The 144,179-nt window shown below is 40.7% G+C and overlaps 1 protein-coding gene across 3 annotated transcripts; it reads right to left on the bottom strand.

The window, feature by feature from the left end:
* Positions 1-82,138: 82,138 nt before the first annotated feature.
* KCNE4 (potassium voltage-gated channel subfamily E regulatory subunit 4) lies at positions 82,139-132,454 on the bottom strand. Of its 3 annotated transcripts, XM_082464693.1 has the most exons (3): positions 119,835-132,454; positions 86,952-87,056; positions 82,139-86,397 (listed from the first exon to the last, which is right to left on the bottom strand). In XM_082464693.1, the coding sequence occupies exon 3, from the start codon at positions 86,369-86,371 to the stop codon at positions 85,859-85,861; it is 513 nt and encodes a 170-aa protein (XP_082320819.1). In that variant the 5' UTR covers positions 86,372-86,397; positions 86,952-87,056; positions 119,835-132,454; the 3' UTR covers positions 82,139-85,858. The 3 variants fall into 3 exon arrangements, with proteins under 3 accessions (XP_082320819.1, XP_082320818.1, XP_082320817.1); XM_082464692.1 differs by lacking the exon at positions 119,835-132,454 and having other exon boundaries at positions 82,139-86,478; positions 86,952-93,207; XM_082464691.1 differs by lacking the exon at positions 119,835-132,454 and having other exon boundaries at positions 86,952-93,207.
* Positions 132,455-144,179: the final 11,725 nt, after the last annotated feature.

The raw sequence follows: 144,179 nt of genomic DNA, 5'->3' as shown, positions 1-144,179 counted from the left end.
ATGGACCTTTTAAAGTTTTGAAGATCATTGACCTAAACATTTGAGTCAAGAAACTAGAAAAAGAACAGCAAAGTAATTCAAAATAAAGTAGAAGAGAAGAGATAAACACAGTAGCATAAATAAATAAAATAGAAACATTTTTGTTAAAAAAAAATAGTATTTATTTTTTAAACCAGGCGGTTTTTTTGAAAAATATAACATAGAAAATCCTGTGGTAAAAGTGCACAAGAAGAAAGAGACACAAATAAACAATATTGGAATGAAAATATGTCAAAACTCAGACACAGTAGACACCTTTAAAATAAAGATATTACTGTGAAAGACTATGTAGTTCAGTGTTTTACAAATCTTAAATGAAATAAAAATAATTTAAAAATATAAACTAACAAAATTGACTTAAGAAGAATTAGAGAACCCAAAGGAACCAGAAATAAATAAATTGGATTGGTAGTCAGAAACCACCTCCCAAGAGGCTCTAAATCTAAAGGCTTGAGAGAAGATTTTCAACAAGGAAGAGAAATTTTCAACCTTATACAAACCATACCAACAAAGAGAAAAAGAGGGTGGTATACAAAATACATTTCATGCAGCTAGTATATTCCTCAATATAGAGAGGAGAAAGAGAAAGAGAGGAAAAAGAGAGAGGGAAGGAGGAGGAGGAGGGAATATCAAATGCATGGCCTGATCTGTTAGTGGGACCCTGTGGGGAGGGGACGCGGTTGGCCAGTTGACTGCCAACGGTTGTGAGACAACAGAGAAGGTAGGAAAAGGGAATTTTTTCCTCTTAGTTACAGTCTGGATTCCCTTTAATGTTTTTCTGAGAGCTCCAAGTAAAATATTCAATTCCTTTTTAATAACTTTTGGCTACTGAAATTTGTTTTTTAAAAAATGACTGCAAATACTAAGTGAAACAAGTCAGACTGAGAAAACCAAATACCGTATGATATCACTTACATGTAGAATCTAAAAAAGCACAGCTCAGAAAAACAGGGAGTAGAAGTAATTGTTAGGGGCATGGGAGGTGGTAAGGGAAATGGGGAGCTATTGGTCAAAGAGTACAAACTTCCATTTATAAGATTAACAAGTTCTAGAGATCTAATGTACAGTATGGTGATTATAGCTAATAATATTGTATCATATACTTGAATGTTCTCACTACAAAAAAGAAATGGTAATTATGTGACATGATGAAGATGTTAGCTAATGCTATTGTGGTAATCATTTTGCAATATACAAATGTATCAAATTGACACTTTGTACATCTTAAACTCATATAATTTTATATGTCAATTATATCTCAATAAATCTGGGGGGAAAAGTGACTATATAAAAAGACTGACTGGTTGGAGGGCCAGGAAGATTTATTCAGGTTATAAAATGCAATGTACTGATTAGATTTGGTAAGACTCCCTCTCCCCTTTTTGAATTATTCTTTACATTGCTAAAGTAGAGTTGTCAAAGTCCAATGAACTTACAGGAAAAATAATCTATTATTTTAAATTATAAAATACTTAATGCATATGAAATAATATGTACATATGTATAATCATATGTGTGTATATAATATAAACATAAGGTGTACATACTATTAACTTTTAAGAAAAAATTGCCAATATCTTATAAAGGACCTGTGTTTCTTATACTTCTCTACTTTCCCATCTATCTGAATTTTCTGCTTATCATATCATGCTTTTTACTATAGTTTACCATTCTCCCAAAACACTATGTTGATAAAGTTTTCACATCTTTCAACTTCATATAAATTGAATCTCCACCTTGCTTTTTCAAGCATTATGTTTTTGAATATAACTATATTGGTAGTTATGGTTCATCCATTTTCATTGCTGTAGAATATTCCACTGTCTAAATATTCTACAAGTTATTTATACATTTTAATGTTGAGGAATATTTGGCATGTTTCCAGTTTTTAGGGTGTTTGGAACAACCGGCTATGAAAAATTATTTTATATCATCCAGAAGTGCATATGTGCAAGTTTATCATAGGCATAGACCTGAAAGATGAAGTTCTGAGTCAAAAATCATGTAAATTTCAGTTTTTACAAAACAATACTAAATTGTTTCTAAAAGTAGTTTTACCAATTTATGTTCTAACCAGCATTTCATGAGTTCCTGCTCTTTAACATTAGATGTTTTAATTTTTGTGGCCCTGATGTTCACTAAAACAAAATTGTGATGTTATTGGCGTTTCCCTGATAACTAATAAGGCTGGCATGTTCTTCATATGTTTTCTTGCCATTAAAAGATGCCAAAACATAGTTTAGAAGAATTTCTCTAGAAAGAAATCTTCCGTAGTAATGTGCAACCACTCCTCAGTGCCCTGCCAAGCTAGGGCACATTCAACCCACACTTTAGCAAAAATCTCTGGCCTCCAGCAAAGATTCAGGGAGCTTCTCCAAGATAAGGCTTCTCCAGAAACCCTACTTCCCCCCTCCGACAGAACCTTCTCAAAATATAGGCCCCAAGTGCCAACCCCAAGAGCTAGTGCAGAAACCAACCAGCTGAGGGAAGTCTTTCTAAGGATACTTCCTGACTCTGAACAACAAACAAAACAATCAAGCAGGCCTTGGTGCCATCAGTGTCTGAAAAACAGAATGCACTTTCTGCCATGGTCTTACAAGAAGATTGTGTGGAGAAGTTTGAGGTCAGGTTTAACAGATGAAACTTGAGCTTGTGTCTATACATCATGGGAAGTAGTTTAACATGAAGACATCTATTTCCCAATGTAAAACCCTGTCGTATTTATGAAAAAAATTATACTTTACAGAATTAACATTATCTGTACAAGGAAAGCCTACATTTTCTACCAGTTCAAACTCTATTTAGTAGCATTTTATTCTCAAAAACATTTACATTTCTCTACTTCTATTTTTTTGTATTTATGTATTTATTTATGTAATATGTGAATTTATTTATTATCAACATTCTGGATTGTATAGTGGAAAAACAAAATGGTTGATTCTGAAATGACTCTGTCTTCCATGTGTTTAAAAAGATCTTCATTGCATGCTAATTGCTTCAACTCCTTACCTATGTTTTATTTTATTTATTTAGCTTTTGTTAAAGATGATTTTTTAAATTTAACTGTTTTTAATATTTTAATTTGATTGGAGTAGAGTTGATTTACAACATTGTATTAGTTTCAGGTGTACAGAAAAGTGATTTAGCTATACATACATATATATCCCTTCTTTTTCAGATTCTTTTCTCATATAGGTTATCACAGAATACTGAGTAGAGTTCCCTGTGCTATACACTAGGTCCTTGCTGATTATCTATTTTGTATATAGTAGTGTGTGTATGTTAATCCCAAACTCCTAATTTATCCCCCTCCCCACATTTCCCCTTTGGTAACCATAAGTTTACTTTTGAAGTCTGTGAGTTTCTGTTTTGTAAATAAGTTCATTTGTATCATTTTTTTAGCTTCCACATGTAAGTTATATGATATTTGTCACTGACTCCACTTAGTATGATAATATCTAGGTCCATCCATGTTGTTGCAAATGGCATTATTTTATTCTTTGTTATGGCTGAGTAGTATTCCATTGTATATATGTACCACATCTTCTTTATCCATACCTCTGTCAATTGTCATTTAGATTGCTTCCATGTCTATCCTGAGAAAGAAAAATGGAGCTGGAAGAATCAAGCTCCCTGACTTCAGACTATACTACATAGCTACAGTAATCAAAACACTATGGTACCAGAACAAAAACAGAAATATAGATCAGTGGAACAGGATAGAAAGCCCAGAAATAAACCCATACACCTATGGTCAATTAATCTATGACAAAGGAGGCCAGAATATACAATGGAGAAAAGACAGTCTCTTCAATAAGTGGTGCTGGGGAAACTGGCAGCTACATGTAAAAGAATGAAATTAGAACATTATCTAACACCATATACAAAAACAAACTCAAAATAGATCAAAGACTTAAATGTAAGACTGGATACTATAAAACTCTTAGAAGCAAACATAGGCAGAACACTGTTTGACATATATCACAGCAATATCTTTCTGGATCCACCTCCTAGAGTAATGAAAATAGAAACAAAAATAAACAAATGGGACCTAATGAAACTTAGAAGTTTTTGCACAGCAAAGGAAATCTACTTCTATTTTTTAAAAGATAATTTTTACTAACGTTGAAAATATTGACATTAGAGAAAGCAAGACCTCAAAAGAAAAAAGAAAAAAAAAGATAGTTCTGAGATACTTCCAAAATTATTGTATCAGTTTCACTCCCATCATCAGTGAAGAAGTTCCTGTTTTTCTACATTCTTTTGGGTGATCTGGGCAAATCACTTAACCACACTTGGCAGGTGAGGAATAGTTCATTGTGGTTCTAATCTTGTCTTATTCATTAACAGAAATAATGCTGTGCGATTTAAATTCTGTGGACTGCAGATTACTACATGCATTTTCTGGTAACTTCTCAGATACAGCAGCAACAGGTTAAATAAGAGCAAAAGAGATGAGATGCTTAAAAAAGAAGAGGATGGAAACTAAAGTTTAGTAAGCACCAACTATGTTTCATGAGCCAATGGTTTACTTGCATTATTGAAGGCAATCCTCATACATCCTTGTGAGATGTAGAAAAGCCCATTTTAACAGGAAAGGAAACGATACTCAAAGAGATTAAGAACCTCTCAAGGTCAGTGGTAGTCAGTGATTTTTTGTCACTATCACACTGGCTCTAACACTAAAGATCATCCTTTTACCATGTTTTCTTCTACAGGAAATCCTTAATACATTACAGATGGTGTTTGTAAAATGAATTGATATTGTTATGGTAAAGATGCTAAAATCCAAATTTTTCTTTTTATCTTAGAACTTAAGTTATAAGAAATAAGAAATTCTTTATGAGAAGAAAACTAGAATTCAGTTTTTTCTGGTTAATATCACTGTAGACAGCAAACACAGAAAAATAAATTAGGATGTGAAGACATCTTTGATCAGATATTTTGCATGGGTTTTTGTGTGTGTGTGTGTGTATTTCTAAGTTTTGATCAAGTCTCAGATGCTTAATTTTAGAGTAATGGCCTCAGGCAGCTCATTTAATCAATTATAAATGTTAGAATTACATATTTTATAATAAACGTTTTCTAAAGTATACCAAAATCAGATAAATGAGATAATAGAGCAATAAGTAGATTAAGGCTATATCTAACATGCTACATGGTTCTAGCCTTGTATAAGAATGCACAGCGTTTTAATCGTACTTTGTAATTCTTATTTTATTATTACTCCAAAAGAGACCAAAAAATGGGAAAATATATTTATCAATGTGAAAGAATTCAGAAACCGTCTTTGAAGAAGCTGAGGATAAACTTGGGGAAATTATGTAGTTTTCATAACAACTGATTTGCAATTTTTGCTTTGCAGCCCTTTTTTCCCAGAAATAATTTCTGGTATAAATGGAAGTGATATGAGTGTTCCAGTTAAGAGATTGGAATCCATTTTCTCAGAAATTGCAATTGTAACTCTAATTGCATGAAGATCATTCTCATATATTTCACTGTTTTAATATTTGGGCCTATGATTTAATGTTTTTGTTCTTTATGTAAGATTTTCATTTATCGGTTTCTGGAAATAAAAATCTAGAGAATTTGCTGCCAGAACTTCTGAAAACTGGATGGTTCCTTTGCTCAAATTTGATACAAGGTTGATGAGACCATTGGAATCTTATTTTTAAAATAAAAAACTCTAAACTTTGATATTTCACACATTAGTCTAAAGCCCTCCATGTGAGTAGTTAGGTATCTAAATATAGACTCTGTACCAGAAAAAATCAGACACCAGAGGTTAATTAAATCTTAAATAATTGAAGATTTATGGCTTGTTGATAAGTATTTATCTTAAATAATCCACAATTAGGAATGAAATTTAAATTCTGTGCAGATCCATCAAAATGATTATCAAGAAAACTGATTGGGGCTTCCCTGGTGGCGCAGTGGTTGAGAATCTGCCTGCCAATGCAGGGGACACGGGTTCGAGCCCTGGTCTGGGAAGATCCCACATGCCACGGAGCAACTAGGCCCGTGAGCCACAACTACTGAGCCTGCGCGTCTGGAGCCTGTGCCCCGCAACGGGAGGGGCTGCGATAGCGAAAGGCCCGCGCACCGCGATGAAGAGCGGCCCCCGCACCACGATGAAGAGTGGCCCCCACTTGCCGCAACTAGAGAAAGCCCTCACACGAAAACTAAGAGACCCAACACAGTCATAAATAAATAAATAAAATAAATAAATAAAGTATTAAAAAAAAACAAAACTAAACTAATCTTAAAAAAAAAAAAAAAGAAAACTGATTGGTTAGTCCCACATTCTGCCATAGTGGAGCCTAAACAAAGATTTATATGCACATGGGTCTGCCCTCAGGGCCCTAAAATAGAAAGGGCAGGCTGAAATGTAGAGGTAATGAAGGTAATAAAAATAATCAAGTGAACAATCTAATCAACTCATAATTGCAGTACTTTTCTTACATACAAAATATGACCTTATAATGACAAAATGGACTTTATAGCTGTAAGAACTTTTTTTTTTAACATCTTTATTGGAGTATAATTGCTTTACAATGGTGTGTTAGTTTCTGCTTTATAACAAAGTGAATCAGGTATATGTATACATATGTCCCCATATCTCCTCCCTCTTGTGTTTCCCTCCCACCTTCCCAATCCCACCCCTCCAGGTGGTTACAAAGCGCCGAGCTGATCTCCCTGTGCTATGCGACTTCTTTCCACTAGATATCTCTTTTACATTTGATACTGTATATATGTCCATGCCACTCTCTCACTTCGTCCCAGCTTACCCTTCCCCCTCCCCGTGTCCTCAAGTCCATTCTCTGCATCTGTGTCTTTATTCCTCTCTTGCCCCTAGATTCTTCAGAACCATTTTTTTTTTAGATTACATATATGTGTGTCAGCATACAATATTTGTTTTTCTCTTTCTGACTTACTTCACTCTGTATGACAGTCTCTAGGTCCACCCACCTCACTACAAATAACTCAATATCGTTTCTTTTTATGGCTAATATTCCATTGTATATATGTGCCACATCTTCTTTATCCATTCATCTGTCGATGGACACTTAGGTTGCTTCCATGTCCTGGCTATTGTAAATAGAGCTTCAATGAACATTGTGGTACACGACTCTTTTTGAATTATGGTTTTCTCAGGGTATATGCCCAGTAGTGGGATTGCTGGGTCATAGGGTAGTTCTATTTTTAGTTTTTTAAGGAACCTCCATACTGTGCTCTATACTGGCTGTATCAATTTACATTCCCACCAACAGTGCAAGAGGGTTCCCTCCACACCCTCTCCAGCATTTATTGTTTATAGAGTTTTTGATGATGTCCATTCTGACTGGTGTGAGGTGACACCTCATTGTAGTTTTGACTTGCATTTCTCTAATGATTAGTGATGTTGAGCATCCTTTCATGTGTTTGTTGGCAATCTGTATATCTTCTTTGGAGAAATGTCTATTTAGGTCTTCTGCCCATTTTTGGATTGGGTTGTTTGTTTTTTTGATATTGAGCTGCATGAGCTGCTTGTAGATTTTGGAGATTAATCCTTTGTCAGTTGCTTCATTTGCAAATATTTTCTCCCATTCTGAGGGTTGTCTTTTCATCTTGTTTATGGTTTCCTTTGCTGTGGAAAGGCTTCTAAGTTTCATTAGGTCCCATTTGTTTATTTTTGTTTTTAATTCCATTTCTCTAGGAGGTGGGTCAAAAAGGATGTTGCTGTGATTTATGTCATAGAGTGTTCTGCCTTTGTTTTCCTCTAAGAGTTTCATAGTGTCTAGCCTCACATTTAGGTCTTTAATCCATTTTGAGTTTATTTTTCTGTATGGTGTTAAGGAGTGTTCTAATTTCATTCTTTTACATGTAGCTGTCCAGTTTTCCCAGCACCACTTATTGAAGAGGCTGTCTTTTCTCCACTGTATATTCTTGCCTACTTTATCAAAGATAAGGTGACCATATGTGTGTGGGTTTATCTCTGGGCTTTCTATCCTGTTCCATTGATCTATATTTCTGTTTTTGTGCCTGTACCATACTGTCTTGATTACTGAAGCTTTGTAATATAGTCTGAAGTCAGGGAGCCTGATTCCCCCAGCTCCATTTTTCTTTCTCAAGATTGCTTTGGCTATTTGGGGTCTTTTGTGTTTCCATACAAATTGTGCAATTCTTTGTTCTAGTTCTGTGAAAAATGCCATTGGTAGTTTGAAAGGGATTGCATTGATACTCTAGATTGCTTTGGGTAGTATAATCATTTTCACAAAGTTGATTCTTCCAATACAAGAACATGGTATATCTCTCCATCTGTTTGTATCATCCTTAATTTCTTTCATCAGTGTCTTAGAGTTTTCTGCATACGGGTCTTTTGTCTCCTTAGGTAGGTTTATTCCTAGGTATTTTATTCTTTTTGTTCCTTAATTTCTCTTTCAGCTTTTTCATCATTAGTGTATACAAATGAAAGAGATTTCTGTGCATTAATTTTGTATCCTGCTACTTTACCAAATTCATTGATTAGCCCTAGTATTTTTCTGGTAGCATCTTAGGATTCTCTATGCATAGCATCATGTCATTTGCAAACAGTGACAGCTTTACTTCTTCTTTTCTGATTTGGATTCCTTTTATTTCTTTTTCTTCTCTGACTGCTGTGGCTAAAACTTCCAAAACTATGTTGAATAATAGTGGTGAGAGTGGACAACCTTGTCTTATTCCTGATCTTAGAGGAAATGGTTTCACTTTTTCACCATTGAGAATGATGTTGACTGTGGGTTTGTCATATATGGGCTTTATTATGTTGAGGTAAGTTTCCTCTCTGCCTACTTTCTGGAGGGTTTTTGTCATAAATGGATGTTGAATTCTGTTGAAAGATTTTTCTGCATCTATTGAGATGATCATATGGTTTTTCTCCTTCAATTTGTTAATATGGTTTATCACACTGATTGATTTGCACATATTGAAGAGTCCTTGCATTCCTGGGATAAACCCCACTTGATCATGCTATATGATCCTTTGAATGTGCTGTTGGATTCTGTTTGCTAGTATTTTGTTGAGGATTTTTGTATCTATGTTCATCAGTGATATTGGCCTGTAGTTTTCTTTCTTTGTGACATCTTTGTCTGGTTTTGTTATCAGGGTGATGGTGGCCTTGCAGAATGAGTTTGGGAGTGTTCCTCCCTCTGCTCTATCTTGGAAGAGTTTGAGAAGGATATGTGTTACCTCTTCTCTAAATGTTTGATAGAATTCGCCTGTGAAGCCTTCTGGTCCTCGGCTTTTGTTTGTTGGAAGATTTTTAATCACAGTCTCAATTTCAGTGCTTGTGATTGGTCTGTTTATATTTTTTATTTCTTCCTGGTTCAGTCTCAGACGGTTGTGCTTTTCTAAGAATTTGTCCATTTCTTCCAGGTTGTCCATTTTATTGGCATAGAGTTGCTTGTAGTAATCTCTCATGATCCTTTGTATTTCTGCAGTGTCAGTTGTTACTTCTCCTTTTTCATTTCTAATTCTATTGATATGAGTCTTCTCCTTTTTTTTCGTGATGAGTCTGGCTAATGGTTTATCAATTTTGTTTATCTCCTCAAAGAGCCAGCTTTTAGTTTTATTCATCTTTGCTACTGTTTCCTTCATTTCTTTTTCATTTATTTCTGATCTGATCTTTATGATTTCTTTCCTTCTACTAACTTTGGGGTTTTTTTGTTCTTCTTTCTTTAAGTGCTTTAGGTGTAAGGTTAGGTTTTTTATTCGAGATTTTTCTTGTTTCTTTGGGTAGGATTGTGTTGCTATAAACTTCCCTCGTAGAACTGCTTTTGCTGCATCCCATAGGTATTGGGTCATCGTGTTTTCATTGTCATTTGTATCTAGGTATTATCTGATTTCCACTTTGATTTCTTCACTGATCTCTTGATTATTTAATAGTATATTGTTTAGCCTCCATGTGTTTGTATTTTTTACAGGTTTTTTTCCTGTAATTGATATCTAGTCTCATAGCGATGTGGTTGGAAAAGATACTTGATATGATTTCAATTTTTTTAAATTTACCAAGGCTTGATTTGTGACCCAAGATATGATCTATCCTGGAGAATGTTCCATGAGCCCTTGAGAAGAAAGTGTATTCTGTTGTTTTGGGATGGAATGTCCTATAAATACCAATTAATTCCATTGTGTTTAATGTATCATTTAAAGCTTGTGTTTCCTTATTTATTTTCATTTTGGATGATCTGTCCATTGGTGAAAGTGGGGTGTTAAAGTCCCCTACTATGATTGTGTTACTGTCGATTTCCCATTTTATGGTTGTTAGCATTTGCCTATGTATTGAGGTGCTCCTATGTTGGGTGCATAAATATTTACAATTGTTATATCTTTTTCTTGGACTGATCCCTTGACCATTATGTAGTGTCCTTCTTTGTCTCTTGTAATAGTCTTTATTTTAAAGTCTATTTTTTTTCTGATATGAGAATTGCTACTCCAGCTTTCTTTTCATCTCCATTTGCATGGAATATTTTTTCCATCCCCTCACTTTCAGTCTGTATGTGTCTCTAGGTCTGAAGGGGGTCTCTGTAGACAGCATATATATGGGTCTTGTTTTTGTATCCATTCAGCCAGTCTATGTCTTTTGGTTGGAGCATTTAATCCATTTACATTTAAGGTAGTTATCGATATGTATGTTCCTATTACAATTTTCTTAATTGTTTTGGTTTTGCTATTGTAAGTCTTTTCCTTCTCTTGTGTTTCCTGCTTAGAGAAGTTCCTTTAGCATTTGTTGTAAAGCTGGTTTGGTGGTGCTGAATTCTCTTAGTTTTGCTTGCCTGTAAAGGTTTTAATATCTCCATCGAATCTGAATGAGATCCTTGCTGTGTAGAGTAATCTTGGTTGCAATTTCTTCCCTTTCATCACTTTAAATATGTCCTGCCACTCCCTTCTGGCTTGCAGAGTTTCCGCTGAAAGATCAGCTGTTAACCTTATGGGAATTCCCTTTTATATTATTTGTTGATTTTCCCTTGCTGTTTTTAATGTTTTTTCTTTGTATATAATTTTTGATAGTTTGATTAATATGTGTTTTTGCATGTTTAGATTAGAGGAATGAGACATTGTAATACTATCATCAATTTCAAGCTAGCTGTTCCACTAAATAAACACATTCTAATAAGAAGAACTCACCTAATTCTGGTTGAATTGTGGGCCAAAATCCCGTTTACATGGTCAGGATATTTGTCTAGGTCAGTATCTAAATCCTCAAGAATAAGACTTAACCATGTTTGGTTAAGTTTGAATATCAAAGGACCCAAATACCATTATGCAGCAATATAAGTATGCAGTGACATCTTAAAACATCAAAGCCAAGCATTTGGAGATGAGGTAAAAGAAGAATAAAAAAGGATTTTCAGGGCTTGATAATCTGCCGATTTTCTGTGCGTAGCATTCTCCATAATTTGAATTTTCAAGGTTTCCTCATCAAGCAAATAATTTTATAATATATCAGAAAGTTATATATACATATGTTTATATACATACATATACATATATACATACAAACATATGTATGTAGGTATAAATAAATCACCTTTCTAATAGTTACATAGAGAAGGAATTCCTTGATCAGTTTTCTTTAGGCTAAATTAAGGCTCCTTTTCCCTACTAGTTTTCAAAGACCAGCGTGTGCACTGTGGATATTAGGAAGAACACTGGCGTAGCCGTCAGTATTTCAGGATTCTGAGTTCTGTTCCAGCTCTGCACTGTTCAGTCAGCTGTGGGACAGCCCCGAACTGGAATAACAAAGAGCCATCTCAGCCCCTTGGCTCCAGTGGGCTTGGCTCAGCCTCTGTTTATGCTGCATCTACGCCCAGCTTCTCCCTCTGCCCAATCCTGCTTCCCTCACACTCTCACAGGTGTTGCTTCAGAACACACCCTCCAATAAATTTTGTGTCTGCAAAATTCAATCTCAGAGAAAAACAAATACCGTATGCTAATGCACATATATGGAATCTAAAAACACAGCAGAAAAACCTAGTGGCAGGGCAGGAATAAAGACGCAGATGTAGAGAACGGACGTGAGGACACAAGGGGGGAAGGGTAAGCTGGGACGAAGTGAGAGAGTGGCATGGACATATATACACTACCAAATGTAAAATGGATGGCTAGTGGGAAGCTGCTGCATAGCACAGGGAGATCAGCTCGATGCTTTGTGACGACCTAGAGGGGGTGGGATAGGGAGTGGATATGGGGATATATGTATACATATAGCTGATTTACTTTGTTGTACAGCAGAAACTAACAGAACATTGTAAAGCAATCATACTCCAATAGAGGTAATTTTTTTTAAAAAAAGGTGGGAAAAAAAAGAATCAGTTTCCTTGAAAACTCAACTAGAAACACCGTCCAAAGCAGGTTGGTGGTCATCTAAAGAAGAACTTGATTCACAAGGATCCTCAATATAATTTCACTGACAGCATTATTTAAAAAAATACTGGCAGTGTGCTTTATATATAAGTTCATTTAAAAGCCAAAGAGGAATCAGAAAATGTATTATATCCAGGATCTAGAAAGATCTCGGCACATAGTAAGTGCTCAGTAAATAACTGTAGAATAATTGAATCAATACCGCTTTCACCAAATCAGTGGCTAAAGGATAAGCTGAGGTTAAAACCAGAGGGCCTTGGCCAAAAGCTTTTAACTTCCCTCCAAGGGCTCCTCAATCCCTCCCTCCCTCAGGGGACTAGGTCAAATCATAGTTTAATCCTGAGGCCAACACTGCTGATAGAACAATTGCACCACCAACTTGGGAGTCACTTCTAACTCCAGAAGGAGCTCTTTTTCATTAAATGAAATAATCTAAAGAAAGCATTTTGCTTTCCCAAATCAAAATACTAGATCTTTCTAAATGTATTTGTTTAAATGTGGAAATATACATCTAGAGATTTGGAGGGGAGGAGGACAAAGGGGAGGGGGAAGGGAGATGAGGGTTCTGGTGGTGTGTGTCTCTTCTTTTTTATTATTTGGTTTGGACAGGAAATGCGTGCCTCTAATGATTGGAAGCAGCTGTGGGCTGTGACATCTGGGGTAAGAATCAAACAGAAGTTCCTGAAGATGCAGCCCTTGAATCAAATCCCTTAGTTCTTCGCTGTTCCATCCTAAACCTCCCAGCACACGCTGCATCCCCTTTCCCTCCCATATGCCCGGCTCCTCCCTCTGAGTAGCAGAGACAATGTGTAAGTGATGTAATTGCGCAGGAGACAAATTTCACTTGGGAAAGTTTCAGGAAAGAAAGAACCTGGTTGAAGGGATGATGCAGGCTCAGATGGGTCCTGAACAGGGTGGGAGTTGACCAGGAAGTGACCTGGCAGACTCCTGTCATCATAGAGCAGTAATCATATAGCTACAGTGCACACCTGCAGAATTACCACACTGCATCAATCAGGACAAGCTAAATTATGCTGCGTTAACAAATGAATCCAAAATCTCAAGAATATTTTCTTCTCATATGATCCCTGGGCATCAGGTGTCAGTTCCCATCTGCTCTACTCTGCCTTTACTCTTGGATATAAAGAAAAGGAGCAGCCCATACTGAGGACATTGTTAGGCTCACAAAAGAGGGAAGACAGAGAGAGATGGCTGACCAAGAGCTGTCTCTTAAAGCTTTCACATGAAAGTGATGCATGCCACTTTTGTCCACTTCATTGGTCAAAGCAAATCACATGGTGACATCTGAGCTCAGCAGGATGGGGACATATAACCCTCCCTTCCCGTAGGCAGGGGCACCAAAAGTCACATGGTCAGGCCACCCAAATAATAAGTGGCAGAGTGGGGATTCTACCAAAATCTTTATCAGACCTCTTGCTACTGCACTGTATTCTCCCCTGCTTAGCACAGTGCCTGGCACCAAGCAGCCATCCAATAAATACCTGTCTGAATGAATGAAGTGGACAAAAAAGTGAATGAATTACTAGATGACTGTGGACACTCAATTCTGCCCAGATTTTATCTTAGCAATGCTAATTTATGGAAAAGACCTATTGGCTTTCATTGAGAAAGGTCTTTTACAAAGTAACCCTCTATGTCACCTTCCACAGCTCTCATGAGGATAAGTCATCGCTAGCAAAACTGTCAATACAAATAAGCCAAAGAAACAGTGTCAACATTCAGAGGCTCCATTTTTATAGTTAAAAAGAGGCACCAGGGAGGCTGGCCAGCTTACATTCTGAACTGGAGCCAAAAAGCTATTGCAGTAGCATGCATCAAGACTTTGTGTACTTTTCCATTGTGAGAGATTGAGCTACTGGGTAATATTTCCAGCCTGGTCTTTCTGTGACAGCTCAAACCAGAGTTTAACAATTTGTAAGAAAAATCTTAAGTGACATGTCCAATGTATACTATACTCCCCAACTGACTGAGGACAACCCTATCATCTTGCTACAGTACCAAGTAAAATGAGAACAAGATTCTACAAAGCTAATTTGTCCAGATACTTTTTCGGTGAAGATACGTAAAATACAAAAGCAGCTGAGAGTTATTTTTCAGCTCATTCTGAAATGTCTTCTTTATTTGGGCAATTTCAACTCATGAAGACAGATTTAAAGCTTTAAAATAGTAAAAATTGGGTGGGAAAAGATATTCTTTGATTTCCATGTGAATGTCTCTCCGTTTTCTGAAGGAGGATGAGAAACCCACTGAAGTATTTTGTATCCTGTTACAGTTGGTGCAGTAATACATGAGCAATATGTAACAAAGTGGGCAGAAATTTGTTACAGCAAGGGAATCAACTTTCTACAATTCTAAAAATGAGTAGCCCAGTGATTTTTATTTAAGCATGTGAAATGAACTTTACTCTCATTAAAATTTTATGTATGTTATGGCTAAACATTAGAAGCTTCTAAATTGAGAAGTTTAGGTCTTGTGTTTTGTATATTATACACTGGGTCTGCAATGCAGCCCTAAAATAACAGATGATCAGTGCAAATTCATCAGCAGTAATGTCCCCACAAGGGATGGAAATTTGGCAAATGTGCTTCCATTTAGTCTGTTCTTAAGGCTCATTATTTATTCATATCACATCTTCTTCCAAAATTTGAAGGTGTTAACAAACACAGAAACGTTTCAATTTCACAAACTTGCCTTTCTCATTAGGAACCAGGGTCACTAAACCTCCTTTTAAGAGGCAGACATCAAAGGTCCACCTTCCCTGTGATACTTCTCTATGTAGAAAGAGAAACATAATTCAAAGTGGATAACTGCCCCCCAATAGTTAGAGACCTAACCTAAGTCTTTGGTCAGGCTATGGTTAGTGTGTGAGTATTGAGATACTCTGTTTATTTATGTGTTCAATGTTTGGTTTGGTTTTTAGCTCTATGCCAATAATAACAACAAAAACAGTAACACTTACTGTGTCTCTTCTATGTGCCAGGTAAACTTCCCAGCACTTTACATGTACTTAAACATTTGATTCAACCTCTATGCCGTGGCCCATGGTTTTCAACCTTGGGAGCATATGAGAATCACCTAGTGAGGGTTTTTTAAACACCAAACGCCCAGGACAACTAAGTAGACTCTCTGGGGGTGGATCCAGCCATCAGCACTTCGTAAAGCACCCCAGATGATTCCAAGGTGCAGTCAAGGTAGTGAGAGTAAATAGTCTGACCTATTTCAAAAACAGGGCACAAATACAGTCATGCAGCTTTGGTTCATCACTTAAGACCTAGTCTATTAGCAGGAAATTTAATATTTTCTTCTTGAGACATGCACCCCACAAATTATGAAAGTAATTGGGAACATATTTGGTCCCGATTTTGGAGTAGTTGAGAGTCAGTATTACTTTCAAATGTCAAACAGAGAGAGTGAGAAAGACCCATAACAGTCCACTGTTGCCATCATGTCTCATTGCCATAGGGTGTCACTGCAATGCTCTATGGGTGCAGCTTGTCTGTTCCTGGGGTAACCTTGCCAGCCCAAACTTGCCCAGAGACCACCCCTCAAAGTCAGCTTCTTTCAGAGGTCTCACTGCCCTGCCCTGCCATGGAATTTTGGTTAGGACCACATAGTGCCTCCCGGGATTGTCTCAAACTCCCAATTTAGGGAGAAGGGAGAATATGGATATGGGAGTGAGGGGTGCAGTGAAATTAGATTCTTTTTTGATGTTTCAGTATTTATTGATATCATTATCATTTCAGTCCACAGGGATGGACTTTTTTGCTACCTACCCAAACATAACTTGGAATCACTTTTTCATTGTCTCTAATGTAAAAGTAATTAGCTTTTATTCTCACTGGGTGTTATGAACGGAATGTTTGGGTCCCCCCAGAATTAATATGTTGAAGCCCTCAAACACTTGTTCTGATGCTTCAGTATTTATTGACATGCAAATATTTGCATGGTATATTTTTGTCTCTTTTTTTTTTTTGTCTTTTTTATTGAGATAGAATACACATAACATAAAACGCTTACCATCTTAACCTTTCTTACGTGTGCAGTTTGGTGGTATTAAACACATTCACATTGTTAAGCAATCATCACCATCCTCCAGAGGCATAACTATTTTTACCTTGTAATACTGTGACTCTATATCCATTGAATAGTAATTCCCTATTCTTCACTCCCGCCGGCCCCTGTCAACCACCATTCTACTTCCTACCTCTAATCTTGTACACTTTTAAGTCATGCGTAGCTCAGTAGTTATTTATGCTCCTGATGGTAACCCAAATCTTTTCCCCTTAATGCTTCTCGAGTGTGCTGTCTCCCCACACAACACATGGAGAAAGGAATGGCACCCAGGCACCAGCGTTGAATGGCATCTCCCCCTCCCACCTAGGGTAGCGGAGACACTGTCCATCCGTAGCCCCATCAAGTTGCTTGGCAAAAAGAAGATCTCAGCACTCAGTCCAATAGAACTTTCCCTGATGATGGAAATGTTCCATATCCGCATTGTCCAATGTGGTAGCCACTCGCTACAAGTGGCTATCAAGCACTTGAAATGAAGCCATGAAAAGACTGAAGTTACTATTTAAGTTGAAATTGAAATTTAATTTTGTATGTGACCAGTGGCTACCATATCAGAAAATGCCACTCTAGATAAGTTTGTGCTCTGGCCTCAGCCCTGGATTTTGTGATCAATCTGCTCTTTCTGAGGTTTTGAATCCTGAAGCAGGAATGTTATGTAACCTCTCCGAGCCTCAGTTTATACACTTATCCATCTATACAGTTAAAATTATTTCTATCCTGTACGTTTTGGTGAGGCATATATGCAATTATAATGGCAGCCTGTTTTACTTCGCTCAGGCTGCTATAACAAAATACCATAGACTGGATGGCTTGAACAACCGAAACTTATTTTCTCATAGTTCTGGAAGCTGGAAGTCCAAGATCAAGGTACTGACAAATTCAAGTCTTGATGAAGCCCTCTTCCTGGTTTATGGCTTACAGATGGACACTTTCTTACTGTATCCTCACATTGGGGGGGGGGGAGATAGAGAGGGCGGGGGGGGGGGCTGGGGAGATCTCAGGTCTCTTATTCTTCTTATAAGGACAATGATCCCATCATGGGGGCCCTACCCTCATGACTTCAGCTTAATCTCATTACATCCCAAAGGCCCCACCCCCAAATACTATCACTTTAAGGGCTAGGGGTTCCATATATTAATTTGGTGGGTAAACAAACATTCTGTTCATAACACCCAGTGAGAAGAAAAGCTAATTACTTGTCAGTTAGAGACAGTGAAGAAGTGATTCTAAGTTACGTTTGGGTAGGCAGCACTGTGGACTGAAACAGCAGTGATGTTGACCTCTAATTCTACTAGCTCATGGCTTTAGGAAGTCGTCTAAAAGGTGTGGATGGGATTTACCCTCAGCATGTCCAAACCATACTTACAAACTGCTGGACACTGTCATCCTACAGGGACAGGAAAAGAGAGCTGATTTCCACAGACCCTGATGAGTTGAGAGAGAACAGCAGGGTTATGAATTGGACTCATTTGTCTGAACTTTAGCTCTGTGCCAACTCTCTCAGAATGAATAAAATTGAGAAAAGGAACCTGAAAACATAGCCATGACAGCTTAATAGGATTTAGACAACTCTATCTCCTTAACTTTGCAAGGGAAGCCTGGCAATATATGAAATTCAAGCATCATGCCAAGTTGACTAAAACAGTTGTGTGTTATTTAAGTCACCACACCTGAACTTCAAAGACATAGGTCACAGCTCCTTCCCCCATACGTCCTACAATTTCTAAAGAGTTGTCTGGCACACAGAGGGTGGGCAATCTGGTAGCAAGAGGTTCTCCTTTTGAATTTGCCTGTGCATGGTAAGTGCCCAGTTTTTATTTAGATTGTATATTTCTTTGCAGTGGGGCTGATGGAAATTCAAATGGGGCTGAAGCCTTTTCAAGCCATACCTTTGCTCCAACACTTGTGTATCTGAAATGAACAAAAACTTGAATGGCTAGGTGATAGGCAGTCCAACATACTCTATATGCTCTATGACATTGTGGGATGTTTCTTTTTCTGTTATTTTCCTTTCCATTTTTTTTTCTTTTTTGGCAGGAGTAAGAGGATAAAGAGGAGAATCATGAATAATCTCCTATTATAAGAACATTATGGGGGGGGACCTTCAAGATGGCAGAGGAGTAAGATGTGGAGATCACCTTCCTCCCCACAAATACATAAAAAATACATCTACATGTGGAACAACTCCTACAGAACACCTACAGGATGCTGGCAGAAGACCTCAGACTTCCCAAAAGGCAAGAAACTCTCCATGTAGCTGGGTAGGGCAAAAGAAAAAAGGAAAAACAGAGACAAAAGAATAGGGATGGGGCCTACACCTCTGGGAGGGAGCTGTGAAGGAGGAAAGGTTTCCACACACTCATAAGCCCCTTCGTGGGATGGGGAGGGGTGGCAGGTGGGGGAAGCTTTGGAGCCACGGAGGAGAGCACAGCAACAGGGGTGCAGAGGGCAAAGCGGAGAGATTCTGCAAAGAGGATTGGAGCCAACCAGCACTCACAGCCTGAGAGGCTTGTCTGCTCCCCCGCCGGGGCGGGCAGGGCTGGGAGCTGAGGCTCGGGTTTCGGTCGGATCGCAGGGAGAGGACTGGGGTTGGCGGCGTGATCACAGCCTGAAGGTGGCTAGTGCGCCACAGCTAGCAGGAGGGAGTCCGGGAAAAGGTCTGGAGCTGCCGAAGAGGCAAGAGACTTTTTCTTGCCTCTTTGTTTCCTGGTGCGCGAGGAGAGGGGATTCAGAGAGCCGCCTAAACGAACTCCAGAGATGGGCGCGAGCCACGGCTATCAGCACGGACCCCAGAGACGGGCATGAAACGCTAAGGCTGCTGCTGCCGCCACCAAGAAGTCTGTGTGCGAGCACAGGTCACTCTCCACACCGCCCCTCCCGGGAGCCTGTGCAGCCCGCCACTGCCAGGGTCCCGTGATCCGGGGACAACTTCCCCAGGAGAACACATCGCGTGCCTCAGGCTGCTGCACCATCACCCTGGCCTCTGCTGACGCAGGCTCGCCCTGCATTCCATAATCCTCCCTTCCCCCAGCCTGAGTGAGCCAAAGCCCCCGAATCAGCTGCTACTTTAACCCCGTCCTATCTGAGCCGGAACAGATGCCCTCAGTCGACCTACATGCACAGGCGGGGCCAAAGCTGAACCCCAGGAGCTGTGTGAACAAAGAAGAGAAGGGGAAATCTCTCCCAGCAGCCTCAGGAGCAGTGGATTAAATCTCCACAATCAACTTGATGTACCCTGAATATCTGGAATACCTGAATACACAACGAATCATCCCAAAATTCAGGCAGTGGACTTTAGGAGCAACTGTAGACTTGGGGTTTGCTTTCTGCATCTAATTGGTTTCTGGTTTTATGTTTATCTTAGTTTAGTTTTGAGAGCTTATTATCATTGGTAGATTTGTTTATTGCTCTCTTCCTTTTTATATATATACTTTTTCCTTTTCTTTTTGTGAGTGTGTATGTGTATGCTTCTTTGTGTGATTTTTGTCTGTATAGGTTTGCTTTTACTATTTGTCCAAGGTTTCTGTCTGTTGATTTTTTTTTTTTTTTAGTATAGTTTTTAGTGCTTGATATCATTGGTGAATTTGTTTATTGGTTTGGTTGCTCTCTTCCTTTTTTTATTACTTTTTTATATTTTTAATTTTAATAATGTTTTTATTTTAATAACTGTATTTTATTTATTGTTTGTTTGTTTGTTTGTTTTCTCTCCCTTTTCTTCTGAGCTGTGTGGCTGACAGGGGCTTGGTGCTCCGGCCAGGTGTCAAGCCTGAGCCTCTGAGGTGGGAGAACCAAGTTCAGGACATTGGTCCACCAGAGACCTCCAGGCCCCACGTAATATCAGTTGGTGAGGGCTCTACCAGAGATCTCTGTCTCAACGCTAAGAACCAGCTCCACTCAATGACCAGCAAGCTACAGTGCTGGACACCCTATGCCAAACAAAAAGCCAGACAGGAACACAACCCCACCCATTAGCAGAGAGGCTGCCTAAAATCAAAATAAGGCCACAGACACCCCAAAACACACCACCGGATGTGGTCCTGCCCACCAGAAAGACAGGATCCAGCCTCATCCACCAGAACACACACACCAGACCCCTCCACCAGGAAGCCTACACACCCTGTAGAACCAAATTTACCCACTAGGGGCAGACACCAAGAACAACGAGAACCACAAACATGCAGCCTGCGAAAAAGAGACCCCAAACACAGTAAGTGAAGCAAAATGAAAAGACACAAAAACACACAGCAGATGAAGGAGCAAGGTAAAAACCCACCAGACCAAACAAATGAAGAGGAAATAGGCAGTCTACCTGAAAAAGAATTCAAAGTAATGATAGTAAAGATGATGCAAAATCTTGGAAATAGAATGGAGAAAATACAAGAAATGTGTAACAGGGACCTAGAAGAACTAAACAGCAAACAAACAATGATGAACAACACAATAAATTAAATTAAAAATTCTCTAGAAGGAATCAATAGCAGAATCACTGAGGAAGAAGAATGGATAAGTGACCTGGAAGATAAAATAGTGGAAATAACTACAGCAGAACAGAATAAAGAAAAAAGAACAAGAGTTGAGGAGAGTCTCAGAGACTTCTGGGACAACATTAATGCACCAATATTCGAATTATAGGGGTCCCAGAAGAAGAAGAGAAAAAGAAAGGGAGTGAGAAAATATTTGAAGAGATTATAGTTGAAAACTTCCCTAATATGGAAAGGAAATAGTCAAGTCCAGGAAGCACAGAGAGTCCCATACAGAATAAATCCAAGGAGAAACATGCCAAAACACATATTAATCAAGCTATCAAAAATTAAATACCAAGAAAAAATATTAAAAGCAGCGAGGGAAAAGCAACAAATAACATAAAAGGGAATCCCGATAAGGTTAACAGCTGATCTTTCAGCAGAAAATCTGCAGGCCAGAAGGGAGTGGCAGGACATATTTAAAGTGATGAAAGGGAAGAAACTGCAACCAAGATTACTCTACACAGCAAGGATCTCACTCAGATTCGATGGAGAAATTAAAACATTTACAGACAAACAAAAGCTATAAGAATTCAGCACCACTAAACCAGGTTTACAACAAATGCTAAAGAACTTCTCTAGGCAGGAAACACAAGAGAAGGAAAAGACCTACAAAAACAAACCGAAAACAATTAAGAAAATAGTAATAGGAACAAACATATCGATAATTATCTTAAATGTAAGTGGAATAAATGCTCCAACCAACAGACATAGACTGGCTTAATGGATACAAAAACAAGATCCATATATATGCTGTCTACAAGAGACCCCCTTCAGACTAAGGGACACATACAGACTGAAAGTGGGGATGGAAAAATATATTCCATGCAAATGGACATCAAAAGAAAGCTGGAGTAGCATTTCTCATATCAGACAAAATAGACTTTAAAATAAAGACTATTACAAGAGACAAAGAAGGACACTACATAATGATCAAGGGATCAATCCAAGAAGATGATATAACAGTTGTAAATGTTTATGCACCCAACATAGGAGCACCTCAATACATAAGGCAAATGCTAACAGCCATAAAAGGGGAAATCGACAGTAACCCAATCATATCAGGGGACTTTAACACCCCACTTTCACCAATGGACAGATATTCCAAAATAAAAATAATTAAGGAAACACAAGCTTTAAATGACACACTAAACAAGATGGACTTAATTGATATTTATTGGACATTCCATCCAAAACAACAGAATGCACTTTCTTCTCAAGTGCTCATGGAACATTCTCCAGGATAAATCATATCTTGGGTCACAAATCAAGCCTTCATAAATTTAAGAAAATTGAAATCATATCAAGTATCTTTTCCGACCACAACAGTATGAGACTAGATATCAATTACAGGAAAAAATCTGTAAAAAATACAAACACATGGAGGCTAAACAATACACTACTAAATAACCAAGAGATCACTGAAAAAATCAAAGTGGAAATCAAAAAATACCTAGAAACAAATGACAATGAAAACACGCTGACCCAATACCTATGGGATGCAGCAAAAGCAGTTCTAAGAGGGAAGTTTATCACAATACAATCCTACCTCAAGAAACAAGAAACATCTCAAATAAACAACCTAACCTTACACCTAAAGCAATTAGAGAAAGAAGAACAAAAAAACCCAAAGTTAGCAGAAGGAAAGAAATCATAAAGATCAGATAAGAAATAAATGAAATGAAATGAAGAAAACGATAGCAAAGATCAAGAAAACTAAAAGCTGGCACTTTGAGAAGATAAACAAAATTGATAAGTCATTAGCCAGACTCATCAAGAAAAAAAGGGGAGAAGACTTAAATCAACAGAATTAGAAATGAAAAAGGAGAAGTAACAACTGACACTGCAGAAATAAAAAGGATCATGAGAGATTACTACAAGCCACTCTATGCCAATAAAATGGACAACCTAGAAGAAATGGACAATTTCTTAGAAAAGCACAACCTTCCAAGACTGAACCAGGAAGAAATAGAAAATATAAACAGACCAATCACAAGCACTGAAATTGAGACTGTGATTAAAAATCTTCCAACAAACAAAAGCCCAGGACCAGATGGCTTCACAGGCGAATTCTATCAAACATTTAGAGAAGAGCTAACACCTATCCTTCTCAAACTCTTCCAAGATAGAGCAGAGGGAGGAACACTCTCAAACTCATTCTGCGATACCACCATCACCCTGATACCAAAACCAGAAAAAGATGTCACAAAAAAAGAAAACTGCAGAATATCACTGATGAACATAGATACAAAAATCCTCAACAAAATACTAGCAAACAGAATCCAACAGCACATTCAAAGGATATACACCATGATCAAGTGGGGTTCATCCCAGATATGCAAGGATTCTTCAATATACGCAAATCAATCAATGTGATACACCATATTAACAAACTGAAGGAGAAAAACTATACGATCATCTCAGGAAATGCAGAAAAATCTTTCAACAAAATTCAACACCCATTTATGATAAAAACCCTCCAGAAAGTAGGCATAGAAGGAACTTACCTCAACATAATAAGGCCATATATGGCAAACCCACAGCCAACATCGTTCTCAATGGTGAAAAACTGAAACCATTTCCACTAAGATCAGGAACAAGACAAGGTTGCCCACTCTCACCACTATTATTCAACATAGTTTTGGAAGTTTTAGCCACAGCAATTAGGGAAGAAAAAGAAATAAAAGAAATCCAAACTGGAAAAGAAGAAGTAAAGCTGTCACTGTTTGCAGATGACATGATACTAAACATAGAGAATCCTAAAGATGCTACCAAAAAACTGTTAGGACTAATCAATGAATTTGGTAAAGTAGCAGGATACAAAATTAATGCACAGAAATCTCTTGCATCCCTATACACTAATGATGAAACATCTGAAAGTGAAATTAAGAAAACACTCCCATTTACCATTGCAACAAAAATAACAAAATACCTAGGAATATACCTACCTAAGGAGACAAAAGTCCTGTATGCAGAAAACTATAAGACACTGATGAAAGAAATTAAAGATGATACAAACAGTTGGAGAGATATACCATGTTCTTGGATTGGAAGAATTAACATTGTGAAAATGACTATCTACCCAAAGCAATCTACAGATTCAATGCAATACCTATCAAACCACCAATGTCATTTTTCACAGACCTAGAACAAAAAATTTCACAATTTGTATGGAAACACAAAAGACCCCGAATAGCCAAAGCAATCTTGAGAAAGAAAAACGGAGCTAGAGGAATCAGGCTCCCTGGCTTCAGACTATACTACAAAGTTACAGTAATCAAGACAGTATGATACTGGCACAAAAACAGAAATATAGATCAATGGAACAGTATAGAAAGCCTAGGGATTAAACCCATACACATATGGTCACCTTATCTTTGATAAAGGAGGCAAGAATATAAAATGAAGAAAAGACAGCCTCTTCAGTAAATGGTGCTGGGAAAACTGGACAGCTACATGTAAAAGAATGAAATTAGAACACTCCCTAACACCATACACAAAAATAAACTCAAAATGGATTAAAAATCTAAATGTAAGGCCAGATACTATAAAACTCTTAGAGGAAAACATAGGCAGAACACTCTATGACATAAATCACAGCAAGATCCTTTTTGACCTACCTCCTAGAGAAATGGAAATAAAAACAAAAATAAACAAATGGGACCTAATGAAACTTAAAAGCTTTTGCACAGCAAAGGAATCCATAAACAAGATGAAAAGACAACCCTCAGAATAGGAGAAAATATTTGCAAACCAAGCAACTGACAAAGGATTAATCTCCAAAATATAAAAGCAGCTCATGCAGCTCAATATCAGAAAATCAAAAAACCCAATGCAAAAATGGGTAGAAGACCTAAATAGACATTTCTCCAAAGAAGATATACAGATTGCCAACAAACACTTGAAAGGATGCTCAACATCACTAATCATTAGAAAAATGCAAATCAAAACTACAATGAGGTATCACTTCACACCGATCAGAATGGCCATCAACAAAAAATCTACAAACAATAAATGCTGGAGAGGGTGTGGAGAAAAGGGAGCCCTCTTGCATTGTTGGTGGGAATGTAAATTGATACAGCCACTATGGAGAACAGTATGGAGGTTCCTTAAAAAACTAAAAATAGAACCACCCTATGACCCAGCAATCCCACTACTGCGCATATACCCTGAGAAAACCATAATTCAAAAAGAGTCGTGTACCACAATGTTCATTGCAGCTCTATTTACAATAACCAGGACATGGAAGCAACCTAAGTGTCCATCGACAGATGAATGGATAAAGAAGATGTGGCACATATATACAATGGGATATTACTCAGCCATAAAAAGAAATGAAATTGAGTTATTTGTTGTGAGGTGGATGGACCTAGAGACTGTCATGCAGAGTGAAGTAAGTCAGAAAGAGAAAAACAAATACCATATGCTAACACATATACATGGAATCTAAAAAAAGAAAACTGGTTCTGAAGAACCTAGAGGCAGGACAGGAATAAAGACACAGACGTAGGTAATGGACTTGCGGACACAGGGAGGGGGAAGGGCAAGCTGGGACGAAGTGAGAGAGTAGCATGGACATATATACACTACTAGTGGGAAGCAGCTGCATAGCACAGGGAGATCAGCTCAGTGCTTTGTGTCCACCTAGAGGGGTGGGATAGGGAGGTTGGCAGGGAGAAGAAAGAGGGAGGAGATATGGGGATATATGTATACATATAGCTGACTCACTTTGTTATACAGCAGAAACTAACCCACCATTGTAAAGCAATTATACTCCAATAAAGATATTAAAAAAAAGAACATTATGAAGAAAATCCCCAAATTCTTCAGTTGTTTAAATGTTGTGAAAGAGACGTATTTAGAAATTGAATCATTTTTGAGCATTTCTCAGAACAAATACACTTTCAGAGAATCAAGAGATCATTACTTCCCATCTTCAAAACTGTTGTGTGCCACTAATGTATTTTCCTGTAGGGGAAATTATCCCAAGGATGAAAGAGGTCATGAGTTTATACCATGGTTGACTTAGACATGCCTGAGTTGATTTCCTGGGAATGAAAAGCAATTAATCCATCTTATCAGCAACAGAGTTTGTGAATGAATCAAGCATGTGCCTCTTTTTTTTTTTTTAACATCTTTACTGGAGTATAATTGCTTTACAATGGTGTGTTAGTTTCTGCTGTATAACGAAGTGAGTCAGCTATATGTATACATATATCCCCATATCCTCTCCCTCTTGCATATCCCTTCCATCCTCCCTATCCCACACCTCTGGGTGGTCACAAAGCACAGAGCTGATCTCCCTGTGCTAAAGCATGTGCCTCTTGATGAGACTTGAGTGATTAATACCATCGGAGAAAGGATTAATGCAAACATCATCTATTTTTATAGCTGTCCTGAAATAACCCTGTGGGAATGTTGTGAACCTGGTACAGGTCACCAAGTGAAGAAAGTCAAAGCCCAGTTCCCCTTGCAAGAATGATCTTGGCTACTTGTCAACAAGAAAGCGCTCTCGCGATAAAACTCTTCAGTGAGGAAACTTCCTGAGTTTGCCAATTACCAGAATGTCATCTGAGGAGAGCGTGCTATTCAGGGAATCCAGTGGGCAGAGTCTATATGAACATATTTGCAGGTGATTTACTCTGCATTGTTCAATGGTTTTGCTTCTACTCTTTAACATGGGAGGAATCAGCAGAACTGGAATGTGGTTACTGCTTTTTATATTCAACTTTGAAAGTTTCAACGTTGTGTGTATCATCTCATGGAAGTCCTCATTTATTTTTTTAGAAAGTGTTTCAAAATGATCATACTACATCACTGACGTAAGACCATTCCTTACCTACGCTTTGGAGACGCAGCTCAGGCATCACCTGCTCCAAAAATTCTTCTGATAACCCCTCACTGCTCCCCCCTCCCAAATTTCCATGCTTACACTCCCAGCAGCCCATGGTAACTTGGGTTTTCCTGCATCACAGACCTCACCACAGTGTAGAGAAATTTCCTGCTTAGATATCTTTTTCCACAATGGAATGGAAGCCTCTCCAGGCTGGGGTCTGTGTCTCCTTCTTCCTGTGTCTCCGTGCAGAGCTCTGTGCCTGGCACAAAGCAGGTTCTCTGCAGCTGTTAGTTAAGCTCAAATGAATTGAGACCCTTGGGGATGGGATTTCCCAGTGCTGCAAATGGGCTATTTTAAGTCCCCTTCCTATGTGAAATAAAAGGAGGCTTTCACAGCCATTAAATCTCCTATGAGCCGTTTCTCAAAACTAAAATATTTTTATATGTATTTTCGGCTAACTAACCCCTGGTGTTTTCCGGTCTTCAGCCAAAGCTGTTCTGCATGCTGTGACCCATTCCTTCTTTTCAAGTATCTCGATACTTGTTTTTTTTGAATCTCCATGGTGTTTTTCCTTCTACAAATTATGTTTCCCTTTGGACTTCTTTCCTCTGGCCCATGAAAGTAAAGTTTGCCTAGCATTCCTGATTTTTACAGGAAGCCCTAAGAAAAAAATAGAGAACTATGTTCCATGTTTTAAATAACGTTCATTTGTCTGGTGATTATCTACCATTGCAGTATCGTACTAAAATTCAATAGAAAATGTTTTGACAGAATACCTTACCTATTTATGAAAATGCACAATTTTATTTAAATGTCAACAATGTGTAAAAGAAAATTCAGGTTGAGTATCTTGGGAAAGTAACTTGCCATCCCAAAGATGATCAAGGTACAAAGGGGAAAGTATATCATCAACTCAAAATATAATCAAAATTAGAGAGTACCTTGCAATTGTAGATCTAAAAGGTTCTTCTTAATATGTGAACCTTTCTGTCTGTATGATATTAGACTGAGGGTTAAGTCCTGTGAAGGCAGGGACAGTGTCTGTCTTGCTTACTCCTCTTTCCAGCTTTCAGCACAGCACCTGGCTTAGAGGGGGTCTCAGTAATTGTTAAGCAAATTAATGTCTTTCTGAATTAGTATGTGGGTAGATCTAGAGAAAAGGGTCCAAGTAGATGAAAGTACTACCTACTTCCTTCATATACTTCAATGTAGCACTGGAAACAGAAATATTCTCAATCCAAATGAATCAAACCTTCCAACAATCCATCTACCAGACACTGAGATCATGTGAAAATTATGCATAAAATAAAGTCAAAAGATTGGTCCTTGTCCTCAAGGCAATACTCTCTAGCTATGGACCCCATACACCCATGAAATACAATAAGAAAGACAGTAAACTCTTCTGTCCTTCCATTTTAAACACTTAAACAGGAAAAACTATACATGACAAAGTACCTACATTCCATGGTTTTATTTTTAACATAATACTTATGAGGAAAAATAAATATTTCTCCAACTTCCAGTTTAAAACTAAGAAGCTGGCTGTGCCTAGGACACTAGAGATGAGAAAAGTGCGGAAATGGGAACTTCTAATCAGGGGTATAATCTTTAGCTGTATAATCTGAACTACTACCAGTAATGGTAGGAGTTAACACTTACTGGGTTTATTTGCAGCCACATGGATGCAACTAAAGATTATCATACTAAATGAAATAAGTCAGAAAGAGAAAGACAAGTACCATATGATATCACTTATATGTGGAATCTAAAATATAACACAAATGAACAGAAACAGAATCAGGGACATGGAGAATAGATTGGTGGTTGTCAAGGGGAAGGAGGAGGTTGGATTGGCAGTTTGGGATTAACAGATGCAAACTGGTATATATAGAATGGGTAAACAATAAGATCCTACTGTATAGCACAGGGAACTATATTCAATATCCTGTGATAAACCATAATGGAAAAGAATATGAAAAAGGATGTATATATATGTATAATTGAATCGCTTTGCTATACAGCAGTAATTAATATAACATTGTAATTCAACTATACTTCAATAAAAAATAAATTTAAAAAATAAAAATAAAAAATACATACTGGGCTTAACATGAACCAAACCAAGAACTTTTCCCTATTCATTTACTGCTCCCAACCATCCCATGAAACAGCTGTTATTAATTTATTATCAGAATTTTAGATTTTTTTTTTAAATGGAGGATCAGAATGGATAACTGTTAAAGGTTATGGAAGTTAATTTGTCAAGTTTAACTTATTCAAGGTGATGTGGTCACTTAGTGGGCTGGGCCCGGATCTGAACACAGGTGGTCAGACATCAGAGCTCACCTTCTACCGCTGCAGGTAGTGATAACCAAGGCTTGCACTGGGCTCTACAGCTAGTTGGTGTTGTCGCTTCCAGAGCTCCACTGAGCCTCCTAACAACTTGGGAGGTATCATTTGTATCATCAGCTTATAGATGAGAAAATGAAAGCACAGAGAGGTCAAGGAGCTTCTCAAAACTACAGGATATGTACCTGGAGACACCAAATCCTGCCATCTTTTTACTACAGCACAGTGCCTCTCAAATGACAAGTGTGTGTCATCATTCTGTCACAAAATTTCGGGAAGGCCTAAGTTTCCAGAAAATTTTGACCTTCAAGATGTTCACATGAACCAAAGCAAAGAGAACCACAGTTGCAGCTTGCTGATATTCTTTCTTAATTAATGGTCATTCATTTCCTCCATCTACCTCTCTTGCAATGACTGCTGCTCTTTGGCATCTGAGCTGCCCAAATCTCCCCTATAGGTTTTCGTGCACTGGAAATAAGTGTAGAGAACCAAGCAGTGTCTTAGGAGCCCAGCAGGCATCGGAAGCCATGTCTTGCATTCCAGCAGCTGTCTCAAGTGGGAAGAATTTTTGGTAATCTCCCCTCAGAGGTTTTAAGTCTTTGATTAAGTAAATTCTTCAAGACAGCACAAGATCCATGTGGTTTACTTTTTACATAAATCATATAATGGGGACCTGATAACATTCCAGTTACTCTTTGCAGTTGCTCAGAGAAATGACGTCCCTTCTGAAATGCGCTAGCCAGGAAAGAATGCCGTGTTCTGGTGAGACGGGCTGAAGGCTGCCATGCGATTTAGATTAAAGATTTCCAATGAGCATCTGAGTCACAAATCATTCATTTAATGATTTAAAATTATCAGGAAGCATCTGCCCGCCCCCAACCCAAAATGTGAGACACTGATAAGCTCTAAAAGAAATACCAAGTTAAACACAATTTATTAGCTTAACAACCTCCTATTAATTTTGCAGTTGTCATCATCAACAGAATCAAATCACAGCTTCCCACAGTGCTGGGAAAAGTGGGAAAATGAAGATAAAGTACATTACCTCAGAGAGCTCAGACTACAGCAGACACTATTCCTTCTACCTCATTTTCCCTACCTGAGAGGTTTTCCCCAAATGAGAAGGTTGGATTGGAGATTGTTCTCAGGATTGACAACCCTGCTGTCAGGGTTCTCCAGAGAAACAGAACCAATTGGATACATATAGATATATATAAGAGGAGATTTATTATAGGAATTAGCTTATGCTGTTATGGAAGCTAAGAAGTCCCTCGAACTACCATCTGCACTCATAGACCCAGGAAAGCCTGGGGTGTAGTTCAGCCCGAGGACAAAGGCTTAAGAACCAAGAGTCTGCTGGTGTCAATCCTAGAGTCTGAAGGCCTGAGAACCAGGAGCTCTGATGTCCAAGGGGAGGAGAGATGGACATTCCAGCTTAAAAAGTGAGTTTGCCTTTCCTCCAACTTTTTTGTTCCATTGGAGTCCTCAATAGATTGAATGATGCCCACCCACATTGGTGAAGGTGATCTTTATTCAGTCTACAGATTCAAATGCTAATCTCTTCCAGAAACATCCTCACAGACACACTCAGAAATTATGTTCTATCAGCTACCTGGGCATCCCTTAGCCCAGTCTAGATGACATGTAAAATTAACCATCATAGAGAACATATTTAAGAGATCCTATTCAGTTCAAATTAAGTCCCCAGAGAGCCTCTTCTGGTTGACCCGTCTATTCCCTGCTCTCTAAATGTTGGAATCCTACAGTCTTTTATTTTTAGAAATATGTAACTGGAAAGGCCCTCAAGAGATCTTCAGCTCTGGTATCCTGCTTCACAAAGGTTTGTAACTTAGTTTTTGGAGACCTCAAGAACCTAATCCATAATTTTCTCTTGCTGATTAGGCTTTTTATGGGCTCCAACGGTCTAACAAAACACTCTTTCCGGAAAATTAAAGCCATGTTCTGTTGGATTCTATACAGCTGGGGAATAGTGTTGACTTTTTATATCTGAAAAAACAATCATGAAGTCTTCAGTGCCTTTTCTTTCATAAGACAACTGTCTTAGTTAAGTTTCTTCTGTAGGCAAGTAACAGAAACCAACTTCAGCCACCTTCACAAAGAATTTGGTACAAGGATGTGGGGATATTACATGCTCTGTAAGGGTTGTGGTGCAGCTAAACATCAGGAAAGGACTAGAATTACAAAATGGAAAGACTCTAGAACCAAGGTGACCCCCCTATCAGTAGCAAGTAGACAGAATACAGACAGAAGCCAGACTCCCCAGGTTCAAGTCTCTATTTTACCACAGGCAGCTGCTTTCAGAGAAGAAGGGCCTTTGTCACAAACCCCTCCTCTCTCATGGTCAAATCATATACTCCTTTCTGAACTCCCTGCAGGTCCATTACACTTCCCTAAATGTTGTCACTGACGTATAGAACAAACTTCAGGGGCAGAATTAGAGAACTGCACTATTCTTCACCTATAAATCTTGATACTATACATCAAGGAGAAGCACTCACAGAGTTTGTATATATACCTAATGTCACTCCACTGACTAGGTAACTGAGCTACACTGGGAAGAGAGGGAGCTGATACTTACTGAGTACCCCTTATGCCAGACACTATACAAAATGTTATCTCTTTTAATCTTGTGATGTAGGTGTGGCTAACTTTTCTAATGTTTTATTTTCTTATCTGAAAACTGAGAGTAAAAGGTTTGGCCATGGTCACCCATTTCTATGGATTGAATGTTGTGTCCCCCCAAGAATTCCTGTGTTGAAGCCCTCATCCCCAATGTAATGGTATTTGGAGGTGGGCCTTAGATGAGGTCATGAGTGTGAAGCCCCTATAACAGGATTGGTGCCCTTCATAAGATGCAGAGACCAGAGCTTTTTCTCTCTCTACCATGTGAGGATACAGCAAAGAAAGTGGCCATCTATAAACCAGGATAAGGGCCCTTACCAAGAACTCAACCGAGCTGGTACCCTGATCTCAGGCTCCAGCCTCAAGAACTGTGAGAAGTAAATGTTTGTTGTTTAAGCCACCCAATCTATGGTAAGTTATTATAGCAGCCCAGACTGACTAAAGACACCCATTAAGACAGGCATGACTACAAACCACATCACCATCTCTTGTTAGTTCCTGATTTTCAGTCTTTGGGTTGATAGATAGTAAATGTGAGAATGCAGAGCACTGACTCTTGTTGCTCAACAATAAATTGTCCTCCTCCCCATGGGCAAAAAAAAACTGTAATTATCAAACTTTTGGGTGGTGCTTAAGGTAAGGAGAGGGAAGAATGTTCCAGTTTAACTCCAGGTAGCTCCAGCCGCACTCTGATCCTGACAAGCTGGCCAAGCAATGCTCTGGACAGGAAGCGCCTTCCCTGAAATTCTCCAGGCAGACCCTCAATCGCTCCTACAATTAATCTTTTATAATCATAATCGTGCTCAGTGCCTCATTTTCCTTCTCCATATGGTGAGGAAAATTATGAGTCCTACCTCATGATGGGATAGTCAAGTTACGTAAGGTCATCTAAGCAAAGGATTTGGAACCAGCATTGATACATGGTATATACCTAACATGTTAGCTGCTCTTTTTGGTGTTAATGAAAAAGAACACTTTATTTCTCAGTAACTTGGTGTAACACATCATGGCCCTGAAGGGAGAGGTACAGCAATTTCCCTTCTTATTCTACAATCATCTGAAACTGGCTGTGAGGTTCATATCATCTGGTCACAGAGCCATCCTCCTAATCGCTACTCTGTGCCCATATAGGTAGACCAGTAGGTCTCAACTTTATCATCCTGGAAGCCCCCCTGAGGCCCACCATGATTCCCTAAACCCATCCCCAGGCCCTTTCAGGGAAACAGACTCTTGCATTTCTGAATATCTTGGAGTGTGGCACTAACAGCTCTTTTGTTCTGGACTGTCTTTTCTAGTATGTTTGTAGAGTAAATAGTTTTGGAACAGAGAGATAGTGATGCCCTCCAGAGCAAAGGGCAGATTTGCCAACTTTCCAGTTAATAAAGATAATATCTCCCTCTAGAGCAAAGAACAAGTTACTTGCAGCTCATTTTAAAAGATTCAGATTCCAAACTTAGGGTTCCTCAGGTGTGATGCAAGCCCACTACATGCTCAGTACCCACCTGGGTCCTTCCCTATTACCCCCGTGGGACTTGGGGGACAGGTGACCAAAGTAAACATGACACTCATGATGCTTGCTGTGCTATGAATGAATAATAAAGTGCTCTGTCTCTGACCTAGAAGTTTCATGTCTTCTGCCATCATCCATGACACTGTGGCAGACGAGCTTGTTAATTTACAAGTGGGGCTAAAACCTCAGACCCTACATAGTCCTGACTGCCTCTAAAGAATAAAATAACAAGACAGACACAAACATACACTTCCCATCTTTACCCTAGCTTCCTATAGCTCCTGAAGGCTCTTAGGAGGGGTATCTGGGTACAGTGGCCCAGGAGGTAAAAGAAGATAATTCATTCAAGAAAAATAAAGAGCTGTTGAGAATTGCAGTTTGCGATCTGCAGAACCCTTGAAAATAACCTCCACTGGTTTTAGAGTGAAAAACACTAGCTTGCATTTTCTTAAAACTTGTTCCACTCTTGACACACGGGCACTTTTATGTTCTTTCAGATTCTTCAAGAGCTTTTCCGTGACTTTTAAAAACCCTCACAATTAAAGAATAACTAAACGAATGTATACCAACAACTAAAGTATCCTAGTAAGCAGTTTCTCTTTGGTGATATGAAACAGACTTTTTTTCTTAATTACTAGCCACTACTGGCCATTCTAGCATAGTTTTGAATTCATTTAATGAATCAAGATGCTTTTAGCTCAGGTAACAAAATACCATGGTTCAAACTGTCTTAAGGAATAGGAAATCTTCTTATCTCACACACAAACACACACACAAAGTCCAGAGTTAAGGTGAGCTCCAGATGTGCTACCTCAGGACTCTCACTCTATTTCTCTGTAATTCCCTTGGCTCAGCCCTTCTCCAACTGGTGAAGATGGCTGCAGGAACTTAAAGCATCTTATACAATTAATTTTGTAACCAGAGAAGGGATTTTTGTTTCATGAGAAGAAAACCCTTCCCAGTGGCACCTAACAGACTTCTTCTTAACATCTCACAGTCCAGAATAGAGGCACTCACTCATTCTTAAACTAACCGCTGGCAAGTGGAATGGGCTGCCTTTGGTTTAGACTCAGCATCATGTTATACTTGTTAAATTCTAGGTTTAGAAGGGGGAAAAATGAGAATAAAAATTGACATTAAAGCTTGATTTTAAGAATTCTGTTATTTTTCCTCTGGAACTATAGCATTCTGTACTATTCTTATTGTCCTTACCACATTTTTTTCAGCCAGCCAGCCATTCAAGAAGTGTTTATTGAGTGCCAAGCATGTGCCAGGCATTGCCCTAATTGCTGAGATATAGAAGTGAACAAGACACAGTCCCTGCTCTCATGGAGCACACATTCTTCTGACTTGTATTAGAGTTGTTTTGGTACTGTATCAGTCACAGTTCTCCAGAGAAACAGGACCAACAGGAGATAGATAGATAGATGATAGATGATAGATAGTTGATAGATGATAGATAGATAGATAGATAGATAGATAGATAGATAGATAGATAAAAGATAGATAGATAGATAGATAGATAGATAGATAGATAGATAGATAGATAGATAGATAGATAGATAGATTTTAAGAAACTGGCTCACTCAATTGTGGGAACTGGCAAATCTGAAATCTGTAGAGCAGACCAGCAGGCTGGAAATTCAGGTAAGAGTTGGTGCAGTTTTGAGGCAAAATTTTTTCTTATTTGGGAAACCTCAGTTTTTGCTCTTAGGGCTTTCAACCAGTTGGATGAGACCCACCCACATTATCAAGGTTGATCTCCTTAAAATCAACTTATTGTACATGTTAACTACATTTACAAAATACCTTTACAGCAACATCTGGATTAGTGTTTGTTTTAATAACTGGGTACTATATTCTAGCGAAGTTTATACATCGAACCAATCATCACAGATGCTTTGTTTATGTCAAGGCCAGCTTCTTGAAAAAAAGGTTGCGTCATATACCTCTCAGTCTGTAACCCCCACAGAGCTTCACACAGTGCTTTGCAGCTAGTAGATGTTCAAGAAACACGTGCCATTGAGTTCCTTAAGCTCAATTTTATGTCACGTGCTCTGTCTGCATGTCTATGAATGAGAAGGGAAGTTCATATCAAAGAGGATCACCCAGAATTGAAGCAAGATCATGAACCAGAAAACAAAGGCACCCACCCCCAACCCCATTCACTCAGTCTGATCTAAAGATTCTCTTTGGAGCCACACACCCCATCTTGACTCGAGAGCACATCCCAGACCATCACCAATGTCAAGGAATTAGATCCCACTAAAAAATGCTACTAAGTACACCACAGGCCTTTTTTGGGAAATGAATTTAAGCCTAGGGCTTAAGAGACTTCATTTTTTCCCATCTAACCCTGATCTGTTCTTGAGCCATTTGATCTGCTTCTTTTCATAAAGCAGATGTTCCTGGAGAGATCGCACAGGGAGCCAGGGGCCAGAGCCAGCCCTCTGATCCGCATGTGTCTCCACTGGCCACCTACGGGTCACCAGGCAAACTGTGGCCTCTGTGAGTCAGAATCTGGCATTTCCAAGCATTCCATACACCTGATATCTTACTGCATCTCCCCCCTACTGCGGCCCCTGCCAATCCTTAATGAGAAATACACTTGCAATGTGTTCTCTTGGTATGTATGCAGTAGACTGATCCACAAGGCATTTTGTATAAATGGTTTTCACCATGAAGTTAATCTAGACAGACTCTCAAGTCTTGACCCTCTGTACCCCAAATTAAGAAAGATAAAAGTTAATCAGTCTTAACTGAGCACCTACTCTAAGCCAGGCACTGAACAAGGCACATACACATATTTAATCTCCCTTAAAACTTTATGAAGTATTGTTATATCCATGATATAAATGAGGAAATTGAAACCAGGTGTAATTCAGGGAACAGATTTCAAGTCAAAGAAAAAGGCAAAGCTAATTAAGTGTGGTCACAACACCTTGGTTTTCTCACTGATTGAACTAATCATAAGATAACTATTTGTACTTACTAGCTGAACAGACTATAATGCAGTTTAACTCAGAGTATTCTGAAGTATCCAGACTTTTCCAAAGCAAATGGGGCAAGTTAGTTTCGAGGGGTTTTTTTTTGTTGTTGTTGTTGTTTTCAACATGTAAGGAGTGATGTGTGTGTGGAGTGGAAAGTGAATACAAACATTTTAAATAAAATTCTTTTCTGAAAGTATATAAATCTGCCATTGAAATAGAAGTCACTGAAGTCACTATTTAAAAGGATATTGATTTCTTGACATGTTTTCCAAAGCCACATTCTCTTTCAAGGAGAATCTCTTTCAAGGCATGGTCCCATGCCTCAAAACATAAGGCCCTATTAAATAAGAATTAAATTAATTAGCCAATGAAAAAAACATATTCCCTAGTAGGTCTCCAGTCAAGTTGGTTCACACCACAGAAAATTCTTCTGCTCACAAGCTGAGAAAGTAAATCAATAATCAAGACTTGGCTCTTACCTCAGTGAGCTGTTGAATGAAATGGATGGATGAATGAAATTCTCAAGTCATGGAGGCTACTTCATGGAATGCTGCAAAAAAAAAAATAGCACCAGGAAAGCAAAAAGACAGTCCTCAGAATGAGAGAAAATATTTGCAAATCATAGACCTGATAAGGGACTTGTATCTAGAATATATAAAGAACCCTTGAAACTCAACAACAAAAGGATAAATAACTCAATTAAAAGTGAATGAGTTTCAGTAAAATATATAGCTAGTGGGAAGCAGCCACATAGCACAGGGAGATCAGCTGCGTGTCTTGTGGCCACCTAGAGGGGCGGGAGGGAGATGCAAGGGGGAGGAGATATGGGAATATATGTATATGTATAGCTGATTCACTTTGTTATACAGCAGAAACTAACACACCATTGTAAAGCAATTATACTCCAATAAAGACGTTAAAAAAAAAATGAATGAGCAAATGATCTGACCAGGGATTTCTCTAGAGAAGAAATCTGAATGTCCAGTAAGCACATTAAAACATGTTCAACGTGACTGGCCAGTAAGGAAGTGAAAATCAAAACTGCAATGAGATATCACTTCACATCCAGCTAGGATGGCCGTGATCAAAGGGATAATAACAAGTGTCAGTGAATATGTAGAGAAACTGGAACTCTCAGACACTGTTGGTAGGAATGTAAAATAGTGTGGCCATTTTGGAAAACAGTTTGGCAGTTTCCCAAAATATTAAACACAGAATTACCAGCAATTTCACTCCTAAATACTTACCAAGAGGAATGAATACACATGCTTGCACCAAAATACACAAATGTTCAGAGCAGCATTATTCATAATAGCTAAAAAGGGGAAACAGCCCAAATGTCCATCAAATGATGAATGGATAAATAAAATGTGATATATCTATGTAATTGAATATTATTTGTCAATCAAAGGAATAAGGCACTAATACTTGCTACAAGGATGAACCTTGGAAACATTATGCTAAGTGAAAGGAGCCAGTCACAAAAGACTACACAATATATGACTCCATATATACAAAATGTCCAGAATAGGTTAATCTGTATAAACAGAATAAATTAGTGGTTGCCTAGGGCTTGAGACAAGAGGTTTGGGGAGAAATGGGGAGTGACTAGAAACGGATATAGGGGGGATTTTTTGCAGGGGAGTAATGAAACTGTTGTAAGATTGATTATGGTAATTGGTTGTACAGCTCTGTGAATATACTAAAAAGCATTTAAATAAATAAATTTTATGGTATATGAATTATGTCTCGATGAAGTTGTTTTATTAAAAAAGTCATTTAAAAAATTAAGGATTGCCTGAAAAATAACCATGAGATTTTTATCCCAAGAATCTAAATAGAATTTTTCAGATTAGAATACATCATCTTTATGCAATTTGGCTTTCTTGAAGTGGTTATACTGTTAATAGTTTTGGATGATCATTCTTGTTCTCAACACCATAATCTGTAGAAAGAAGAATATGGTAGTATTCTACAGTAATGATTTCTCAGTGAATTTCTATAGCAATATATCCATCTCAACTACCAATTTTACCATTACTTACTTAATATACTTTTAAATCAAGTAAATTTCCTCTTAAAAATACATATATTTAAAAGAAAAATTATTTTCCTATTATAATTAGAAAACTAGTTTCACTTGCCATAAATAAAAGATGACTGTTAAGTACTATAAAAACAAATCAATATTTTTAAATATTAGAGAGCTAAATGTTGCTACCAAAAGACTCTAAGCCCATGACCTGTTATCTTTTATGTTAAAATGAGAGATTAATACAGAGTATTAAAATCTAGTGCAATAGAATGATACTATCAAAAAATAAAAAAGAACTTAAAAGGAAATCATCTATGCAAGCCAGTGTTTTTTAACCCTATATCCATGAACCACCTGAAGCTATCTCTTAACCATCTGCCTGAAATTTTGATGAAGGTGTTACTGGTTAGTGGGTGTCTTGTCTCTAAATTGCAACTCCAGATCCAGGTGCCTTCCATCTTGTGCTCCACTAGAGTCCTCTGTATCCAACTGAAAGAGCAATCATGGGAAAGGCACACCCACTTCCTAAAAGTCCTGGCTCAGGATCAATAAACATCACTTCCGTTCACATTCCCTTGATGAGAATTCATCATATGGTCACTCTTAGATGCAAGAGAGGCTGTGAAATGTGGTGCCTACCTGGACCATTATTTCCCAGGACAAAAACTCCACACCACAGAAGGGGAGCAGACATTGGGGTGGACAGCTCTCTGGGCCACAACCCAAGATAACTCTGGGATTCTCGTAAAGATAAGCCATTATCTAAGGCTGAAATGACTTTTGAAAGGATGCCAGGAGTGTCATATGCCTTGTAAGAAACTGAACCTGAGGAAATAGATTTATTCGATGGGGCACTACTTAAAAATAAATAGCCACTAAAAAGAAAAAACATCTAAACCAAGCAGGCAATTTTATATCCTTTAAGTTAAAGGGACTCCAGAGAGCATCTCCTTATCACACAAAACATTTCGCCTAGAACAAATGCTTGAAGAGCAGGCACATACGTTGCCTCCCCTTTGAGACTGACCTCCTCAGGCTTCATTATCAGGTTGGTATGTCCCTCTCTCCCTTACCATCGGCAGCAAAATCTTCTTGTGGCTAAACTAAAGCAGAGAAAAATTAAGAAACACAGGCTGCCTGCCTCACTTAGTGGTAAACTGTAAAAGGTCTCAGACACCATTACTTCTAAATCAATATAAAAGCATTTCTAGGCTATCCATTACTCTCAGGAAATCGGTCCTGATGGAGAGTTCTTCCAGTTAGGGAATTGTATCTTTTTTACAATAAAAACTTGTTTTCAAAAATTAAAACACTAAATTTGTTACGTACTTCATACCTTTTAAAGAAGAAAACCAATATTTTTTAAACGTGTCACGTAATATCATGCGTTGTGTACTTCATACCTTTTAAACCAGAAAACCATGGAACGGCACGCAGTCTTTTCCTGATGACTCAGGGATTACCAAGAACATTCATGTAATTCAGGACCTTCTTCACCTCGCATTAATGACCAAGACTGGGGTAGCTTGGGAATCCTTATGGCTTCTCTGGCTCTTCCCACATAAGGCTGCCCCAGTCTCTCCTCACTTCTCTCCTCCTGCCAGGAGTGGCTCCTTTCTTGCCTAGAGATTTGCTCATTATCTGCTGTTGGTTTGAAACAAAATATCAAAACTGCTAAGAGCATTTTGACTTTAACATTCCACAGAAATCCTAAATAAAAGACTTGCGCTTGAGTCCATCTCAGAATCTTTAGCGTGTATTACATGACACTGCTTTTGGCTCTTCAGGGTTCTCGCAAGCTCAGTTTAGTTTTCTTTGTTCCACATAGCCAAGTGATTAGACAGCTGAGTTCCAAGTAAATGATCTGGTTGACTATGTTCTCGTTATCTATTAGTTAGGACTCTTTCATTTGCAAGTACCCAAGACCAAATCAAATTGGCTTAAGCAAAATAGGGAATGTATTGACTCATACAGCTGAAAAGTCCATCTACTTCAGGCATGGCCAGATCCAGGTGCTTAAATAATACTGTCAAAGCTCCATGTCTCAACATCTTTGGCTCTACTTTCTGCCATGTTGCCTTTGATCTCAGACAAAGTCGGCTACCAGCATCTATGGCTTTACATACTACCAGTTTACCAATCCCAACAGAAACTACATAGCATACCTTCCTCTTGGTAGTTGAACAAAAGTCTTAATGATTTTCATTGGCCAGATTGGGTCACATGACCATGCTTGAACCAATCACAGTGATTGATTGGCCAGGCTTTGATCCGGTACCCAACCCTGGAATTCAATCCATCCAAAACTACTTGGACTGAGAATAGGGAAAATTAAGGTTAATTCCTTAAGATGAAATCAAATTGCTATTAGTAGAAGAGCGGACAGATGCTGGGCAGGCAAAAAAAAATAAAATAAAAAGAGATGTCCACTGAAGTTTATTACAGTACATTTAATCTAGGTTTCTAGAGGTTCAAAACCAAGGATATTTTTGAATAATCATTTTGCTGTAGAATCTTTCCTGTTAGTAACACTCCTAACAATTTTCTGTATGCAGGAAGATAAACTTGGCCCTAAAATATACAAAATACCTCTGATATTAGGCCCTTTTAAATAGAACATATTTCTATTTCCTGATTACAGCATGTTTCCATCATCACCCTTATAATAATTTTCACACTTTCTCTCTCACTTGAAGTAAAACTTTCAGTGTGAAATTTCTCTCCTGTCTTCAATGTCATTATGTTAGCAGTTTTTCAGCCTTTGTAAGTCTTTCTGGAATATCATTTTCTCCTGAAACAGAAAGTATGAGAGCCAAAAACAATCTTTCCTTTTAGCCTAGCAGCTCTCCAGTGAGTGTTTCTGAACGCTTTAATAAAAGGCAGGATTAGCAGCCAGGACCCTCCAAGCTGGTACTGCCCAGAAGTATCTGTTAAATTCCTTTGGGTATCCATCTCCCAGTCAGATGTCCCCTCCCTCTGGGGAGACTGCTTCCACAAGGAATGGGCTTGGTTATACCCTTGGCATCAACTAGGATCTTCCCAGATGCTGAAGGGATGCACAGAGTCCAGCCCCACTCAGTTCTGTGGCCAACATGCTAACATGGTGAGACTCGGCGAGGCACCCTCCCACACATCCCGCCCACCCACCTCCATAAATCCTACCATGGTGTAGGGGCCAGGAAATAGATCTGTTCTCTCTTCAAAGGCAGTGGAGGCAAGAACTCCCAAAGTTATTGCATCAGAATCACCATTCTCTAACTACGCTAGGCGTTCTTCCTTGACTCCACCTGGCAAGGGGTCACAGCGGCTCTTGGCATCATCCACCTCCCTGTGGTTCTGGGGGAAGAACACAGCACTTGCAGTAGGAAGACTGGGGTTTGAAACCTGATCCTGCCACTTACCAGCAGAGGGATCATGCCTATTCACCTCCGCAGGTCTCTTCTCTCTCTTTTCTGACCGCAGTCCCTGTTGTCTTTTAGAGCTCCTCCCTTACCCCACCATTGTGCTTGAGCCCCACCAGGGCTCTCCCTGAGCCTAAGCCAATCAACACATCTGCATCCCTCTGGCCACAGCCACTGGTTCAGGGATGGGCCCTGGTCTAAGACGGTTGGGCATAAGTAAGTCAGAGCAGTTTGCAAGAGGTACTCAAAAAAGCATGCTCTTTCCTGCTGGACTTGAAGCTGACTTGCCACATTTTCCTGGGATGTTCCTTGTTTTAAAATGGAAAAATATCCAGGGAAGCCCCTTCATCCCAGACAAACCAGAGTGGTTGTTCCCCCTAGTTGTGAGCACTGGATGTGAGGGCTGGAGCTGTTGCAGCCATTTTGTTACTACATGAAACCTGACAATGAAACCAGCACAAAGAAAAAGGAGCTGACAGATGGAGAGAAGTCAGTTCCTGGTCACATGTTCCAACCTCTGGATCTAGCCATACCTGTAGCAAAAAGCCCTTGGAACCTCTCATTATAAGAGCCAATACATTCTCTTTTTGCATAAGCCAGCTTAACTTGGATTTCCTGACACTTGTAACAGAAAGACTGCTCACTAATATGTCAGTTATATATTACACAGGTTGCTTAACTTCTCCAAACATCAGTTAGTTCATCTGTAAAACTAGAATGATATTTTCTGAAGAGTAAAGGAGACAACAGTGTCAAGTGTCTGTCTCAGTGTTTGGCATGCAGTTTTGTTTCCTTCCCCTTTACAAGCTAGAGCACTCAAATGCTAAAGACTGAAGGCTGGAAAGGAAATAAAGATGCAATGGTTCCATAGCTCATTATACGAATAGGGAAACTGAGACACAGATGATAACTAACTTAGCTAAAGCCCTTCAGCTAGTGACAAAGTCAGAAGTAGAGCCAGACTCCCTGAGTTCTGCCTATTGCTATTTCTACCACATCGTGAACCCGAAATCTCATTGTCTCTTCTGAGAGGGCCAGTTTGCTGATGCAAAGAGGGGGACAAGTCTTTCACAGTCCAAGGAGACTCCACCCAAACATGATAATTGTGGCACATCAGGGGCAGTACCAGGAGCTGGCCCAGAACAAGTGCTCACCTGACCAGTCTTCCTAACTAGACATCAGTCCAGTGTCCTCATAGGTCATTGGCAACATGGCTCTTCTCCCACTCCAGAGCACATGTGCCAACAAGGAGAGGTCATCTTCTGAAGTGAAGACTTGAATGAAAGGCTGGGGGACCCATTCTTCTGCCAAACACTTAATAATAAAATATATCAACAAGCAATTGGTCATTGCAAGACTCAGAAGCTACCTTTAGACTTCATTTTATTCTTAGGAAAGTAAAATTCATTCTCAATACGAAGCCCCCAGCTGTGTTTTTAAATGCCTTTCCCAAAGCAAATGACACTAGGAGGGGAAAAAAATGAAGAAGAAAGACTATAACAACAGCTTACCACCTGGATTTGGGGTGGGGCTGGGGAGAGGGCAAAGAAGGCTGGCCACCTTGTTGTCACCTGAGGGGGCTGTTCAGTGCTCGGCTCGTCTGTTCTCTCCTTCTGCAGTTTGGAGTCATGGCCAGGGGCCCACCGGGGTGTCAGGAGGTGAAGCCCGACTGTCTGCTACGCAGGTGATTTATTTGCCCTGTCCACAGCTTCCTCTCTTACAGCCTAGCTGGTTTTACTTTAAGCTGACTTGAGATCCTAAAAGGAATATTCTCCTTGACTGCCACATGTTTGGGAGGGAGACTGGGACAGTGGCCAAGTGATTCCCCCAGGATTGCTGGGCTTGAGTCCAGCTGCTTCAAAAAAATCTTGGAGGAATGTACAGTACTGAACTAAAGGAATATTCCTCTCCATAGACTAGCAGTATAACCCCTGTGCATTGAAATGTGTCTGCCAGGCTTTTGAGGGCAGGGACCATTACTGGTTCGCTCACCAAGTATCACAAGACTACGTGTTAGGCACATAGCAAGTTGAGTAAGTGCGAGTTTCATGTGTGTGGTGTTTACAGGTCCATTTCATCACGTTTCTCAACCCTATACATTCTGGACCAATTGACAAACAGATAAAAGAGTCAGATCATGATCCAAGCATCAGCTTTATCCCCAGTAAAGCTGGATGAGAGGCCTTGGCTTAAGCCCAGGGTCAAAAGAAACTCCTTCCTCCTCCTTGTTACCCTCCCAGCTGAGCCTGCTGACCCAGGGACAGATGGGCAGAACAGCTGGACACCTGCCTGCCTCACTCCCAACAGGTTCTGTCATGGTGAGCCTTCTCCAAGGAGAAGAAGAGGCCTCTGACCAGGCAGCTCTGAAACAAAGAGCCATTAAGGACCTGAGTGTGACCTTCTACATGGTTTCCTTTCCTCATCCAACCGGTTAGATAAATCACACTTTATCCCAGGAGAAGGAGGAAGAAGTTACAGGAGTGCAGAAGGATTTTGCCCACTGCATTGTCGAGGAGTTTGACAACATTGCCCTTGGAGTTCAGACAGCAGACCCACCTTACAGGTGAAAGGGGCTCCTCACTAGGATGCTAAGCTCTCCAGTAAATAAACTCCTTAAAAAGGGCTCTCAAATGAGCCCACCTTGTCCTCAAGTCCACATGAGAGCAAAACGCCGCACAGTAAACCTCTCATGCCACTTTGTACTCTGCCATGCTTCACCAAACTGTTTAATTTTCATGTTTTCAGAATAAAGAGACAAAATTTTTCATTTAAAAAGTGTAAAGATTAGCAACCCTGTTTCAAAGTATCTAATAATCAGCCCAACCAGGCACCAGCAATCCGAGGGGAGGCGGGTGACCACAGTCATGGAGATCCCTCCCCGCGGAGCCAGGTTTAGGATCAGACTTATGGGGAAACTACAGGTGCTTAATTAAGCCTCAGGACCCCTCACTCACACAGGCCCTGGGGGGAGAGGCGAGATTCTAAGAATGTCACATGGTGCTATGTTTTTGGAAAATTTACAAAGATAAGTTAAATTAACCCCAAGTGGTTAATACCACTGTCTGTTTCCACTCTGATATCTCCCCCATGTTGAGTGGTATTGGAGTGGCCATGGAAATTTGGGGACCTGGCTAGAGAAAAATTGATTTAGGAATACTGTACATTGGTTTGGGCTTAGCAGTAATACATGTATGTAGTTTGCAGTCACTTCCATGTATAGTTAAGTTATTGTTAACAGGAGTATTTTAAATTTTATTTTTCATTAACATTTTTATTGGGATAATTGTAGATCCACATGCAGTTGTAAGAAATAATGCAAAGATCCCTTCTGCACTTTGCCCAGTTTCCCCGAATGATAACATTTTGCAAAACAAGGGTCTAATATCACAACCAGATATTAACTTTGATACAATCCACTTATATTCAGATTCCCAGTTTTATTTGTATCCATTCTTATGTGTGTATGTGTGTATTAAGTTCCAACAATCTACCACCTGCATAGGTTCATGAATCTATTACCATAGCTAAGGTACTGAACAGTTCCAAAGCCACAAAAGTCCCCATGTCATCCCTTTATAACCACACCCAGCTCCCCTCCTCCCCCTTTCTTTCTCCCTAACCCCAAGCAACTACTCATCAGTCCTCCATCTCTAAAATTTTGTCATTTCAAATGTTATATAAATTGAATCATATAGTATGTAACCCTTTGGAATTCGCTTTTTACATTCAGCATTATTCCCTTGGATCCATGCATGTCACTGCATATATCAATTGTTCATTCTTTTTACTTCTGTGTAATGTTCCATGGATTGGCTGTACACAGTTGTTTGCCTGCAACTGACTGTTGAAAGACATCTGCACTGATTCCAGCTGCTGTGAACATTTATGTACAGATTTTTGTGTGAACGTAAGCTTTTATTTCTCTGGGATAAATTTCCAGACATGCAATTGCTGTGTCATATGATAGTTGTATGTTCATTTAAAAGAAAAACTGACAAACTCTTTTCCAGAGTTGCTGTACTATTTAACATTCCCATCAGCAACGTATGAGTGGTCCAGTTTCTCTGCACCTTCAGCAGCATTTGGTATTATCATTTTTTTAAATTTTAACTCTTCTGATGTGCAGCAATATCTCACTGTGATCTTAATTTGTGTGTTTCTAATGTCTAATGATGTCAAACACATTTTCATGTGCTTATTTGCCATTTGTATATCTTCTTCAGTGAAATGTCTGTATCTGTCTTCTGTTCATTTTATAATAAGATTGTTTTTTCTACTGTTGCATTTTGAGAGTTCTGTACGTATTCTTGATAATAATCCTTTGTCAGATAATGTGGTTTGTGAATATATCCTCTCCATCTGTAACTTGTCTTTTCATCCTCTTCACTTGAACTTTTATAGAGAAAAAGTTTTTAATTTTGATCTTTCCAATTTATCAATTTTTTCTTTTATGGATTTTCTCAGTCCATTCAGGCTGCTATAACACAATACCACAGACTAGGTATTTCTATAAACAACAGAAATTTATTTCTCACACTTCTGGAGGCTGGAAAGTCCAAGGTCAAGGAGCCACTATGGTGGGACTCTGGTGACGGCCCACTTCCTGGTTCATAGCTGGTGCCTTCACCCTGTATCCTCCCATAGTGAAAGGAGCTAGGGAGCTCTGTGGGGCCTCTTTTATTAGGCACCAATCCCATTCATGACCACCCTCATGACCTAAACACCCCCCATAGCTCCCACCTATTAATCCATCACCTTTGAGCGCTAGGATTTCAACATATGAATTTGGGGTTGACACAAACATTGAGACCATAGTATGGGTCATTCTTTCTGTGTCAAGACCAGGAATATTTTTAATGTCTACACTGCCAATTAATTTATCAAGAAGCATGATATGATTGTGCAAAGCAAAGGTTATGGGGCAACATAAATGTGTCCCAAGCCACCAACATGAGGAAATAAGTGGGTATGAAGGAAAGCAAGATTTGAAATGTATAGTGTGAGAAGCAAATCTTTAGAAAATTTTTACCATCATCAGCTGTGCAAAACTGTAAACCGAAGATTTCTGTTTTCATTAATGCCTAGTAAAATTAGTAAAAAACTATTAAAAATAAAAATAGAATCTGGTTAATCATGTGAGAAGACTGAATTATCTTTCTATTATTTCTACAGATTGTATTATAAAACTGTTGCCATATAAAGAGGTCAAAGAGAATGCAGCCCAGAAACACACATAAGAAGAAAAGTTTCATGGCAGTATGAAGGGTAACTAACTAATAAAAGGTATTGTTATGTTTCTGAATTTTTGTGATTTTCTGCTGCCAGGTGTTCAAAATTTATAATTTGCTGTGATTTCTTATTCTATATATCTATTTGTGTTTGTAACTAATATTGTGGTCTTCTTATTAAAGTAGGGCCCCCAGATTAAATAAGCTTCAGGTCCCACAAAACCTAAATCAGCCCCTGACCATGTGTTAATTATTTAGTTGCCAGATCATGAGATGTTCTGTGGTGTCCCAAGGGAGGTGGCCATGGGAGAGGGAGAGAGATGGTCCAAGAGTACCCACTAGGCTCCAAAGAATAGTTACTTACTAACTAGTAGACAAATATTTCAATGTTTTAACTGGTATGCTCCTACTGATGAAGTCCAGCTAAATATAAGCCCTGGCCCTTGCTCTTATGTAAGTGCTTTATCGGGGTAGTAGAAACTGGGCAAGGAACCAGAGGCCTTCAACCTCAGGCAATGCTTGAGAAAAATAATAAATTTGCCCCTTGAAGCATTCAACAGAAATTTATAGAAAAAAAGCACTGAATTTTAAGGTCAGTGGCCCAGAATAGGTAATAATAAGAACATTATAAATCACTAATAGTTATTAGACCAGATGGTTTCAGCTGCTTTTTTTTCCCCCAAGACTCCTGTGTCAGGCATGCAACAAACTGGAAATGAACTCCTGCCTTTATGGACTCTTCCTGGTCTCTGTCCCTGCCCCACGACTCCAAGTCATTGGATAGGCTGCCAAAGGTGATGAAAAACTCCATTCAACCATTGTGCGATATACTGTGGTCAGGTACTGGGGTAGGGGCTTTTTCTATTTAACCTCATTTCAGCCACTGTGTAGGCAAAGCCCCTCAGGTCAGCCATGGCTCTCACTTCTTTCCAGGGTCCCCTAGAGATGACCCACAGAGTCCAAGACTTGTATGGAGCAGTTTGACAACAAGCAACCTAAAGGAAACAGCACTTAGCTAAAAGGCAAACATCACCAACTAATTACACTGAGGATACTGAGTGACATCATTTAACTTCCAGCCTCAGTTTTCCTATAACCTAACCTAATGATGCCTCTTTGAAGTACTCTGAGGCTAGCCTCTCCACCTTCTTTGAGGCTCTTCAGATGCAAAGTCAAAGTGGAATCCCAGTTCTGCCATGCACCTATCACTTGACCTTGGGCAAGCCACTCTCTCCATCTGTGGCTTGGTGGTTAGTGGTGCCTTCCTTGCGGTGTGGTTCCTTGGCTTAAGGAAGAACATGTGAATGAAACTTAAGCAGAGACCTTAGAGCTTAGCAAATTCTCAATAAAAAGTAACTACTGCCAAATCTTGTACATTTTTAAACCACCAACTAACAGGAAATGATATTCAACATTGAGACTGACGTTTATTGTCTGTAAAGTAGCAGTGCGTTTCATTCCTATCGGATGTTTACTATCATGGGACAAGACTATTATTGGAACTAGTAGAAATGCTCAAATTTTCATTTCCAGTTTGCTATTTATCTTCAAAGTTATCTATGCACTAGAGAAAAGAAAGTCTTTCACTTCATTCCATCCATGTCTGAACAATTTTGGGGAGCGATTACTTACATTTAAAAGGAAATAGTAAATTAACTTACAGAGTTCTTAAAATTACAAAGACATATTCACAAATATGTAAATGCTTTGTTAAACCCTGAGTTAAGATGTGAAATCAGCAAGGTACTGTTTCCAGTATTTATGAAAAAAAGATGTAGTAAGCAAATTAGCAATATAGACAAGATTTCAAGGATAAAGTTTTCACTTCAAAAGATTCCTGAGTGTTTTAAAACAATAGCATAATCTAAGTGCTAACCTTACTTTTCTATTAATTTTTTCATGAGAACAGGCCCAGAAGATGTTACTTTTGATACTTTTAGCACTTTTAGCATGAGAATTTGAGAGTAACAGAGCTTCACTGGGAAATGGCTGTGGAGCAGGGGAACACATATGATGGACTTTATAATCTAAGACACAGATTCAAATCTGGGTTAAAGGACCTATTCGCTTTAAGTTCTCTCACCCTCAGTTTTCTCATCTGTAAAATCAAAATAGTGCTTCATATCAGAATTATAAGAAATTACGGTATGTCAAGAACCCCAATATTTTCTTATTCAAGTAATAATTGTTTGAAAATATTTCTAATTCAATCGGATTTTTTCACACCAATTATGTTAATGAAAAAGTTTTAATTCATGTAGTTAGCAGATGACCCATCATGATGATCTGGGTAACTTCTTATATTAAAGCCTTGGGAAAGTATAAATCTATTTGAAAAGAAATATTCTATTGAGATATTTTGGACCACAGTTAGTTACTTTAACTTCTCTCTTGAAAAAACTGCTCCAAATTTGATCTAAAAAATAGTTCCCCTGATAACTATAAATATCGGAGCCCAACCTATGTTTCTTGTGGAGGCAAAATTCCTGCCAATCTCTCTGACACTCTTGCTGACAGAAAGTCTGAAAAATTCAGGCCAATAATGCTTCACAGTATTTCTTTTTTCCATTCCTTTACACAAATCCAGTAGGGTCTCAGGGAAGGTAATCAAATATAAAAAAATATCATCATAAAGATTTACATTTTTAAAAATGTTGTTAGTCAATTTCAGGAACTTGGCTTATCTTGAACACTTTGAGCATGTTTCAAAGACATAGCAAAAATATCTAAGTCATCCATGTAGCTGGCAGTTTCAAATCCTCACACAATGATAAGACAATGGAACTTTTAAATAAACCAAATGGTTTTCTTGGCCAAACCTTTTTTCTGAATCATGTGACAATGTGTTTAATGCAACTGACCAAGGTGGTTTTGGTTTTATCTTCATGTTCTCAAAGGACTTAATGGGAACTGGGTGTTGACAATTTGCCCGGCAGGATTTTTATAGTGTGGTGTCACGGGCAGGCAAACTGGCACTCAGCAACCTAGTTAGCATAATTCTGATCTGCACGTCCCATGAGGCAGTCCTTCCAGTCAAGGGTGGAGTCAAAGAAGTCAGCAGACCAAAGTCAAAGCCAGATGGAAAATCACAGACTCAACAACACAAATGTCCATTTTCCCAAGAATAAAAACATGCTCAGGCACACATAAGCTAGCTTTCTTACTTCTCCTGAGATGTGCAGCAAGTGTTACTCTAGGAGGTGGGAAAGGAAAGTCACCTTGGATCAGGCTATCTTTGCTTCAGGAAGTTCACCAGAAATGGCCCTTTATAAACAATTTTAAAAGCAAGTGTCTTTCAGCTCTTCTAAGGGGGGGACGTTCAGGAGTGTTGCTGGGCTTTGCAGTAGCCTTGGGCTCAAATCCTATTGGCAATCAAAAGGGCTGTGTCCCTTCTAATTAACCAGTTTGAAACTATGAGTTTATTCAGGGTCTAAGGGCCCTTCTATGAGATAAGAAAGTGGTTCCAGACACCTCCCTTTTAGGTTCAAAGTCTTAGGCTCAGCCTATTTAGATTGAGGCCAATTGTAAGAAAATAAAACAACCAAACAGGAAACTTCCCAGAAGTAGGAACTTGGATTCTAGTTGGGCGGCCTGGGTTAAACACTAGAGCCTCAGTACTAAGAACATTTGATGGCTGATGATGTCATGGGACCCTTCCTAACCAGTCACCATGGTAGCCTGAGAGTGTCCTCAAGGCAGAGTCAGCTTAAAACCTTCAGGGCCCTTAAATACTGAGAAGAGTTATGTTTCCCAACCAATCACCATTCCTGCCCTAAATGTCATTCAAAGTAATCATTATACTAAACCGTAAAATAAGGGTAAGAAGATCCAAGAGTTAAAAGCTAGCTAATAATGCTTATTTGATGCTTCTATTGCAGTATTAAATCTTTCAAAAGAACCTTTTACCTCAATTTTTGTGCACCCCCATTGTAGTCTGGATTTTGAGTTATCCAGCCTTGTCTTGAGGGAAATGGTCAACTGTTTGGGAACTCAAAGATCTACAGCCTTGGAGTCCTGGACCTATTTTTGTCTAAAGAGTCCAGAGCTAAATGGACACTCAGGGAGCAGGAGTCCTCTCACGTATGGTGTGTTTTGTAACCAAAGTACTTCCTGGGTCCCCCAGGCTTGCACTGGGTCATCACATATCCTGTTTCCAGCAACGCCTTGGAGACAGAGAGGCCAAGGTTGTGGCAATATTCCAAGCAAGAGAAAATGTAGGCTGAAACTAGGGCAGAGGAATGAAAAGAAAGCACTGGACAGAGAAATATTGTGAATAGAAAATCAAGAGACTTTTTGGTGGTTTGGGATAGTAAAAGAATAAGCAAGTGTTCTTCATTTGGGTTACAGGTAACGCTGCCAATCGAGATAGAAATTATAAGAGGAGGTGGAGGAGATAGTTAAGAGGATGAAGAGAGATGTGGTGATTTGGGTTTATGGCAGGTTGACCTTGTTGACTCTCTCTCCAGGTAGATCTGGACATCCCTGGGGGCAGGGACACGGATGTGGATCTATAACTTATGAGAAGGAAGACTGAGAGTCACGCAGATGGTTGAAGATAAGGAGCCTAGGTAAAATATATCATATATATTTTTTAATATAGTATATAAAAACCACGTTTTTAATATCTCTAAAGAGTAATTTGGTCATCATAATGTGATGTTGTCTTTAAGTTTACTGCGTATTTTTCCTTCCAAAAAAGTCGATCTTAAAAAAGGGGGTTGAAAAAATTAACCATGAACCTGGTTCATGTTTCTCCAAAGTCTGCTTTCAGCTCTGGCTGTGCATTCAGATCCCTGATCAGCCGTAACAACAAGAATCAATGGGTGCAGCTCTTATCAGCTTTCTCACCTATAATGAGATGCTGAGTCCCAAGAAAATACAACTCAGCAAAAGAAATTGGACCTGGGGCTTCCCTGGTGGCGCAGTGGTTGAGAATCTGCCTGCCAATGCAGGGGACACGGGTTCGAGCCCTGGTCTGGGAAGATCCCACATGCCGCGGAACAACTGGGCCCGTGAGCCACAATTACTGAGCCTGTGCATCTGGAGCCTGTGCTCCACAACAGGAGAGGCCATGATAGTGAGAGGCCCACGCACCGTGATGAAGAGTGGCCCCCACTTGCCACAACTAGAGAAAGCCCTCGCACAGAAACTAAGACCTAACACAGACATAAATAAATAAATAAATAAATAAAATTTAAGAAAAAAAAGAAATTGGATCTGCCAGAGGATGTGTGAAGACAGGAAGTAAGTTTCATCGTGCCGACTTAACAGGACAAATCATTCTGTAGATTAAGGATGTCAGTCTTTTCTAAGCCAGACACATTTTAGGATACTGGCAGTTTTCCTCTCCAGCCAATATTTTTTCAATTTTCATAACACAAAATTTGTTTTAAGTACACTTCTTTTTTGTTTCTAACTTAGGGTACCTGGCTAAGGATTTCTTCTCTCTGGGCCTTGCCGTTTCAGCAAAAGATGAAGGTACTAGGGAAAGTGATCTGGGCAGTCTCTTCTCTTCCTAATGTCCTAGTATTAAAAGTTAATGGCAAAAGGGCATCTCTTTAATAAATGGATCACTGAAGTTTTGTTATCCATTTAGAGCCTGCTTTCCTTTTACTATGTAACCAAGATGTCAGATGATACCTCTATGTGTCTTGATATCTATATAAGATTGCAACAAAATCTCAATTCCAAACCCTGTGCACATCCTAACCCATCTTTCATAATTTCTGCAAACTCCTAGGAGAGCTTTGGTCTCATGAGAACTTCTGGCATTAACCTTGACTTTCTCAGTTGATGAATCAACTTGCCATTTTATATCTGCCCCCTACCCATTGATCAAGATGTGAAACTCAACCTTTTCCTCCATTTCCTCAATTCCTAAAGGGAAATGGGGCGGTGACTTTACTACAGATTTGAAAGGAACACAGGGAGTGTAAACAGAAATAGAAACAGTCCATGTGAAAATTAGGCATCTCCACTCTCCACTTGAGAAGTCACCTGCCTACTGGGCATTTCCACTGGCCAGTTCACCTCTGTGGTTCCCAGTCTCACTCTGAGAGTCTCACTCTGTTCCTCTGAGAGCGGAACAATTTTTAATTTTCTTGTTCTGAGCACTTTAACTGTCTCTTTTATCACTTTCGCTCTGTTTTATTTACCTCAGGCTCTTTCTCACCTGCTATCCCAAATGTCTTAGTAGACAGAAAACAAAGACAGTTTTCTCCCTAAGATGAAGTCAACTGCCAACTGCTAAGAGAATATATTTTTCACACAAACTCTCCCAACACACACAATGGTAATGGCAACCCTGCTGCTATATTAAGAGCTGTCATCTTTCCATAGTTCCCACACACATTCCAAGAAGCTCTCATTGTCTGGTTCACAAAATGTCCCTGGCCAGATGTTCAGCATCAAAGACATAAGGACCTTGCAAGTTCTAACAAGCCAGAAAAGAGTTGACGTTTCCCTCCATGGAAAATAGCACTGGTCTTCAACAGGACAGACATTCCCGATTGGTAAGCTACAGCTTACTCTTGGGCTGGGAGTCTTTGTGGGGGGAAGTTGTAGGATGTTTACAAATTAAAGCCCATGTTTAAAACCATTCAAATACTTCCAAAAATTAAAGTTATATCTGAAAACCACGAGTATGGTTCTTTTCATAAATTTCTAAAGCCACTAACTATGATTTTGGTGCATACAGAGGGCTGTACCAAGTAATATCTCCCCTTGACCAACCTGGCAAATCATCCCGGTTAAACTGGTTATTACTTTAGTCACTTATTTATCACCAGGGGTGAGTCTCATTTTGGGAGTGTATGTAATTTTATAAAATTTACCTTGTTTTCCACAAATTTTTTCTACAGGTAAAGGAGCCATATATGACTTTTGTCCTTGTTATTGTTATCTAGTATTGCATGTTCCTATATGAAGTATCATTGATTGTATTTTCTTAATTGTTTTTTCTCGACTTTTTAATCAATAATTTCAATTGGTTTTTGATGTCAACAAATTAGCTCAATTCTGATTCTTGATAGAACTTCAAAATAAGCATTTTCTAGACACATAAATAACCCTTACACCTGAAAACAAATAATATTTAAACATAATTTCAATAAATAGATTTTAAAGTGTATTATAGACTTCTACAACTTCAGAATATCAATTTTCAAAATATATTTGAACATACATGAATGTATGCAAAAGTGATATCTTGTGAAATTTCAGAATGTTGATTGCAGAATTAGGTGAAAATTTATGTCTCAATACTTGCTATTTTGCTTACATAGACTTCGTTTTCGAATTTTTTGATTCAATTTAGTTTTTAATGTTCTTAAAAATGCAGTCGACCTAAGAACTTTTTTGAAAAGCCAATTTTTCTGCAACCAAAGAAGGGCTATAATCCTCTTAAGTATCTTGCATTTAAGTAGATTTAAATTTTTATGACATTTATTTTCTCATCATAATGGACAAGACTTTGATTAAAGCCAGAAGGCCATCAGACTCACAAAACAAACATAGAAGTCCAAGAAATGTGTGAGGCCCTATTTAAGCAGTCTACTGAGGATTATCTTAAACTTGAATTTGTGAGACCTGATCTTTCTCCTCCTCTGCTCAGATGACTTGTTTTCATGCTCAAGTTAGCAAGAGAAGAAATGGCGCCAAGTAAACTGAGCCCGGCACCTTGCAAAAACATCCATCTCACAGAGAAAAGGATTGGAACATTTCTAAGCAATTCCAAGTGCAAAGAAAAGAGCAAAGTCCTTTTATGAAATCGGTCACAGCAGTACAGACAAAATTCAAGAAGCTACTACTTACAACATCTCACAGTGAACAGCTAATGCCAAAACCCAACATGGTACTACTCATCCCTTATTTAACCATCCAGTCTGAAAACCCTCTACGTGTTTGGAAAATAATTCTAAGAGTAAGCTCCCTGACGTCATGGCATATGGCATAGAGATAACTATAATTTAAAATAGGATTAAATGCAAAGAATTTCATTACCAGTTGATGGATTTATAGGTGTTAGTGGGTTGGAGCACAAGACAGACAACAGCTTGAGTTGGACTGAGGTTTCAAAGAATTGAAGGTGAGTTGGAAGCTACAAAACTGCCCATGAGGTCATTTAGAAGCCTTCCACCCAGCAGAGAAGGTGCATTCAACATAACGCAGGCACTGACTGAAGAAAAAAGGAACAATGTCATCCTTATGCCCCACCATTGGAGGCTGTGCAGTAGGCTGATTCTAATGCATCAAATGGTGGTGATAGTAATATGGACCTTGTATGGATCCTATGAGGATTGACTGAGGCCATGTCTAACAAGCACCTGCCATACAGTAAATATAAAGAAAAGGAGGTGGTGGGAGGAAGAGCAGGAGAAATGGGAGTGGAAGAAGGAGAAGAGGCTTGATATTGTGAAAATGATTATCTGGGTTTCTATTCCATCAGTGGTACTCTGGGAATATTCATTGCTCTGTAGTACGGTTACTGATTTAGATGTTGAGCTTGTCTGCTAAAGTGGACGGGAATCACTGCCTCCTAGAAGGATGCCTAGTGCATAGTAGCTGTTCAGAGGATATTACTGAACAGGTGGCAAATGACAGCCCAGACATGCTCAGTGATGCCCGGCAACACATGGCCATCCAACCGGCCTTGCTGGAAGATCTCGTTTCCTGGGTCCTGGCGGCTGCACACGCTCTTTCTGTCAACCAAGGAGATGGGCTCCGATGAGACACTCTTGCAAATATCAGCTCTGCCTCTTTAACTTTTCCTGGCCTTTTCAAGTCTCTGGATAACTGCCACTTTATGCAAGAGAGAACTGAAGTGAAATGTATCCTCCAGTAACTTTAGACGAGGTTGTGAGAGGTTTCTGGCTAATTGTAGTGCTCAGTAACTTCTGTTAATGGTGCTTTTCCCATCAGACGTGCTGTGAGTAATGGGATATGGCAGCCTTCGTTTCATTACCCAGTCAGGATGCCCAAGAGTAGTGCCAAGAGGCGCTTAGTCTCCAGCCAGCTGCCCTTCCCTCCCCGGTATCCACTTTGCAGACATGGAGGAAAGGCCTCCAGCTCTTCTAAGCTTGATCTCTCTTGGATGGCAGTTGGGAGGAAATCGAGGCAGTACGGAGTAGTGGTTAGGGGCATGGGGATGGCGCTGAGACTCAAATAATGTCTCCACTGCGTATGAGCTGAGCGGCTTTGGGCAGTGTTACTGACTGAATTGTGTCCCCTCAAAAATTCTTATGTTGAAGCCCTAGCCTTCCAATATGACTGTATTTGCAAATAGGGCCTTTTAAAGTGGTAATTAAGGTTAAATAAGGTCATAAGAATGGAGCCCTAATCCAACGTGACTGATGGCCTTACAAGAAGAGGAAAAGACATCAGAGATGGGAGCGCACAGAGAAACGGCCATGTGAGGATACAGAAGGTGGCCATCTGCAAGCCAAAGAGAGAGGCCTCAGGAGAAGCAAAACCTGCAACACCTTGACCTTTGACTTTCAGCCTCCAGAACTGTAAGAAAATTAATTTCTGTTGTTGAAACCCCCCAGTCTGGTTTGTTTTGTTTTGTTTTATTCTTTTGTCATGGCAGCCTGAGCAGACCAAGACAGGTAGATTTTCAATCTCAGTCTCAGGTGTCCTCTACAAATGGAGATAATCATAGACTCTACCTCAATGGGCTAGTGTGAGGATCGCAGGAGATGAGGTCTGTAAAATCCTGGGCCAGTGCCTGACACAGAGAAAGGGCTCCACACTCGTGAGGCATTGATTTTACTATTACAACTCATCCATTTTTAAAATGCATCATATGAGGTCCAGAGAAGTTAAATCACAGCTCCAAGTCGTTATCTATTTGACAAGCCCAGCTTGGGAGCCAGGATCCTCAGGGTCAGCACTTAAGGGAATGGGACTGATGGCCATGTCATCAGTATCTAATGTTATCTAGTTCATTCCCCTTACAGCAGCTGCCTACATTTCTCATTCCTAACATCAGTGTAGGGTAGTGGTTAGGGACACAGGATGAGGGTTCTGACCAAGGTCAAGGCGCTGTTCCAGGTGCTGGGAACTAGGAGGTGAATGAGACAGACAAGTTCCCTGCTGTCACAGGGCGAAGTTCTGCCAGCAGGGGGCAGATGTTGACTAGCATCACAGAAGCACGATCATTTCAGAGATGGATAACTAAGGTATTCTGCTGGAGAGTGACTGCCGAGAGGGTGACAGCGAAGGCCTCTCCCAGGAGAAGTCTCTCCAGCCGAGACCTAAAAAATGAGAAAGAGCCAGGCAAGACAAGAGCTAGGGGAAGGGAGTTTAGGCTCCAGGAACAGGACGTACAGAGTCCCTGAAGCAGAATCAAGCTGAGATGCTTCAGGAATAGTAAGAAGGAATTGTGATCGTTAGCTTGTCTTTAACATAGCTTATTGATCTTCTTCTTCTACATAGAAACCTTGTTTACTCACAGATTAATGTCCAAGAGGTGTTCATTATCATGAGAGAAAAGAAGAAGAATCCATGCATCCTTTTCCAATTTAACTGAAACCCAAAGTGAGGGCTGATCTCAAAGGGAAAAAATCAAAAGAAAGGGAAGGTGGTGGCAGGAATTGGCCAGTGTGAGCAGAGACGGAAACCGTGCGAATACACATAGTGCCTCAGAGCTGAGGAGGGCCTTGGAGACTACCTGCCTCATTTTGAAGATGAGGAGACAGGCCATGAGGGTTCAAGGACCTGATTAAAGGCACACGTAAGACAGTAGCAGAATCAGGACTGGAACGCAAGCCTCCCAACTCTTCAGGCAAACAAGAGGCTCATTTCCCCCTTCCTGGTCAATGTTTCCCTAAGGGTCTGTGGGGTGCGAAGCTGGGGTACAGTGACTCAAGCCAGACACTGATGCCTACACTTCAGGGGCTTATGACAAGAGCAAGGTTTAGAGGAACTAAGTAAGTTGCCTAAGGTTGCACAAGTATCAAGTAGTAGGACGTGCTTAAAGCTATAGTCTGTCTGCTTTCAACACCTGAACTCTTAATTATGTGTTGAGCAAGGTGGTTTTTTGGTACCTGTCAATCATACACACAGGCTCGTTCCTGACGCTTAGAGGAAGTCACAGCTGTGACTTAAGGATGAAAATCAACAAAGGCAAACTCTCCTGAAATTATAGGCTCTTGGTAAACTAAGTCAAAATCCAAAACACCGTAGGAAGTTACCAAGACTGAAGGACTCTCACTCAGCCTTTCCGATTCAGCTCCCCAGGAAGAAGCCTCTTTTGATCTCTTCCTTTGCATCTTCCATTTTCCCCCAGCAATGATGATTACCTGTCCCTCATGCTGCTCCAGCCCGTTGCACCTGCCTTCATTATATACGTATTCAAAATTCTTATTCTAACGTATTAGACATTAGAAAATTATTCTGAGTTAGAAATAAAATAAAACATCTCTTGGGAAAACCAAGAAAATCAAAACTTCTGACATGAAGCAAGAGCCATTGGACGCCAACATTCTGACAGCTCTCCACCACAGGCCGAGGCTGTGACTGTGCCTTCTCATTGTGCCTCTTCACTTTTTAACATTCACCACCCTGAGTGCCCATCAGAAACAAGGTAAAGGGCAGCTTAGGAAAAAGTATGACTAAAGGGCATTGGTAGCCCTGAGACCAAAAACTCTCTGCAGACTCTGATCCAAAAGTCAGACCATTTTTGTTCCTACTAAGAAATAGATAAAGATCCAGATGTAAGCACCTTTAGATTCATACTTTAAAATCCTCAAGAACCATGCTGTTTCCACAGCTCTATTTTACATGCTTGTTTTATGAGTCTCTTGATGCAAATCTAAACCTTGAACGTTCTTCCACAAACCATTAATATTTGAAATATAATTCAAGGAGGAGGCTGTGTGGCAATCAAGTGCTAGCATCCAGAATTGATGAAAAACACAGGAGGCCTTGAGTGTTTAGAAGAAGTGCCTGCAGGCTGGGGCTGTAGGAACAAACTCTTCCCATCACCATGGTAACACACACAGAGGTAGCACAGTCCCAAGATCGCATCCCCTCATTTCTCCCCTAAAACTGAAGATCATTTAAGGTTACCTAGAAAGGAATAAAAAGGAAAAAATAAAGGAGAGAAGCCAGGAAGGAAAATTTTAAGGTGTATATTATTCCCTAGACATTGACACTCATCGTAGAAACTCATAGTTCCCTAAGAAAATTTCCATCTATTTTTCCTCTTTTGTGGATTCTCTCACAGGTGAAAAGGTCAACTACTCTTTCCATGCTTGCTCAACCTTGGATTTTTGTGCTAATATCAACTTACCAATATCTATTTTGTTGAGTACATTGTGTTTACAGAGCACTATGTGGAATTGTAAAAGATGGAGAAAATACATTGTCACAGCATCAGGGTGAGAAATTTTGATTTATTAAGTTTAATTTTTTTAATTGAGAAATAAAATAAACACTGTTGAAATCATTTAAGGATGTTCCTGTTGTAGATAATCTCCAAAGAGGGTTTCATCATTTCCTTCCCTTTCTACATGCATGTTGCTCCACTCTTCAAGAGGGGGAGTCTATTTCCCCTACCCTTCTAACTGGGCTAGCTTTGTGACTTGCTTTTGACCAATATAGCAGAAGTGATATTCTGGGACTTCTGAGTCCAGGCTTTAAGAGGAAACATAGCTTCTGCTCACTCTCTATGAGGAGCCAGACATCATGTATCAAATAAGTCCGATTACTCTGAAACCACCATGCTATGAGGAAGCCCAAGCTAGCCAGAGAGAGAGACCCTACTAGCTCCCAGCTATTCCAGCCATCTCAAGCAATGCACCAGATTTAGGAATAAAGAAGCCACCCTGGATGTTCTGGCCCTAGCAGACCCACAAGAAGAACCACACAGCAGAGCCCAGCCCAAATTGCAGAAACTTGAGAATTAAATAATTGTTATTGTTGTTTTAAGCTACAAAGTTTTGGGATTCAAGTGGGGTGATTTGGAAAACAGCAAGAGATAACTGAACCAACTCCAAAGCAACATAGAAACCTGATATTTGGTAATGCATTTAAATGTTATAAAAGGGGTTTATTTGGAGACTGGGGGCTTAAATGCCATTCACTGTTCCAAAAATTTGCATGTGTTAATTCATTTAAGCTTCACAATGACCTATATGAAGAACAAACCATTATTATTCCCATTTTACAGGCACAGGGAAGTTGCCTGTCCAAGCAGTTAGTGATAAATTTAAGGTTCAAATGCAAATAATTGCAGGTTCCAGATCCATGGACATAACCACTGCACTCTGTAGTCGCTCACAGTAGAGGAGACTTTGAGGCTGAATTGGCAGGTAACGCAGTACAAAAATTGCCAAAATGGGAGGACTGCTCCTGGCAAGAGGAATAGCATAAGTCTTGGGTCCGACATAGGAATGTATGAGACATATAGACAGACTGAGAGGACTGGTTTAGGAAGAACAGAAAAATCTACATAAAGAGGCATTAATAAGAGTCTCAACCAACCAGTAACAGTCTGAAAGTCAAGCTAAGGATCTCTAGCTAAGACTTTGCCCTGTTGTGATTGGCCATCTGTCTTGAGGCATGACACCGGTGTTCTGCCTTTTACTTGTTTGGTGTTTTAGAGCAGGGTTTCTCAAACTTTGCTGCACATTAGCAGAACCTGGGGAAATTTTAAAGCTCTTAATGTCCAGGCTTCACTCCAGACCACCTACGCCAAAATCCTTGGGAGTAGACCCAGATATCAATATTTTTTTTAACCTCCCCAGATGATCCCAGTAACATAGACTAGTTTGAGAACTAGTCTTAGGTATCTACACTTTTCCACTCTAGGAGTAAATGACTCAAATGACAATGATGCTTTGAACTTCTCAGCGGTCTAAGAACACCCTCTCTAATATATGCCATCTCAGAATGCCCATTGTGGGGACTTTACGTGTGACAGTGGACCTGAACCTTGAGGATTTTTCAGCTCACCTGAAAACTTCCATCTGTTACTGGCACGGTGGATGACTGATTATCCATTTTGATTATACCTTATTACAATAGTAACATAATTAATGAAAATCACCACATTTTATTTTTTTTAAAGAACGGTGATAAAAATTAATCATGCTACAGCAGGTCCCCAACACTTACCTCCTGAACAGACTGGGCAAGAGAGCAGAATATTCACTGTAATCTCTTCTTGACTGATTTGACTTGACTTTCAAATAGAATCCAGTGAAGGTAAGAAGCAAAGAGGAAAAACCATTCATCTCTTCCAGAACAAAAAAGAGAAAGGATAAGTAGAACCCAGGATTTTTGCCACAGAGGAAGCATTAGACATACACACACTCAAAACCTGACCCCACCATTCCCCTCTCAGAACCGAACGTGTTTAGAAATAATATATTGGGGAACTGGATTCCTGACATGGCCAGTCGAGTAGATGTATCTGCCTTTCCTCTTGCTCAGTTTCCATAAAATTCAGAAAAGATTATTTTAATAAAAAGAAAATCATAATAGCAGTAGAAAACAATAAAGAATATCATTAGTAGATCAAAAATTTCTAGGAATGTATTAAAGAAGGAAGACTGGTGATATTAGACTGAGGATAAAAAAAGACTAGAGAAAATCAAAGCACTGTGTAAGAGAACACTGTTCTGGATCGGTTCTAAGAGTGCTCTAACTTCGATCAATAGCTGTAAAGGGGCTTCCCTGGTGGCACAGTGGTTAAGAATCTGCCTGCCAATGCAGGGTACACGGGTTCGAGCCCTGGTCCGGGAAGATCCCACATGCCGCGGAGCAACTAAGCCCATGCGCCACAACTACTGAAGCCCACGTGCCAAAACTACTGAAGCCCACGTGCCTAGAGCCCGTGCTCCGCAACAAGAGAAGCCACCGCAATGAGAAGCCCGCACACCACAAGGAAGAGTAGCCCCCGCTCGCAGCAACTAGAGAAAGCCCGCGCGCAGCAACAAAGACACAACGCAGCCAAAAATAAATAAATAAAATTTTTTAAAAAAGAAAAAAATAGCTGTAAAGAGTAAGAGGAAGCACAGACATCAATGGGGTAATTAATTGAATAATTATGTCTAAAAGTTAGGCATTATTATCCTTCATCCCATTTCCATGCACATGTAATGAAACGTGTATGCAGATAATAAAAATTTATAGCACAGTGAATATTTGTTAGTAATCACAATAGAGTGAACAGGTAAAATTCTCCTATTAAAAGACAAAAAGCCCCATATTGAGTTTAAAATATCCATTTTCCATTTACAAAAAACACATCCTGAGAAAAATGAAACAACAAGACTAAAAATTGAAGAATGAAGAAAGAGAATTCTATCAAAGGAGGAGCAAAAGTGACAACATTAATATCAAACAAAATATAATCAAAGTCAAAAAACATTAAAAGGGAAAAATATGGGCCTCGTGTATTTTTTTAAGGATCATACACTAAGAAACCATAGCACTAAGGTCCTTTATGCAAATAACACATCAGCTTCAGATACCGTGTCTTCAAACTGAGAAGTTTTCTTAGTGAAACCCAGAAAGTGCACATGTAATTCAATCGAAGCTCTTCATTCCCACTGAGGCTAGGCAAGGTGGTCCTGAGGGACCCCTGAGGACATTGGCTGCCCTGTCTGAAGATAAGAGGGGAAAAAATGACAACAGGAAGCAGTGTGTTACTCTAGATTGGAATTGTATTTATATAGGAGCCTGAAACAAGAGCCACAAGGACTTCTGTTGACTTCACATGATTTGGGAGCCATGTAAAACCCTGACAGTCCCCAATCATGAACTTGTTCAGTTCTGTATTAGGAGGAGCTTTATCCTGGTCTGGCCAATGGTTGAATGGGCTGCCTTGGGGGGCAGTAAGCCTTTCCTTCTTGAAAAATCTGAGCCTGGGATGGAGATCTCCCTGCGGTGGTGGTAGGGTAAGGACACATGCATGAAATGGGTGATCAAGCTAGATCGTTTCATTCAGATGTATCATTCTAAACCCACAGACCTGTGAATTAAATCAATGTAAATTGAAATGACCACATCCAAGGTAGCGAGGAAAACAGGGAAGAGGGAAGTATTTTCTTGCAGCTAACGTGTAGATTTGAATAGTCAGCTTCTGGAGACAAGGGGAGTACAAGGTCTCTCCTCTAACCTTCTGACATGAGGAAGATGGCTAAATCTGTCTGTAGTAGATTGAATTATACTTTGCAAGTATTCACTTCCCTCGTGTCCCACTCCCACAGGAAAGAGTATACATTCCAGCTTTGGTCATGTGACTTGCCTCGACTAGTAGCATGTGAGTGGACATGCCATATCTAACTTGGAGAAGATGCTTTAAACATGACCTGTGGTTTGGCTAGGCATCTTGCTCCTGTGTCTCCCTCACAAGTCTTAGCTTGCTAAGACTTCCAGAACAAAGTACCATGAACTGTCTCAAACAACAGAAATTTATTTTCTCAGATCTGTAAGCTGAAGTCCAAGATCAAGGTGTCAGCAAGGTTAGTTTCTTCTGAGGCTGTGAGAGAAGGATCTGTTTAAGTGTCTCTCCTTGACTTGTAGATATCCATCTTCTCCCTGCATCTCTTCACATGGCATTCTCCCTAGGCGCATGTCTCCGAGTTTTCCCTTTTTATAGGAACATAAGTCATATTGGATTAGGGCCACCCCAATGATCTCATTTTAACTCGGTTACCTCTGTAAAGACAATATCTCCAAATAAGGTCACCTACTGAGGGTTAGGACCTCAGCATATGAATTTTGTGGGGATACAATTCAACCCACAACAAAGAGCATACCCCAGATTGGGACTGCTGGGTCAGTCTGGGTCTGGAAGGGAGAGACCATGTGGAGCAGACCTGCTAGAGACCTGCAACCCTTATGTTACATGAGCAAAAAATAAGTGTATATGGTAAGCCATTTAGATTTGGATATTGCTATTATGCTGCATAATCTGCCGATATCTAACAAATGTACCAATTTGCTAGCATAGCCAATGGCAATTAACTAGCAAACTTCTTGAAAACCACAGTGTCTTACCCAATAAGAAGAAAAACTCCACCAACCATTTCAATGAGCAGTTTCATGGAGTCAACAAAGCTGGGCAGCTCAGGGCTGCATAAGGCACAGAGATAAAGAGAGCACAAGATGGGTGATGGGGACCCTAAAAAGAACTCCTGGATGAGATAAGAACTGCTTACCTCATGTAATCAGCCCTGCCTCTTCCATTCCTTATGTTCAAAGCTAGTGGGATTTCCACAGAGAAATTCATTCACATAATCATGGTGCCCTAAGATGTCCTCATAAGCAGAACAGAAGAATTAGTGAGTAAATGATGTCCAATATTCAAAGCACCCAGGGTAAGGAATATCCCACTCTGGGTTATTCACAGTAACAAGCCAGATGATGTCAAGAGAAAATTGAGATCTGAACTCATGTTAACTTCAATGTCTACATGCTTGTTAAAAAAAAAAAAAAGTTTAAGAAAAACTTTCTTACTCAATTCTCTGTTATCTTTTGGACAATTTTTCCCTTTCAAATACAAAGAGAAAGTCTGCCTAAAAATGTTTACCCTCTAGACAGATAGGTAACATATTATAGAAAATTTGTCTCTGAATTCTTACCTACTGGACTTCAAAGAAAATATTTCAAAGCCATTACATGTTTTCCATGCCCCTGATTTTATATACATACTTCTCTGCACCTTGGATTTGCATCCCATTATTTCATTGTAATCCCTGCAATAGCCCTCCAATTACTTCTATTCTCAAGGACTTTTCCCCTAAGTCAAGGCAGGTTTTAAACCGTCTGAGTCAGCCCAGGGAGGGTGAAGTCCAGCTCCAGTTTTGTTGTGCCTTAAGGCTTCCTCTTTCATCTGTAGAATGTGTGTAGCTCACAAGGCCAGCAAAAGGTCGGATGGGCTGGCGGTTACGAGCAAAGTGTATGAATTCAGCCTGCCCGGGTTTAAACCTCAGCTCCCGCACTTATCAGCCCTGTGCCTTGTGTGATTCCTAAACCTCTGCGAGCTTTAGTGTCCTCATCTATCAAATGGGGCCAGTAACAATACCTCACTCCCAGGGAAGTTCTCAAGATTAAGTAAGCTAATATATACAAAGCCCCTAGAACAGAACTTGGCAAATTGTAAGGGCTCAATCAATGTTCGTCATTATTAAAGATGGCTTTGAAATCCACGCCTGGAGAGAGAGCTAACAGGTTGGTCAACATTGGTGAGAACATGACACTGAGTTTTGGTTCAGGAGCCCTGGGAAGCTTGGCAGCCTTTTGCCAAAGGCATAGCCATTCTGGAACAGCTGTAGGTTTCACTCTTGGCCATGATAAGAAGAAGGTAAAGTTTGCTTTATCTCTAGCACTACCCACTCGCAGAGGAAAACACTCCTGTTCCAATGTTGAGCCCTCAATAAGTAAACTGTTTCATTCGTCTCATTCAACAAATATTCCGTTCTCACTGGGTACCAGGTACAGTACAGGAGCTGAGGGTGCAGCAGAGAAAAGAAATACAAACTTTTGCCATTTGAGAGCTTACATTCTATTGATAGTTGGGGAAGACTTATAGTAAATAAAATAAGAAAACTATTTTTAAAAATACAACTCACAGAGAATTACAGGTCCTAGAACCCTCCCATGACTCTACGCCAGCCTCTGCCTCAAACTAGATTCACCCTTCTCTTCCACTGAACACATTTGCTGGTCTAAAATGTATCGTTGCCATTGGTCGCCATACATTTTGAGGCCTAAGAAGTCAGAAATTCCTGTTTTAAAGATACTATTTTTTAGAACTACCATACGACCCAGCAATCCCACTGCTGGGCATATACCCTGAGAAAACCATAATTCAAAAAGAGTCATGTACCACAATGTTCACTGCAGCTCTACTTACAATAACCAGGACATGGAAGCAACCTAAGTGTCCATTGACAGATGAATGGATAAAGAAAATGTGGCACATATATACAATGGACTATTACTCAGCCATAAAAAGAAATGAAATTGAGTTATTTGTAGTGAGGTGGATGGACCTAGAGTCTGTCATACAGAGTGAAGTAAGTCAGAAAGAGAAAAACAAATACTGTATGCTGACACATATATATGGAATCTAAAAAAAAAGTGGTTCGGAAGAACCTAAGGGCAGGACAGGAATAAAGATGCAGACATAGAGAATGGACTTGAGGACACGGGGAGGGGGAAGGGTAAACTGGGACGAAGTGAGAGAATGGCATGGACTTATATACACTACCAAATGTAAAATAGATAGCTAGTGGGAAGCAGCTGCATAGCAGAGGGAGATCAGCTCAGTGCTGTGTGACCACCTAGAAGGGTGGGATAGGGAGGGTGGGAGGGAGATGCAAGAAGGAGGAGATATGGGGATATATGTATATGTACAGCTGATTCACTTTGTTATAAAGCAGAAACTAACACACCATTGTAAAGCAATTATATTCCAATAAAGATGTTAAAAAATTAATAATAAAAAAAATAAAGATACAATTTTTTTCTCTAGAACTACCATATCTATTAAGTACATATGGAGCTGCAGTCCCCAGATGGAGTCTTGTTTTGGTGTGATCAGACCTAGTGGTGTAACTCTGGTTATGTCATTAAGATAATACAATTTAACCTCTCTGAGTTTTGCCTCTTTAAAATAATGGAATTGGTTGATCAGTGGTTCTCAAAGTGTGGTCTCCCAACTCAGCAGTATCAGCATTACCTTGGGACTGGTTAGAAATGCAAGTTCTTAGACCCCATGCCAAAACTACTGAATCATAGATTCTGGGAGTGGGACCCAGCGATGTGAGCTTTAACAGGCCCTTCAGGCTTTTTCTCTCTTGAAAAAAATCAACGTCAATGCAAATCCCAAAAGAAAATCTTTTTTCATTTCAGCCAGGTTTCCTTTTGAACTTCCATAAGCAATACCCAGTATTCAATACTCACTTTATAATCCCCAAAATTTGTTCTTGCAATTTGCAGTGTTTCCAAGTTTGGAGATTTAAAAAATATTTTGCACTTTTCTCTCCTGCTGCTCTCTTGGTGCTAAAGGGTAAGCATGCTTGATCACACTTTATAAGCTAATTCATGATGGTAATTTCCAGCCTCTTTCCTGTAAATTTCCTCATATCCTGAGTACCTATTTTTCGTGGTTGGCTCCATATTAACAGTGCCTGCCTTCAGAGACCCTCTCTCCCCCAGGGTTCTCTAGCGCTTCACACAATATTCAACAAAGAATGCAAATCCCCACTCCCATAGGGAAACGCAGCTGCCTCAACGACAAGACACATGCATGACTCAACAAGACAATACAAGCACCACCACGTGAGACCAAGGAGGAACCACATGAGGGACACGAGGGACTCCTGGCAGATACCATTAGCCAGAAGGCCGAGGGGAATCCAAATAGGACATATGTGCACAGTTGCAAATCTTCTTTTGCTGTTCCTGAGTATTAAAAAATGAATTTTAAATTTTCAGCTAAAAATTCTATTCTCTTTCCACAGTCCCAGCACTTGGATGTTACCTCTTCCTCTTTCCCTACACTGCTCCCACTATCTACGTCCAAGTCATCATAACCTCATACCTGGACATTGCTGTGCCCTTCTGAGTTGCCTTCTGCTTTTCCAGTGAAGACTTGATATTGACCAGGTTTGTTCAGTGGGTGGAGGTGTGCACTGTTTTCGAAAGGACATTTTAAAGTTCTTTAGGGTGGTCCATGAGGAGTTGCCTAATGTGACAGATGAGAGTGGTTAGTGCCAAACTCTCTGTGCACTTTCTCTTATAACTTTTCATTCTCAGAATAGAGCTGAGTTTTCCAGGAATATTCAATTGGGATAACTTAGATGTATGTCGGTCCAGCTACCCTGTTTGCAGGCAATCTTTTCCGTCATCTGGGAAATATTTTTTTTAAGTGGATAAAGTTTCAATGTAAGAACCCATTTGTGACAGCTATCTCATGGACGCTATAAACTTTTTTTAGGTATTTGTTTACTTGTCCTTAAAAATAATTTGGCAAGAAAGAAGCTAGCTCACTTAGGACCTGAGGGTTATTGTGGGTAGCATGGTTTTATTTGAATAATGTTAATATTCTGCAGAACTCTCTGGCTCCCAAAGCAATAGAAAAATAAGATGTGTTAACAAAACTAACGGACTGGCAGTAACCAGAATCAGAGGTTGTGAATTTAATTACAAAAAGTGACATCCAAGAAATTAATGAATCAGTGTCTCAGAATATGGTCAGCAGTGGTGATATCCAGGTCAACATCATGACCAGTGAAACAGATCAACATTCATCAAGAAATTACTTTGTAATCACAATAGTATATGTCCTCATCTAAAAACTGGACATGGGGTTAGGCTAACTGTTTCCTAAGGCCCTTCCAGCCAAAATCTTCTATTATTCTGTGATTTCACAACATCTTTGAGGTAGAGCTGATTATTATCCAAACCACTTGCAGATTTGTTGACCTAGATGCTAGATGGGTTTCCAAAGTACAACCCAGAAGACCGGTGTTAGGTCTGCCTACTCAATCAGGATTTTGCTGCAACTACAGATATTGCAGTTTTATCAGAAGTCTTAAAATCTTTACAAAAGATTTAGATGCCACTAAACCACAAGCAATCAACAAGTAATGGAACATGGTAAAACTATAAATTTGGAGAAAAACAGGACCTTTGTTAAAGTACCATTACTTGGCTTGTCAAGTCATTCATACGGCTCTTGCCTGAAGATGGTGTTCCCGCCATCTCATATAAATGGTGAGGAAAAACTAGAAAAGAACCAACTAACTGAAAATGTCCAAGTTTAAGTAAACTCTTTGGAGAAATCCACTTACATAATGCGATTTATGGGGTTCTGGGGAAGGTCAACCATACCAAAAACACCACCTACCCTAATCAGCCTTCCACAGGCCTCAAATTCTCCTGTGAGTCATTCTTCTTTGATCTTAGTCCTTTGATTAGACACTTATTAAAACTTTGAGATGTTATCAACCATTACCACCTTAAGATAAATTATGTTTTATCAGATTAACTACTCACACATTCATCGGGAGAGGAGAATACAAACAGGTAAATGTTGGAATGGAGGAAGAATTAATCCATCTCTAGAGCCCGTGAAGGGGGCCAGGGGAAGGATGGAGTGCCATAGTAAGGAATCCTGAGATCCTAAAGTAAAGGGAGAGAAATAAAGCGAGTGTAGAAGTAGGGAGAAAGAGAAGGAATCCAGCACTTGATGCAGAGCTACTGTGTGCTGGCCATGCTTCTAGAAACTTTATATTTATTCTTTCATTTGATCCTCAGAATAACCTACTACTTAGATATTATTAATAATAAATTTATAAGTTGATAGAGCTAACAAATGGTAGAATCTGGATATAAACTAACTCCAGAGCCTGGGCATGTTTCCCTCCATACAAGGCTTCCTCCATACAATTCAGAAACCTTATCTCTAGCTCTTGTGCTCCCCGCAGTACCCAGCACAGCACTTTGCTACTTATTAAGTGCAGGCCCTTGAGGAAAAAAGGAATGGAAACACCAAAAGCCAAATTTACCTCCTCCCCAATTATGCTTTAAACCAATGGTTTTCAAATTTTGCTTTTAACCATGAAAACGTGTTTTCAAAACAACCTTAAGCAAAACCTACTCCACGCACCATGGTAGCCCAAAGCCAATTCACCAAACCACATAGTTGCCATGTAAAAGCTTCAAAACCACTGCAGAAAAGATGTGAACAAAAACTCCACAAGTAAGAATATACGAATGACCACTAAACACATGAAAAGTTGCTCAAAATCATTCATCATCAGAGAAATACATATTAAAGCAACAGTGTAAAACCACTATACACCTACTTGAAAAGCTAAAATTTAAAAGACTATGTTCCCAAGAAACCTAAAAAAGACTTGTATTGTGCATGAATGTGCGTTACAGCTCTATTCAAATTACCAAACACTGGAAACATCCCAAATCCATCCATAGGGGAATGAATTAAACAATTTTGTTATACAATTTTGGAATACTACTTACCAATAAAATGAACTACTGATACACACAGCTATGGGGTTGAATCTCAAAAATATTATGCTGTGTGAAAGAAACCAGAGACAAAAAAGTTCATATGGTATGTTTCATTTATATGAATTTCTAGAACAAGCAAAACTAACCTCAGTGATAGAAATCAGAATGGTGATTGATTCCGAAAGCGTGTGTGGGATATTGGCAGAAAAGAGCATGAGGAAATTTTCTGGGGTGATGGAAATATTCTGGATCTTCATCTGATTGTTTGCAACTGTCAAAATTCTTAAACGGAAAGGTAAAGATCTGTGCATTTTGTTGTATGTAGAAGATACATCAATTAAAAAGAACAGTACGGTGGAGAGAAAAAATAAATAAATAAACAAATAAAAGACTAGGTTAACAAGGAAGTGGAACAACTAGAACTCTTAAAACATTGCTAGTGGAAATGCAAAATGGTACAGCCGTTTTAGAAAACAGTTTGGTGGTTTTTTTACAGTTAGATCATTATCACATATGAGCCAGCAATTTCACTCCTTAGTATTTACCGAAGAGAAATGAAAATACATGTCTACACCAAGACTTGTAAATGAATGTTCGTAGCAGCTTTAGCAATAAGCACCCCAAATTAGAAACAGCCCAAATGTCCATGAACAGGTGAATGGGTAAACAAACATGGTATACCATACCATGAAATACTAATCAGCAATTAAAAGGAAAAAAACTACGGATACACACAACAATATGGATGAATTTCAACAACATGCTGGTTGACAGAAGGTGGACACAAAAGCGTATACTGTGTGATTCCCCTTATATGAATTCTAGAAAAGGGAAATCTAATTTGCAGTGATTGAAAGCAGATTAGTCGTTGTCTAAGGTTGGAGTGTGGGATGAGGAAGGACTGTGAAGGGGTACAGTGTTTGGAGCTGATGATGGTATTCTATATCTTAATTATGGGATGGTTTCTTGGATGCATAAATTGGTCAAAACTCAAAGAACTTACAAAATGTATACATTTTACCTCAATAAGGTTAGTTTTTTTTTTAAATGCCACCATAATTACCAAGGAATTGTTGAGGCAGAACTGGGCCCAATTATATAATCACTCAAGTGACATTTTGGTTGTTTCCCTTCATTTAATTTTTTATATCTTCCAGTCTCCAGCTCAGCTCTGCTCTCCTCTACAGCCCCATGAAGGATGGCAACTCCATCTGTCATACAAACTTTCAGCCGACTTCGTTACAAAAATACCCCAGGACCAAAGCCAGAGCTAATGAACATCTTAGACCACTTGGAAGAAGAAAGGCTATTTTTTGGCTTAGGATAATTGAGCTTCACTTCAAATCAGAGTCTAAGCTATTTTCTCTGTACTGAATCCAAATCACTCAAATTCCTGAAATTCGTCCATGGTTGTTGTCTACCTGTTGCCAAAATATCCTGATGAAAAGTGAAACATTCAGCCAGTTGTGTGAATTTTTTGTCCTGAGATCTCAAAGCTCAGCTATTTGGCAGGATAGCAGAACAGCTGAGCAGTCAACTGATGTTTCTGCTGTGGATTGAGAAGCCGTAGAATTATGCAGATAAGGTCTTTGGCAAAAATCAAAATGCAAAGGCCCAATGCCAATGTCCCTCATGGTTGACCAAGTGGGATCCATAACGTTTGAATCATGGAAATTTGGACCGTAAATGAATCCTGTCCAACTGCCTCTGTTTACAGATAAAGAAACTGAGGCAACTCCTATTCATCCTTTAAAACCTTGATCAAATGCCATCTCCTCTAGAGAGTCTTTCTCCACCTCTCCAGGCTGCTCTCTACTCTGGCTCCCACAGCAGACTAATACTGCTTTCTAGTACTTGCCCCGTCACATTCAATTTGCTTGTACAGCTGTCTCCTCCACTTATATTGTAAACTACCTCAGTATAGGACTATGAGCTTTTACACCCAAATTCTAGCACACAGAGGGTGCTCAAAGAGTGATTATTGGGTGAACTTGGGTTGAGAATCTGAACAAACTTGTACTCCAAATACATTCTTTCTCCATACCCATATGGTAATGAAATGGTGGCAGTGGAATTCAGAGATTCCAGTCCTAGGCACTAAAAACTGAGCATCTTAAGGTTTCATGTTCTTTAGACAAAGAAAACACTAATAAAGTGAGTTGTAATAAGCCAGCATTGTTCCTGGTATATTATAGGAATATTGTAATTTAGGGAAATTAAAATACATTAGTAAGTATTTATTATATTAATATCAATTTAAATGTAATAGTAACTAACATTTGAATGTTTACCTTACATGAGGCACTATTCTGAGAACTATATGTGTATGTATTAATTCATTTAACATAATTAGAAAGCATATATTTTTAGATTCTTTTTTTATTTTTTATACAATTTTTAAAGGTTACTTTCCACTTACAGTTATTACAAAATATTGGCTATATTCCCCATATTGTACAATACATCTTTGAGCCTATCTTACACCCAATAGTCTGTACCTCCCACTTCCCCACCCTTTTGCTATCCCTCCCTCCCACCCACTGGTAACTACTGTATCTGGAGTCTACCTCTTTTTTGTTATATTTGCTAGATTGTTGTATATTTTAGGTTTCACATATAGGTGATATCATACAGTATTTGTCTTTCTCTGTCTGACTTATTTCACTTAGCATAATGCCCTCCCAGTCCATCCATGTTGCTCTGTTCCTTTTACGGCTGAGTAGTATTCCATTGTAAATATATATATATATATATATATATATACACATTACATCCTCTTTATCCATTCATCTGTTAATGGACACTTAGTTTGCTTCCGTATCTTGGCCACTGTAAATAATGCTGCTATGAACTTTGGGGAGAGAGTATGTATTTTATGCTTATCACTAAAACTATATGGAACTTGATTTTACATTTTGAGACTGATCCTTATGTCTCCTCCAACTGTGACTAAATGAAAAAGAAAGGTGATGAATTTTAACTAAACTTAATTGTGGTAATCATATACCAGGGGTCCTCAACCCCCGGGCTATGGACCAGTACCGGTCCACAGCCTGTTAGGAACCGGGCCACACAGCAGGAGGTGAGCAGTGGCAAGAGAGCAAAGCTTCATCTGCCTCTCCCCATCACTCCCCATCGCTCCCCATCACTCCCCATTGCTCACATTACTGCCTGAACCATCACCCCCATTGCTCACATTACCTCTTGAACCGTCACCCCCCCTCCCCCCCGCCCTGCCCATGGAAAAATTGTCTTCCACGAAACCAGTCCCTGGAGCCAAAAAGTTTGGGGACCGCTGATATATATATACACACACACAATCATTACATATGTATATATACACATATGTCTGCATGATTTGATATATATATCAAATCATTATGTTGCACATCTTAAACTTATACCGTGTTCTATGCCAATTATATTTCAATAACACTGGGAAAATAAATGGACTAGCAAGCAAAAATTTTTAATTAAAAATAAAGAAAAAAAGAAAAAGAAATAAATATTTTAAATGACAGTAGTTGAAATTTCCCTAACAATCTTTGTTTTCAGATTTCATGCCCACAGCCTATCGTAACTTTCCATTTTTAAAAATCAGACTTACTTAAAAAACTGAAAGTATTCTTTAGAAGCCAAATTGTTCTTCTCAAATGACATTTTAATTAACAGTGTAAGGGGCTAAAAGCATGAGGGTTACATTTCTTTCAATGAAAACATGCACTTTAAAATCTAGAAAAACTGTGCTTAGAGTGAATTTATATGAGGCAAGTGTTCCCAAACTTTGGCCCAAAATATTTCCCTGTCTGTGTTGTCTGTCACCATGGAGCTGGGGAAGATTCAGTAAATAAGGCAGAGTATGAACCTGACAAAATGAAATCCAACCAGGAGGACCGGGCTGGAAGTTTCCATAAAAATGAAAATAAAAAGCAAAGGAATTGGTTTCTTTCCATGAAATGCTTAAATTCTATTGAATTGGTCCAATAATAAGCCCCTTGGCATAACAAAATTTTAAAAATTTCTTTTTTAATTCAAAATAAAAATGTTTCCAAGCACTTCGAAGGTACTATCTAGTCATCACTGTTAGATACTTAATATTTCCAACCTTAAAAAAGTGTCTTGTTTTTCTCTGAATCATTCAGAGCACTAGAACAAAATGATCTTGTACACAAGACTCGAAAACGAATGTTTATTGAATTAATGAATACATAATCCAAATGACTTTTCCCTTTTCCAGTCACTTTTCTGCATCTACAATAAGTCCTGCGGTGACTATTCTATACAGATGGACAGCTGCTAAATTTCCTATCCAAAGAGTGTCTCAGTCTCTCTTCAAGCCACTTCCGGTCTCAGGCAAGCATCTCAGAGTCTCCCTTCTCTTTCCTCTTTGAACTACCTGGTCCTTGACCACCTCAGGGCTCCAGTTGTCCCTCTGAACCACAGTCTTTATTCCCACCGCAGGAAGACCATCCAGGGAATGGCAATCTCAGTCCATGGCCTCATTTCATGTCTAACCTGTATTATAATAGTACTGCTCTGTCTCTGTTGAATGATCCTTAGAGGACATTAGAGATAAGTTGGGTGGTGGTTTAGAATTTTAAAAAGTTTTACAGCTTTCCCGACTGGTTATAAGTTGTCAAACTCATGAAAAATGTGAGTTGCAGATAAAACCTCATATGAATGCTCTTAAAACAGAAAAAAAAAATTACATAATATTACATTTTGTGGAAAGAGAGAGAAGACTCTATAACGGAGAAAAGAAGCCTCTACAATGGAAAAAAATACCTGCATTTGCATCCAGTGGATATGAGTTCAAATCCTAACTATGCTCCTTATTAGTAATTTGACTTTGGACCCTTCTTGGAGCCTCAGTCTCTCACGTGTACAATGAATGTCATAGAACCATTGTAAGGACTGAATGAGATTACATGTTGAAAGGGATTAAAGACATAGAATGGGCATTCAATAAATATTAATTGGGCTTCCCTGGTGGCGCAGTGGTTGAGAATCTGCCTGCTAATGCAGGGGACACGGGTTCGAGCCCTGGTCTGGGAAGATCCCACATGCCACGGAGCAACTAGACCTGTGAGCCACAACTACTGAGCCTGCGTGTCTGGAGCCTGTGCTCTGCAACAAGAGAGGCCACGATAGTGAGAGGCCCATGCACCACGATGAAGAGTGGCCCCCGCTTGCCACAGCTAGAGGAAGCCCTCGCACAGAAACGAAGACCCAACACAGCCAAAAATAAATAAATAAATAAATAAATATTAATTGACCTACAACACATACAATTTAAGATGCAAAGGGAGTGACCATTGAAACTACAAACCCTAAACTCTTATGATATCTCTGGTTGAATTTGAAAAAAAGCAATTTTATTTTTCACCTCAGTAATATATTCTCATGACAACTTTAGTCAAGAGTACAGTTGACTAAATACAGTGCCTCTTACTTGGGGAGCATAGAAGGATAGCATAGAAGTACAATTGCTTTTTGAACAGGAACAACCACAACACAGAGAAAGCACTCATCCATTTTATAGCCAAGTTCAGAAGAGGCACGTTATGTTTATGGGAATTCAAGTGTGTGTGTGTGTGTGTGTGTGTGTGTGTGTGTGTGAGAGTGAGAGAGAGAGAGAGAGGGGGTCCCCCTACGCCCTTCCACTGTTTAAAGTCACCCTTAGACTGTGTTACCCAGAGATTGGGAGGCCATGACCAAAGCACTCTGAGAAACCACAAAAGTTTAAATTTTAAGAGCAATTAAGGGGCTTCCAAGGATAAATTTGCCTTATTCTCTGATTTTAGAACCTAATCCCTGAGGTAAAATCAGACCTACTTCCTATTAAAAATATTGGTTTCAGTAATAAATTACAAACATTTGATATTCACATGCCAGTTCTAGAATTTTTCCTTATTTTTGTCTTCATTTTAATAGTATCATTTGATTTATCTGAAGAGCAAAATTATATTTTACCTTTTTAACTGAAATATAGTATTATCTCTTGAGATGATTTTTCAGCTGTCAAAGTCCAAATACTTAATCATTATCACCACAAGATAAGGCCATTCATTAAATTACAAGGAAAGGGTCAAAATAACTTGACTTCCTCTGTGGTTCTTGGTGCAGCATTGTTCCTCTGGTCTATAACATCTGTCCCTGGGCAACCTAAAGCCATTTTCCATGTTGAAGATTGCCACCTTCTTTGTGTGTAATTTTGCAGGATGATGTACTCCTCTTCATGGACCAAGAAACACAAAGAAGATTTTAATGTTATTTGTAATGTTGCTTTTTATTGTGGTGGAAGCCCATGATGTGACCATGAAGTTTGTAGCACTATGTAATCTCTACTAGAACAAATTTTTTGCATTATTCACTCACTTATTTAAAGGTAGTTTGAATCACAACTAATATAGGTAAAATGCTCAATAGCCATTTTCTCAACAACCAGAAATTAAATACAATGACATATAATAACATCTTGACTTCATTATGACATTTTCTATATAAAAAAGCACAATTACATAAAATCATACACCCAATCAATTTTCAAGCACCTAGAAAAATTGAGTTCCTGAGCAAAAATCACTTTGGGGAAATACAAAATTCAGGGCAATTCTAGATAAAAGGTCACCCTATTATCTTTGGTGCTTCTTTATATAATCTGCAGAGAAAATCATGGAAAGGCAGAGATTTGACAGCAAAATATTTGTGTTCTGCTATCTGCAGTGGGAAAGAGAAAGTTGTGTTAGTTTTACTCCCCTGAATCAGCCCTATAACACATATTCTCCAGGCAACTTCTCCAGGCTGGCTTAATACCTACCCTGGGTGTCTTTGACGGAGATCCATTATAAACTTGGGAAAACATCAGCCCCTACAGAAATACACCTAGAAAGGAACTCCATCAGCCCATACTACCAAAGGGAGTAAAAGTAGATTTGCAACCTAAACTAAGTAGCAATTAATGGCAAGTAAAAAAGAATATGAGCTCTGAATAGTTCCAAATCCTTGCATGATCCACACTATACTTTGCTTTTCACAGCCAATCTTCTCAAAGGGTTAGTTTATAATGAGTGACTTATTCCTCAATAGTCTTTTATACCTGTGATATCTCCACCCTACTACTCTACAGATTCTGCATTTTATAGATACTAACCACCTGCAAGTCATCAAAAGAAGCTTCTTTCCCTCCATCTCTCTATGGTGGACCTTCTCTTCTCTCTAGAAAAATCTATGCTTACTCAGCTCCTGGGCATTCTGCCATTCTGATTTTACTCCTTGGACTGCTCCTGCTCTTTCTGCCCCTCTTCCTCCAACCCCAAAGAAGTAGCTGGTCCCCGAATGACTGCCCTTTGCCCTCTTCTCCATTCCCACTGATCCTTGGCTATTTCAGCCACGCTCAGGGTTTCGAGTCCATGTATTCATGTGCATGGCTCCCAACGCTGTCTCGAGGTCCAACATCTCTCAAAAGTTCTCATACTTATTTTCCAAATACTTTCTGGATATCATGTCAACACCAACTCAAAACGTACAACAAGATAGAACCTTTCCAGGATTTACTGCCCATTTTTATTGTTTGCGCTTCCACTGTCTCAATTATGCAGACTCAAAACATTAGAGTCATCTTTCATTCCCACGCTCTTCTTCGTCTCTAACATTGAAGGAGCTGTGAAATCTCGTCAGTTTCAACTCCTCCTTATTTCTAGCTTCTATGTCTCCATTTCACCTGCCATTGCCCCAGTCCAGGCACCTCTCACCTGTCACCGGGAATCCTGTTTTCTTTACCTCCCTCCTTTGTCTTCTTTGATTTATCTTACAGAATGGGGAAGATTCTAAATACCAGGATGACAGAGATTGGATATTTTTTACACAGCCAGTGCCTAGCACGTGCAATCCTAAATATTAAACTACTTTTTATGTAAGCACAGTTCTGCTCATGTTATCTTTTCCTCTTTTAACATTTCTCTGGTCCTCAGTATTTTCCTGATGAAAGAAATACTTTGGGGGTAAGTAATGACCATGCTGATGGAAAGAGGTTGCAGAGAGGGCCTGGGATATAAGGTAAAGGATAGACACATCTGTAAAAATGTAAGTTGGGGGACAGGTTTACGAGGAAAGGTAATGAGTTTGAGTTTCGACGACAGGAATTTGAAGTGCTCATGGGACATCAGGTGAATAGAGCCACAGGCACTGATGCCCATGAGAGACTTCTAGGTGAGAACTGAATGATTGGGACTTGGAGACAGAGAGACAGTAGAGCAGGTTGTCCGTGGCATTAACTCTGTAACCAGATTGCTGGGCTCAAATCCCAGTTCTACAGCTCACTCTGTTAACCTTGTCAATGTTCTCAATCTCTCTACGCCTCACTTTCCTCATTTTTAGAATGGGCTTTAAAATCCCTATATCTTAAATTTCCATGAGAATTAAATATCATGAGAACAATGACTGGCACTTGGTAAGCACTAGACAGGTGGTTGTTTTAATGATTTACATACTAGTTGAAGATTTGAGGGTGAATGAGATCCCCCAAGGAGAAAACATGATACAAAGAAAAGAACATGATAAGAGAGACTCCTGAGGAATTCCAGCCCAAACTAGGTACTAACTGCAAAATAATAACATATGATTCTGGCTCTCACAAGGTGTATAATCCTGTGGGAAAGAGTACGACTTCTGCTGTAATTGAGGCATGAGGATAGTGTGATGGGAATATAAAAAGAAGAAAATTTTGAAAAAGAAACAGAATCTCTCTATCCAAGCACCATGTCCCATTCTTTGGGAGAAGTTCTAAGTGAAAAAGGAAGATCGAGATGAGAGAGAAATCATTCCTTCCATATCAGGGCTAAGAATATAAAAATAATAATCAATGAGGTGTCTATTGGTTTCTGCGCCATGTGCAACCCCAATCTGGAGCTGAACTTTCAGGGTTTACCTGCAAGGATCATTGCCAGGAACCTAGGCACATCAGTCCTGGGAGCACTGGGGCCTGCCAGTGACCTGATCTGGCACTGGAGCTAAGCCAAAACATGCAAAAAATAAAACCAAAAGCCAAAACCCAGTAAGCTGTGTGCAGGACAATTACATTCAACCCTGTTTGATTATTTCCCTCCTCCTATTTACAGCTTCTTCCCTTTTATTAAAGTTTCCGTTAATGTCACATTGCACTGCTTTGGGGGAATGTGTTTACTTCTGCCTGCTCATATCCATCCTTCCACAAAGGGCAGTAAGTGCTAGGAAAAAAGAAGCTACTTCTCAGCAGGGGTTGTGGGACCAGTAAATAGAGGCAGTATCAGTGACTCAGTGCTGCTCAGAGAAGATCAAGGTGAGGAGCTCAAGGGAGAAGACTCTCTAGGTATTTTGCTTTCACTAAGCCATGGCAAAGGCCTCCATGGCCATACCCGCCATGGGGATTAGAACCAACTATTAAGACACCTGGGTTGTAACCCCACTTCTGCTCCTGTCTCCCCTTGTGACTTTGAACACGTCACATAACTACTACGAAACTTAATTTCCCCATCATTAAACACAGGGGATGGGTTAGATAATCTAGAAGTCACCTTCCAACATTCTGTCTCTTTAATATGATCATACTCTGTATTAATCTAATGGGTAAGGTTATGCTGAAACTGCAAGGAACCCCAATGTCTCAATATTTACCAAAACTTAGATTATTGCTGCTTCTTGTAAGTTTGGGCAACTCTCCAGAGCAATTGACTTCTATGTAGTAACTCACTCTTCCAGGCTGACACAGGCTTTACCTATTATTCGTACCATCTGGAACATATGGTCTCACTGATAACATGCAGGTAAAGAGGACAACGAGAGAATCATACATGGGCTTTTCCCTGACTCAACTCACATGTGACGTACATCACTTCCACTCAGTTTACGTCAAGCAGAAGGAGTTTACATCCCTGCTCAATCCCCGATGGTAGGGGAGGAGGGGCAAGAGAAGGGGTTGAGAAGTGGAAATTTCTATGTTCTCAGAAGGGGAGAAGAACTGGATATTGATGAATGCTAGTGATGTCTACACACAGCCTCCTATCCAAGACAAAGAGATTAGTGTCCCTATAAGAAGACTTTGTATTTTTCCAGCTGCTTCCTAAGCAGTTCTGACAATGTTTGGAAGTCAGGAGGGAAGATATTACTATCTCCATTTTACTAGTCAGGAAATGTGAAACATACCCAGAAGGTTGAGCAACATATGTAATGTCACAGAGTTGCCTAATGCCTGGGACGGGACTAGATTCTGAGTATCTCTGCTTCCTCGTGATTTAAAGAACACCAGATTGTATATCAAAAGACCTTCATTGGAACCCTGATCATTCATTACATTGACCTGCAACTTCCTTGAGCCTAAACTTTCATATGTACATTAAGAGTATTAGAGACCTAGCTCAGAGTTTCCTTGGGACGATTAAATAAGATCATCAAGAGGAAAGCACCCATCACAGAGCAAAGCAAATATTAGGTAAACAGTATATTTTGTCCATTTAATGCCCTCAAACTGTTCAAAGATACAAGCTGTGTATTCTGACATCCAGAAGACCTTGCACACAGAAATTCTCAACTAATGTTATAAATTAACCAGAATCAGAGGTATTTTTATTGGAATTTGTCTACATGGAAACCGTGACCTCTTGGGGGATTGGGCAGGTGTTACATTTTCCCCAGCATCTAGTGAAGTACCTAGAAGAAAGTAGAAGCTTAAAGCATAGGATTGTAACAACTGGGTGAAGTATATGCTTGGCATGTAGTTAAGAGCTTATTATGCATTGTGGTTACTCGGTTTTTCCTTCCTTTTGTGTAATGGAAGGAAGTGAGAGGGGATAACAGGGAGGGAGGTTGGGAAAAGAGATGGACTGAATATTTGCATCCCCCCAACATTCATATGCTGAATCTAATCCCCAGTGTGATGGAATTCGGAGATAGGGCCTTTGAAGGTCATTAGGTCATGAAGGTGGAGCCCCCATGAATGAGATTAGTGCTCTTAGAAGAAGAGGCCGGAGAGCTAGCTTGCTCTCCTTCGGCCACGTGAGGACACACAATGAGAAGTCAGCCACCCGCAGACCAGAAGAGGGTCCTCACCAGAGCGCATCCATGCTAGCGCTTCCAGAACTGTGAGGAATAAATGTCTGCTGTCTCTCGGCCACCCAGAATATGGTACTTGGTTACAGCAGCCAGAATTGACTAAGACGAGAGAGAACATGTCATTCGCCATCTGGAACAGGGGGTGAAAAACCATAAGGACAGAAAAATGTATAGCTACTTATGTGAAGGATTCTTTGATCATGTTTCTTAGCCAAAAAAAAAAAAAAAAATTCAACGTAAGAAAATAAATTCCTAGAGTTGGGAGAACAAAATCTTGCCCCATATTGAATGGGGATGGGAAGTGCAAGGAGAATGATGGGTGATGGGGCTGTGCAGGGTGGTGTGTGTGTGTGTGTGTGTGTGTGTGTTCTCCCTGCATCCCCTCCTCCGTGCCATGAATGGAGGCTGCTGCGGGCTCAAAGCTTGCTGTCTGAGTCAAGGACCAAATCCTAACTTCATAAAGTCGCCGTAATGATTCAGTGCCGTGGGGCCTTCACGTGGGCTCCTTCAAACAAGTGACCTTGGCTGGCTATCTCCATGGTAACAGCTCACATCCCAAACTGTTCCTTCTTATGTGGGAGGAAATATTTGAGAAACGGGGAAAGGCAGACTTGAACAGTGGTTTTTCTCTCTTATGACCCTTCTCCTTTGGCAAATTGTGTCCTTTCCCTGAACACCGCTGTCTTCTGAGGAAACCGTGCACAGAAGAGGAGGTTTGCCGATGTATGCCCAGGATACATTTTTAAAAGGAGAAGCCTGGAGCTGCTTTTCCATTAGTTCCTTTTAAGTTTCATGCTGTGTTCAGTATTGCTCAGGATGCTTCGCCATGCTTTTCATTAGCAGCTCCCCGAAGAGGAAGGCCTGCATGTCCTGATGTTGAAAGACAGAATCTGCATGTCAGAGAGGATGGGTACCTCCCCCAGAGCTACAGAGCAACATGGCAGCCTCTACTGAAGCCCCACTTCCACCCTGCCTTCCTGTGGTCCAGCCCCTGCCTGCGCCACCATCCTGGTCAAGCAGCTGACATGGGTCCCTCCAGCCCTGGATTCCACCTCCTGTCCCATGACCCATGATACTCCCTGTGATTTCCTCCAACAGGGTGCCTGGATTCTGGGTGAAATGATTAAGCAAATGTATGCTCTCAAACTAGAGAGTTCATTGCGTTGTAAGCTCCATGTTCTGTCTGTTCCACTATGTCTAGGATCAGAGCGGCGTTTTATAGGATGATAAATGACCCTTCTTCAGCTGAGCCCTGAGAGTGCGTGCCTGACCACAAAACCCTCCAGTTGCAGCTCTCAAATGTACCATGGGGTCTACTTTCCAACCAGAATCACAGGCCAAGAGCACTCACTCCTTGGCCCAGCTTCAGCCTTTCCTGGTAGTTCTGATCCCATGATTCTGCCCATGAAAGAAATCTTTTTCTCTGCAGCATCCCTGCCTGACTTTGACGTACAAAGGTGTAATTAGAACAGCATGGAGCAAGCAGGACGATACATTTACCTCATCCCTAACATTTAAGTGCTTTAAAATATGGTTCTAATATCCTAGGTGCACGGGGCCAAATTCCCTTCTCAGTTTCTCACATGCATGAGTAAATCCACACAGACTAAACCCCTTGGGCCTTAGGTTCTGCTTAGAAGTTTTTTTGTTTTTTTTGTTTTTTGCTTTTTTTAAGAAAACAAATATTCCGTTAAAACGACATAGTGTACTCTGCATATTTTTAGGACAATTAGAGTTTAGAATTCCCTCTTCTTCCGCCCATGGTAAAAAGTTTTTTCCTTAACCATTTCCTCCCCAAGAATGGCATTAAGCTGGGATCAACTGAAGAGCTACCTTGTCTTTTAAAATAATCTTCTCATCTTACGTTGTCAAAGTACCAACTGGTGGATTGAGATGCTTGATATGCTTTGGGAAGCGTCCAGCCTCCCCTGTACCTTTGCCAGATAAATCCTTTAGGGAGACAGTTATTTGTGAACCTAAGGGAAACATTTACTTCAAACAGAAAAACCAAACACACAGGAAACGGAGAAACATAAACGTCAGGCCACTCTCTACCATCTGCTTAATTCAAAATGGGTCACCGGTTTGGGTAATTTTTCTTTAGCGTTTCTAACTGCGCAAATAAAATCTTAAAGGAGACAGGCTGGCTGTGTTCAGAGCTATAGCAAGACCAGGAGGAGGAACCTAGGCAGTCAGTCTTCACGTGGAGGTGACTGTGAGAGGAGGGAGAGCCAACCCTAACTCACGGCCTGTGTGCTTAGGTATGTTCGTAAGCTTGTGTATACACAAAAATCTCCCTCCCCATTATGTATACGTGTATACGAATGTATATACAACATCTATATACAGCAGTTCCCTGCGCATTAGTCTGTGCCGCTGTGGCCACGTGTGGATAATATTTTTTCCAGGCAACATGTAAATCAAAGGTTTTCTTGCAACCAGATTTGGAGGACCATCTCCACAACAAGTTGCCATGTCACTGCGTGTTCACCCCATGGCCACCAAATTTAAAAACAGAAGTGGATGCAAGACCTATGTACAGCTTATTTTTTATTCATTGCAAAGCATATCAAAGGAAGGAAAAACCTGGCCCTGCTCACTTTATGATTTAGGCAGAAATAAGATACGCCTTCATGGGAGTCTGACTTGGAAGATGTCCCAGATTCAGAGATGGTTTGGAAAAATGCGTCTGGGATGTCTTAGAAATTAGGAGTTATACCGACGGATCAAAGGAAACTCATAACTTCCTAGGGAAAATGTGTTTATTTAAATTAAAAAATATTGTGAAAATTACAAACTGTTAAATACAGAAGACAATTTTATACAACTTAATAGAATAAGAAGGAAGTATATACATCACTTTTTAATAGGCGCAGATAGACTTGCACCAAACTTCAGGATTAAGCAATGGAAAATGTGACAACGCACATGTCCATCGCAGTAAAGTTTCAGAATTCAAGTGATTCCAGGCAAGGGGCCAAAATTAACTTGGCTTCTTTCACCTTAAACAGCCCCCTTTGGAGTAAATCCACACTCTGAATTTTAAAGTGAACCGAGGGCCCTTTTTCCCCCAAACATAAATTTCCTCTAGCACTGTGTTAAGGCGAACTGATAAACCAGCTCCTACACTGTTAACCCTTCCATGGGAACAGTAGTTATTGCTGTCTCCAATCCGGGGAGAGCGTATTAAAAAAAAAAAAAAAAAAAAAAGTTTTTGTTTTTACTGGAATTAAATTTGACCTTTTGGTGTGTTTCTCTTCTGCCTTGTCTTCAAGGGCCTAAAGAGTCTGCTGCAAAGAGACTGACCACAGGAATACAGGGCAACATTACCAAGCATTCCTGAGCATTTTCTCTTAGATGTCTCATTCCCTTAACTGGAGCGTTAATAGTCCGCTACCCAGACAGCCCTGCAGAGTAAAATGTGGTATCGGCCTCTTTGATTCACTGCTGGGAAAGTGACAGCAGGGACTGGTTAGTGATTCACCCTGGATTTCCCAGCTACATGTGTTCTCAGTCTCCAACTGCCCCTTTAAGTAAGCAGATCCTTTTTCAGACGAACTGGCCAAGGGGGAAATATTTTGTCCAAACTTCCTCACACCAGGCCATGTAGGATTTATCACAGAGTCTTAAAATCTAAAGACATCCTCCCAGCCCTCTGGGGATCTAGATCACCAGGAGTCTCAGGAAGGCAGTTAGCCGCTTGATGACATGCCCAGGACCACACAGCAAATCCGATTCGGGGTTTGGGATTAAGAAACAGAGAACTTGGACCCCAGCTCTGCACAATCTCACCGGAGTATGCCCTTCTAAGTCTTAGCTACGTGACGAAATGCCATGTTGTGGAGGCCCACATTATATCCTCTCCCAGCTCAGAAAACTGGGCTGGGAAAAAAAGTAGCAGCGGAGCTAACGGTTTGGGTTTGTTCAACCTCACCATCACCCCTTCTGGAAAGATTGGGAAGCTTCCTTGCATGGCCATTCGGAGTGCAGGTTAGATTCTGGGGAAGCCCTTCCAAGCGAAAAAAATGTCATGTCAGCATGTGATGCTGGATGGTCCCAGATCAGAGTTCAAAGTCACAGGTTAGACAAAGGGTCAAAATAGCAGATTAGTCTTATAATCCCAGCCAACATTAACAGGTTTAAAAATTCCCTATTTTTTCCTTACAGAATGCAAATGGACCAGATTCAGATCTCCAGCTTCCTCCCATCAAAAGTCCTCTGTCAAATATCCCCCCTCTAACCCAAAAGACCTCTAAGAGAAGCTCTGAAACCCGAGGGGGAACTAAAACCACAGGTTCACATTAGAGGTACTTACAGCCAATCAGATGTAGAAGAACAAAGCTCTAGGCAAATTGTCAAATCGAAACTAGTCCCTCAGGATGCCCTAGGCATTTGGCAGCCCTGGGAGTGGGCAGATGCTGCAGGTGTTACCCAGGGCATCCCGTGAGGAAACAACCGGAAGCACATCGACCTGCCCAATTCTGCACAGGTACCCCGACCCCCAGATCCCAAGGAAAGGTACACACTGCACATCTTCAGGGCTTTTTCGGTGGCGCGTCGTGGACTGCGGGCTGCTGCTGTCTCCGCCTGAGCCTTGTCCCCCATCCCCCCCCCAATTCAGGGGCTTGCCGAGGGTCTCCTGAAAGTGGCAGTTGCCCTGCAAAGGTGAAACCAGACACGAAAAGTGCCCTCCCTCGCTCTAAGGGTGCTGGCTGATGGGGCCACCTCCAGAGGTCCTAGGGGTGCTAGGAATTCTGGTGGATGTTCTCCGAGGAGCCTTCGCTGCTTTCGTTGAGGGGCGTCTCCGAAGTCTCCTCCAGCTCGTCGTCCGCCCCCTCCTCCTGGATGGTGAGGTGCACGTCGGGCGAGGAGGACTCGGAGCTCACGCTGTCTCCTTCCACGGAGCAGAGCGTGCAGGACAGCGCGGGCGCCACGCTCTCCTGCAGCGCGTTCAGGATCATGGGCACCTGCACCGCCCTCAGGCCGGACGCGGTGGGCAGCGGCTTCATGGCCTCCCCCCAGAGCCTCTCTTCGTCTTTGTACAGCAGCAGGAGGCTGGATTTCTTCTCCCGCCTCTTGGATTTCACGTAGCCCAGCATGATTCCAATCAAGAAAATGCCATAGAAGGACATGACCACCAGAACGTAGAAGTATTCGTTGCCGTTGCCGCTGCCACTGCCCGGCACATGGGACTCGAGGGGGCCGCTGGGGGCTACGGTGCTGGCATGCGTGCTGTTCAGAGGCTCCATCTTCAGCATTGAAGCTCTGCTCACACAGCCAGGGTCTGGGGAGAAATGTGCAGGTTAGAACTCTCCCACGGGGCGGCCACAGTACCGGGAAGAGGGCGAGCACGAGATCTGTGGAACTGCAATATCAAAAAAGCGTAAAGCTGCATGGAGAAATAGCGGTAAGAGGTCCCACCAAACAGTTAACAGGGGTCAGCTGTGAGGCGCCGGGGTGCATGGGGACACGGGGAGGTGGGAGGGAATGAGAGGAAGACTTTTATTTTTCGTGTATACATGTCCATCATATTTTTATTTCATAAAGTGAGCATGTAAAATGCTTTGCTTTTATCATTTTAAAAGCAAAAAAAAAAAAAATCAGTGTAAGACAAGGGTGCATAGAGAAGAGAAATAACGTCTTAATCACGAGGAAACTTTTTGAACTGATTGCGCAGAAAAAAAAAAAGTTTACATTTTGCTTTCAAACGTAAACCTATTTTTAATTCAAGACAAAATTTCCTTAGGGAAAAAAGAAAGGAAAAGAAAACTGCATCTACAAATTGCTAGAAATATCCTTTCATTATGTTTCCCAAGCAAAGCGGCGTTGCTAACTTACCAAGGGCTGGCAAATTTGTCCCAAGTCCTGAATTCCTAGATCGTCAAGTCCAAGAGACTTCTTGCTCCGTGTGCGGCTCGGCGCTCTGACAGTTCCGCTGCCGCCCTTGGGATATACAGTCAAGAAATACATCGTCACGTGTTCAGGGAGGAAAATTTACAACAGAGGTTGGTCGTGGCAGAGTGAACAGTGAACTCACAGCACGGCAGTTCAACTCACTGAACTCTGCAGCTGTGAACAGAAAAAGACTGGGAAGCAGAAACAGCTTCCCACCCCGCCAGCACCCAGCCAAAGTTTTCAGGTGGCCATGAAAAAGGAGAAAAGAATGTGCCCAGAGGGAACTGTTCCCCCAAAGTCCACTCTCATTGAAAATTAGTTCACGCTTCATCTCCCTCTTGGGGAATAACCATGACGTCTCTCAAGGTTTTCAGAGACAGACAAATACCATAATCTAGATAAAAGATAGTTGCAGGCAAGCGCAGGATTTACTGTCAAGGAACCAGGGCTTAAGTTTCAGCTCTTCCACTGACTATGCAAATGTCATAAATCCTCACTGAACCTTTCCGCACCTCAGGTTCCTGATCTGTGAAACTGTTGGACGTAGGGGGCTTCAATACGTAGAATTATATGAACCGTGTGAGCTTTTGAGTCCCTGTCAGCTTAATCATTCTAAGATTTAAGGCTGGTGAGTGTGGGTGAGCCCTTTAAAAACACAGAGAGATTCTACCTGTCTTCTGCATCATAATCTCGTAACGCTCATAAATCTATCTTTTTTAACAATAATAGATATATATCTTCCAGATGCTTTTCAATAGTCTGTGTGAAGTGGAAACAGGTTACAGCTCAAGATACTTAACTGTAGGCAAATTTTTCTCCAGTTCTACGACGCATAACTGCCCCCCCGGGGCATCACACAGAGACCACTCACGCATCTCTTTGCTGTCAGGGGAGGAGCAGGTCAGGGGAGGGGCAGGGATTCTTCTGGTGAGCAACTGAGCACAGTTCAAGCTTTGAAAACCTAGCAGACCCTGTGTTAAATGGTCACGGAGATCAAAATTGGCGAAGGGATTGAAGACTTTGGTGTCAGTCCGTCTGCTCCCCGGGATGCTTATTCTGAGAAGCTTTCATCCTAAACTGAAGTAAAGCAGGAAGAATGCTCTGCCCCCAGTTGCCTGTGGCCTGTGAATTGCAGTCAGACTCTCTTGGGGAATCTACTCTACAGAAGACATCTCTTGTGGTCCTGCTGTTGTTAAACTGCAGCTGAAGGGAAACATGGTACCCTCCCTCTGCCCCATCAGGCACATATATAGTCCAAGCATGGGGACTTTCACTGCTGCTACATGAACCCACTGGGGTAGCGCCTGGCTCTAATTCTGTCTGGACACCTGTGGAAAGAGCAGGAAGAGGAGTGCAGGTTGCTGTTTTCCCCACTGGTCTATCCACCTTATGGTTTGGGAGGTGCTTGCCCATAAGTCCCCAGCTGGCTATCAGGTATCGACAGCTGACCATTTCATCTCCAAGATCATCCATACACTGGAACTTTGCTCACACCAGTAAAGACATCCCCACAGTTACATCTACTTAAAAAGCTCCACAGCGACCTTGGTCAAGGTAGACATGGCCTTTTCAACCTGTACTTATTGTAAGTACCTGAAGGCTTTCTTCTTCAGCTATGCCTACAGTGGTTTGCCAGGGACACTAGAACAAGAGAGACCCATGAGAGTAATGCCTGTTGATTGTGTAGTGTTGATTATGTACCCCGGGATGTATGAGATTAACAATCACCCAGGGATGGTCAAACATTGCAAATTGGAAGCTTGGAAGAGGCAGAGAGGAGGTGGGAAAGGGGTTACCAGACTTAAGGAACAAGGAAGTACAAAGTCTGGTGCCAAGGAGCCAAACAGAGGCTGAAGTTTCAAACAAGATAAATCTTCAAAAGCAAGCCAACAGTCCCAAGACGGTAAAACCGAGAAAAGACATGGATGAATCAAGAATGGCATCCAAAGGATAAAGCAATACAGGGACATAGGAAGAACACAATCCATTGCAGGTGTTCAGGGAGGGAACAACCCAAGTGAAACTCCGCTGGAGGCCTGCTCGGTGCCCCTGCTGCCTCTGGGACCTCGTGCTGACGCCTACATATGTTTCTCCTACAGTTAAGTGAAATGATGCAAGTAAAGCACTTAGCACCATATCTGGAAGAATGTGTATGCTCAGTCTATGCTTTTTGTTGTCATTGTTGAGAGTGTCCTTTTGCTACCAAGGGCTTCAGCTTGCTTCCTGATGGACATGTGCCTGTCTTCCTTTTCATTGTTGCTCTTTTCTCTCCCACCAAGAACGGAATTTAAGATGTAGGACTTGCAGCCTCACAACACGAAGCTCAGTCTTCTCTCCAGCCCTCACTCATAACAAGATTATGAGAATTATGGCAGTGAATAAGGACATAAATAGTCAGGGAGGAAAGAAAAGCATCTAGAAAGTGCACTCTATCAGGGCAAGGATGGGGACACACAAGAATTATTGATTACGTCTACTTTATACCATAGTATCAAGAGACAGCAATGTTAAAGAAATAAATCCTTTCTACAAATATTTTCTCCTAGTCTGTGGCTTCCCATTTTCTTAGCAGTGTCTTTTTGAAGAGCAAACATTTCTTGATACTGGTAAGTCCAACTTATCAAAATTTTTCTGATTTGTGTTTTTTGTATCCTAAAACAATGTTGTATAAACCAAGGTCACAAAGATTTTCTCCCATTTTTCTCCTTGAAGTTTTATAACTTTAGCTCTTACATTTAGTTTCATGATCCATTTCAAGTTAATTTTTGTATATAATGCAAGGTATGGGTCAAAGTTTACTTTCTTTTTTTATATGGATGTCCAATTGCTCCAGCACCATTGGTTGAAAAGACTACCCTTTTCCCATTGAATTATCTTGGAACCTCGTCAAAAATCAGTTAACCATTTAATTGGTCTATTTCTGAACTCTTTAATCTGTTCTTTGGGCCTATCTAGCTATCCTTGCATCAGTGTCATGCTCCTTTGATAAATCCACTTTGAACTGGGATTTTTCATGAGTCTAAAATATGCTGCGGTCCATCCCTAGCTAAGTGTCTATTGTGAACCAGGCATTGGGAGAGGCTTTGCTTACTTCAACCCTGTGTGGTAAGTATCACCATAACTATTCCATAAATAAGGAAACTGGAGTTTAGAGAGTCTAAGTAAATTGCTCAAGACCACCTCATTAGTAGTAGAGTTAGGATTTGACCACAGGTCTGTAAAATTCCAGAACCCATTCTCTTTCCACTACCCTTTGCCTCACTCAATGGGAACCAGGAAAGGAACTGAGAAAGAGTAGAAGATAAAAGATGAGTATTTTTTCAACTTCTTTTGAGTCTTCATAAAACTTTTAAAAAAGTGAATCCCTAGATGGTCAGATACTCAAACATAAATGCAAACATGCAGTGATAAAGTGTTTCTTCCAAATCCGTGTTATCTTAATTATTGGAGGCTACACCAACCTTAGTATATTCTGGAAGTTATCAGTGAGCTAGTAATAACTTTATCCTATATCCATATTTTCTATAATGAGACAATTTCCCTTTTGCTTATATATACAAATGATTTCTAGTCTTGTTTTGATTTTTTTCCCCAACTTTATCATGACACACAACTTTCTCCAGAGCTTTACGTTTTTAAATTTCCTGGTAACGTCATTTTCACCCGACGACCCAAGGGTCCTTGACCACACATCTCTGAAATTATGTTAGCAGCTTCTGTGACTAAACAAACTCCGTGCTGGGATAATAGTGCAGTGGTGAATCTCATCAGATTAAACGTAAATCTGGAGTCCAGAGATCTGACCCAGCTCAGCCCCACCCATGCTACGTGACTGGCTCAGTTGCATAATTTCTCTGTGTTTCAGTTTTAGCCCCCTCAGGCATGTCAAGAGTAGGATAATTAATTGTCTCAAGATACTCACAAATGTCCCATAATCCATGAGGCCATCCCTGTCCTGAGGAGACAGTAAGGAACAGAGCAGAACAAGATGTGGCATAAGCAGGCTGCAGGGCTGGTAGAGTGTTAAAAAATGAAACCCTCAATGCCCACCTTAATTTTGTTTTTCCCAGAAACCCTTTCTGAAAAACTGTGTCTGGGAACTCTTGCAGTGGTCATTCCTCCTAATGCCCTGAGTCACCCTCCCTAGACACATACTTTCTAGCATTTCTAGCACTTGGAGTAAAACAGGGCTGGGTATCTTATAGTGTTTAAGAAGACCTCCAGCCCCTCCTATAATACCAGCTATGTCTCAGGGGGATGTGGCTGTAGGCAGATCCTGCTTGGACATCACCCAAAAGAGATTAGGATGAAAGAACCCAGAATGCCTGAAATTAAAGAGTGCCTGGTAAATTTGCCGTTAACTTGTCTTTGCTATTTATTATTCAGACTATTTTTCACCTGATATTTATTTAACAAATACTTGCGTAGTGCCTAAAATGTCTCAGAAACTGCTCCAAGCACTTTACAAATTTTATCTTATTTAATCTTCCTAAACCTTCTAGGAGACAGGCTTTATTATCATCCATTTTATACAGATCAGGAAACTGAGGCACAGAGTGGATGCAGTAGGCTGCCCAACATCACACAGCTAGTACATGGCAGAGCTGGCATCGGAAGCCAGGGCTGAGACTTTGAACCCAGAGTCTTTGGTTCTAACAACTATACCACGTGGTCTCTTCTAGTTATTGAGTTTTTGCACTATGCACCGGAACTGTAGTAGGTGAGAGAAAAGAGAGAGACAGACAGACAGAGAGTCTAAGTGTTCCCTACAGCCTACAACCTGCTGGACACAGAGGACTAGGGTCATTTCCACACCTGGAAAAGCCAGAAGGGGACTATGGCCCCAGCTCTGGAGAGAGGTTCCTGAGTTAGGGAAGCCCATGGTTCCGGAGTTTGTCGGGAGAAAGATATGGGTGTGTTTCGGATAGGCCAGATGTGTGCCACACAGAAGGGAGCACACAGACCTGGGATACGGCTAGTTCTGTCCAAGACCACAGCCCAGAGGCTAAGAAAGGAGATGCGTCCCCCAAGTCCAAAGGAAGTGCCTGGAATGGGGTCAGAGGTCTTAGCCCTGTCCCCCAATGGCACCCAGTCTGCCCAAGGCCCAAGGGGTAAAAGGGGGAACATGGAAGGGGGAGGGGATGTAGCAAAAGAAGCTTTAACTCTAAATGAACTTGAGGATTTTTGACCATGATGTGGGAATGAACATTTTAATTACTGAACTGAGGCTGTTTGGGGAAACTAGGGCAGCCAGGGGATTTTTATTACCTAAGAGAGACCAGAAAAGTTGTGGGATCTGCCCCCAGATTTCCATCACACGGCAGGGGAGGAGCTGGCCCTAGAGAAGGAGTCTGAAGAAGCTGTGGCACTCAACATAAAGGCTTGCTTTGTGATGACACCCTGCAAGTCCTGCTTGTTTATCACAAGATTATGTGTGCAAAATGCTTGGATCTGTGCCTAGAACTAGCAAGAGTTCATTTATCATAAATATTAAAGAACATTAGAAAAATGCAGAAAGACAATATTTGGGGCACTCCATGGCATTATCTAAAATTTAAGTTGAAGAACCATAAGTGATTGTTCACTATTTTATTCCCAGCACCTAGAAGGGTACATGGCCCACAGTAGACCTGCTAGAAATATTTGTTGAATGAATAACAGAAAGAAGGTGCTAAGTACTCTTCACAGACTTTCTTATTTAATTTTCACAAGAGCCCACCCAATAGGGCTACTGTGAGCAGAATTTTATAAATGTGGAGAGTGGGACCTGAAAAGGTAAGTAACTCTTCCTGCTCACACAGCAGGACATAGCAGAGCAGGGAGGGACCAGCCTGCCTCCTATTGAAATCTCGCCAGACACGTACTCCATTTCTGGGACACACACTACTCAGTGACTGTGGGTCACTTCCTCTGACCACAGCTAATAAAGAGGTCAGGACCAGCTTCAGAGCATGATGGAAAAAGTGTGCTAATAAAGGGCTTCAGGGATTTCAGCTGAGGGGGGCAAAGCTGACTCTCTTTAAAAGAAAGGTTTTGAAGCCCTTAAAAGATTTTCTTACACCTTCCAAGTACCAGATTATCAGATGATACCACAGAATCCAGTAAAAACTGAGAGATGGACTCTAGTTAATAATACAGTACCGTATACTTAAAAGTGGCTGAGAGTAGATCGTAAGCATTTTCACCACACACACACACACACACACACACACACACACACACACACACACACACAAAGTTAACTATGTTACCTATGCGAGGTGATAGATGTGTTAATTACCTTGCTCTTCGAAATCATTCAAATTATATGTGTATCAAATTATCACCTTGTACACTTTAAATGTATACAATTATATTTGTCAATTATTCCTCAGTAAAGTTAAAAAAATAAAATTAAGAGATGAAGCTGGAGTCTAAAGCACCGGGCAGCCCAAGGCCAACAGGCCATGAAGAGCCACAGCCATGGCTGTACAAGCAGTCAAGGTCCACCCTGCTCATTGAGGAAAGCTCACCCAGCAATGTCAGGCAGGCAGGCTTTACCTATCTGGTCACAGCTGGATCCCAAAGATACCAAAGCCAGCTCTTCACACACGGTAGCAATTGGAAAGAGTGGCACACGGCTTTCCCACAAGCGACCAAGGAGAAAGAAGACCTGGACGCTGGATGGCTGAGAGAGAAGCATTCCTTCTGAGCTCAAGAAATACTTCACTCCTGCCCATAAGCAGGAAGCAGTGTCCGAAAAGATTATCCCTGCTGAATAGTGAGCATGAGGAGAGGAGAATGTGGCCCCATCCTGCCAGGGGAGTCCTGGGGAGTGAGGAAGTCACATGATAAATTGGGTAGACTCAGAGCTAGTTGTCTCAGATGAATATTCCCAGAAATTTCAGCCAAACCCATGTCATGGTCCTGGCCCCATGCTCCACTATGCATAACCTCAATTAATGATATATTCACTTGTCCTATAACTGTTCATTTATTCATTTGCTGATTCGTTTAGTCAAATAAATACATATGTCCTGCAACCTTAACTAATACATATTTCATAAAATTAAAGGATCAAAACAACAACAAAAAAAAGTGATTGATTGCAAAGAAATAAGTCAAAATAAAAATTAGTGATGCACAACAGCGGCTGGCATTGGGACTTTGTCAGGTCCTAAGTTTCTTGGCTGAATAATGCTGGCTTCCTCTTTGAACAGGACCAAACATTTGTCTACAATGAATCACACTCCAGCTCCCAGCAGCGCAGACGCAGGGCTGGGATCTCAGAGCACTGCATCACCATGGCGCTCCTCAGACTCCAGCGATTGCCTAGCGTGAGAGCAGTAGGGCTTATTAGCCCTGCTATGACAGTATGACTAGCAACACAAGCCCAACCTCCAGAAGGCCAGGCCCTTAAGGCAAGTCTCCTGGGAAAGGAACTCTTCTTTTTTTTCTTTTTTTTCAATAAGAAAAAAATATCTGAGGATCATTTGAAACTGTACTCTATGCTTTCATTTTTATTTCTGGTGTAAAGAGTTAAGTTTTTCCTTTGGAGTAGGAGGGCAAATTTTACCTCTTTCATCAATCTAAGAAAAGGTTGGTTAGATTATCCAAGCCACCTAGGCATACAAAGAAAAATAATAATCACCGTAGCAGCAAAGAATGGGTAGAAGAGCAACAAAGTGTTTAGAAACACAGATTCCAGAATCAGATGCCTGCACTTGAGTCCCACTTTCTGCTACTCACCAGCTGTGTGGCCCTAGGCAATTTATTTAACCCATCTGTGCCTTGATTAAGGTTGTAAGGACTAAATTAGATCGTGTATAAGCACTTTGCACATTGTCCGGCACCTACTAAGCACTCCATAACTTAGCTATTACTATTAGTCCTGACCAGGGCAGAGCAATGTGCCTAACATTTTTAATTGAGGTATCATTTGCACACCATAAAATTCACCATTTTAAAGGGTACAATTCAGTGGTTTTTAACTTATTCATAATGTTCTGCAACCATCACCACTATCTAATTCCAGAACATTTTCATCATTCCAAAAACAAACCCTCTACCCCATACCAGTCACCCCATTCCCACTCCCCACAACCACCAGTCGTCTTTCTGTCTCTATGAATTTGCCTATTCTGAACATTTCCTAGAAATAGAATCACACAGTATGTGGTTCTTTGTGACTGACTTCTTTCACTTAGCATAATGTCTTCAAGGTTCATCCATGTCATAACATGTATCAGTACTTCCTTCTCTTTATGGCTGAATAATATTCCATTGTATGGCTATACCACAATTTGTTTATGCGTTCCTGGATATTTGGGTTGTTTCTACTTTATGTCTATTGTGAATAATGTTGCTCTAAATATTTATGTATAGGTTTTTGTTTGAACATATGTTTTCAGTTCTTTGGGGTATATACCTAGGAGTGGAATTGCTGGATCATATAGGAATTCTAAGTTCAATTTTTCAAAGTACCACCAAACTGTTTTCCACAGAGGCTACACAACTTTACATTCTTACCAACAATTTTTGAGGGTTCCAGTTGATTTACATCCTCATCAACACTTGTTATTTTTCTGTATTTGATTATAACTATCCTAGTCGTTATGAAGTAGTTTCTCATTGTGGTTTTGATATGCATTTCTCTAATGACTAGAGATATTTAGCATCTTTTTATATGCTTATTGGCGATTTATGTATCTTCTTTGAGAAACGTCCATTCAAGTCTTTTGCCCATTTTTTTTTAATCGGGTTCTTTGTCTTTTTATTGCTGTGTTGTAAAAATGCTTTATACATTCTGGATAATAAACCCTCATCAGATATATGGTTTGCAAACATTTTTTCCCATTCTGTGAGTTGCCCTTTCATATTCTCGTTAGTGCCTTTCATGCACAAAAGTTTTTAATTTTGATGAAGTCCAGTTAATCTCTTTTTCCTTTTGTTGCCTGTGTTTTTGGTATCATATCTAAGAAATTGCTGTCCTGTCCAAGGTCACAAAGATTTACACCTGTATTTCCTTCCAAAATTTTATAGTTTTAGCTCTTACATTTAGTTCCTTGATTCATTTTTTATTTAACTTTTGTATATGGTGTAAGGTAGAGGTTCAAATTCATGTTTTTGCATGTAAATATCCAGTTGTCCAAACACCATTTGTTGAAAAGACTATTCCTTCCCGCAATGAATGGGCTTGGTACCCTTGTGGAAAATCAATTGACCATAAGTGTATGGGTTTAATTTGGGGTTCTCAATTCCATTCCATTCCTCTGATCTTATATATCTAGCCTAATGCCAGTACCATATTGTTTTGAATTCTGTACCTTTTGTAGTAAGATTTGAAATCAGGAAGTGTAAGTCTTCCAATTTTGTTACTCTTTCTTACGATTGTTTTGGCTATTCTGGGTGCCTTGTAGTTTCATATGAATTTTAGAGGATCAGCTTGTCTATTTCTGAAAAAAAGACAGTTGGAATTGTGATAGTGATTTTACTGAAACCATAGGTCAATTTGGGGAGTATTGCCATCTTAATAATATCAAGTCTTCCAATCTATGAACACAGGATGACTTTCCATTTATTTAGCTCTTCTTTGATTTCTTACAACAAGCTTCATAGTTTTCAGTGAAGAAGCTTTGCACTTCATTTGGTAAATTTATTACTAAGTATTTTATTCTTTTTGCTGCTATGGTAAATGGAATTGATTTTTTCATTTCATTTTCAGATTGTTCGTTGCTAGAGTATAGAAATACAATCAATTTTACATATAGTTTTTATATCCTGCACCCATGTTGAATTTGTTTATTAGTTCTAACAAGTTTTTTAGTGAATTTCTTAAATATCTCTATATAAACAATGATGTCATCTGCAGATAGAGATCTCTTTACTTCCTCCTTTTCAATCTGGATGATCTTTATTTCCTTCCCTTGTCTACATGTTTGGGGCTTTTTGTTTGTTTACTGAACTCTCTGGATTAACTCTGTACCATCTGTATCCTTTGTCATGTGTGGCCACTGAAGTCTCTACTCAGTTAGTTTAGTGGTTAGCTAGTGACTGGACAGAGATTTATCTTACTTAAACGCCTAGAACCAATAAATTTCCTATTCTTTACCATAGGGTTCTGTGTGCATGTTCGGGCACACATTCAACACTTAGCAGGCAATTTACAACTCTGCCTTGGCCTTCACTTCCCACTTGCACAGAGCCTCGCAGTCAGCCAGAGGTGACAGTTTAGGGCCTATTTAAGAGTTTCCTGAGCATGCCCCTCCCCCTATGCGTGTGACTTTCTAGATTCCCAGGAAGAGGTCAGAGCTTTTCAAAGCCCCTGTGAATAGCTCATTCCTCAGTTTTTTTCTTTTAAGTTTTTATTTCTGTTTTTTGGAGGGGGGTTTGTAAGTTTATTATTTGCCCCAAACATTATTCACTGCCTGAGGCAGTCACAAAGTTAATCAATTGTCTCTAATTGTTTCAACAAGTGCTTCTGGATAAAAAGCTTTCCTCACTGGATAAGCTCTAAGTTAAGAAACTAAAGACAGCCTTGCAAATAGTGTCTCCCAGGAAACAACCAGAAAGGTAAAATAATGACAATTCTCTAGAAATGAGGCTTTGAAGGAGCTCCCATCCTTCTCTGCTCCCTCTGGTGGCTGCCAGACTATTAGATTTCAGAGCGATTTCATTTTCAGGCTGTTAATTTTTTTTAATAGATTTATTTTTTTGGATGTGGACCATTTTTAAAGTCTTTATTGAATGTGTTACAACATTGTTTCTGTTTTATGTTTTGGTTTTTTTGGCCCCGAGGCATGTGGGATCCTAGCTCCCCAACCAGGGATCGAACCCACACCCCCTGCATTGGAAGTCTTAACCACTGGACCACCAGGGAAGTCCCTAGGCTGTTAATTTTTAAGGCTACTGTACAACTGAAGAAGAAGATGGGAATAAGGCAACTTAAAACACCATAAAACTTGCTGTTCTTATTGAGATTCAGCCATTTTTCTTGAACATACACTTCCCAGATTGCTGCAAGCCTTTGGCTAGTTTCCAGAGTTCTGAAAAAGTCAATTCTGACCACAGTGCCAGTTTTCTTGTGGCTTTTGTGGAGGAGAGAATTTTCAGAAGCCCTTACTCTGCAATTTTCAATGACATCTCTTCTGCCTAGCATTTTGTATGCAGTATAGCATTGTGGTCAGAGCTTGGGATCTGCCAGCCAGACTGCCTGGGTTCAAATCTCATCTCTACCAGTTGCTAGCTGTGTCACCTTGCTAGGTCAAGTTCCTCAACTTCTCTGTTGAGAACTACCTCAATTTCGTTCTCCAGGAAGTAGAGATATAATAATAGTATCTACTGCATAGGATTGTCATAAGGGATTAAGAGTTAACACATGAAGAAAACCTAGTATAGTGCCTGGCATGTAGTAACTACTCAATACATATTGGTATTATTGACACTGCTGTTATTATTATCTCATTCCTCAACGCAGTGCTAGGGGAAGTGCTATTACTCTATCCTTTGACAAATGAAGAAAGGGGAGCAGAAAGAGGTTAAGGGGCTTGCCAGGGGTCACGTAGCTAGCAGCCCCCACTGTGCTGCTACAAACCAAGGTGAATGGTGATCCCCAAGTTTATGTCTTCATATGCCACTGACCAGCCATAAAAGGAGTCAGGGTCTGGTGGCAAATATAATAAAGACTGAGCTCCACAGCTGTGAACACTATGATCCCCCAAGGACTGGAGGCTCCCACTGCACCTTTCTTTTCTCAGTACAGAGGGTCCCCAAGTTATAAAAGTTCAACTTATAATTTTTCAACTTTACAATGGTGTGAAAGTAATATACATCCAGTAGAAACCAGACTTTAAATTTTGAATTTTGATCTGTTTCCCGGGGCTAGCAATATATGGTAAGATACTCTCTCCTGAGGCTGGGCAGTGGCAGCTAGCCACAGTTCCCAGTCAGCCAAGCGAGCATGAGAGGTAAAAAGGAATACCTCCTTAGCTCCCAACCCATCAGGGACCCAAATGCCCTTAGAGCATGGGCAGCTAGAAAACCTAGTGGGAATGGTCCAGGGGTCCTGCTGGGGCTGGCAAGGGCTGGGATGTTTCTAATATTCAGTCACCCGCAAGGAGTGTGGCCCAGACCGGCAAGAAATGAAAAAGAAAAAACAGTTGGCAGGGTATTGCTCTACTCCTGGGAAGGGGACTTTAGCGGCATCAGTGAGAAGACAAAGAAGGAGCTGGATGTGAATGATTTGATGGGGTCGTGCCCCAGGCAGATCAAACTGTGCTTTGTTATTTTTCTTCTTCTGAAATCGTCTTCAGGGCACCGATGCTCACTTCCTTCCCACCACTTGTTCCGTTCAATCCCCTCAAGTGGGCAAGTGTAGCTATGAGAGCATCACCTTCAGGGCATGGAAGGTAAGCACCTCGAAAGATGAGAGAGGACTAATGCGTCCTGCAGTGTCATCCTGCCAGTGGTTGAGAATCTGCCTGCCAATGCAGGGGACACGGGTTCGAGCCCTGGTCTGGGAAGATCCCGCATGCCGCGGAGCAACTGGGCCCGTGAGCCACAACTACTGAGCCTGCGCGTCTGGAGCCTGTGCTCCGCAACAAGAGAGGCCGCGACAGTGAGAGGCCCGCGCACCGCGATGAAGAGTGGCCCCCGCTCGCCGCAACTAGAGAAAGCCCTAGCACAGAAACGAAGACCCAACACGCCAAAAATAAATAAATAAATAAATAAATAAAATTTATTAAAAAAAAAAAAAAAAAGAACATTCTGCCATGTTAGGGCTAACTTGAGGAGCTTGAGGGGCACTGAGGGTGACCCCACACCATAACAGCTCAGACAGGCTGCCCTTTGCTCGAGGTGGAGCACCGCTCTGCCATGCTTCCAGACCTCACTGGCACCTGGCAGGCCATCTAATGAGAGGGGTGATGGCCACCTGCACCTCAAGAACTTTTTTCCAAATCACTCAGCCAGTCAGAGCGGCTTCTACAAACTACCCCCCAGCCACCACTGTGTACATGGAGCTGGGTGGTGTGTAGGTGTAGGAGGAATCAACCTACCTTGAAGCTGGACTGGGGCACCCTAGGGCACAGCAACAGGTGTGCAAAGACAGGAAGGAGGTAAGAGGAAACATGAAAGTTTGCTAGGCTGGGCAAAGACAGAAGTTGGAAGGAGAAGCTCATTCGGAAGAGAAATGGTGTGTTCCCTGTGGGTGCAAGTGCTCGACAGCATACTGATGCAAACTGTCTCGTGTTGTGCAGGAAGCTCTTAAACAGTAACATGCCTCTGAGCAGCCACTTCCCAGCTCCCTGAACTGTTCACTCTGGACCACTGTCTCCGTGCCCACATCGTCACCTTCTCTATACCTTCAAAGCCTAATTCAAGTGCCAGGACCTTGTACCACCCCCATAACCACATCTCCTCTTCCTTTAGCCTGAGACAGCTCCCCTCTCTGCTCTGCAGAGTGCTTTGCTTACGGCTGATTTATGGCTCTGCAGAGGGGCCTCTAAATATTTTGTGAAGCAAAATGTGTCTACCAGGCTAGAAGCTCCTGACTGTAGGGGTGACATCTTATTCATGCTTGTTTCCCCCGCAGAACCCAGCCCGGGGCCCAATTATATTTACATCATATATTTATTGACCTAATCAATTACTCAGTATTTGACACCTTTCTGGACAAAGAGCTTCCTCACAAGATGGCTGGTTGTCAAAAAGTTCTTATATCAGCCCCAAACTGCATCTCTGTAGCCTCTGACCATGGCTTTCACCCTTGTGACTATCTTAGAATGCTTTCCTTCATCTTCAACATGATAGCCAACAAATATTTAAGTCAACATTCATCCCTTGCCCACCCCCACCAAAGCTCTCTTCCTCTTCTTAAACTTACTTATAGTCTGAAAGGGGTCATAATCTTGACTTAGTAACTAGATACTAGGAAGAAGAAAAAAAAAGCAAAAACTGAGTTCAAAGACAGTGAATAACTTGGATTGGTTTGAGGTTTGGATGAGATCCAGCTCCCTGATTCCATGATTCATTCTCAGGGAAGAAAGACACAAGTCCTTGGAATGCTCAGAGGAAACAGTGGATTTCTGTCACCCCCTAAAAGAGCATCCAAGGAAGGACAGTTCTGTAACTGGACACAGCAGTCTGGTGATGCTTTCAGCTCCCCAGCAGTTGAGTGGAGTTTTTCTGCAGACCAATACTACCTTAGTGGAGCCATGGAGACCTAACGGAAGCATATGTTTTACTAAACAGATGGAAGGGACCTTAAAGTTCATCTAATCCAGCCCTTCCCATTTGCAGGCAAGAAGACTGAGGCCCCCAAAAAAGAAATGAACTAAACAGGTCCAGATGTATCTTCAGAAATCTAAATTTCCAACATCACTAACTGGGCTCATGTCCAGCCCCCTGCAATTATAATTTCAGGCAAAAACAGAATGGCTCCTACTTCACCTGCTCCCGATACTTCACATCCTCACCAAAGTACAGAAGCTCAAGACTAGCATTAAAAAATGCTTTAAATGATGTCTTCAGCTCCATTGAAGCCTACAGGTAATACAAGTTGTTGTGATGTTCAAGTTCTTAAGTTGACATATAGCTTCATGAATGTTAATTATGTTCTTATAATTTACAACATATCCATACATTATATATTTTAATAAGTATAAAATGTAATATGTTTAAAAGATCATAAAGGAAACACTGTGTGAGTGACTTCTATCAACATTCTTTCCTCCAAGAAAAGGGGAGGCTTCCCTGGTGGCGCAGTGGTTGAGAATCTGCCTGCCAGTGCAGGGGACACGGGTTCGAGCCCTGGTCTGGGAAGATCCCACATGCCGCGGAGCAACTGGGCCCGTGAGCCACAACTACTGAGCCTGCGCGTCTGGAGCCTGTGCTCCGCAACAAGAGAGGCCGCGATGGTGAGAGGCCCGCGCACCGCGATGAAGAGTGGTCCCCACTTGCCGCAACTAGAGAAAGCCCTCGCACAGAAATGAAGACTCAACACTGTCATAAATAAATAAATAAATAAATAAAAGAACGTGAATTTATTTAAAAAAAAAAAAAAAAAAACTTGCACAGGAGTGGTGATCACCCAGTCAGGCTGGTGGTTACTTCTGGGGAGGAGAAGGAGAGCGGAAAGAAAGGAACATAGATTTTAAAAGAGTATGAAGGTGACTTCGGTTGACCTTGTATGGTTCTGCTTCTTAAGCTGGATGGCAAATACATATGTATCTGCTAAATTAGTATGTCTTTTTGTATGACTGAAATATTTCATAACCAAAAAAACTAAGTCAAAGTTATCCCAAAAGAACTGGAACACCTCTCCCACCTTCCTCTCTTTCTCACTATCTATTGATCTATACATGGTACATATTTTACTAATATAACGTATATATGTATAATAAGAGTGAGAGAAGAGCACAAATAGGTGAATAAGATGATAGAGGATAAATTGGTAGGTAAGACTGATAGATAAACAGATGATAGATAATAGATGCTGATGACAGATAAATAACAGAGAGATTGATGATGATAAAATAGAGCAATAGATGATTAAAAATTGAGCACTAGAGAGATGGAAGATAGATAAGGTTGGATAGGATTATTTTTATGTGCCAAGTGCTTTTCATGACTATCTTATTTAATACTTACAATGACCCATCTTACAGATGAGAAAACTGAGGCACAGAGAACCTATGCTCACAAAGCTATGGGGTAGCAGATGCCCAAATCCAGCCCAGGTGAACCTGCCCCCAGCACTATGCTGATTTCCTGCTCCATGATGCCACTTGGAATAAAGGGGCCAAGGAGCATTCAAAGGTTCTGGTCCTTCCTTTAGAAATCCAGAGAGAGGGGAGCTTGAGAAATATTTTTAAAGTAAATAAAAATAAATAATATAAATAAAACAAGCTGCTCTTCAGGCAGACAGGAAAACCATCCCCCAGGATCTATCTATCCACTGTCATCCTGATTTCTGCCCACAGCAGAGTGAGGTCTGGCCCTCTTCCTCACTGTCCCATGGAAGACACCCCGTCTCTTCATACACACAGATAACTGCAGAGAGCATCTTATTTGTCAACAGTTGTGCATCACAAATCTTCTCTCCTGTTTTAACTCACATCAGTTGACACTTCAGCACCAAAATATAGATGCTTTTCTGCATTTGCAAAACCCAAAGTCCTGTGAACAGTGATGAAGCAAGCTGGGGAGGCCTTTTTGGAGGAAAATCTACTTTCCTGGACCAAAACGAATGATGAACTGCATTGCCCCAAAGGCTCAGGATCAAACCCCGTATGGGCAGTGATTCAGTAGGAAACCTCACTATCCTGGTACCTTCACAACTATTTGTCTTTTTAAAAACCAACAGTGACACAAAATAGCTGGAGATAAAATACATTCTTAGAAAAATTTGATCTGAGACTGAAGTTCAAAAACTAATTCTCAAAATTCATATCTGTAGTGGCTTAATAGGCTTATTCTTATTTGAAAATTTTCTATGTAGGTTGTTTGGGATTAAAACCTTAAAATACATGCCATTTAACCATCTGCTTTGTGTTTTCTCTTAGTATTAAAGTTGTGGTTAAATGATCCATATTTTACATTTAAATATTTGGAAACACGGCCAAGACTCATTAAGAAAAGCATACATTTAGCTCCCCATTTCCTCTGACTAATTTTTAGAAGACTTTTGTCTACACCTTTCCTGAAGAACAATCCTTAATCACACCAAAGACAGATATGTTCATTTCAGTGATTTCAATAACAGAAGAAATGAAACTCATATTGCCAGACTATAGGTATTAGAGATGATCTAATCGAACAATTTCAGTCTGTAGAAAATCTCTGAGGCACAGATAGAAAGTCATTTTGCAGACCTACATGGAAGAAGCTGACCTTTGCTTGAGCGCATCTTCCTGCAGGGGTCACCAACATAAGTATTTGCCCTCAGTAATACTAGGTGAGATAGATGGGACATTTCTACAAGGCTTAAACTGTGTCATTTCCTTAGGCATTTTCTCCTCTTGCTTTGACTAAGGTCGATAATGTCATCAACTTGAGTGTTTATGACTTAAGGCGTCAAAATTGCATGCTTAGTTTGATGATTATGCAACATCCTTTGTTGTTGCTGATTGTGGCAAAGATAACTTGTGCTTTCCTTCCACTGTATAGAGCTTTTCTTGGGAAATGACTGCCAACTCAGGATGATATCTCCGCCACTTTTATACCTGGTAGGGTCAGTTCTCAGCAATGGAGTATGAACGAAAGCGATGAATATCACATCTCAGCTACTATGGGTAAGAATCCAGTGTGCCTTATCCCTGAATCACTGCATGGAAAGCAGGATGCCTGAACCCACTGTGGACTCTATGAGAGAGCAATAACTTCTACTGTGGTAAGCCACTGAAGTTTGAAAGTTTAGCTTTACAGCAACTTGCCTTATTATTAACACATGGATCAAATGAGAAGCATCTCAAAACCATAAAAATATTGATATATCCCAAGCCAGTAAATTACATGGAGGCCCTGTCTACATGTTCTGCTTCTTAATTAAATGATGAGATTGCAGTTCCCAGGGCTGTGACATCAGAGCCCTCACCTAAGAAACAGCAAGATCCAACTCAGATCAGCCCCAGGAAACCCCCTCGAGAACCACTTTGGATGATTCTGCTAAGTCGTTCAAGATACAGCACCCAGAGTGTGTCAGTATAATAGCCCCAGAATGATTTTTACCTTTTCTTAAGAGGAGGAAAGAATGTAGAGGAGATTAAGATACACAAATCATTCTGCTCTAAATGTCTAGAAGTCCCTTAAGCCCTCTGTTTTACCCCAGGAAATAATGAAAGGCTTAGCTAAAAATGCCCTGTCTTAAAAGGTTCCAAGTTTTTCATGTCTGGACTTTTCAATTGGTTCCTTCAACTTCATCAAACAGATCACTATTAAGATCAGAAGGAAAAAAAGTCAAAAAGCCATTGAATTCATTTGGAACATAACCCGCTGAGGAAATGGCTACATAAATACAGCCCTAGCTTAAAGCCCTCTGTTTGCTCAGCTGTGTTTATTTACATTAAATATTGGCCCTAACTAGCTCCAGTATTTACTATTCAACCCCATCCTGCTCACCTGAACTTGGGGTTCTTCGTTGAAGAGAAATCAGATGAATGAATTAAATGCTTATGATGTGCTTATTTGCATCTGAATTCACTTGAACCCCCAAAAGTTTGTTCCAGGGGTTCCCCAAAAGTTTGGCCTCAGAGACTTGAAGCTTCAGCCAGCCTTGAAGCAAAGATCAGTACTTTTCGAATGTTTTTTTTTTAGCACTGGAGCCCATATTTCTAGGGAGAGTTTACACAGAACCCAAATAAATGAAATAGGCAAATTCCCAGCTGCTATAATTGAAGCAGGGTTGGGGGTCCCAGAGCCCCTCCACCTTTGGGATGCAAAGGTACATCTGATTCAATCCCTTTCTGTTACCAAGAAAGAAACTGAGGCCCAGTGACATGCCTATATCCACTCAGCAAGTGAGCGGCTGGGCCAGGACTGGACAGCATCTCCAGACTCCCAGCCCGATGCTCTTTCCAGACAATGGGCTGCTCCTCAAGAAGACTGCTTCTTCTCTAGGTGTGTTCACGCACTCCCTGTGTCTATGAATTTTCTGCCTAAGTTGGGAGATTTCCACAGATGCTTGTCTTCTGATTCTGAGGTCAATTCATGCAGCCATCTCTGCTGAAAACACCCAGGGTCCTGGGGTACAGAGGTCTCACGCAAAGGTGGTCAGCAGGTCCTCGGCATGGGGGCTCTCCCCATAACGTGACAGGCAGCGGTGTCTGCACACTCAGCTACCCAGCTACTCCCTTTCCTTTTTCCGGTAACTGTGGTTCAGACAAGCCCTCGAGAGCTCGCATGCTGGTTCTGCAAGCAAAGAAACACCACTTCTTGGAGATAGAAGGGCTCCTGGAGATCATCTAGATTCTGCACCAACTGCCTCATTTTACAAATGAGAAAAATTTATGTCCTGGCATTTTATAAACTGAAGAATACTTTAGAGATCTAAATAGCCGTGTCTGCCAGGCCACTTGGAATAGAAAGGGGCTTCTCAAGGTGAGTGTGATGCATGAACCACCTATTGGAATTACTAGGGTTGCTTAGTAAAATTGTATATTCATGGATGGAGTATGAATCTGCATTTTTACCAACCATTTCAGATGAATCTTCTGCAAATGTCACTGGAATAGTGGAAAGAGCATAATCATTCGTGGGAAGTAGACTTGGGTTCAACCCAGCTCTTCAATCATCTAAGTAGTAGGTTGGACCAAACCACTTAAGCTTCCATGTGTCCCATGACAGGGCTGTGGTGTTCTGGGGGGTAGTGGTGGGCAAAATCCTAATAAAATACTAACCTAGAAGAAGGAGCTTCCATGCCTTCTGGGAAGGTTCTCTGGCCCCTCTTCAAATACCCTGAGTCAGTTAGTTCAAGCCTCTGGACCAACTCCCTCCTGGAGCGGAGTGGAGCCCTTCAGGGCAGCTGACCTGTCTCCATCAGTCACACATCAGCTTCCTCCCCGCGGGCACAGTCCTGAGGTTCTGATGCCCGGACTCAGCTTTATCAACCTGAGGCTGTCCGAATGAATCTCTTCTCTGCCGTCCATTTTACTCTCTCCTTTCTTCTCATGCCTAACTTTTTTTTTTTTTAACAATAAGGCATGCTCATAAACAGTAAACTGCCAGACAAATGTAAACCACTATTATTATTACTATAAGCCCTGAAGGAGTTGTAAGAGGCAGCTTACAACTCAGCTAGAGAGAAAGGCTCCACACCTGAGCCAGAATTTAAGATGGAAGCTGGTATAAGACCATGTTGAAAGTGGTGAGACAGAGAATCACCCAAAGATACTGTGGGTTCAAATGTAAGACCTGAAACCATAAAACTCATGGAAACAAACATAGGCAGGGGCTTCCCTGGTGGCGCAGTGGTTGAGAATCTGCCTGCCAATGCAGGGGACGCAGGTTCGAGCCCTAGTCTGGGAAGATCCCACATGCCGCGGAGCAACTGTGCCCGTGAGCCACAACTACTGAGCCTGCGCGTCTGGAGCCTGTGCTCCGCAACAAGAGAGGCCGCAATAGTGAGAGGCCTGCTCACCGCGATGAAGAGTGGCCCCCGCTCGCCACAACTAGAGAAAGCCCTCGCACAGAAATGAAGACCCAACACAGCCATAAATAAATTAATTTAAAAAAAAAGATGCCTTGCTTATTAAAAAAAAAAAAACATAGGCAGAACACTCTTTGACAGGAGGCATAGCATTCATGGGATCCTGGTTTTCATTTATTTGCAGGACCAAAGCTGCAGGAAGCTGAGAGGTCACCTGAGCCTAGTGCCTCTTTTAACAGATGAGGGAAACAGAAATCCAGAAGGTGACTTGCCCAAGGTCACCCCAGCTAGTAATTGGTGGAACCTGGAGTGGTCCACCTCCTGGGCTTCACCAACCACTCCGGCCCTCGCTCACCACTTCACCCCACCCCACATGGTCCTTCTCCAACTGTTGAGATCATCCTGGTCAAAAACAAGTTTATCGGCTTCCCTGGTGGTGCAGTGGTTGAGGATCTGCCTGCCAATGCAGGGGACACGGGTTCGAGCCCTGGTCTGGGAAGATCCCACATGCCGCGAAGCAACTAGGCCCGTGAGCCACAACTGCTGAGCCTGCGCGTCTGGAGCCTGTGCTCTGCAACAAGAGAGGCCGCGATAGTGACAGGCCCGCACACCGCGATGAAGAGTGGCCCCCACTCACCGCAACTAGAGAAAGCCCGCACACAGAAACGAAGACCCAACACAGCCAAAAATAAATAAATTTAAAAATTAAAAAATTAAAAATTAAGAAAAAAAATTTACCAGAGCATCCCTATTCCCATGAGTCTGACCATCTCTGCTCCATGAATGTCTCAGGTGTGTGCTTAAGAAAAAAAAACAAGTTTATCTCTACTAAGATGCAACTGAGGTATCCTGACCATACACCCCAGTTGTGTGGGATGATTCCAGTTTACATATATTGATAATTATTAACAGTATTCCCTTTCATTACCAAAAGGGGCCCAGCTTGAACACCACATTACATGGTCACCCAAAGCTTAGGGATCTGATTACGATTCTCCCCATTCTCCCTCAGTGGTAAAAATTAATTTGTTTCTGAATTCTAGCCTTCACAAAATTTTATAATCCTATTGCACAAAAGCCTGCAAACTGGCCATCCACAGGCCAGGCACTGCTCAGAAATGTATTTGGGGACTGTTTTAAAATTCTCTTAAATGGTTGAGTTAACATTTTTAATTTGAGAAATGTCACTTAAAACCTGGATTGGGCAGCTTCTTTTGGAAATGTAGGTCTGCTTCACGGAGGCCATATTTCCTCCTGACAGCAATTGCCTGTCCCAGACTCTCATTCAACACAGCCCACCCCCACCAGACTGTGTGCTGCTTACACCTTAACTTCCTGCTGTGCGGGCTTTCAAGTCTGTGGTCCCTACATTTATACAAACTTATACATGCTATGGGTTGAACTGTGTGCCTCCCAAAATTCATATGTTGAAGTCTTGACCCCAGTATCTCAGAATGTAACCTTACCTGGAAATATGTTTGTTGCAAATATAACTAGTTAAGATGAGGGGTTTAGGTTGGGCCTCTAATCCAGCATGACTGGTGTCCTTTGAAAAAGGGGGATTTTGGACACAGACACAGACACATATATGTAAAAGAATACCACGTGAATACGAAGGCAGAGATCAAGGTGATGTGTCACAGACCAAGCAACACCAAGGATGGCCAGCCAGCAAACCACCAGAAGCTAGGGGAGGGGCCTGGGACACATTCTCCCTCAGCCTCCAGAAGGAACCAGCCCTGCCCAGACCTGGATCTCACACTTCTGGCCTCCAGAGCTGTGAGATAATAAACACCTCTTATGTCACCCAGCTTGTGGTATTTTGTTTGGCAGCCCTAGTAAACTAATACATTTATATAAACTTACATAAACCTGTGCTTCTCAGTCAGGGGCGATTTTGTACCCAGAGAATTTGGCAACGTCTGGAGACATTTTTGGACCTCACAACCTGGGGGTAGTGGTCCTACTCTCATCTAGCGGATAGAGTCCTGGGATCCTGCTAAACATCCTACAAGGCACAGGAGAGACCCCAGCAACAGAGAACTATTCTGGCCCAAACGTCAATAGTGCCAAGATTGAGAAACCCCGAATTAGTGGACCTTGATCCCCTCCTTTGTTTCCTGCACAGGCAGTGTCAGATTTATGCCCAGCTCACAGGTTAAAAAGACAGAAGCAGGCAAGAGAGGCACGCTCTGATTTAAAACCACAGCAGAGCAATCGGGGGTTTGTAAAGTGCCTTCCTAACTGTGCCAGCCCATTTCTCACTATCCCTTGCTCCACAATTTTTCATTAGACAGCTATTTGCCAAGCCCCGACTGTGTGCCAGGCATGGTGCTAGGGGATGCAGCAGAACACCAGACAGGAACAACCCTGTGCCCCTGGGGCAGGAATTTTTTTTAAAAAAATTTTTTGCATGCATTCACTCATTTAATCCTCCCCAAATCCTATAGGATATGATACCATTATCCCCATTTTGCAGATTTATGAAATGGGGGTTAATTAATGTGCCAGCAATTCAACCCTGGCATTTTCAGAGCCTTTATTTTACCCTTATACCACACTGACATCCCATCAGGTCAGTAAGCTGAACCCCAGAACTGATGTCCCCTCTTTCCATCCTGTCATTTTATCCCAGGGCACGCCTCCTAAAGCTCTCACTCTTTGGTCTAGAAACTCTGAAAATGCCCATTATCACCTCTTTTGTCATGCTGATCCCAGCATGTTCTGTCTGGCAAAAGGGATTGAGACTAAATGTAATCAAGATCCTCTCGTTCTGTGAAATTACCAGGCTATTCACGTCGCACATCGTGAAACTGGAAACAGGAGAAATTACTCCCAGGCTTGCAGCCTGATGCATTCCTTCCTTATTCAAATTCTTGTTATAAGTATTTGAGAAATTGGCGCAGTCAGCTGTAAATGGACACTGACATCATCTCACCTCAGTTTTCCCTCAATAGACAAGGGCACCACGTCCCGGACATCACACAGGGGTTACATTTATATGTAAATAACAAATGCTGACGCAGGATTCTACAGGGCAGTCAGCAGGGACCACCTCTCAATTAAGGAGTGGGACTTCTCGTTCCACTGCAAGGGCTTCAAATAAGGGTTCTCCTGTGCGACACTTACCTCTCAGTGTTTTCATTTCCCCTCCGGTAAAACAGGGGAAATAATAACCCCGATACAAGTAAAATGCTTGCAGCAGTGCCTGGCACATAGTAAGTCCTCAGTAAGTGTCAGCCATTAATAGTAGACAACTATAAATAAATTAATTTTTTAAAAAAAGGGGCCTCCCTGGTGGCACAGTGGTTAAGAATCCACCTGCTAATGCAGTGGACACGGGTTCGAGCCCTGGTCCGGGAAGATCCCACATGCCGCGGAGCAACTAAGCCCATGCGCCACAACTACTGAGCCTGCGCTCTAGAGCCCGTGAGCCACAACTACTGAGCCCGCGCGCCACAACTACTGAAGCCCGTGCGCCTAGAGCCCGTGCTCCGCGGCAAGAGAAGCCACCACAATGAGAAGCCCGCACACCGCAATGAAGAGTAGCCCCCTCTCGCTGCAATTAGAGAAAGCCCACGCACAGCGATGAAGACCCAACGCAGCCAAAATAAATTAATTAATTAATTTAAAAAAAAATAGTAGACAACTGCTTCCGTCCTGGGTGATCTTGATCAGCTTTCTGATCTGTAAAATGGGAACAATACGTGATACCTGCTCCACAGCATCAATAAACCTTTGTGAGACGTAAGTGGAAACGCTGATTCAAAATCAGTTTGTAAATTGCAAGTACTATACGAACTGTTGACTTAAAAAAAATGCACAATGTGAGAGTTGCGAGTTAAGTTTTATTTGGGGCAAAAGGAGTTCTGCAGCGCGGGAGACAGCATTTCAGATAGCTCTGAGAAACTGCTCCAAGGAGGCGAGGGGAGGAGCCAGGGTATATAGGAGTTTTGCAACAGAAGGGCAGGTAGTCGGGATGTCAGAAGATTATTGTTAATTAAAGAAAACCAGATATCCCAAGTTAAGGAATTTAGCGCTTTTCTATGTATGGGAAGATGCAAGAGTCTGGGCTCACTGAAATCATTCCTTTGATATGCACCTCAGCTCTCTGGAGCCAGTATCCTGTATTTTCACATCCTGAGTTCCCTCAGGGCTCACCGCAGGGAGTGGCTGCTGTCTGAGGGCTGGCTGCTAGATGGCAGGTATTCTTTCCTTCCAGAGCTTCCTCAGGGTTCACCGGCCCACGTTGAGGGGTGCAATCGCTGATGACTGTAACATCCTTTGTTTATTGATATGGCAGGAAATATTACATTTATAAATATTCCATTTATCAAAATGGAAAGGTATTGGCGTCCTGGTTCTCTGTGAGGGATGCAAATAAGGTCCTAGCTCCCATGTATAGGCATTAGCAGGAAATTCAATACAGAGCTCTACCCCTTAACTCCCAGACTAAGTCCTGAAATTCACCAGATGCGTTCCAGAGCTTGCTTGCTCTCACACACCGACCCTTCTACCGCCTGACTTGGCCATGTCTCTTTCTACCTCCAAGATGATTTTGTCTCAGTGCCCTTCCCTGTCACTGGACATTGCTTGGAGCCCAAGCTCCAGGATACTCGGAGAGATTTCAGTGACTGTACATCTCAGGCAAATATTCTTGAAGCCCTATTCCTTTCCTCTCCAAAAGCCCCACACAAATATTCTTACCCTCCCCTGAAGCTTCCATCCTCCACAAATCATTAGTTTCCTGCATCTATAAATAAAGTTTTGATTCTCCAGATAACCTGCTTCACACTCAATCCAGAGAAAACCATTTCAGTCCCTTGCAAAGATGGTCCTCCCCCTCCACTACCCTCTAAAAATGCCTGCTCAGAAGATGGACCACCTCATAGCCAGCCAGTCTCTTAGTCTGGGTAACCCGAGTTCTTCTCTAACCTGGGTTCTCCAGAAGACGTGCTTCTGTGAGAAAACACTATTTGGGGAGGGCTCATGGGAGGCCCCAAACACCCTAGAAATGATGTAAGTGAACCTAAATCCTAGACGTCCAAGGATTCAATCCGAAGGACTCAACATTGTCTAGGAAACCACAACCCCCAAACTCCCATGACCACCCAACCTCCTACTCACCTTGGTTTTAACAAACTCTTGATGAGAAGGAGACCATTGCAGAGGGCTACCATTTGGAAAGGAAACAATGGAAGTTGGCACAGCAAAGTGCTTTCAAAAAAGACAAACTGCATCCACTATTATATTATTTGTTCATTCTGTCTTCTAGGTTGGCTCTTCGAGAAAAGGGCACATAAAGCACTCAAGACATTTGGTGCATTGTCTGGTTTCTTCTGCCAGGATTGATCAGGGCCTCCTGTGAACTAGGTCTGTACTTCTCTGTCACTCCGGCTCTACTGGGGACAATGATGGATTGTCTGCTGTCCTTTGCTTGTGTCAGAGCTAGGCAGCTTGCAACAAGATCAGCTGAAGACATGGATTCTATCTGCCTAGACTTGGACTAGCTGGCATCCAACCAAATGTGCCAGGAATTTGTGGAAGGAACAAATTTCTTTAAGAAATGCAGCGTGTAAGATATAGACTAATCAGGTAGCAAAGCAAATATAGGCTTCTCTCCTCCTGTTTAACAAATGCAATCCTACAGTGTTGTCCTTTACAATAGGATTGGTCAGAACTTGTCTGCATTGGACTGACAATTGCCTCTCCTCCCATTAACAAGTTAAAAGCAAATGAGGCCTGATAAACAGAACTCCAAGGCGAGCCAGGAGTCCAGCAGACTCATGTGGTCCTCACCAGAGTGAAGAGAGGGTGCGTGCCATCCTAACGTGATCTGGAGGCAAGTGAGAGCACAAAAAACTCTTGAATTAAATTAATTCCATCAAAGGAAGGGCTTTGCAAATACCAACAAGGCATGTTCCAGTTTTCTGTTGCCACATGACAAACCACCCCAAACAGTAGTTTAATACAATAACCGTCGCTTATTATTTATTACGTGATGTTTGCAGGGTTGACCGGTCTCCACTAGGTGGTCCTGCCCCACTTGAGGTCCCTCCAAGGATGCAGGCAGAGACCATCTGGAAGCCTCAGCCACTCACACAACTGGTGCCTTGGCTGGGAAAGACCAAACAGTTGGGGGTGAATAGCTGGTAATCCTCGGACATCTCTCTCTACCTCTAGGTGGTCTCTCCATGTGATCCCTCCCCGTGTGGTGGCTTCAGTGTAGGATGTTCTTCTTGCGTGGCTGCTCAGGGCTGTGAAGGCCTGGGGAAAGGGAGCAAGACAGAGACCCAGAGAGAGACAGAGAGCGAGATGGGTGCTGTATTGCCTTTTATGATGTAGCCTTGAAAGTTGTGCAGGGGGGCCTCCACTGCATTCTATTGGTTAGAAATCAGCCACTAAGGAATTCCCTGGTGGTCCAGTGGTTAGGACTCCTTGTTTCCACTGCAGGGGGGGCAGGGGTTCCATCCCTGGTCGGGGAACTAAGATCCCGCATGCGGCGCAGCACATCCAAAAAAAAAAAGATATCGGTCACTAAAATGGCCCATAGTCAAGGGAAATTGGACCCACTTGTTGATGGAAGGCATGTCAAAGAATTTGCAGACATGATTTAAACCCACCACAGTGATTTCCAACCCTTACGCTATGGAATCACCTGGGGAGCTTTCGCAACTCCAGCTGCCCAGGCCACATTCCAACCAAAGTAGAATCTCTCAGAGTGGAACCCAGGTAAGGATTTCTTACCATAAACCCAAGTTTAAGAACCACTGCTTTAGACAATAGGGGTATTCTTGTTCAGCATGCAAAATAAAAAACCTACCTAAAACTTACCTCTAGCGATGCTCGGCAAACCTTTAGCAAACCTCAAATCACCTCTAGTGATTTGAGCAAACCCGATGCCGGCCTTTCGTGATAAATATTTTTAAATGTCTGCATTATGTTCTGAATTAAAATTCATAGGTAATATAACTTGCCTATATACATAATGTCCAAAAATATTACTATATTAACCTAGTTATCATTAAAAGTAAAATAGAGAAAGGTAATTTGTAACATAATTATAGGAATGTCATTAAGTAAATATTCAGACATGATGATATTAGGCATAAGGCAATCACAATGCTTGCACTCTATGCAGACTCACCGTGAATGTGACAGCTACAAATGCAGACTGACACGAATACATTGTACTGGGGACTCAAGTGCAAAAAGCAGCTTTAACATCATTAGTGTGATTTTCTAAAAATAAAGCCATGGTGTTAGTTTGCTAGGACTACTATAATAAAAGACCATAATCCAGATGGCTTAAACAAGAGAAATGTATTTTCTAATAGTTCTGGAGGCTGGAAGTCCAAGATCAAGGTGTCAGCAGGTTTGGTTCCTTCTGAGGCTTCTCGTCTTGGCTTACAGATGGCCATCTTTCCTGTGTCATCCTTCTGTGTATCTGTGTCCTAATTTCTTCTTATAAGGACATCAGTCATACTGGACTAGGGCCCACCCTAACGACCCCATTTTAACTTAATTATCTCTTTACAGGCCTTGTCTCTAAATACAGTCACATTCTGAGGTACTGAGGGTTAGGGCTTCAATATATGAATTTGGGGGTAACACAATCAGTCCATAAGAGAAACTAACTCTTGGTAAATTTCTAAGCAGAACAAAGTAGTATAATCTCCCCTCAGTTTTCAAAGTCATTGCATTCCCATGAAATTTACTGTATATTATTAAAACTATGCCTTCCCACCAAATCCACATTATGTTTATATGTAAAATAGGGTTGGATTCTAGGCTCAGCTCAATAAAAACAGGTTTTCCACCTGTATGAATGTCCCTTTGGGCATTTGACAATTGTAAAGGCCAAGAGACAATTCATTTGTGCAGGACTGGGACACAGTCAGGAACCATCAGCTTCTTCCCACTAAATGCTACTAACACTACCTCAGTCACTGTGACACGAAAACTGCCCCCTACAGGGCAAAACTGGTTCCATCGAGGATGTCTGATTTAAAGGAACCCAAGGATAAATCGTAATCAGAATATTTCTCTTGTCGGAGAAGCATCACCATCTCCTACTTTATTTGCTTAGTGAGATTTGATTTTGTGATTAGCTCTTCTAAAATTGGGGACAAACTGTTACTGAGTTCAATACTTGAGCTTAACTGCAGGGCTATCTGACATATTGGAAATCACCCAAGCCAAAGAGCATCCCAAACAAAAAATTGTTTTGGTTTTATGCTGTTCCAAATTAGCCACACTGATGAAAATCTGTCAGTTGTTCTAATAAATAGTCTAAAGTTGATGGCATGCAATAAGGGAGTAGAATTTCTTCCCTTATTACACTCTTGGGGAAAAAAAATAAACTAAATTTGCCATTGATCTAATCTCCTAAAAATGTTTCAAAGATTGAATGGTAATTTGAATTTTGGGTATGTATATACATAATTGAAAAAAGATCAAGAACAATATAAAGAAAAGGCTTCATTGTTTAATGAGTAGTATCGTGCCCAAAATCCCAGAGTGAATCCAGCCCAGATTTGTCTGACACCAGAGCCGTTCTCCACCTCTACTCAACACCAGATGGATGGGCTGTCTGGGAAGAGGATGAAAACAAGGCAGGCACACAATGGATCATGTAATATTTCTCCAACAAACCTCGAGAGGGTTCTCATAGCAGATGGAGCATGAAAGATGGTCCCCCCAAAGCACCTCATCTTCCGTCACCTTTAGATTTCAGTTTATATTTGGACAAGACTCAAATTTCACTCATATTATCAGTGTCTAGGTCGAGGGGAAAAAGAAATACTAAAACATACGTGCTTCAAACAATTGGGCTGAACAGAAACTTTAAAATTTTTAAATGTTGAATACATTATTGCTTTAATGATCAGATTTTATTGATAAATGGCCTGAAAATTGACATTACTATTCCATGTTTGGCTCTTCCCTTCTCCAGAACACAAAAGAGTTGAGTCTTTTGAGACATGCCAAAGTAATTATATTTTTGCACAGCTGGAGACAAGATTATTCCTCTTGATGAGGTATTGTCCACCAAGACCCCGTCTGTTCCTGCTCCCAGCATTCAGGAATTTCTTCCACAGAGAGAAGTGAGTAGGGAACAAAGTCTTAATATTGTTACCACCTTTTAACTGATTTTCCTTTAATTACAGCTATTGATTTATTTACAACATGAGAGAAATTATTTATGGTTGCGTCTATACGTTGAAAGATAACAGACGCCTTCCAAAATATTAGCTTAAATAGTTTTTATAGTTTCCATGGCCAATGTGAACATAGTGCAAGTGATGACAATAAGAGTTTGACCCATTTTTTGAATAAATGAATGGCTATGACAGATTAAAGCATGTAAAAACACTGGAAAAGTCAAAATGATCTGTGATGGTGAATATGGTGACAGACGTGACAAGAGTCTCATCTGAATATTATCATCTAGGGAACAGAAATGGGGGTTTTCTTTTAGCAAAGGAATTCAAAACCATGTGTTTTGGATAATCGTTTTAGTCACAATTATTTGTATTTTGAGTCATTGAGTGATTCTCAAGGACTTTAGTCTGGCCAAAAGAGATGTTGTTTATAAACCATTAAATGTATGTTACAGTACTTTGTATTTTGCAATCTCATCCTGAAATCCCAAGAGTCCCCACCACAGATTCTGTCCCTGTGGTACTGAGAAGGTCGTAACAGTGTAGGATTAAAGAAGAGGATCTTTGCCAGTGGTGTGTAACCATTGCTCTCAGAGGTCCCACAGGTTTTCCTTGTGACCCTGAACCCATAGGATCATTGTGTACACATGTTACCCAGCAGGGGTTATAAATGCTATAGGAGTTCAGAGATGACAGTAATCAAATAACATGGGATTTAACTAATCCCTTTTTTCCCTCCACTTCCATCTTCTCTGAAAACATTCAGGGATGCTGTCCATGATTGATTAGATCATGTGTGCACGGCTGATTCATCTAGGTCAATGTCATGAGAAAAATACCCGAAAAGTGTTCAATTACAGTGCAATCATTATAGTCATAATGTATTCAAACTATTATGATAATTTTACAACAGCCAAATGGAATTTGAACAGTGCAACTAATCTTCCATCCAGGTCATTTTTATTATGCACCGCCCCATTGACCATTTGGCAATGGATTTACGGGAATTGTTGAACATTATGTGATAGCTTGCACTGAGATGACCAAGGGAATCTGACATAAAAGGAAATATAATGGTTCATTTGTGGGCCCAACATTCATAAATTCCCAAGACTTAAAAATTATTCTTCCATTCAGCACACATTCACTCAGCTGCTATGTTCCCCACATAGAGGACTATATAGCAGACATCAAAAGGTGAATAAGGCTTAGCCCCTGAGAAACACATCACTGAACCAGAAGAAAGACAAGAGAACAATGACCTATAAAATAATGCTGACTGTCCCATATGGTAGTCCTAGCCAAATGTCGCTATTGAGCACTTGTAATGTATTTAGGTTAAACTGAGGTATGCTGTAAGTATATAACACACACCAGATTTCAAAGAATTTATTATATCTTATTGGTAATTTTAACATTGATTACATATTGAAATGACATTTTTGGATATATTGAGTTAAATAAAATATATTATTAAAATTAACTTTGCATGGTTTTTTTTTACTGTTTTAATGTGGCTACTGGAAATTTTTAATTATGTATCTGGTTCATGTTATATTTCTATTGGGCTGCACTGATATAATGTTATGTGCTATGTGTGTGGTATGTATAGAAAGAAAATTGTGCACAGAGGAAAAGGCAACAGATTCTGCTGGGCAGAGATTTTGACATTTAATATTGGTCTTTAAGAGATTTCTCTGGAGGAGGCAAACCTTGAGGAGAAAACCAGAATGGAAGAAGCATGAGCAAAGTCACGGAGGCCTTAAAGAGCTTGGTGTGTTTGTGGAATGGCAAGCAGATTAGTATGTGTGTGGGGTGACGGGTGGGAGCAGGTAGCAGGAGACAGGCTGGGAAGGCATGTGGAGGCCCACATGGGTAGGGTCTTATTTGCCATGGTAAAGAGTCCAACTCCACCTGTGGACTAAGGAACATCCTCAAAAGTCTTTAAGCAGGTGGTTGACATGGCCAGGTCTTGTTTATTCTGGGAGCAGAAAGAAGAGCTTGAAGAAGGAAGAAACCAGAGAAGAAAGACCATTAGAAAATTACACCAGGAATAATGAGAGCTTGAATAAGATCCATAATGGGAAGAGCAGAGAGGAGTGAGACTTGATAGGTAATTTTCAAAGCACCCAAGGATATGGCGCTTGCCTTGAAATCAGAAGGACAGATTTTTTTTCCCCAAGCTAATGCTTATTTTCTATCTGCTAAAAGCACTTATTATCAACCAACGACAAAGAATAAAACTGTTGACAATCATATTCATTCTTGGATTCTTTTGATTTTGTACCATATTTAGATTCTTTAGGGCCTTCTTTTCCCCATTCATCCTGATTCCACTGAGGACTGTAAGAGCAATTACTTGCTCAGCCATCCCACATGGAGCACTTCCTCTTGAGTCAGGCCCTCCTTTTTTCTCATGCTGTGCTATCATATGGTTGAAAAAGGTTAATCCACGTGGCCAGGCCTGGACTGGAATTGCTCTTCACTTCCGCTTTCCCTTTGCACAAAGGCCACTGAAATCTGTTCTGTGATTCCTCTCTTGTTTACATAATAGCTACCTCTGTCATCTGTCATGTTTTCATTTTCCCTCGGGGAGAAAATGCTACTCTCCCCAGGATTCATGAGAAAAAATGAGGAGTATAGTTCAATTAGCACTAGTCAGAAGCAAACCTTGGAGTGTTCCAAGTAAGTAGCAAGTGATGAAGCTAATGAAAATGTTAGTGGAGGCTAAGAAAGAAAGACGGAAGGCACCACCACAACAATAGTTTATCCCAATAAAAGGAGGTGGGAAGGGAGAGAGAAAAATTTACTTTTATTGCAAGAAAAATAGTAGGTGAAGTAAGTGGGGGAAAAACCCACAAGACAGCCACTGGCTACAGCTATAAAGTTAAGAATCTTCATTTTTTTTAAATCAGACTATATCTTTGTTCTTAAGAGTCTACAATATGATTGGTATTATCTTCAAATCTTCACAACACCCTTCTGAGTGGAACCTCTTAGGGGGTCATGCATAGCAAAACGTGATGTTGAGTTATAAAGAGGAACATTCCATTTCTAGACATCTTAATTTATGACTCAAGTAGTGAAACCACAAGGTCTGCTCATAAGGAAAGTGTAGGAGATTCCATTCTCTAAAGTAAACATTCAAAAGAATTCTGAAATCAGCTACTGACCAGCCAGGATATCTTAAAAAAAAAAACTGCTAGGGGCTGGGAAGCCAGAAAATGCCTAAGTCCATCAAGGTTTGTTGGTTACAAGGAACAGAAATTGACTCCTGCTACATTAAGTAAAAAAAAAAAAAAATATACATATATATATATATATATATATATACTGAAAGGCTATAGAATAATTCACAGAAACGAAGGAATAGCAGAGTGGTCAAAATTTCAGAAAATCCAGGAATCAGGAAAGCTCTGGAGAGCTAGGTAGCAGCAACCAAGCAACCATTCAGGGCACTGCCATCAGGATTCATGAGTTTAACCAAATTCTCTGGATTATTCTCTGTGATATCCACATGCTAAGAAGAGAACGTCTTACCAGTGTAGCTTGGATCACCCATCCACTTCTGTCCAGGGAAGAGAGAATTCCTTGACTGGCCATCCCTCCAAGCCTGAAAGCAACAGAGAAAATGTAGTTGAGTCCCCCATAGCAAGAAGAAGGGGTGCTGTGAAGGCAAAAACAGGTGTCCTCTACAGGACCCGTGCCATTTCTTTATTCATGCTCTTCACTATTCTAACTCTCTCATCTAAAACCTCCCACCCTCACGGTCTACCTTCAACCCACTTTCTTTAAGAAGTCTCCTCTGGATACTCCAACCCTTATTGACCTCTTCCTCTTCTTAACACATACAAGTAGTCATTCACATAATCATTCACTTGACGAATATTTTTGGGCCTTCACCATGTGCCCGGTACTCTATTGGGTACCCATTCCGCAACTGATAGCCTTGCTTCTCCTCCCCGTGATATTCCAGGTATAACTGTTCGTATCTGAAAACTCAATTTAAGACTTAACAGCATTTACTGGTTGCTCATCAGTCTTTGATACCACGATAGGGATCCAGTTTGGGCCAAATGCTACAACCTAGATACAGGCTCTAAAATTTTTTTAATAACTATATGATACAACTAACAAAACCAAAGTACTTAGAGATACTTTCAAGACAGATCAATTCTAAGTGATAAAAGCAGAGATCCTCAGTTTACATTTAATTTGTAGTTATTAATCCATTCAAAAAACAAATATTATCGAATGTCTTTACTGTATAGGACACTTTACTAGGCAGAGCTGATATTCAGCAGCATACACTGGTACACTTGTATCAGTTGTCGAAATAGTGAAAACTCCCATGCTGGCTGGTGAATAGCCACTGTCCCGAGCCTTCAAGTGCCCCATCACCACCCCAGCCATCCCCATTCCTATGGCACCTCTCCAGGACCCCTACATTCCCACAATCCCGTGACTAAGAGTTAACCCCTGGCACATGACTCTGCTCCAGCCCTTAGGCCAGTGTCTGTTCTGATAAGCACCCTGTCATCCCTGTTGATAAATATTTTTAATATCACTTTGGTTCTAAGTACAGCAGTGGATACAAAAATGGGCAGGTCCTAAGGAGCTTATGTGTGGAGTACTACCAACAATAAAAAAGAACAAAGTGGATGAATCTCAAAAACATTGTGCTAAGTGAAAGAATCCAGACAAAAAAGAGTGCATACTGTATGATTCCATTTATATGAAGTTCTACATCAGAGAAAAACAAACTGTGATAATATAAATCATCCCTGGGATGAAATGGAGAAGAGGGTTATTGATTGAAAAGGGATCCAAAGAAACTTTCAGCAGTGATGGAAATGTTTTATAGAGGAGGGGTGTTTAAAGTCTGTTCACTTTATTGCATGTAAATTATATATTTTAAAAAAGCACTTACTGTCCAATAAGGAAGATAACACCTCCAAAAATTAGTTTAATACTGGTCAGAAAGCCTAAGTCCCACAAGAGAGGCATAGCTAGAGCCTGCATAGCCAAGTGTTATAACCACCCTCTCTTGGGTTGTACAGCACTGTCTGGACAAGAAGAGTTATTTTGCCTCCCTCAGTTTTTCTCATCTGCAAAATGGTGACAATAATAGTAGATACCTAAGGGGTTGTTGTGAGGATCAAATGAGTTATCCACCGAAAGCATTTAGAACATTTGGCACATAGTAGGTACATAATTAATGTTCACTATTAATAAAACAATTATTGGACTCCAGAGAAGGAGGGTCATGTTCAGCTGGGAGAGCACTGAGGAAGCAGCGTTTGAGCTGAGTTTTGAAGAACTGTTTCTACAATGTGGGCATGGGGAGATGGGAGGAAATTATATACATGTCACTCACCTGGCTACTCCATCCAAGAATTCTCTTCAGTGGCACTTCCTCATTATCCCTTTGGCTACGTTACCGCCCTCTCTACACGCTCTCAGAGCTCCCAATACTCTCTTGTACAGCACTTATTATACTTGCATTTAATCAATAAATTAATTGATTAATATTTAAGTATTTATTCCATATGTATCACACTTCTCCAGCAGACCAGAAGCTGCAGGTGGTCAAGATGCTTACTTTTATAGACCCAGGTCCTAGCACAGAAACTTGCAGAAATTATTATTATTCAATAAATTAATAAATACGTTATTTATCTTATATAAATCAAGTTATCATTTTACTCCATTCATCTCAATTCGGAGTATGTTTAGTTAACTGGTGGGCTGGGGTCCCTCCATGAGCTTAAGGGCTAGCTCTGCCACTTTCTCCAGGTGAACGCAGGGCAAGCTAGTTCTTTATATTCTAATCTCCTGATATGCAGACTAGGGTATAGTAAGAGTTCATCTGCATAAATTTCTTGTTACATATAAAGGAATGTTTGTAAAGCATTTTGCACACTTTGTGATGTGTCTATCACATAGTAAGTGCTTAAAAAATGGCAGCATCAAGATCATTCCCTTCACCCAACCTATAGAGTGGCATCACTCTACCCATGATGCTGTTATGCATCAAAATGTATCAAAACACTCCTGACTATATGACTCCTTCTTCTCAAACTCCTCCCCCCAACTCCCAACTGACAGACTGTGGGATAAGGCTCAGTATGATTTGTCTCCATTGTACGTATCTTGCCCAAGAAAGCATTGCAAAAAAATCTACTCCAATACCAACCATTTGGCTTCCCTTTCCTTTTCCAACCCCAAGATTGTATTTTCTTATTTTTCCAATAGTGAGTTAGTGAGTTTTGCAAAAGCGTTTTAGAATTTACAGAAATCTCACCCCTATTCTATCTCATTTTACATTTAAATCAACCTCATTATAACATTTTTCAATATGAGATTAGAAAATTAGGAAGAGGTAATATAATCCATCCCAGGACACAAAGAGAGCAAGGAGTAGGGCCAGGATTTCAAATCCAAGTCTTCCAGCTCTGAACCTTACATTCTTTGGCTTCTGGCCTAGAAGTAACTTTCTAGAAATTTCTGCTGTAGGAGAAGAATGATATTTCTGAGTGTCTTTCAGTCTGGGTATGCTGAGGCCCAATACCTGATTCCTTCCGACCCCAGGTCTAAACTCCAGGGAAATCAGATGGTACTTGATAAGCACAGCCTGAGGCTTCAAGACTTTAGTCACTGTCCTGGTTGAATTTTCTGGAGCAAGAACTCAGCTGAGTCAAGTCCAAGCTCCAGCAAGTAAACGTCATTGGAAAAACTCCCACCTTGAAGAGGTGGTGAAACAGACTGTCACATTAGTAGAGAAAAATAAAGAACTAGGTGTAACAGCCTCCAGAGTTGACCAGATAGGATCATCCAAACATTGCTGGACTCTGCTTCTATTTTTTTCTTCTGCATCAAATTTTATTCAGATCCAATGAGGTGGAGTTATTTCCTTTTTTTAACCCTTGTTAATTATCTCCTTGGGGATATATATATATACACACACACACACACACACACACACACACACATATATATATATATATATTCAAGGCTAATTGTAAGAGTTCTTTTTACCTTAATAAGGATACTAAGTGAGGAGATAAATGTGAAAGTACCTAGGATTTTCAAGGCACATATGGGTACTGAATAAATGCTTATTAACCTGGAATCTGCTGAAGTTTCTTTCTGGGGCCTTTCAGCTTTTCACAGCAGACACCAAGGTCTGCTTTTGTCCTAACCCTACCATGGAACTAAATATACCCAGAATGCAGAGTTCTTTTGAAGCCTTAGTCCCTTGCCTAAGGATTTCTGACACATTAAAATACTATTAAGTAAAGTTTCAAAGTCAAAATAATCAGACTGCTTTTCACCACAAACCCTGGAGAAATAAAACTGCAAACAACTCATTAGAAAGGCTGAGAAAAAGCTATCTTGTGGGCTGGCCAAAATAGTGTATTGCTATTTAGAATTTTCTCTGGGATGCTTTCTCTCTAAATATTGCAAGAAAATAATTAGCTCTTTCACACATGGAGATGTCTAAAACCATTGGCTCAAATTTCACACACAGAAACATTGACAAGCTCCTTCTCTCTGAAAAGAGAAAGGCAGACCAGACTGATGCGTCCCCATTTGCATTTCCCTCTCTGAGCTGCCTTTCTGAGTAAATGCCATGATTTTAAAATGAAGTCTGTTTTTTTTCCACATCCGAAATGTCTTTATTTGCACTCTGGAAATGCTGACGTCAATTGCCTTACAAATCCAGGGGGGAAAAAATACAAGTTAATTGTAGTTGAGAAGACTGTCGAATCTCTAATAATGGTAGGCACAGAACTTGTCAGCACAGCATCCGTTGCCATAGTTACCTGTGAGGGATGACCACAACTGCATATCACTTAGCTAAATGATCCCACATGGCACCTTAGTGATTATTAGAGAGGAATCCGATATTCCTCCGGTGAATATGTGAACCAAATGAAATGACCCCTGTGAGCAGAGTTTTCTCAGGGGTTTTTTTCCTTCCAGATACTAACAGAATGATCGCTTGATAACTCTTAAAAGCAACTTTCAACCTTTGCTTTTGGAACAGTTTAGAAATGCAATGTCACAATAATTGACCCGTTGAATCACTTTGGACTATATAATACCAGCTGTGCCCACGGCTAAAGGGGGAAAAGCATGTTAACGTGCATTGTTCTATCATACACGATAGCAGCAACCAACCAAATTGACCTTTTCCCTTAAATGGCTGGTTTCATTCCAAAACAGTGTGGAGAGAATGAATCCAAGTGTGTAATTTAGTAAGTGTATATTTTACTAACTTAAACGAATGAAACACACTGATGCATTTATTTAAACTGTTTATACATGTAGATGTGCCCACAATTTAAAGATCCTTGGCAGCATTTACTGAGCCCCATGCCCCTTCCATCAAAGGAGAGAGCTGAGAATCAGAAATAATCTGCTCAAGGTTGACCCTGCTTGTTCCAGAAGTTTCATGCAGAGTCATTCTCAGCTCCTTAGAGGCTCTTATAAGGGAATTAGGCACGAGAGTCCAATCTCTTTAAATAATGTTAAATTTATTATTTAGCAAGGAGAGAAGGATTTAAAGTCTTGATAAGAAAAATAATGCTCCCGGCATATAGGACTAGATTGTGTTGTTAAAGGAAATACACCCATACCTGCACACACTTTCTGTGGTGAAATATACTAGAAGGCAACAAAATACACTAGGAGCTTGAGGTATAGTGCCTCAACTAAAATGCTCAGCGCTAGACACTCTACATTTTCCAAGAGGAAGGGTCCCCACAAGTAGCTAGAATACAGGAATAATTTTTGAAAAAGATGGAAAACCTAGATTCCCACAAAACCCTGCTCCAAAAATGTACAGAAGAGAAGCTCTTTTTGGCCAAGAGCTGCATGGTGCTTTTTGCTTTTCAACCTGAAAAACAAAGATAGTGCAAAGGGGGTATTATTCTTTCCCATCTGATACAAATTTGTGGGTGTATAAAAATGTGCATACACAAACATATCTGCAAATCTACAAAGGCATAATGTATTCATAAGTGTTAGTATACTACTGTGATTTGAGTCCTAGGATTTAGTGAGTCTAATAATTTTGTTCCTGTGACTATTTCTCAGCTGCCTGGGATAACCTGAAAGTTTCTAGCCTCCTTTCCTTAGTGGCTCCGTGTCAGAGAAAATAACGGAAAATGAAATCAAAAGCCCTATTTCATCAGCTGACACAGGCGGGACAGCGGAGGGATCACAGGCTAAGGCTGGCAACCAGCCCTTTTTCTCTCAGAGGAAAATTACCAGAACTCTTCGCAGAGCGGACTCAGAGCAGCCAGCAGCGCTGCCTGGGGTCCTCCTCTCCTCGGAGACTGAGCAGGCGGAGCTTTACAAACAAGACGGCAGAGAGAAGCCAGGATTCCACGCCGAAGCAGAGCAGGCCACCTCCGACCAGGTGGTCCTCGCACCATGAATGTGGACATTGAACAGACAGCATGAAACACTAATGCAAAAGCACCGCCTAGGACAGCCAGCTGTTCCTAGCATAGCTGGGACACTGGAAGCCAGCAGAATGGCCCTTGTGGCAAGGGTGGGTACTGGATTTTTCATCATACGGTTGTGGAAATGGAAGCCCCCAAGAAACCCACTGGCTTATCCAGTCACCCGGCGGACATGAGTCAGGGTCGCGGTGCACTCCCCTGACTCTGGCCTCCGTGCATCTGCTCTGGGATTGCAGAGGTGCTGGGGCCCACGGGACTCCCAGGACAGAGAACAGAGAGGAAGAAAGTCAACTGAATATTATATTGTATTGTAGAGATAATAGAGACATCAATCTACTGCCTGAGGTCATATTAGTTATGAGCCTTATAAGGGTGAAGACTTCTGACTATACCCTGCTATACTTCAGCTCCTAGTAGGAGAACTAGCTCAAAACGGTGCTCAGAGTATATGACATGAATGAATGAATGAATGAACAAATTAATGAATGAAACATTACCTACTTTTCCTCCATAACCAACCCTAATCATAGAAAAAGCTACATGCATGTGTGTGGGGTGTGTGTGTGTGTGTGTGTGTGTGTGTGTGTGTGTGTGTGTATTTCCATTGATTTCCAGCTTCTGAAGTACAGTTGGCCTTCTGTATCCACAGTTCTGTATTTGCAGATTCAACCAACTGGAGATCAAAAATATTCAGGAAAAAAAAATTCTAGAAAGTTCCAAAAAGCAAAACTTGAATTTGCTGCATGGCTGGCAACTATTTACATAGCACTTATAGTCACAACTATTTACATAGCATAACATTATATTAAGTATTATAAGTAACCTAGAGATGATTTAAAGTATACAGGAAGATAGGCAAAGGTTATATGCAAATACTATGCCATTTTATACAAAGGACTTGAGCATCATCGAATCTCGGTGCTCACAGGAATCCTGCAATCAATCCCCTATGGATACCGAAGCAACTGTACTAAAGCCCAGAGGAAAGATATTGTACTAAAGGAAGATACTATACTAAAGCCCAGAGGAAAATATGATCTTTGTCTATGCATATAGTTAGACCATGAAAGTAAAATATGGTTTGGTGAAAATGTCCTACTAGTTGGAGATTTTGAGTCTAGCAACCCCATGGATAAACCATATATCTGAATATTTCAGTATTCAATTCTTATCTTCCCTTTGTGTGTAGGAATCTGAGCCATCCCTAGTAAAGGGCATATGGGGAAAACTGTACCAAGATCAACACTCTGAGGAAAGGACTCTTAAGGCACCACTGGAAGGAGAAAAGCAGGCAGCTAGCTATCAGCTGGCAGCTGCAATAGAACTGCTATCTGTTGGTCCCTGAAATGCAACCACAGGTATCCTACCACCATCATCATCCACTGTCTCTTGCTAAACCCCTCAAGTTACTTGTAATCCCTCTCTGGTACCTCCTCTCAGAAACACTTCTTCCCACCAGCTACACTTCCTCATATGAATGCTCTCATTCCACAGGTCACATCTACTCTGGACATTCTCTTTAACTAGATTTTGCCCATATTCCAATTTCAGGTGAGGGATGCACCCCTTCCCTCACCTCTGGCACTTTGGAGCTACTACCCCAAAAGGAGAGCAATTGGACTGGAAGAGGAACCACTGTAAGCCATTAGCCCATTTCCAAGCAGAATCTACTGAGTGAGGGAGGTTCTACTTTCAGAGCTACCATAACAGGACAATCTCCTGGGAAGATCACTGTCAATGACACTGGCAGCCAGGTTCCATGTGCTCTTGCCTCCACCATGAACTTCTCTTCTTTAGGCTAGAGCATACTTCAAGAGTACCTTTTCCAGGCTGTATTCACATAAAGGGTAAAAAGACACAGCACTAAAGATTCTTCACCTATACTTGCTTTCCCAGTTTAGGTAGGTCAACAGTGCTACTGCCCACTCACCCACAAGGAAAAGCCAGCATATTTCCATACGTCTACCAAGCACAGCCAAGTACTGTGCTTAGTTCTCAGGAAAAATCTAGCTTTTGGATTTTAATAATGGATGTCTGAATGGGTTCCAAAGGCCCTTTGGGGTTGCCAAGGTTATGTTTTCTTGCAATCTTCAGCTGAACAGGCTGAAAGGGAAGGTTCCTAGGAGCTGGGAGAGAGTATGAAAAGGAAAATAAACAGAATGGAGAGACAGCTGGACTGTGGATGCCCGAGTTCCTTCTGAACTTTGTACAGGGAGACCTCACATGTTCTCTTCTCTTCCTTCGGAAGCACGGACAGATGGACATGGCCCTACCTCATGGCCAGACGGGAACCCCAGCTTGCTTTTTGAAAATCCATGGGCATTTTTCTCTCTGGTCCTGAAACTGATACACTAATATCAAGAAGGATAGCCTTCTTTTCACTTCCTTTCTGTCTTGATTATCACTCTCTATGCTTTAATCTCTTCTAATTTCCTTCTTCTCTCTGTTTTTCATAGCTCTGTTCTTAGCCCTCCATCCCATTCTCACCAAAGTAAATGGGAAAAGAATTCTTAGAAGGGGAAAGAAAGTATAACTTTCTCATCACAAAAATAAACTTTTGGTGTTTATCCTTAGAGATTATGTTAAATAACATATGTGTTTTCACTCATTCAATAACTGTCAAACTCAGAGCAGCAGTCAGCTCTACCCACCACCAGTCCCTCCTATCAGGAAGCTTACACAGCCCTCTTAGATAGCCTCATCCACCAGAGGGCAGACAACAGAAGCAAGAAGAACTACAATCCTGCAGCCTGTGGAACAACAACCACATTCACAGAAAGATAGACAAGATGAAAAGGCAGAGGGCTATGTACCAGATGAAGGAACAATATAAAACCCCAGAAAAACAACTAAATGAAGTGGAGATAGGCAACCTTCCAGAAAAAGAATTCAGAGTAATGATAGTGAAGATGATCCAGGACCTCAGAAAAAGAATGGAGGCAAAGATCGAGAAGATGCAAGAAATGTTTAACAAAGACCACAAAGAATTGAAGAACAAACAAACAGAGATGAACAATGCAATAACTGAAATGAAAACTACACTAGAAGGAACCAATAGCAGAATAACTGATGCAGAAGAACGGATAAGTGACCTGGAAGACAGAATGGTGGAATTCACTGCTATGGAACAGAATAAAGAAAAAAGAATGAAAAGAAATGAAGACAGCCTAAGAGACCTCTGGGACAACATTAAACACAACAACATTTGCATTATGGGGTCCCAGAAGGAGAAGAGAGAGAGAAAGGACCAGAGAAAATATTTGAAGAGATTATAGTTGAACACTTCCCTAACATGGGAAAGGAAATAGCCACCCAAGTCCAGGAAGCACAGCAAGTCCCATACAGGATAAACCCAAGGAGAAACACTCCGAGACACATAGTAATCAAAGTGGCAAAAATTAAAGACAAAGAAAAATTATTGAAAGCAGCAAGGGAAAAACAACAAATAACATACAAGGGAACTCCCACAAGGTTAACAGCTGATTTCTCAGCAGAAACTCTACAAGCCAGAAAGGAGTGGCATGATATATTTAAAGTGATGAAAGGGAAGAACCTACAACCAAGATTACTCTACCCAGCAAGGATCTCATTTAGATTCGATGGAGAAATCAAAAGCTTTACAGACAAGCAAAAGCTAAGAGAATTCAGCACCACCAAACCAGCTCTACAACAAATGCTAAAGGAACTTCTCTAAGTGGGAAACACAGGACAAGAAAAGGACCTACAAAAACAAACTCAAAACAATTAAGAAAATGGTCATAGGAACACACATATTGATAATTACCTTAAACGTGAATGGATTAAATGATCCAACCAAAAGACAAAGGCTTGCTGAATGGATACAAAAACAAGACCCATATATATGCTGTCTACAAGACACCCACTTCAGGCCTAGGGAAACATACAGACTGAAAGTGAGGGAATAGAAAAAGATATTCCATGCAAATGGAAATCAAAAGGAAGCTGGAGTAGCAATACTCATATCAGATAAACTAGACTTTAAAATAAAGAATGTTACAAGAGAAAAGGAAGGACACTACATAATGATCAAGGGATCAATCCAAGAAGAAGATATAACAATTATAAACATATATGCACCCAACATAGGAGCACCTCAATACATAGAGCAACTGCCAACAGCTATAAAAGAGAAAATCGACAGTAACACAGTAATAGTGGGGGACTTTAACACCTCACTTACACCAATGGACAGATCATCCAAAATGAAAATAAATAAGGAAACAGAAGCTTTAAATGACACAATAGACCAGATAGATTTAATTGATATTTATAGGACATTCCATCCAAAAACAGCAGATTACACTTTCTTCTCAAGTGCGCACGGAACATTCTCCAGGATAGATCACATCTTGGGTCACAAATCAAGCCTCAGTAAATTTAAGAAAATTGAAATCATATCAAGCATCTTTTCTGACCACAATGCTATGAGATTAGAAATGAATTACCGGGGAAAAAATTGTAAAAAACACAAACACATGGAGGCTAAACAATACATTACTAAATAACCAAGAGATCACTGAAGAAATCAAAGAGGAAATCAAAAAATACCTAGAGACAAATGACAATGAAAACACGATGATCCAAAACCTATGGGATGCAGCAAAAGCAGTTCTAAGAGGGAAGTTTATAGCTATACAAGCCTACCTCAAGAAACAAGAAAAATCTCAAATAAACAATCTAACCTTACACCTAAAGGAACTAGAGAAAGAAGAAGAAACAAAACCCAAAGTTAGCAAAAGGAAAGAAATCATAAAGATCAGAGCAGAAATAAATGAAATAGAAACAAAGAGAACAATAGCAAAGATCAATAAAACTAAAAGCTGGTTCTTTAAGAAGATAAACAAAATTGATAAGCCATTAGCCAGACTCATCAAGAAAAAGAGGGAGAGGATTCAAATCAATAAAATTAGAAATGAAAAAGGAGAAGTTACAACAGACACCGCAGAAATACAAAGCATCCTAAGACACTACTACAGGCAACTCTGCCAATAAAATGGACAACCTGGAAGAAATGGACAACTTCTTAGAAAGGTATAACCTTCCAAGACTGAACCAGGAAGAAATAGAAAATATGAACAGACAAATCACAAGTAATGAAATTGAAACTGTGATTAAAACTCTTCCAACAAACAAGTCCAGGACCAGATGGCTTCACAGGTGAATTCTATCAAACATTTAGAGAAGAGCTAACAACCATCCTTCTCAAACTCTTCCAAAAAATTGTGGAGGAAGGAACACTCCCAAACTCATTCTATGAGGCCACCGTCACCCTGATACCAAAAGCAGACAAAGATACAACAAAAAAAGAAAATTACAGACCAATATCACTGATGAATATAGATGCAAAAATCCTCAACAAAATACTAGCAAACAGAATCCAACAACACATTAAAAGAATCATACACCATGATCAAGTGGGATTTATCCCAGGGATGCAAGGATTCTTCAATATACGCAAATCAATCAATGTGGTAAACCATATTAACAAGTTGAAGAAGAAAAACCATATGATCATCTCAACAGATGCAGAAAAAGCTTTTGACAAAATTCAACACCCATTTATGATAAAAACTCTCCAGACAGTGGGCATAGAGGGAACCTACCTCAACATAATAAAGGCCATATATGACAAACCCACAGCAAACATCATTCTCAATGGTGAAAAACTGAAAGCATTTCCTCTAAGATCAGGAACAAGACAAGGTTGTCCACTCTCACCACTATTATTCAACATAGATTTGGAAGTCCTAGCCATGGCAATCAGAGAAGAAAAAGAAATAAAAGGAATACAAATTGAAAATGAAGAAGTAAAACTGTCACTGTTTGCAGATGACATGATACTATACATAGAGAATCCTAAAGATGCCACCAGAAAACTACTAGAGGTAATCAATGAATTTGGTAAAGTTGCAGGATACAAAATTAATGCACAGAAATCTCTAGCATTCCTATACACTAATGATGAAATATCTGAAAGAGAAATTAAGGAAACACTTCCATTTACCATTGCAACAAAAAGAATAAAATACCTAGGAATAAACCTACCTAGGGGGACAAAAGACCTGTATGCAGAAAACTATAAGACACTGATGAAAGAATTAAAGATGATACCAACAGATGGAGAGATACACCATGTTCTTGGATTGGAAGAATCAACTTTGTGAAAATGACTATGCTACCCAAAGCAATCTACAGATTCAGTGCAATCCCTATCAAATTACCAATGGCATTTTTTACGGAACTAGAAGAAAAAATCTTAAAATTTGTATGGAGACACAAAAGACCCCGGATAGTCAAAGCAGTCTTGAGGGAAAAAAATGGAGCTGGAGGAATCAGACTCCCTGACTTCAGACTATACTACAAAGCTACAGTCATCAAGACAATATGGTACTGGCACAAAAACAGAAACATAGATCAATGGAACAAGATAGAAAACCCAGAGATAAATCCACGCACCTATGGTCAACTAATCTACAAAAAAGGAGGCAAGGATATACAATGGAGAAAAGACAGTCTCTTCAATAAGTGGCACTGGGAAAACTGGACAGCTACATGTAAAAGAATGAAATTAGAACACTCTCTAACACCATACACAAAAATAAACTGAAAATGGATTTGAGACCTAAATGTAAGACCGGACACTAAAAAAACTTTTAGAGGAAAACATAGGAAGAACACTCTTTGACATAAATCACAGCAAGATCTTTTTTGATCCACCTCCTAGAGTAATGGAAATAAAAACAAAAATAAACAAATGGGACCTAATGAAACTTAAAAGCTTTTGCACAGCAAAGGAAATCATAAACAAGATGAAAAGACAACCCTCAGAATAGGAGAAAATATTTGCAAACGAATCAACAGACAAAGGATTAATCTCCAAAATATATAAACAGCTCATGCAGCTCAATATTAAAGAAACAAACAACCCAATCCAAAAATGGGCAGAAGACCTAAATAGACATTTCTCCAAAGAAGACATACAGATGGCCAAGAAGCACATGAAAAGCTGCTCAACATCACTAATTATTAGAGAAATGCAAATCAAAACTACAATGAGGTATCACCTCACACCAGTTAGAATGGGCACCATCAGAAAATCTACAAGCAACAAACGCTGGAGAGGGTATGGAGATAAGGGAACCCTCTTGCACTGTTGGTGGGAATGTAAATTGATACAGCCACTATGGAGAACAGTATGGAGTTTCCTTTAAAAACTAAAAACAGAATTACCATATGATCCAGCAATCCCACTACTGGGCATATACCCAGAGAAAACCATAATTCAAAAAGACACATGCACCCCAATGTTCATTGCAGCACTATTTACAATAGCCAGGTTATGGAAGCAACCTAAATGCCCATCGACAGACAAATGGATAAAGAAGTTGTGGTACATATATACAATGGAATATTACTCAGCCATAAAAAGGAACTAAATTGTGTCATTTGTTGAGACGTGGATGGATCCAGAGACTGTCATACAGAGTGAAGTAAGTCAGAAAGAGAAAAACAAATATCTTATATTAACACATGTATGTGGAACCTAGAAAAATGGTACGGATGAACCGGTTTTCAGGGCAGAAGTTGAGACACAGATGTAGAGAACAAACGTATGGACACATGTCGGGGGGCGGGGATGGTGGTGTGATGAATTGGGCGATTGGGATTGACATGTATACACTGATGTGTATAAAATTGATGACTAATAAGAACCTGCTGTATAAAAAATAAAATAAAATAAAATTCAAAAAAATAAAATAAAATAACTGTCAAACTCTCTACCAAGCCCTGTGCAGAGGACATCAAGGGTAACAGAATAAAAATCTTGCTATCCTAGGAATCCCAGTGTTAGAATAATTTTTTTGTGTGCCTTAAGGTTTTCATACCGATAGAAGCAAGGCATTGTGGGAATACAGTGCAGTAAACTCTTAATTGTCCCCAGAGATATAGAGGAAGCTTCTTAGAAGGTGTGACGTTTGAGTTTAAAGGACGAATAGTAATTCTCTATGCAGTCAGAAAAAGGAAATAGCTTATGAGACTAAAGGAAAATCATCTTAAAACATGAGATGAAAAATAACTTGTGTATTCAGGAGACTGCATTCAACAGCAATATTTAGAGACGAGACTATACAAGTAGGTAGTGGCCAGGGCAAGAGGGTCTTACGCTCTGCATTTAAAGGTTTAGACGTTGTCTCATGCAAGTAGGGAAAACTGAAGTGTTTAAGTCACAAAGCATCATGATCAAGTTTGCATATTAAAAAAATCCCTCTGCTATGGAGCTGGAGATAATGTAGCCAGGACAAGATCGAAGGCAGGGAAACTAGTGAAGAGGTACTGAGAAGTCCAAGCCAGAGATGGTGAGGATCTGAAGTGAAGCAGTGGCATGGATTTTCACATTTTCTGTCATTCAGTTACCAAGGTAACAGTTTTTTCCTGCCTCATACTGTGATGTGGAATCAGACAAGACAATATCTGCATCCTAAGGCAAGATCGTGTGTTTTTCTTTGCTTATATTTACTAAAAATTATCTTGGCCTAAGCTCTCCCAACATAAGTGAGTGGCAGTGGCGGTGGGTTGTCATTGTTGGTGATGAAGATGTTGATAATGATGATGACAATCCACGTAGAATGTGAGATCAAGCTTCAAACTCCCCTGAATTAGAATTGAACACCTATTATTCCTTCAAAAGGTTTGAGGTTGGGGCTTCCCTGGTGGCGCAGTGGTTGAGAATCTGCCTGCCAATGCAGGGGACACGGGTTCAAGCCCTGGTCTGGGAAGATCCCACAGGCCGCGGAGCAACTAGGCCCGTGAGCCACACTACTGAGCCTGCGCGTCTGGAGCCTGTGCTCCGCAACAAGAGAGACCACGATAGTGAGAGGCCCGCGCACCGCGATGAAGAGTGGCCCCCGCTTGCCACAACTAGAGAAAGCCCTCGCACAGAAACGAAGACCCAACACAGCCAAAAATAAATAAATTAATTAATTAATTTTTAAAAAAACACAAAAAACTGATAGCTGTTGCATGTTGGAAAGATCTTTATTTAAAAAAAAAAAGGTTTGAGGTTGTTTCTTCAGAGACAAGAATACCATTATTGAAAGCCATCCTCGCCTTCAACTAGGTCACCCCCAGACACTGCTGAACACCCAAACCAAAGAACAGAAAGATCTGCTGATTTTATGATGCTGGAACTTAAATATAGAGCTAGAGGCTTCCTTATGTGCATTCTGGTTGATGTCTTCTCTTTACTGCTCCAACAACACCTCCAGGCTCATCTACTACCCTGCTCCTTCTAGGTGAACTTTCACCAAAATTTTCCACACCTCTTGCCCTTGTACATGCTGTTCCATCTGACTAGGAGTCTTTCCCCCAATGCATTCTGCCTGGGAGACTTCAGCTCATCTCTCAGTCTTTAGTTCCAAGGACATCACTACCTCTTTGCAACCTTCTCTGATCCCAGAATGGAGTTGGTTGATCAATACTTAATGTGCCCATATCACTGTACTCAAAACTGTGTTATAGTACTTAGATATTGCACTGAAAGAAAGAAAACCTGATTGAATGAACAAATTAATGAGGAACTATAATCATAGGAAGACAACAATATAACAGTGAAGTACAGATTAGAAAGTTAATATAATCCAGTAGTGACCAGTGATTACGAACCAGGACAAAATGGCACGTGTACGTGTATTTTTCTGGAGAGAGAGTCAATAGTTTATCAGATTCTCAAGGGGATTTACAAAACAAAATACTTACAAAAATATTTTTTCTAAAAACGTGAGAAGAAGTTAACATAAAACATTCTAAAAGAAAATGAAATATTCTAATGTATTTCTGTTGAGTCTTGTTATCCAATCACCTTTATGGAATTGATTCATTAAATGTATCAACCAGGAACAGAAATAGTAAATGTAAACACATCAATTAAAAACCAGGTTTTAACTCAAGCAGGAATAATAATAGAATGATCCAATGAGTTCTGCTCTCAATTCAGACAAAGCCACATAAACTATCCAAAATCCAATAGACTATAACTTTAGATATCTTTAGGTGTTGTATGGGCCTAAGAATATAAGAGGTTAAAAAGATTCTTGGGCTTCCCTGGTGACGCAGTGGTTGAGAATCTGCCTGCCAATGCAGGGGACACGGGTTCGAGTCCTGGTCTGGGAAGATCCCACATGCCGCGGAGCAACTAGGCCCATGAGCCACAATTACTGAGCCTGCACGTCTGGAGCCTGTTCTTTGCAACAAGAGAGACCGTGATAGTGAGAGGCGCGCGCACCGCGATGAACAGTGGCCCCCACTTGCCACAACTAGAGAAAGCCCTCGCACAGAAACGAAGACCCAACACAGCCATAAATAAATAAATAAAATGTAAAAAAAAAAGATTCTAAAGTATATAAACTTCCATTTCTTAAAACCCCATCAAATTCAAAGATTTAGACAAAGAAGGGGAAAGATATGCACACATCATAAGAGCTTATCGGCTTAGTGGGAGCCGTGAGCTTCTCCCAGTACACAGAAAAATTAAAGTAAAATTATGTTAAAGTAAAATTAAAGTGCATAACTCACATTCATGAAAGTGGGCTAAGTGATCATTCCCCTCATAAAGTCAAGGAATCTTTGACATTATAACATAAACAAACTTAGCACATACCCTTAAGATTACAAACAAGAATCCAGATATATTCCTGGCCTAAATCTCTGCTGGTAATAATATAAATTGCAACAAAAGGAGACTTTCAAAGTACCATGGACTCAAAGGGCCTTCTGGGCGGAAACAGTCCTGGACTATGTTTTAACCCCCAAGGATTCATTGTTACCAAAAGTGCAGGTCTGGCTGCTCGCCACTCAAAAGCCCTTAAAGAGGCAAGGTTGGTGGAAAGGAAAGTTTGCTTTATTTTGCATGCCAGCAACCCCAGAGTTGGGGTTGGAGGGCGGACTCCTGTCCAAAGGCCAACTGCCCCCCCGCAGTGACAACCAGTGAGGAAGAGCTTTTACAGGCAGAGGGAGGGGGCTACATGCAGAAACAGCACGGTCAGCTCTGACCGTCATCTTGAAATTGGTCATCGGTGGTCTGACCAGCGTCATCTTGATTGTTTTAAGTACAATTCATCTTCACTTCCAGGGTTGGTTTGTTTCCATTTTCTTGAGGCCAATTCTTGGAATTGTGGCAGCTTATGTCATGGCTACAGTCTGGTCATCATGTAGTTAACTTCTTCCACCTGATGGGGATTTCAGTATCTACAAGACAGCTCACAGGATACAGCTCAGAATATTATCTATAGCCCTCGAGAAGGAACTAAAGGTCCTTGACTATGCTTCATGACTAAACTATTATTATTTGGTCTCCTTTGACTGTTTTCCTTTGTTTCTGCATTTTCTCACTTCTCTGATTAAACTTATTCTTTGGTTAAAGTTTTTCCACAGACAAAAGGCAGGTGGAGGACAAGGTGGGGGGGCGGGGTTGGGGGAGAGGACCATAGGGTCCTGCTCCGTTTCATCATCACTGCCTCAGATAGTCTTAAAATCCCTCAAATACCGGAATTCCCAAGAACGCAGAAAAGGGGGAGGAAAACAATATAGGAAGGAGCATGGAAGCCAGCTGAGAGTAGATCTTAATGACTTAAAGAAGGACGGAGACAGGATGATGGGGGGAAAGACTCCCCAGCCTCATTACAGGACATAACCTACACAGAAGAGTCGTGTCTTCTTACCAGGTTTAGAAATCAACTGGTGGTTTAAAAACTTGCCAGAGAATCATCAAGTCTCCATTCAAGGTACGTGGGGGTCATATCCGGGCACCACCATCAGAATCCAGGGTGAGCTGGGGACCCATTCTTCTAGACCCTTCGGAAAAAGCCACTCAATAGCTTGTCCCCACCTGCTGAGGGCATGTTGCCACCCTGACCCAGACATGAGGGTGACCTTCAGGGGCACCAGGCCAAATGCAGAGAAGAAAGGAGCTGAATGAAGGGTAAGCAACACTGATAAACACCTATGGTCAAGTGAAACAGCTTTGGTTTTTCAACATATGATCACCGGTAGGAAAGAATTAGAATCAGGCTGAGTTGAGAGTAAGTAGTGTACTTAGCATCGTGCTAGAGAAAGCATGTATTCCTGCAATGCACCTGAAGAACCCAATGCGTGGGTCCTTCTATGAAAGGACCCTTTCCTCCTCTGGATTTCTATAGTACTTTGGTGAAAAGCCTTCTTAAGACATCCATTACATTCTTCCTTGTTTTGTGTTTATTTGTATACTTTTCTTTCCCTTTTCTTATTAGATTGTAAATTCCCTAAGTACAGAAACCAGCTCTCTTCATCTTGTTTACACCCACTCTCCGGGGGGCTGCCTCCACCTGGACCTCACTGACCTCAGATTCAGCCAGTGTGATGGCAGCCTGAGCACACCTCTGCTGTGAGAACAGACCCCTGGGGAGAGCCCACATTGCAGATGTCCCGTGACACTGAAATGCACCTTCTTGAGCCTGAGGCATTGCTGCTTCTCTGAAAGAAGTGAAAATAAATTGTTTAAATTCAAGAAGACATTTCAGTGACACAGAGAGCAGGTGAAGACAGCCCTTGTGGTAATATAAATAGCAGACAACGAAGGATGGAGATGGCGTTTTGAAGGAGAAAGGCAAGGTCACCGTGCCCTCAGGGCTCATTAGTGGAAATAACACTTCCAGGAAAATAACATCCTTTAAAGATGTTTAGAAGTTTCCTAGGTGATCATGAAATTTCTGGTAGCAGTATGAAGTTTCCAGAATATACAGAGCATGCCATCCGAGAGCAACTTGATTGGCAATTAGGACAACACAGAATCTTGGGGCTGGTCTCCCCTTCTTCAGCCGACAGTTAAAAAAATCAGTGACATGGCGGGGGCTTGATGTTACCTAATGGGCTAAAGCCCTTGATGGCGATAACTAATAATATTGGTGTATGCAGGATTTAATCTTTAACTTGATTTCCTGTGGTGACTAGATGATGAGCAGGGAGACTGATCATTTATTCTTTGATAGATCCTTTCTGCGGGTGTATGAACAATGCAGCAAAGCAGGAGGAATCACAGATTCTACCCTCCTGTGTTCTCCCTCCACCACCACCCCAACAGCAGCCGTGGTGAGGGCAGCAGCCTTCACGTACAGGTGGTGCTCTTGGTAAGACATGCAGGGAACTGTGTTGGCCAACTGCCTCTTACCTTTACTGTGCAGAGATTATGTCCAAAGCCCACAAAGCATGGCAAAGACATTCAAAACACATGAAGTCAAGAGTCAAGCAGACCCGGTTTGATGCCTAGCTCTTCCCCTTACCAGCCTCGTGCAAGTTGCTTAACCTTTCTGAGCCTCAGTCTTACTTATCTGTAAAATGGCAATAATGCTAATAACTCTCTCATGATTGTTGTGAAAATTAAATGAGATTAGGCTTGGTGGAATGTCTAGTTGCTGATGAGTGCTGACAGAAACAATATTAACATTATTTTATTAATCTCTGAAAAGGCCTTGTAAGTGAACCATCTTTCTTCACAGAGAATGAGCCATTTTGCAGTCATCACTCCAGCCAGGGAAAGAAGAAGGGGCCCTTACTGATGGTGGAAAACCACAGAACAGCTGGGCACATGTACAGATTTCTACCTTCAAGCTTAGAAGACAATTCTTTGATCAAGGCTAGTTAGCACTTTGCAGGAAGCCTTTAAGATCCTACAGAGGAGACACTCCTTAAGCATTTCACGTCATTGTATGTTTATGGTTCCAGAGTAACGAAGATCTTTGAAGACTGGTCTTCCATCAGTCATGTTCTTTCCACTGCTCGTGGAGAAAGATCTCTTGGTTTGGTTCTGGGATGTGACCATAAAAATAGGGATGGCAGACACAAAGCAGTGAAGTAATACCCTGCAAGCTGAGTGGGATTTACAAACTTTGCATCATTATTAATGAAAAAGGGGTGGAGTGACAGTGGCCATTCATTAGGAAACTCTTGGCTTTTCCCATCCCTGATGAATGGAGTTATACAGCCAAGATTGCCAAGGATACTCTGAAGAGGACGACATGAGGGGTGGGCATTTTTTGAGGCTGATAGACCTCAAAGGAGAGAAGGCATGAAGTTAGTCACTTAGGTGATTGACAGATGCACATCAGCATGTATACACTAGCTTGGCCAGCAGAGTCTCAGTGCCTGGGCCTGACCTAGGCACCAGCCTCATTTGACAGGGCGTCATGGACCAAAGTACAGTAGTGCTAGATGATAGGGTTCATGACCAAGAGGAAGGGGAAGAATTTTTTTTAAAAAGAGGAATGAAAAAGTTTGCCAGATGCTCAACAGGAATCTCCCTAAAACAAAAAGTCAAAAAATCATTTTTCTCAGCTATATATCTGCTATGATCTTACCATCTTCATTTAGATACCAATTGGTTGACTTTTTAAAAAATGGAGAAATCAGAGTCACAAAGTTATAGAACCCCTTCCTGTGTACGACCTGCCTTCATTTCCCTTAAAATTGGGCAAATAATTGCCAAATGCCAATGGGGAGTCCAGGGCTGGTCAGAATCACCTGGAGAACATTTATAAATTACAGATGCTGTGAGCTTACCCCACATAGACTGACCTAGGACTCCAGGGGTGGGCCCCCATTGTTTTACGCATCCCTGATGATTGTGATGGGTAACCAACTTTGGCAACCGCTGGAATAGGCCATTTCCTTGCCCAGCTTTACAGAGCCTGCACCGGAACGTCATGTCCTCATTAATGGTTGTCCTTGGAACTCGCCATCAGGAAGTTGTCCAGCAAGTTCCAAGAAGATAACGTGACGCCAGTAGCCCATTCCTTCTACTTATCCAGGGGTTTTCCTGCTCCTCTGCTGCAAAAAGTCCCTCCTGCCAAAGCGCTAACGCTTTCCGCTTAAATTGGTCTTTACCTTGAGCTGTATCTGAACCTCCCTGCTCTCAAAGTGGAATCCAACTTACCCCTTCTCACGCTGAAGACTTTACCTGTTGAGAGTCTTGTAAATGCGACATGAGTTTGTCCTTGAAACACAGTGGCTAAAATATGACAGTCCAGCAAAAAAATCATGGAAAAATAATCACTCTGACAGGTGCCCAGTAAAAGTCCTTATGTACCCATGGATTTTTTGCTTAAAAAAATAAAAAAAGATTGTTTTATTTCAGTTCAGTGTGCGTGTGTGTGTGTTGTAGGGGCGGAGAGATTTTGAGTCAGATTTAAGCAAAGCAATAAATTAGTCATGTATTCCAAAGGGGAAAAACAATCTGACCCGGTACTTGGAAACTGGGGGAAAGACAAGTTTCTCTTTTATCACTTAGGAAAGATGCCAGGGGTGGGGAGGCAGCAGAGGTGAGGAGGGTGGGAGAGTAGTTTTTCTTTTTTAATCACGGTTTGTAAATGGTATAACATGTATTGCCGTGATTAAACCTCCCTAAATCGTATTTTAGAGAAAAAAAATCCTTTAACCTCCAGTCTTCCTTTGTGAGGAAGAAAGATGTCATGGAAACCATGCTTGTGCCGAAAGCAAGAGATGGTGAAAATGATAGGACTGTTTCCATGACTCCAAAAGGAGATGTTGATCTCCATACAGAGACGGTTATCAAGCCTCAGGAACGGTCCCTTGGCTGAGATGCCCTCGACCACTCTGTCCCAGTTACTCTCTGTCAATATTCTACCCAACCTTTAAAGTCAAATTCAAATTTGCCAGCTTTGGGACTTCCCTGGTGGCGCAGTGGATAAGACTCCACTCTCCCAAGGCAGGGGGCCCGGCTTCAATCCCTGCTCAGGGAACTAGATCCCACATGCATACCACAACGAAGAGTTCGCATGCCGCAACTAAGGAGCCCGCCTGCCGCAACTAAGACCCAGCACAACCAAATAAATAAAAATAAACATTTTTTTTAAATTGCCAGCTTCCCCAGAAGCGTCCTCCCACTTCGGTTAGAGGAGGTCTTCCTTCCCCTGAACGTTAGTTCTTCAGACCTTGAGTTGGAGCAATGGTTCTCAACAGGGGGGTGACTTTGTGTCTCAGGGGACTTGTGACAATGTCTGCATTCATTTTTTTAATTCAAGTATAGTTAATTCACAATGTTGTGTTAGTTTCTAGTGTACAGCCAAGTGATTGTTATACATATATGTAGTCTTTTTCATATTCTCTTCCATTATAGGTTATTACAAGATGGTGATAATAGTTCCCTGTGCTATACAGTAGGTCCTTGTTGGTTATCTAGTTTATATATAGTAGTGTGTATCTGTTAATCCCAAACTCCTAATTTATCCTTGCCCCCACCTTCCCCCTTTGGTAACCATAAGTTTGTTTTCTATGTCTGTGAGTCTGTTTCTGTTTTGTAAATAAGTTCATTTGTATCATGTTTTAGATTCCACATGTAAGTGATATCATACGATATTTGCCTTTCTCTGTCTGACTTACTTCATTTATTATGAAAATGTCTAGGTCCATCCATGTTGCTGCAAATGGCATTATTTCATTCTTCTTATGGCTGAGTAGTATTCCACTCTATATATGTACCACATCTTCTTTATCCATTCATCTGTTGATGGACACTTAGGTTGTTTTCATGTCATGGCTATTGTAAATAGTGCTTCTATGAGAAAACTCTAATTCAAAAAGACACATGCACCCCAACGGACATATTTTTGATGGTCACGGCCAGGAGGGAGGTGCTACTGGCAACTAGTGGGGAGAGGCCAGGGGGCTGCGAAACATCCTACAATGCACAGGACAGCCCACAGCAAACGACTTTCAGCCCCAAACATCAGCAGTGCTGAGGCCGAGAAAGCCTCCCTGCTTGAGGGTGACTTGTGTGCTGGCCCAGCAGCGGCATCTGACACAGCTGAGCTCTCCTTCCTCTTGCCCTTTCTCCTACTTGGCTTCGAGGACATCACACTTTTTGGGTTTCCTCCAACCTCGCTGGTCTCTCCTTAACTCCCCAACTTCTAAACACTGGTGTGTGCAAGGCTCGGTCATTGGACTTCATCCCTCCACCATTCTCACTTCAGTCTATGCCTTTAAATATCTTCAGACCTACCGAGACCTGAACTTGCATCTCAGTCCAGACTCTGAATTCCAGGTTCGTGGATGTTAAACATCTCCACGTGGACGTCTCCGGGGCATCTCAAACTCAGCACATCCAAAAGTGAGCTCCTGATCTTTCCCCCAAAACACCTGTTCCTCCAACTAACCTCAGTTCATGGAAATTTCATCTGCTCAGTTGCTCAGGAAAATAACCTCACAGTCATCTCTGAGTCCTCTCTTTCTCTCAAACACTCCTTCAATCTACCATCAAATCCTACGGACTCAAAATATATCCAAAATCAATTATCACCCTGGCCCAAGCCACCATCACGTCTCGAACTAGAGCATCACACTCGTCTCCTAGCTGGTCTCCCTGCTCCTACGTCTGTCCCCTTCTCAATTCGGGAGCCAGGGTGATCCTTTTAAAATATGAATCAGATCGTGTCACTTCTATATTCAGAATCTTCAATGGCTCCTATCCATGCCAAGATAAAAGCCAAAGTTCGTATAATTCTTACATGTTTTCACATGAACCATCTGCTACAAAATCCCCTCTCTATCCCCAGCAGCATCTCTCTGACTCATATCCTACTGCTCTTCCTCCTTCCCTCTGCAACCACACTGGCCAGCCAAACACATGTCCACTTCAGGACCTTTGCCTTTGCTGTGCCCTCTGCCTAGAATGCTCTTCCCCTAAAATCCCCACGGTTTGCCCCATCAATCTTTCAGGTCTTAACGAAATGTCACCGTCTCAGAGAGGTCACATGATTTAAAATTGTAGCCCTCCACCTCCCCTCGTCAGTTTTAATACTTTTCCCATAGTGCATATCATCATATTTTTCTTATCTAACTTGTCTAATCCTCCCAATAGGAAGCAAGCTCTCCACAGGCTGGGGATTTTTTTCATTGCTGTCTGCACAGCACCCAGAGTAGTGCTGTCTGCAGTAAATGCCCAGTGGGACAAAGGAATGAATCCCCAGTTAGACTTCAAGATTCTCTGGGAACGTGAGATGCTTTGCATCACCCCACCCAGCATCTTGCCCATGTCTCCTTTTGCTTCTCCCTAACATTGATCCTTCGTATAGGCAGGCACTGTACAAGGAGCTCTTGTACACATTCGTAATTTCATTTACTTTATTAGGAACTCGACCCATTTCTAATTGAATATTCAATCTGAATGCTTAAAACGTCGAAAGGTATCTTCGCCACAGTGAAGGCTTCATCGTGCCTTCTAACCATTTTATCAATCTACCAGGAGTCTGGCTGAGACTACACATCATGCCTCAGAGGAGGGGCTGAGAGCGGAGTTCCTGCACCATCTTGTGGACAGACTCGGAACTGCACCTCCTGAACCGGT

Source organism: Balaenoptera physalus (genome assembly GCF_965194825.1).
Source record: "Balaenoptera physalus genome assembly, chromosome: 6".
Classification (NCBI taxonomy): domain Eukaryota; kingdom Metazoa; phylum Chordata; class Mammalia; order Artiodactyla; family Balaenopteridae; genus Balaenoptera; species Balaenoptera physalus.
Note: the sequence above shows the minus strand (reverse complement) of the source record. Positions and strands in the feature narration are given on the sequence as shown.

Excerpts from the sequence above, each read along its gene's own strand:
- KCNE4 (XM_082464693.1), bottom strand. The coding sequence starts at position 86,371 with ATGCTGAAGATGGAGCCTCTGAACAGCACGCATGCCAGCACCGTAGCC.